We start from the raw sequence: 121,896 nt of genomic DNA on the forward strand, positions 1-121,896 counted from the left end.
ATTATATAAGGCCTTTCTACTGAGCCCAGAAGATAGAGTAGCCAAATAAATAAATAAATATTTATCTACCAAATAAATAGAAACAAACACAGGGAGGCAGCCAAAATGGAGAGACAAAGAAACATGTCACAAACGAAAGAACAGAACAAAGTTCCAGAAAGAGAACTAAGCGAAATGGAGATAAGCAATCTATCAGACGCAGAGTTCCAAACACTGGTTATAAGAATGTTCAATGATCTCAGGGAGAACTTCAACGGAGAGATAGGAAGCATAAAAATGGAGATGAAAACCATAAAAAAGAATGAGTCAAAAATAAAGGATACAATAACAGAAATGAAGACTATACCACAGGGAATCAACAGTAGATTAGATGAAGCAGAGGATCCAACCAGTGATGTAGAAGATAAGGTAGTAGAAAACATCCAACCAGAACAGCAAAAAGAAAAAAAGAATCCAAAAAATTGAGGAGCGTTTCAAGGGCCTCTGGGACAATATCAAGCATACCAACATTCACATTATAGGGGTACCAGAAGGAGAAGAGAAAGAGCAAGGAATTGAAAACCTATTTGAAGAAAGAATGACAGAAAATTTCCCTAACCTGGTGAAGGAAATAGACATTCAAGCCCAGGAAGCACATAAAGTTCCAAAGAGGCCAACACCAAGACACATCATAATTAAAATGCCACAAGTTAAATACAAAGAGAGAATCTTAAACGCAACAAGAGAAAAGCAGTTAGTTACCTACAGGGGAGCCCCCATAAGACTGTCGGCTGATTTCTCAACAGAAACTTTGCAGGCAAGAAGGCAGTGGCAGGAAATATTCCAAGTGATGAAAAGCAACAACATACAACCAAGATTACTCTACCTAGCAAGGCTGTTATTCAGAATAGAAGGACAGATAAGGAGCTTCCCAAACAAGAAAAAGCTGAAGGAGTTCATCACCACCAAACCAGTATTACAAGGAATTTTATAGGGACTTCTTTAAGATTGGAGGGGGGTTAAGGATGGGTGAAAGGGAAAGGGATTAAGAAGTACAAATTGGTTGTTATACACTAGTCATGGGGATGTAGGGTATAGCATAAGGAATATAGTCCATAATATTCTAATAACTAGGTATAGTGCCAGATAGGTACTAGATCTATCAGGATGATAGTTGGGAATGGGATTTGGGGCAGGGTGAAAAAGGTGAAGGCATTAAGAAATACAAATTTGTAGTTAATACAGTATGGGGTATATAATCAACAGTGTTGTAAAGATCATGTAAGGTGCCAGATAGGCATTGGACTTATCAGAGGGATTACGTCATAGACTGTGTAGATGCCTCACCAATGCACTATACACGTGAAGCTGAAGTAGAATAATATTGAATGTCAACTACAACTAAATATATAGGTGTAGATAGTCACAAGATGTGGAACACAACATAGGGAAGATAGTCAATGGTATTGTAACAGCTATATAAGATGTCAGGAGGTCGTAGCTCAAGGGATGGGTTTCACTTTATGAGGAGTTTAAATGTCTAACTATTGTGTTGCTTTGTACACCTGAAACGAATTTTAAAAAGTGTATAAAAAAGTTTATAACTAGAAAAACTTGTTTGATCAGAGAAAAAAATGAAAAGGATATTCAGTGATATAATTTCCAAAAATATGCCAAGCCTTGGTGGTATTATGAACAAGTTTTACCACATTCAGTGAAAGAATAATTCCTATATAATTTTAACTGTTCCAAAGCATAGAAAACAGTGGGAAATTTCAAAATTCATTGAGCACTGACTCCAAACTAAATGACAATGATTCCCCAAAAAGAAAAATATAGACCAGGGATCAGCAAACTATAGCCTGTGGACAAATCCCACCTACCAAGTGTTTCTATATAGCCTACAGGCTAAGAATAGTTATTACAACTTTAAAAGGTTGAAAAACACTCTAAAGAAGAATAATATTTGGTGATATGTGAAAATTATATGAAATTCAAATTTCACTGTTTATAAATAAAATTTTATTGAAACACACTCAACACCTATTCACTCATGTATTGACTATGGCTGCTTTCATGCTACAACAGCAAAGTTGAATGATTACAATGGAAACTGTATGGCCCACAAAGTCTAAAATATTCACTACTTTGACCTTTACAGAAAAAATTTGTCAACTCCTGGTAGACCAACCTCACTTATAAAAGTTAAAACTTCTAATTTAAATTTTAGCAAATTGAACCAAGCAATGCATTAAACATAAAAAAAAAGAAAGAAAGAAAGAAAGAAAGAAAGAAAGAAAGAAAGAAAGAAAGAAAGAAAGAAAGAAAGAAAGAAAGAAAGAAAGAAGGAAAAGAAGGAAAGAAGGAAGGAAGGAAGGAAGGAAGGAAGGAAGGAAGGAAGGAAGGAAGGAAGGAAGGAAGGAAGGAAGGAAGGAAGAAATCAAGTATGGTTTATCTCCAGAATATAAGGGTTATTTATCTTTAAGAAGTCTTCAATTGTAATTTATTGTTTAAACACATTAAAGGGGAGAATAACACAATCATCTTGACAGATTCCAAAAAAATGTATTTGGTAAAATTCAACACTCATGACTGGTTAGAAAAAAAAAGTAGCAAGCTTAAATTAGAAGGTCAGTTGATGTTTCAGCTCATGTCTGATTAGAAAAACTGAAACCCTGTTAAGTATTGCAAATTCAGCAAATTGAATGTAGGAAATTGAATACAAATGTAATGGAAGAATTTGAGGAGTAAAACAGAGGAGATGAGCCTACTACACAATTAGTAATACCAGGAAGTTGTTACCACTCCTTGGGGAATTTTGCCTTTGGAACCAATGCTGCCACATTGCAGGATCCCACCAAAACCATAAGAATCTCGGAGCCTAAAGTCACTCACCACTGCTATTGCCACCACTGGAGCCACACTGCCAAGACTTCTGGAATGACTACTGGAAATGCATTGCCAGATCAGGAACCCTGGAGCTGCACTCATTTTCCATTATTGCTAACACTGCTAAGACATCAGAAATCAAGGTGAAGAAAAAACATAATTTCTCCCTTCCTCCTACCTTCCAGTCTTTCACGAGTACCACCTGTTGATAAAACTACAAAACAATATCCCTAATAAATATTGATGCAAAATTCCTCAACAAAAATTAGCAAACCAAATTCAGCAGCATAGGAAAATTATACAACATGACCAATTGGATTTATTCCTGGAATGCAAGGATGGTTCAACATACAAAAACCAATCTGTGTAATAGAACACATTAACAAAATAAAGGAGGCGGGGATGCATGATCATCTCAATTAATGCAGAAAAAGCACTTGATAACAGTTTTCATGATTAAAAATATTCAAAATTAGGAATACAACATTTTGAAGCCACTTATTCATTTGCTAGGGCTCCAATAACAAACTACCACAGACTGGGTGGCTTAAACAACAGAAATTTATTTTTTCAAGATTCTGGAGGCTATAAGTCTGGAATCAAGGTGTCCACAAAGTTGGTTTTATTCTAAGGCCTCTCTCTTTGGCTTGTAGAAAGCCGCCTTCTCCCTGGGTCTTCACATTGTCTTCTCGCTGTGTGTGTCTGTGTTCTAATCTCCTCTTCTTATAAGGAAACCAGTCACATTGGATTAGGGCCTGTCTATATGACCTTATTTTAAATTAATTACCTCTTTAAAGATCTTATCTTTAAATACAGTCACATTCTTGAATAATGGGGATTAGCACTTCAATATATGAATTTGGGGGGACACATTTCAGCCTATATTTCTGCCCTCTGCACCATCAAAACCCATGTCCTTCTCACAAGCAAAATACATTCACCCCTACTTTAACAGCCCCCCTCCAAATGTTAACCCATTCTGACATCAACTCTAATCCAAAATCTCATCTAAATATTATCTAAGTTAGGTATGAGGGAAACTCAAGTAAGGATTCATCCTGAGGGAAGACTCTTCTCCAGCTGTGAAACCAGAAAAGTTATATGCTTCCAAAATACAATGGTGGGATAAACAAAGGATAGACATTTCCACTCCAAAAAGGAGAAATAGAAAAGAGCAAAAGGTCACAGGTCACAAGCAAGTCCAAAACCCAGCAAGGCAGATTCTATTAGATTTTAAGACTGGAGAACAATCCTCTTTGGCTCAGTGCTCTGTCCTCTGGGTCCACCTGGAACTGGAGAAAAAATAGTCCTGACCTCTGAACCTGTGCCCTAGGACCCATAGTGGAAGTACCAGCCCTGCCAACTTCTGAAAAGTTGAGAGGTCATTTTTCTCTTTTCTTAAAGGATAACACATGTTTGCAGCTGGATACTCTTTTGGCCTGTCCTGTATTAAGACATCCAATGGCCTTCCTTCATCTAGTCCTGTCTCTGTCCTCTTTAGCACAAGCTAATAGCATTTCTGCTAGTATAAAAAAATGTATAGGCATGAACTACCAATGCAACCCACACTCAACTTGCCAAGAGATAGCATAAGGTTCTACAATTTAAGGGTTCAGTCCTACAAGACTGCCCCCACCCTCCCCATACTTCAGATGTCAATTGTAAGTGCAGGTTGTCACCTGGGCTTCTTACCAACAGGCTATAGATTAGAGGTTCCTACAACTTCTTGCTTGGGTTTGATTAATTTGCTAGGGCAGTTCAAAGAACTCAGAAAAATATTTCAGTTACTGGATCACTGGTTTATTATGAAAGGATATAACTTAGAAACCATCAGATGGAAGAGATGCATAGGGCAAGGCATGGGGAAAGGGTGAGGAGCTTCCATGTGCTCTCCAAGGACAGCACTCTCCCCAGATCACCATGTGTTAACAAATCCAGAAGCTCCCTGAACCCTGTCCTTTTGGTTTTTTATGGAGGCTTCATTTCATATACACAACCAATTAAATCACTGGCCACTCGGTACTGATTCAACCTCCAGCCCCTCTCCCCACCTTGGAGGTGAGGAGGTGGGGCTGAAAGTTCCAATCCTCTAATCACTTGATTGGTTCCACTGCCAACCTTAGGTGCAGTCTAAAAGTTACCTCATTAACATATACAAAGTTGGGGTAAAAAGGGGCTTGTTATAAATAATAAGACATCCATTTCATCTTTATGGCTCTGAAGATATTTCAGGAACTGAAAACAAGAGACCAAATAGTAAAACAAAAGATTCCCCCCATTGCTCAGGAAAAAAAGTAAATAGAATAATTTAAAAAAATAAAATTAGGACTGTTATGATGCATGCCTGCGTAGAGCACCCCTGGAAGCTGTTAGAATGAGTTTTGTGTGAGCATATTGAATGAGCAAGAGTAACTCTATTTTGGACATGCACAGAGAACTTAGCAGACAATGCCCAGGGAGCTGCCTGGTTGCCCTAGTAATTGGGTGCAACAAGCTGCATTCCTAAAGGTCTGCTACTGAAGATAAGAGGACGTCAGGGTCGCAGGCTGGCTGCTCTGATAAGGTGACGTCATTAAGGCACTCATTGCTGCATAAGAACTGAAGACTTTTGCAGCTCAGAGAGCGGGTCTCGACTAAGAGGTGACCACGCTGCTCCTCTGCTCCAAAAGCCTGCTTACTCCATCAGACTCAGATTGAACCTCTGCCAGAACGACCTCCAGGACCAGCCACCCTTCCTGGCTCCACCAGGATTTTTACTGACTTTGGGACTGGTCCATTACTCTGTTTTACCCAATTATTGTATTACTCTGTGTGCTCTACTGTTTGGTGTATTGATGATTGATGTTTGAGTAAAGAGCATATTGAAAGGCATTTAAGATCTTGCGTGCTCTGTTCTTCACTCTTGCCGCAGCTACCGTAGAAGGCTCAATCAGTGCCAGGTAGATCCTGGGGGTCTGAGAGTCTCTTGGGGGTTAGTCCTGACTTGCAGGAAGAGACTGCAGCACGGACTGTGAGCCTAGCAGTCACTTATGACAACACTTCTGACAGGAAGGGGAAGTTTGAGTAAGAAGCACTTTCAACAGAGAACGAACTTGACTGCCTTAAAGTCTTCAGCACCAGTCTCCAGTGCTAACAACATGATTTGGCTGTTCCAGTTTCTCACGCTTGTCTTCTGCGTTGGCCCAGGTAAATGCTGAAATGGACCCATACAGTCACTGAGTGACTCCCAGATTTTGTTTAGCTTACTCAGTCTAAATCACCTATATATGTCTGTCTGTCTCTCTGCCGGGTGCAGCTCACAGTCATGCTTGATAAGCTGCTATGTTCTCTCCAACTTTAATTGTGTCTGTATTTAAGGGAATTTTCTGCTGGAACATGGGAAATGAGCTTTTCTAAGACAAGACTCTTTGGGGTTTATTAACAGCATGTTTTAATAAGGAGTACTAAGATTAGGAAAATAAATCCTTTTACCAAATTAGCTACTATCTTGCTGTATAACCTCAAGTACATTACTTATTCCTCCTGGGCTTCACTACCCTCATTTAAAGTATTGAAAATCTGTGGGATCAGTTTAGCCAAAATTTTGGGGTCCAACAGAAAACACCAGAAATAGTTCTCTTAGTTTCAGCTTGCTGTGAAAAAATAAGTTCTCTAGCTCTCCCGTCCTTTAATACAAATTGGGGTTAGTTGGTCTGGCAGTACTTTATCTGAGAGAAAGGAATTAGCTGATCCTGCCTGCTTCTCATTCCCTGCTGTTTATTACAAGGAAAACATGAAGGTGAATGTCATGTTTGGGGCACAAAAGTGGTCCATCGAGGCCAAAGTATAGGATTCAGGGACAGATGGGGTAGGAAGCAAGACAGAAAAGCTAGGCCAGAACTAGCCCAGGGAAGCAGATACAAACAGTTAATATTCACTGAGTGTTTATTCTGTTTCAGGCACTGGGCCAAGTATTATACACACGTTATACATATAAGCCTCATGTCTTATGAGTCTGTACTATTATTATCCCCATTTTTACATGAGAAATTCAGATAATTTAAATAACTTGCCCAAATTTCATCAGCCAGCAGATGGCAAGCACTTGTGATAGTTCTGAGAAACACTGACAGTTGAACAAACATGGCAGCAGCACAAGAGAAAGGACAGAAGCAAGAGTCACCATAGACATAGAATTAACTAGATTAATTGGCATTGGCAATGAGGGGGGAGGTGAATTCATTAAGTTATCCAATAAATATTCATTGAGCACTTACTAATTCCTGCCATTGTTCCAGTTTCTGGGGATACATTATAAACAAAGCAGGCAAAAATTCCTGCCCTCATAGAGTTAACATTTTAGCAGGGGAGACAAATTATAAACAAGATAAATAAGTGAAATAGTATATTGTAGAGTGATAAATGATAAGGAGGAAAGAAATCAAGAACAGAAAGGGGTTGGTGCAGGATGGAGGGCAGTGAAATTTCAGACTGGGTAACCAAAGAAGGTGACAGAGTTGAAGGGATGAAGTAGCAGACAAGGAGAGGAAGGTGAGTTCAATTTTGGACCTACGAATTTTAAGGCATCAGTATGAAATCCATGAAGAGATTTCCTGAAAGCAGCTTGAAATAGGACTAGAGGTAGGACTGAAGCTGGAGGCTTGGAAGTCACAACAAAGAAATAATAAGTGAAGCTCAAGAGAAAAGTGAAAAGAGGACAGAACCTTTGGAAATATGTATAAGATGCAGAAAGTGGAATAATTCATTTATTCGATAATTCATTTATTCAAGAGCCATTTCCTGGCCTGGGAACAAAGATCCACATCTTTGTCTCATTTTTACCTCCTTACAAAATTGAACCCACCTGTAGAATCAAATATTCTGAAGGTCCTCTGATTAAAATTCCTCTGCTTCTCCCCATTTCCCTTGATACTCTTCATAGGACTCTATGAAACATATTGTTCCTATCCCCACTTTAAGGAAGAGGAAAGAAGGCACAGACTCTTAAGTAACTTGCTTAATGTCACATACGGAGGTGACACTGTGGGTGGTGTAGGAAAACAAACATATTTGAATGTGTTTGCAGTTGTTTTGAGGCCCACGAGAAAAGCAGTGATTGCCAGATTTGGAAATCAAGGAGCCTGGCTCCAGAGTCTGTGCTTATAACCGCTTCACTATTCCACTTAGTTTACACACAGCTACATATTTACATAAATGTATATATAATTATTAAAATGTGATTGCTAGGAAGAAAATAAGTTACCATGGGAGAGAAAAACAAGGGGATCTGCTTTGGATGGGGGTAATGTGGATTTTCTGGAAAGGTAGCATATCATCTGATATTTAAAGGATGATGTGCGAACTCAAGTGGGGGGAGCCTCATGAGGAAGCATCCAAGGCAGAGGGAATCACGTGTGCAAAGACCCTGATGCAGGGAAGAGTTTGCAGCTATTAAGGAAGGGAAAGAAAACCACTGTGGCAAGAGTGTGGCACACAAAAAAATCAATATTGAAAACAAGCATGAAGGAAGACAACTCACACCAGCCCACATTCTCTCAAGTGGGTTGAGCACTATAACTTGCTCCTTTTAGAAAATTTAGCTGGAAAGATAAACCATATTGAGAAATAATCCTAATAAATATAACTAGAATCAGGTATCATCATGCCCTGGGACAAATGAATCTCATTTGTCTCTCCATTATTCTTTCTAGATGAGAGCTTGTCAAATGTTAATATGCATATGAATTACTAGGGAATTTCATTATAATGCTGATTCCGGGATGGAGACTAGGATTCTGCATTTATTACAAGCTCCCAAGTAAAGCCAGTGCTGCTCCATGGACTACACTTTGAGTAGCAAGGTTGTAGATTTCATGGGATTAAGTCATATTGGGTCTGGAGGAAAGAGGAAATGGGAAGTAATTCTCTGATTGGTTTTGCAAGAAGCAGATACACATATTCTGCTGTCCACGAGAAAACAGTGGTTGGAAATGGAGGCAGAGCCAATACACATGGGCTAGCCAAATGATTCTGAGGTTGTGAGTTAAAAATTTGCAGGCTCTTCTGCTAAGAGATTGTATCCAATGACTCGCCTTCTGCTGAGAAGTGTTATCTACTTCTTACCAAACTTCCACACCTTCACGTGTTTATTGTTACTCACCACAGACAGCAAGTTTTTTATATTTTGTCATTATCTTCAAAAACAACTATTTTTCTACCTCTCAGAATCTGCGATCTGCCCTCACTGTGACCTCCATCCTTCCATGCCTCTCAGTTTTTGATTCAGATCTACCCTCAGTTGTGTCTCCATCCACAGTCAGACTTTTTCCTTTCGTTTTTATCATCAAGGTGAAATTCACAAAACATAAAATAATAATTTTAAAGTGTAAAATTTAGTGGCATTTAGTAAATTCACCACTTATATCATTCCAAAACATTTCATTGCCCCAAAAGGAAACCCTGTAGCCATTAAGCAATCACTCCACATTTCTCCATCCCCCAACACCCTACAAATACCAGTCTGCTTTCTCTGTATGGGTTTACCTATTCTGGATAGTTCGTATAAATGAAATTATACAACATGTGACCTTTTGTATCCAACTCCTTTCACTTAGTACAGTGTTTTCAAGGTATATTCATGTTGTGTCATCTGTCAGTACTTCATTCCTTTTTGTTGCTGAATAATATTCCATTGTACGTATATACCACATTTTTTTATCCATTCATCTATTAATGGACATTTGCATTTTTTCCACCTTTTTGCTTATGTGAATTGTGCTGCTATGAAGATTTGTCTACAAGTATTTGAGTATCTGTTTTCAATTCCTCTGGGTATATACGTAGGAATGAAATTACTGGATCTTATGATAATTCTATGCTTAATATTTTGAGGAATCACTTAATAGTTTTCCACAGTGACTGTACCAGTTTACATTTCTACCAGCAATGTATAATTTCTCCGCATCTTTACCAACACTTACTTACTGATTATCATTATTACCATTTTAGTAGATATAAAGATATTTCATTATAATTTTAATTGGCATCTTCTTTGGGACTAATAATGTTGAGCATCTTTTCATGTGTTTATTGGCCTTCTTTGGAGAAATGTCCATTCAAGCCCTTTGCTCATTTTAATTGGATTATTTATCATTTTGTTGTAGAGTTGTAAAAGTTCTTGAAATATTCTTAATACTAGACCTTTATCAGATATATGATTTACATATATTTTCACCCATTCTGTAGGTTGTCTTTTCATTTTTTTGATAATGTCCTTTAATAAACAAAAGTTTTTTATTTTGATGAAGTCCAATTTGTCTTTCTTTTGTTACTCACGCTTTTAGTGTCATATCTAAAAATCCTTTGCCAAATCCAAGGACATGAAGACTTACTCCTATATTCTCTTCTAAGAATTTTATAATTTTAGCTCTCATATTTAGATCATTGAAACATTTTGAGTTAATTTTTGTATAAGTATGAACTAGGGGTCCAACTTTCTTCTTTTGCACATGAATATCTAGTTGTCCCAGCACCATTTATTGAAGCAACTTCTTTTCCCATTGAATGACCTTGCCACTCTTGTTAAAAGTTAATTGTCCTTAAATGCATGGATTTATTTATGGACTCTCAGTTCAATTCTATATAGATATCTATATGTCTATCCTTATGTTAGCACCATACTATTTTGACTACTGTAACTGTAAATTTTGAATTTTGGGGGAATATGAATTCTCTAATTTTGATTTTCTTTTTCAGTATTGTTTTAGTTATTTGGGGCCCCTTGCAGTTCCGTACGAATTTGAGGATTGGCTTTTCCATTTCTGAAAAAAGTCATAAAGGTCATTGGAATTTTGATAGATATTGCATTGACTCTGTAGATTGCTTTGGGTAGTATTGCTATCTTAATATTAAGCTTCTGATCCATGAACATAAAATGTCTTTCCATTTATTTAGTTGTTCTTTTAGAAATGTTTTCTAGTTTTTCAGTCCTAAGTCTTGAATCTCCTTGGATGAACTATTACTGGATTTTTTTTTCCTTTGGATCCCTTTGTAAATGGAATTATTTTCTTAATTTCCTTTTCAGATTGTTCATATTGCTAGTGTGTAGGAATACAACTGATTTTTGTGTATTGATCATCTATCCTGCAACTTTGCTAAATTTATTAGATCTGATGATTTTTGTGTGGATTCTTTAGGATTTTCTATCTATAAGATAGAATGTTATATTCTGTGAATAGAAAGTTTCACTTCTTCCTTTCCAATTAAGATACCTTTTATTTCTTTTTTCTTGCCTAATTGCTCCAGCTGGAACTTCCAGTACAATAGAAGTGGTGAAAGCAGGCACTGTTGTCCTGTTCCTGGTTTTGGTGGAAGGCTTTCAGTCTCCTTGAGTAGAATGTTAGCCTTTTGAGGTGAAGAAGTTCTCTTTTAATCCTAGATGCTTAAATGTGAAATGGTGTTGGATTTTGTTAAATACTTTTTCTGCATCAACTGAAATGATCATGTGTCTCTTTTCTTTCATTCTATTAATGTAGTGTATTGCATTGATTGATTTTTATTTTTAATTTTATTTTTTAAATTTATTGGGGTGACAATTGTTAGTAAAATTACATAGATTTCAGGTGTGCAATTCTGTATCATATCATCCATAAATCACACTGTGTGTTCACCACCCAGAGTCAGTTCCCCTTCCATCACCATACATTTTGATTGATTTTCATATGTTGAACCACTCTTGCATTTCTGGAGTAAATTCCACTTGGTCATTTGTAATCCTTTTATTTTTTTTTTAATTTTTAAAAAGATTTTTATCAAAATAAAACTAACATACAATATTATATTAATTTCAGGGATACATCATTGTTATTCAACAGTACCTGAAGAAGTACTAGCACTATACAAAATTATTACCACATCATTGATTATATTCCCTATGCTAAAGAAGTAATCACCGTAAGTCCAACAATCATCTGACACTATACCACAATACCACAATATCACAATATTATTCTTTTCCCCCTTTTAAAATTTTTTATTAGAGTTGACATTCATTATTATTTTATGTTATTTTCAATTGTATAGTGTAGTGGCGAGACATTTACATGATTTAGGAAGTGATCCTCCTGACTAGTACCACCTACCACTATACATAATGATTAGCATATTATTTACTATACTCCCTATAGTTTACATCCCCATGACTAATTTGTAACTACAAATTTGTATTTCTTAATCCCATCAACTTTTTCACCCTGTCCTCAAACCTCCTCCGATCTATTGGGGTGATAGATAGGTAAAGTTATTACCCATCAGGTAATAACCATACATAGTTACTACAATATTATTGACTATATTCCTTATGCTATACCCTACATCCCCATGACTACTGTGTAACAACCAATTTGTACTTCTTAGTCCCTTCCCCTTTTCACCCAACCCCAACCCCACTCCTGTCTGGCAACCGTCTAATTGTTCTATGGATCTAAAAGTTTGTTTCTGTTTTGTTTGCTTATTTTGTTATTTAGATTCCATTTGTAAGTGAAATCATATGACTTTTGTCTTTCAATGTCTGACTTACTACTCCCAGCACAGTATCCTCTATGCCCATCCATGTTGTCGCAGATGGCAAGATTTTGTTCTCTTTTATGGCTGAGTAATATTCCATTGTACATATGTACCACCTCTTCTTAATCCATTCATCCATTCAGGGACACCAAGGTTGCTTTCATATCTTGGATGTAAATAATGCTACAATGGGCTGGCCCAGTGGCTCAAGTGGTTGGAGCTCCATGCTCCTAATGCCGAAGGCTGCCGGTTCGATTCCAACATGGGCCAGTGTGCTCTCAACCACAAGTTTGCCGGTTCGACTCCTCAACTCCCGCAAGGGATGGTGGGCTCCGCCCCTGCAACTAAGATTGAACACGGCACCTTGAGCTGAGCTGCTGTTGAGCTCCTGGATGGCCCAGTTGGTTGGAGAGCCTCCTTTCAACCACAGGTTGCCGGTTCAACTCCCGCAAGGGATGGTGGGCTATGCCCCCTGCAACTAACAACAGCAACTGGACCTGGAACTGAGCTGCGCCCTCCACAACTAAGATTGAAAGGACAAAATCTTGACTTGGAAAAAGACCTGGAAGTACACACTGTTCCCCAATAAAGTCCTGTTCTCCTTTCCCAATAAAAAATTAAAATGATAATAATAATAATACTACAATGGACATATGGATGAGCACATCCCCTGGAAGTTTTGGGTTTGTTCAGATAAATACTCAGAAGTGGGATTATTAAGTCCTTCTTTGTTTCTTGGTATAGTCTTTGTTTTAAAGTCTATTTTGTCTGGTATAAGTATTGAGACTCCAGTTTTTTTTTGTTTGTTTGTTTGTTTCCATTTTCTTGAAATATCTTTTTCCATCCCTTTACTTTCAGTGTGTGTGTCTTTCAATCTGAAGTGCATCTCTTGTAGGCAGCATACGTAAGAGTCTTGTTTTTTATATCCACTCATCCACTCTGTGCCTTTTGATTGGAACATTTAATCCATTTACTTTGAAAGTAATTGTTGATAGATATGTAGTTATTATCATTTTATTATTCATATTGTATTATTATTTGTGTGTGTGTGTATGTGTCTTAAAGAAGGCCCTCTAAGATTCCTTGTAAAACTTGTTTGTTGGTGATGAACTCCTTCAGATTTTTCTTGTCTGAGAAGTTCTTTATCTGTCCTTCAATTCTAAATGATAGCTTTGCTGGGTAGAGTGACCTTGGTTGTAGATTCTTGCTTTTCATCACTTTGAATATTTCCTACCAATCTCTTCTGGCCTGCAAAATTTCTGTTGAGAAATCAGCTGGCAGTCTTATGGAGGTTCCCTTGTAGGTAACTAACTGCTTTTCTCTTGCTGTTTTTAGGATTCTGTCTTTGTCTTTAACCTTTGGCATTTTAATTATGATGTGTCTCAGTGTTTGCCTCTTTGGGTCATCTTGTTTGGGACTGTCTGTGCTTCCTGAGCCTGTATATCTATTTCTTTCTTTAGGTTAATGAAATTTTTCATCATTATTTCTTCAAATAGGTTTTTAATTCCTTGCCCTCTCAACTCTCCTTCTGGTATCTCTATGACCCTAATGTTGGTACACTTGATGTTTTCTCTGAGGCCCCTTAAACTCTCCTAAATTTTTTTTTTGATTCTTTTTTCTTTTCGCTTATTCTAGTTGGGTGTTTTTTGCTACCTTATCTTCTGTATCACTGGTTCTATCCTCTGTTTCATCTAATTTACTCTTGATTCCCTGTAATGTATTCTTCATTTCCATTATTGTAGTCTTTATTTCTGACTGGTTATTTTTCATGTTTTTTATCTCTATTTTTATGTTTCCTATCTCTTTGTTGAAGTCCTCCCTGAGATCAATGAGCATCCTTATAGCCAGTGTTTGGAACTCTGCATCTGGTAGGTTGCTTGTCTCCATTTTGTTTAGTTCTTTTTCTGGAGCTTTGTTCTGTTCTTTTAATTGGGACATGTTTCTTTGTCTCCCCTTTTTAGCTTCCTCTCTGTGTTTGTTTCTATATATTAGGTAGGGCTGCTATGTCTTCTGGTCTTAGTAGAGTGGCTTTATGTAGTGGGTGTGCTGTGTGGTTCAGTGGCATAGTCTTCCTGGTCACTTGAGCCATGCACTCCAGGTATGTCCTTATGTGGTTTGTGTGTTCCCTCCTCTTATAGTTGAGCCTTGGTTGATACATGCACATCAATGAGAGGAATTGACCCTCAGGCTCATTGGTTGCAAGGACTGCCTATGACTACAGTGGAGTAGTTGTGGTGCAGGGGCTGACCCTACAGAGCACGATCTGCCTCATCAGGACTCTGGTGCCTGCCCAATCCACGCCTTGTGTGTTATTCTTGGAGGTGGTTGGGTGATGCTCCAGCTCATTTCGAAGCTGGCCACTGGGGGTGCCATCACTAGGACCACCTTGGAGGGGATCTGCTGCAAGTCAAGTTCAGCTGCCGCCTGTACCCCACCCAGGGTCACCCAGCAGGAGCCACAAATAAATCTGCAGATAGATGTCACCTGTGCTGTGCTTGGAAGTGCTTCAAGAGGCCAAGTTGTTAACCAAGGCCTGCTGTCACTAGTACCAAGCTTAGGGCTGCTCACCCAGAGGCAGAGGACATGCTTAAGCCAGATGCTGCTTGTCTGCATTCTGAGAACCTTTAAGAGACTCTAGGAAACTCTGCAGCATGGGCTAAGTCAGGCAGTTTTTACGCAAAAGCAACTGGAAGCAGGTTGGGTATGCTGAAATTTGGGGAGAGGAGGTCTTGAATCACTAGTGTGTGGCCAACAAGTGGTTTTAGTCAGTTTGATGGAGACTCAGATATAGCGGTTGCCTGCTATGCACTATGGAAAGAGGGAGGACTCAACAAAGAAACCATGGCCTCTGGCAGCTACTTTATCCAGGAGAAAGTTGCCCCTCCAGACCCCGTTCCAAACCAGAGAACTTAGTTCCCCAACATATGTCTCTGCCACCTTTCCAACTTCTGCCCAGCACTAGAGCTCAGAGCCAGTGATTCTCTCAGTAAGTAAGTCCTTTTGTGGTCCCTTTAAGAGGAGTGACTGGAACTCTAGACTCTTTCTGTCTCACTCAGCCACAATCTCTGCTGGTTTTCACAACCAGAAATTATGGGGACTTTCTCCCCAACATTGGAGCCCTGGGCTGGCATGGGCCTGGGACCTCTCACTTCCCTGGGGCGGGGAACCTCCATAGCTGAGATATCCCTTCCAATTTTTAATGGTCACCAGTCTGTTCTGCATCTCTGCCCCTCTTACCAGTCTCCAGGTGGCTTCTTCTGCATGTTTTTTGTTGTAGGGCTTTGGTTCAGCAAGATTTTATGCCATTCTCAATGATAGTTGTTTTGTAGTTTAGTTGTAAATTTGATGTGATCATAAGGGAAGATAAGCACAGCATTTACCTACTGTGTCATCTTGACCAGAACTCTCATTTGTAATCTTTTCATAATGCTGCTGGATTAAGTTTGTTAGTATTTTGTTAAGGATTTTTACATCAGTATTCATATTCTGTAGTTTTCTTTTTGTGTGTATGATGTCTTTGGCTCAGGATAATGCTGGCCTCATAGGATGAATTAGAAAGTGTTTTCTCCTCTTCTATTTTTGGGAAGGGTTTGAGAAGGGTTGGTGTTAATTATTCCTTAAATAATTGGTAGAATTCACCAGTGAAGCCATCTGGTCCTGAGCTTTTCTTTGCCAGTAGGTTTTTGATTGCTGATTTAATCTTTTTACTTGTTACAGCTCCTCTTAGATTTTCTATTTATTCTTAAATCAGTCTTGGTAATTTGTTCGTTTCTAGGAATTTGTCTATTCCATCTAAATTATCTAATCTGTTGTCATACAGTTATTCATGTATTCTCTTATAATCCCTTTCTATCTCTATAAAATCTTCAGTAATCTCCACTCTTTCATTTTTAATTTTAGTAATTTGAGTCTTCTCTAATTTTTCTTAATTAATCTAGTTAAATGTATGTCAATTTTCTTAATCTTTTCGAAGAACCAAGTTTTGATTCTGTTGATTTTCTTGATTGGTTTTTGTATTCTCTATTTTGATTATTTTTGCTCTAATCTTTGGTATTTCCTTCCTTCTGGGATTTGGAATTATTTTGTTCTTCTTTTTCTAGGTCCTTGGGGTGTAAAGTTAGGTTATTGGTTTGATAATTTCTCTTTTTTTTTAATGTAGTCTCTTACAGCTATAAATTTGCCTCTGAGCAACCATTTTTGTTGCATTCTTTAAGTTTTAGTATGTTGTACTTTCATTTGTCCTTTTCAAGATCTTGCCTTATGTTTCTCTTCCCTCTCTATTAAATCTCTTGAGAAATCAGCCCCAACCCCCAACTTGTTTCATGCTGAGCTGAAATAGCCCACTATATGCCTCTTTCTTACAGACAGGCCTAAGCCAGTCCCCTAGGTTAGAAATCCCAAAGTTTCTCTGACTTTTCTTTTTCAGAATCAACTCAATCCTACAGTTCTCCTCTCCTTCCTAAAACACTGCTGTTTTTTAATTCCTCCCCATTTCTTAAAACTACTCCGTGTTTCTTAATACCTTTCAAAAAAAATTATTCAGTAACCATTTAAGACACTTTACATCCTCATCTCAATCTTCTTAGTATTCACTGAGTTCCCTGGACCAGGTTCTGGGGGCATAAAGAGACATTATTCATTTTCCCAGAAGCACATCATCCAATAAATGAACCATGTCAGCAAACATACCCCAAATATCTGCTGACTTGACATGCTCACCAGAAAATGCGCAGGACCTCAGTACCACCCCCATGCTCCAAGTGCTCCCCCAGTGACCTATAAGGGTCCCCAAAGGTATGCTTCCCATGGGCCACCTAAGTAGTCTCTAGTTGCAGTCATGAGATATCCTTTCAACCAATCTCCTCTTCTGGTTCTAGTCCTCCATACCAGCACAGCCAACCACCTTGAGAAGACCCCCAAAACCTTACTCTGGAAACATGAACATCCATGACAAGGATGCTGGCCTAGGACATTCCCAAAGCATCAATGTAAATTACAGGGAGCCTAAAGGACCTCCTTGTGCTCTCTGGGCCACACCACGTCACCTGTGTCCCAGAGCAGTTATCCTTGTTTCTGAAGTCTCACAGAGGAGCTTTTGAACATTTTCAGTAACTTCTGACCTTCTCCTTCCCTAAGCATCATGGCTCAAATCTTATTTTTCTACTTATACCTGCAGAGAACTATTCTACTTCTCCTCCTTCTACCACCTTCTCCTCTTCTCCCACCACAAACTCCTTTCTCTTCCCCCAGTACCAATGCGCGCGCGCACACACACACACACACACACACACACACACATATAAGCAGAGGCAAACAGATATTTGAGCTCATCTTTGAAGGATCAATAGGAGCTTACCTCTTGGAAAAGGTGGGGAAGAGTGTTTCAGGTCAAGAAAACAACAGTTCTTTTAAAGAAAGAACAGGGCATTCTTGGAAGAATCACAAATAATTGAGCAATGGAGAACCTCTTGTTTATATTCAAAATTCTGCTACAATGTTATCTCCTTCGTGAAGTGTTCCCTGACAACCCTCAAATCTCTTCAACCACCATGTTCACTATTTGTGCTCCCATGGAGCACATACCTCTATTAATTCAACATTTATTGAGCTAGAAATTGTGCTAAGTGCTAGGAATACAGATAATAAACATAATCCCTACCCTCAAAATTATGGGAAAGAGAGGAAAACAATCTCATAATTATAACAAAGGGAAAGAAGTACTTGATATTGAGTGCACAGTGTGCAATTAGTGGTATAAAGGCAATGTGGAGGCAAGCCCTATCCTAGGTCGATGCCTAACTTATGCACCATAACTACTATCAGTCAGGCTCCTGTACCACATGCTGAGCCCAGAGGACCAATATGTCTCATTCATATTTGTATTGCCAATTTTCAGTCAAGAAACTGGTACATAAAAGGAACCTAATAAATACGGTCTGAATTCCATGATTTCTAAGGCTTTACTAACTAAATTGGCATAAAATTGAGCAAATACTAGAATGACTTGTTAAATAAACAAACAATTGCAGTCTATAAAAACAAAGGAACCTTAAAGGAATGTGTTCAGTGAGAGAAGAACAGTTCCTGGGGAGCACTTGGGCCATGGACTATGCCCAGACTCCTTGCAAAGGGGAATTTGTCTTTAATATCCTGGACAGAGAACCTCCAAGAGAAGGGATGGAGATGTGTCCAGTCACTCAACAAATATGCACTGGATGCCTACTATGTGCCAAGCACTGTTCACAGGTATTTACAACAATGAACAAGGCAGTCAAAAATTCTTGCTTTCATGGAGCGTACATTCTAGTGGAAGGGAAAAAGAATTTTTAAAAACCAAATATGCAAATTATAAAGTATGCTAGATAGTAAGTATTCTGAAGAAAAATAAATTTGAAGGCAGTTGTACAGGGGTCAGTGTTGGTGATGAGGAAAGAGTGGTCACAGAAGACCACTCTGAAAAGGAATGTTTGCATTATAGACCTTATGAAGATGAAAGAATGAGCCACATGGACACCTGAAGAACCACATTCCAGGAAGAGGGAATTGCAAGTGTACAAACCCTGACCATCTCAAGGAATAGCTAGGCCAGCGTAGTTTGAGCAAAGTGAACACGGGAGTGTTATAGGAAATTAGGTCGAAGAGAGAAAAATGACTAAACATTTTGGTCTTTATAGGCCACTGTAATTATTTTGTTTTGGTTTAGTTTTTGTTGTTTTAACCTCTGTTCCTGAAATTTAACATGCAGAGGGAAAACTGTATAAATCCTACATGTCAGCTCAATGAATTACCTGTGTATAAAATGAATAAACCCGTGTATCCAGACAAAGGTCAAGAAATAGAACATTACTAGCACCCCAGAATTCCTCTTTATGTTCCCTCCTACTTGCCATTCTTCCCACCTCCTCAGAAGTAACCACTATCCTTATTTCTGGCAGCATAGATTTGTATCACCTGTTTTTTAACTTAAAATGAATGGAATCATACCATTATATTTTATTTGTATCTGGATTTTTTTTCTCTCAAGATTTTGCTTGTGATGTTCATCCATATGGTTCCAAGAGAGAAGAAGAGTCTAGATGACAAATAACAGCATGTTAAAGTGCTGATGGGAAAGACGTGGTACAGAGGGGGGATTGATGATGGCAGTGTTCATGTGCCTGGCATCCACATGACATTTCAGGGAAGAAAGAGGAAGTGTGAGCTCACCCAGGAGCTGAGTGTCAACCTTCCTCTCTTACTCAGATCCTCTCCTAAGAATTAAGAGATCTCAAGAAGGTTGAGGTCATGGTTATAGTTATTTATTCACTCAAACATTTCCAGGTACTATTTTGTGTCAGGCAGTGCTGAGATACAAAGATAAATAAAACATGGTCGGTTTAACAAGCAAGTAAACAGAGGGCTGCAAAACGCTGTGACAAGTGCTAAGTATTTGGCAACGGATGTTAAGGAAGCATCTCTTTTAAGAATAATTGTGACTATTTCATCTTTTTGCTCAAACATTAGTGGCTCTGAGATAGGCTCACAAGAATATGGCCCTTATATGTTCCTTTGAAATATTTATTACTTTTATGTTTATCTCCTCAATTACTAGACTATTATCTTTTTGAGGAGAAAAAAGATATCTTCTGGTATCATGAAAAAAGCACAGTGTTATAGTTGGTGTCAAAGTAGTTGAATTTGAACCTTGACTCATTCTTTAGCTGCATAACCCTGAGAAAATTAGTTAACCCCTCTGTGCCTCAGTTCCTTTATCTATAAATGGAGATAATAACATCCATCCTACCTACCTTACAGAATTGTCAGTATCAAATGAAGTAATGCATAAGAACTGTAAATTCAGATTATTAGTCCTCTAAATCTCATAAGACCATGATGTTGAACACATACTAGTAGGTAATCAGTAAATGTTGAGCTTTAATTATACCTTATCAGGAAACACTTGTGGTTTTGGAGTCTATGACAAGGAGTTGATGTAGTTCCCTGCCTCTCACCCACATCTTATGCCCAGAGAACTCAGAGGCTGGGCTCAGAGAGTGTGGCCTCGACCCAGGGCAACCAGCTAGTGGGGGAGGGTGGACTGGGCCAGATCATCTGGGCCAGCTGCCTATTATCCAAGAGTGCCAGACATTTTGTTGGGGATGGAGCCTTCCTGATTGTCCATTTCAACACTTTTTCTAACCTTTTCCTTCTTCATCATATCTCTGGGTTTCAGCATCAGAGACCTCTAACAGATCGGCCGAGTTATGGGTGAAGGTGGGGGGAAGGAGAATTTACAGCAGTTTCCCTTCTGTGTTTACAGGGAACACAATTTCTCAAACCCCATTCATAGGGGTGCTAGAAGAGTCAGTAACTCTTCCCCTGAAGTTTCCTGCAGAAGAGGAGACCCAGTCCATCACCTGGCTTCATAATGGAACATCTATCATCTTCATACAGCCAAAAGAAGCACTAATTCAGGTGACTGATCCAAAATGGAAAGATCGACTGAAAGTCACCCAGTCCTACTCCTTGCAGATCAAAAACCTGACGATGGCAGACACAGGACTTTACCGCGCCCAGATAACCACAATGACCTCTTCGGTGATTTCCGATTACAGTCTGAGGATTTTCAGTGAGTCAGAGCTTGGGGTTAAGCTCTGTTAATTAAATATGTAAAAAATATTACATATTTGAATTCTATGTGACTGCAAATGTAGCCTAGTGGTAAAGAATATGGCATTTGGAGCCAGACTAAGTGTCAGTGGTAAACCAACTCAACGGCATCGCACAGCCAGTTAGAGACAGAGCTGAGAATATGACCTAAGGCTTGTGACTCCCAGCCCAAAATCACTTCACTCCCCTTCACACCATAAAATAGTTCCTTACAACTAGAAATGTAGTGGAAGTAACAGAAGTGAAATATCTATAATTTTGTTCCCATGTGCATTACATGTTATCTGTCATGTAATCCTCACAAAAGCTTCATGAGGTTAAATACTATCCTTATCCCTGAAGCACAATGTCAGTCACAGCAACCTCCCTATAGTCACAGAGATAGGAACTAATTGACATAGTATCTCCCTACACATAAAGGCTCATCTGACCCAATAGTCAGTGTACAGAACTACCTAGAAAATGTACTACTGATCTACCTAAAAATGTTCTATAAGGATGAGCTGGAAAAGAGAAACATCTTTTCTATTAATAAAATAATATTTTCCACAGACAGCTCATGTCCTCAACATCAAATTATGGAAACTATAATGACACTGCTTATGAGTCAATATCAGGAAAAAAAAATCCTTCTAGCAATCAGTGATGTTCAGAGATGCCATGAATGGCAGGAATGTTGTACAGGAGATTTAAGCATTAAATTGATAACTTTGAAAGCCACTGGGATTCCATAATTTTTATCTACTAAAGAACCCATAGTGTCTAAAATTCACTCAGAGTCTTTTGGGTTAAGACATGGTATCCAAAAACAAAACAAAACAACAAAAAATGTTAAAATAAAATGTAGCCACAAGTAAGTTACATGTTAACCGTTAATATCCCGTGAATATTTGGCATGTTTACCATGCTAGTCAGTCATGTTCCTGAAAGAATAGGACACATAACAGGTAAATGTCATGGGAAAGAAAGAATGTCTGGAAAAGTTCTGAACAGGAATTCGAACTAAAGGGGCAAAATCACCCTGGGGCAGTATATTAGCTTCCTGGGGCTGCCAAAACAAAATACCACAAATTTGGTGACTTAAAACAACAGAAATTTTATTTTCTCACAGTTCTGGAAGCCAAAAGTACAAAATCAAGGTGTGGGCAAGGCCACATTCCCTCTTGAGGACATAACGGACCATCTCTTCTTTGCCTCTTACATCTGTTGGCTTTTCTTGGTGTTCCTTAGCCTGTGGCTATATCATTCGAATCTCTGCCTCCGTGGTCACATTGCCTCTTCCTCCTCCCTGTGTTTTCTCCTCTTCTGTCTATCTTGAATATCTCACTTTTCATTGGATTTAGGGATCTCCCAGATAATCCAGGATCATCTCTTCATCTAATTTAACTATACCTGCAAAGACCCTTTTACCAAATAAGATTCTGGGAATTAGAATATCTTTGGGGGGGGCGGGGAGGTGGTCATCATTCAACTCACTACAGGCAGAACCATTCTGGGTAATCAGAAATCATTAAGGTAGTACTAGGACCCTGGGAAGAAAAGAGACACATCCAGTGGAAAGTGAAAACAGACCCCATATCAGACTCCATCACACTTTAGACAATGTTCTCCTGCCACCATTCAGAAGACCAAGCATGACTTCTGCAACAGCCACACTCCTGAGGCTCAATGTAAGTCCCTTCTCAGCACCTTCTAAAGTACTTCTCCTTCAAAGGTGTGTACACAAAAATGTGTGAGCTCCACCAACATATTTTAAATAGTGCAAGGAATTTCAAGGCATGAACTATACAGGTTTCTTAAAACATTGACCAATTACTCTGTATGTATCAGGCTAAGGATAGGAAAGATTTTATCTTATGGGCCAAGATCAATTAATTGGGAGTAACTGCCTAAATTTCAGTGTAAAATAAGATGTTAAAGCCCTGTTAAGTTTATTCATTGAGTCAACAATATTTGTTGAAAAAGTATTTTAGGCACTTGAAATATATAAGTGAGTAAAACAGACAAAGATCCCTGCCCCATAGGACAGACATTCTGGGTGGGGAATAGGGGTAGATAATAAACAATACACATAATGTATAAACAAATAACACAGGAGGTAAGAAAGCCATGAGTGATATAGAGAAAAGAGAGATTAGAATGACATAAGGAGTATCAGGAGTGCCATCAGGGAGCAGGGATCAATTTTAATTAGAGTGGTCATAATAAGAAGATGATATTGGTCATTGAGAAGATGACACTTGAGCAAAGACGTGTTGGAAGTTAGGGAGAGAGCTGGGCATATATCTGGATGAAGAGCCATCCAGTGCATGCACTTTCTATGCCTGGTGTGCTCAAGGAACATCAAGGAGGTCAAACATCAAGGAGCAGAAAGGGGGGAGGGTAATAGGAAATGAGGTCAGTAAGGAAATAGGGGCCACATTATGTAAGGCTCTGTGAGCCAGCATAAGGACTTTGGCTTCTAACTCTCAGATTGAGAACCATCAGAGGGTTTTACAGAGAAGTAATACAATTTGACTTACTTGTTTAAGATCCCTTTGATGGCTCTGTTGAGAATAGATTGTAAGGGACAAATGTGGAAGCCACTGAACAAATTAGGAGGCCATTGCAACAATCCAAGCAAAAAATGATGCTGGCTTGGACAAGCATGGTAGTGAGAAGTGGTTGGATTCTGAATACATTTTGGATTTCCTGGTGTTTGGGTTATGAAATAAAGAGATGAGTTCAGCGATAACTCCAGGGCTATTGACATGAACAACTAGAAAGACGCAGTTGTTGAGTTAAAACGGGGGAAGGCTGATGATGGAGCAAGTTTTGAAGAGAAAAACAGGATTTCTTTTGAACACGTTGAGTTTGAGATACACATTCTATCCAAGTGAAAATGTCAAATAAGTAGTTATATATTCATCAAGTGTAAAAGGGCAATAAGATAGATTTTTGAGCTCAGCCATGGACCTTTAAGGGAGCCATCTCCTTTAAGGGAGATGTGACATTCATGCCAAATATTTGCCATTGCTGTGTTAGGCACTGTCTCATGTAATCACCATAATTACCTAAGAAGTAGGTATTACAGAGGCTTTTACAGAGACTTGAAGAGATTAACAATGTATCAATCCATGGTCGTAGAGCCAGTAAATGACAAATGATCCTAACCTAGGTTTTCCTAACTCCAAATCCAACACTCTTGCTGTTACATAAAAGCTCCATTCTGGCAAGATAGGTTCCACCACTCCTACTCAGTTAGCTAAACTTAAAGCATTACTCTGTCTCTTCTAATCAGACAGCTAGTGTCATTTTGTTCTTTACTGGGTCACCTTTATGTCAACCCTCAGGCCAAGTCTGTCAGTGAACTTTTCCGTACTGTTTCCATGTCCCCTTGATTCATAGCTACCAACATCTTGCTAACCAATATTTTCTGGTCTCTGCTATCAAAAATTTTTGCAGTAAAAAAAATAAAAAATCAAAATAAATGAAAGAAAGAAATTTTTGCAGTAGATGTTTTCTCAAATGCCTGAGTATATTACATTTCTGTGCTGCCCAGAATTGCTTGCTCTCTCAATTTCTTCACTTCTTTCTTCCCCAACTTTTTGGTTCTCAACTTGTCTCTTCCTGTCTTGCTGACATTCTGCATCAGTATCTTTATCACCATCAGAGCCAGCATCAGATACAATGAGGATCAGGATTCCCACAGATTTGAGGGAAATATGGTTCTCCAAGAAAGTTAAGCTTCCATCTTCCACCCCAGCTAGGGAATTCTGATGATCAAGGAAACAGGGCTCTTGTGCCTGGTTTTGGTTTCTGACCTGGCTAAGATAGGGCTAGCCCTCAACTTAGTCTCCAAATTGTCTTTACAGAATGGGCAGTGAACAAGGGCTAGAAAGGACCCCAGGAATAAACTGAAGCCTAGAAAAGTAAGGTAACCAGCCCCAAATCACCCAACTAGTGGGTAGCAACCCATCTTTTCCTTCTCATTTCTCATACTGATGTCCCTCATCTAGTCATCCCAGACCTTGATCCCATCAATTAAGCAACACAAGCAGTTATTGAGTGTCAGGTGGAATACATTGAGGGGAAGGATGTTTTTCTCAGAGGGCTGGTCCATTTGTCCTTAATCTAGTCCTTTTCTCTGCACACAGGAAGACTGAGGAACTTACAAGTTGCCAATTACATGCAACTGTATGAGAATGGGACCTGCGAGATCCACCTGACCTGCTCTGTGGAGAATCCAAATGACCATGTCTCATTTAGGTGGCAGGTCTCAGGAAATATACTCCTAGAGGAAGCAAACTTCACAATCTTCTCGGACCCTAAGACTTCCAGTGAACAGACCTATTACTGCATAGCTGAGAATCCTGTCAGCAATTTATCCTTCTCTTTCTCTGTCCAAAGTCCCTGCAAAGGTAACAGTCTGTCTCAGGTCTTTCCAAGAGCCTTGAGCAGCTATGGGGTATGGCATGTCCTCATGACCTACATGATTGCCAAAACAATGATCCAGTGGGAGGCAGCCAAAGATGGTGGGAGAGGGCAAACACCCTCTGGTGCTCTGTGCCTCTCACTATCCTCAGAGGTCTCACCTTCCGCCCTCCCCGCCCCTCCCACAATCCCTCTGCCAACACACTCAGAGCCCAAAAACAAATTCCTTGGTAAAGCAGAATTGTTTCCTCTGCTTGGCTCTACCAGGCCCTACCCTGTCCCATCTGACAAATGGGACTCCTACTCCCAGAAATCCTGCCCAGAGCCCCAGAGCTTCTGAGTATAGATGAACCCACTCACCCCACAAAGATGACCTAAAAGAGGTTAAATGGAGGCTCTGAGAAAAACACTGTGGGCTTTACTCAGTGTATCTTAAGTGCAACTTCTTTTTTTTTTCTTTTCAGGTGTTTTTAATGAGAAAAATCAACACCTGAAAATCATATGGATTACAGTAACAATAGTATTTTCTTTGATTGCTATCGCTGTGTGCTTATTTGTTTCAAGGAAAAAGCTAGCAGGTTTCCTTTCTTTCTACTTGTCTCTTCTCCAAGGTTTCAGAGACTTAGAGTCTGGGGCGTCAGATTAAGGGAGGGAAGATGCAAACCCTGGCTCAGCTAGTCTAGTGGGACAATACCTGTAGTATGACCACATACCTGCTAATCTCCTGAGGAAGGTATCCTACTGGGAAATGTAGGACCCGACCTCAGGACCTACCTGCCCTTCCCTTTCTGGTCCCCTCCCACCACATTCTCTAGAGAGATACTAGGGGTTGGGGGATGGAAGGCGTCTCTCACTACAGTCACAAGTTTCAATTGCCCTGATTTTATTTTTCAGGTTCCTCAAGTTTCTCTATTCAGCAAACCCAGAGTCCTGGTGAGCTTCCAGACTCTTAACTCCCAATCATAAAACAGATGGAAAGAGCCAAATGGAAGAAGAAGGGCCAGTCAGAGGGCTGTATAATGAGAAATGATGGAGTCAGAATATCATTATTCAGATGGACCAGATAACGCAAGGAGAGAAGCTGTAACTGTCCAAGTCTGTCTCCTGTGGGACCTACAGGGTCCCTTACAAACATGTGAACCAGTCACTGACACAATTTCTTGGAGTGGAATTAGGGTCATTGCCCACCCTGCTGATGGAGAAACTAAGTGTCAGTGAAAGGGCTCATAGCCTGTCCATTATCACCTAGCAAGTACAGGGCAGGGATAGGATTAGAGAATCAAAGGCCCAAAGACAAACTGCCTGACCCCATCACTCTATTCATCCAGGATTTGGACATTGAATAGACATGAGAAAGTGTGATGTAGAGATTGGAAGGCAGACTCTGGACTCAGCTGGCACTGAGTCTCGTTTCATAGGTGAGAGATATATGACATCATGTGTAGAGGACAGTGCATGAGGTTTAGAGTCAGAAGGCACACATTCGAGTTCCTATTCAATCTCTTCCTATATGATTTTGTGCCAAGTGAATTGAATTTTCTGAGCCTACAGTTCCTCATTTCCTATGTAATCAAAGGACTGGACTTAAGGACTTCTGAAAAGTTTAATAATGTATACATGAAATAATCTGGGTCCATTATGCCTGCTATTGAGGTTCTCTAGTCTAGCTCTTGTGTATGCAGTACTATTTGGTCCTAGGATCTTCATGGCTTACATGCGAATTCAGAGGAAGACTCTGAAACTTTAGGGTATCTCAAGACCTTGTCCCCCCAAGAGATGAGGTCAGAAATAGATAACATAACTGAGAAGGTTCAGGTTCAAGCCAGAATTCCAAAGATTGTCAAAAATGAATGAACACTAAGGAAGGGCAATGCCTCAAACAACTGCATCTTTGGGGCCAGAAATTCCCCTGGGGTAGTCAGGGTCCCGGGAAAGCAGACCCAGAGTCCTTCTACCACTAACTGAATCTTCCTGGGTTTATAGCAGAGACCCTGAGAAACTCAGAGTATGATCCATTCTCTCCAGGGAACACTGTGTATGCTCAGGTCACTCATCCAAACATGGTGAGTTCTTTCAGCTTTATACTCTAGCATTGTCATTATTTTCAGTCATTATTCACAAACTTGTCAGCACAATTATCTGACTAATCCAAAAACTGACATACATATTGAGGAGAGGAGAAGGCAGCTACAGGAGCTGTAAAGTTCTATACAGGACTTTTCCAGCCCCCGCTGCTTTCAACCCAATGGAATGTTTACTCATACCCTGCTTTACAGTGCTCTCTAACTGCTTAATGCATTAGTTAAGTCTTGTCCCTTCAGCTTAATTACAAGTGGCCTGAAAGTGAAAATTATGTCTTCCTCTCTCTTCCTTTATGCCTTAGCATGTATTTATTCGGTAGATACTTGCTGAGTGGATCAGAGTTCAATTATGTTTGAGAGTTTCCAAAGGAGACAATTCTGTAGCAGGGGGCTTCTCACCCTGGATGTAGGGAAAATAGGGGTGCTCAGAAGTAGTCTCTCAAGAGAGGAAGAAGGGCAAGAATTTGCAACCCCTCCACAGTAGAGTATATTAAAGGCATGAGCAGCCCTCAATCCTCTCTTTACTCTGGCAACATAACAGGATAGATTTGGTCAGGTAACAATTCCCTACCACCTGCAAGAGGAACATTTCTAAGAACACTACACTTCTTGGGGGCCAGTTGCCATGTCTTCTGAAAAATAAGCCCAGAGAACTCATCATTCTCCAACTGATGGAAACAATGGTCTAGCTAGAAATCTTGGATTCCCCCAAGCATGTCTCCCCTCTTACAGCCCTTAACAAGTATTTGCAAAGCAGGCTCCTTAAAGAGAGGGAGCACGAAAGGGTACTCTTACTTACTCAGATATTTCTATTGCCTTTCCAATTTTCTCTTGAACACAAGATGAATCACCCTCAACAAACCAAGAAACTAATGTCCTGCAAAACTGCTAACTTTTTCATTAGTATAAAATTGTACTTTGGAGAGTTTTAGAGGCCTTGATAATGCCGTAAATGTTCCTTAATTAATTTTAACTGTTAAAACCTCTGAACATGGGGGATTTCTGCTGTTACTGCTATACTTTGTATTCCAAGCAGAGCTACTATTAATACCAGGTGTTTCTCCTAGTCTACCAGTTCCCCATCTTGTGGAGAACCCAAAGATTTGATGACCAGGCAGTTAGAATCAGAGACAAAATGGCACAGGCAATTTCTCCAGTTACATCTCCTACAGATCTGATCAAAAGATGTAATACAATAAACACCTGGTATATACGTTAGTTTTTTAAAATGGAAGACGGAGAATAGAATTGGATGCAGAACAAGAATGTTTCCTTTCCTTCACACCACCTGCCAAGGTCACCCTTCTGTCTCTCGTTCTTGAGCCCACTGGTTTGCGTGTTTGGGGCACAGAAAATGCCACTAAACTTTTACAGTTTTGAGAACTGGTGGTGTTTGGTCTCCAGTTCCTCTTGCTAAACATTCCCTAGACTTTCTCCTGAAGAACTTTGACATCATCCCTATGTTTTTCATACTACTTTTCCCTGAGACTATATCTATGCATGAGTATCTCTTTGTGTGAGCCAAATGGGTATGATTCCTTTTTATAGAGAATGGAAAACCCAACACCTATGAAAAACAATGATTCCTCCACAATTTACTCCACAATTTATCAATCCAAACAGGTAAGCCCATGATTGTTCATTGTTCTTACATTCTTACCTCTCTCCTCAAACCTTTGACTTTGCAAATGAAGTAAAAGTAAAGGGGCCATTTAACAGATGCACAAATACCAGCAGGTTATGAAAAATCTCAGGACACCACCAAAACATATCGAAGATGTTACCTTGTATTAAGATCACCATGCATAACTGAGTTTTCAACCTGATTGTTTTTTAATGTAATCCTGCCTTATGCTATTAATACCTCTATCTGCCTGCTTGTGCTCTCCAGATTTCCTCTATAGCCATGAGGGGTGACCTGAGGCTCTTGTCCCTATTAAACTATTTTATTTTCCTCTTTTTCTTATTAAAATAAGCCCATTTCTTCCAGAGCAACTGCCCTTGACAATGTCATCTAAGTTGCTGAAAGGTCTCAAAGGAATTCAAGAATGATGCATCTTCTCTCCCGATACCATGGAAGAGAACAGAGCTTCATTTCTGCCTGGCAACAGAATTTGAACATCTAGGATTATCATTTCCAGTCCTTCAGACTTGAACCTACTTTCCTAGGTGAAACATTTAAGGAATAACATCATTTGCAGCCTGTGATCCAAATAGCATTTTCTAATCTGCTCCAGGCCAAAACATGCTTCAGATAACATACCTTGATATTGACTTTCTCTTCGGTAACTAAGCAAATGGAGTTATGGTTGACAGAGAGACTATAATTCAGAAGACAACCATGTCTCTCCTTTTAGAAAGCGGAATTATGACTCACTGGGAGAGAGTACAATGTGTTGGTTACATGTGTTTTCTCTGGAGTTCGATGGAACCATGCTCAAATCCTCATACTTCATTTCCTAGACGTTATCTCCTGAGATGTTACCTAAGCTTTTGGAGCTTTGGTCTCCTAAACTGAAAAAGGAGAATGGTAATACATCATCCCCATTACTCAAAACAGGAACCTGAGTTATCCTTGACTTCAGCTTCTCTAGCTTCCAAATATATGCACTTCTCTCCAAACCTTCAACCACCATCCTATATCCAACCACTATCATCTCTAACTTGGAATACTACAATAAACTTTGAACAACTCTCCCCAACTTTTGCTCCCTCCACTCCATTATCCACAAGACAGCCAAAGTAATATTTTTAATGTAAATCAGTTCTTTCACTTGCCTGTTTAAAACCCTGAAAGATTACCCCATGCACTCAGAATGAAACTGAGTCGCCATGGCCCTGGATGGATTAGCTCATCTCCAGCCTCAGCCATTATCATATGCCCACCACTATCTCCATTTAGCCTCCCTGATCTTCTCTCAGCTCCTTTATTAGAGGAAGGAGTTACCTATGTTAGAGTTATTCACATCTGCCTCAAGGCCTGGTTCCATCTTATTCTTTAAGTCTCAGCTTACATATGCCATCTTCTAAAAGAGACCTTTTCAGATCACTCTATCTGAAATGGACCTCCCCCCAGCCCCAATTATGCTGTCACACCTGCCATGTCATTTATCACATGTCACTAAATATTTATTTTTATTTGTTTAATGTGCGTTTCTCCAACTCTACCATAAGCTCTCTAGGAGCAGTGACCATAATAATTTTATCACTCTATCCCTAGCACCTAGCATGGTATCTAGCACATGGCAAATGTTCAATAAATATTTTTAATAAATAAATGAATGTATAATAAAGTTTTATGAGAATTAACTAAGACAATGTAGGGTGTCCCCCATGGCCCCAGGCCAATGGGGCCGCCTTCTCAGTGGATGGGGGTGACCCAGGGATGGCTGGGTGGGAGGACACCTGTGTCTGCAGCTATACCTGGAGGACTCCGGCTGTCGGATCCAGAAGCGGCCTGGCTGGCTCTTGCCTCCCAGACACCGTTGCTTCACGGGACACCCTGAGAGTGGGAACAGGTGCCCCCACCTGTCAGGAGTTTGGCGACATGGGCATGATCTGGCAGCAGCACTATTACTGCTGCTCGGTGGCCAGGGCAGCCAAATCCACCCTTGCTGCCCTCCCCGTAGCAGGTAGGGCACCCCATGGACTATAGCCAGAACCTGCATGAAAATGAGCAAGAAAATCATACAGCTCACCAAGGTAATATATACTTTGAACACTAAGAATGATGAGCATTAATCTGCCACTCAAGCCCTCAAAGATGTTCAGGAAGAAGATAGCCAACAAATTCTTGCCAAAACAAAAGAGAAAACATTGCAATATAAAAACAAAGTAACAGAGAAGTTAGACCTTAATAGAAAGACTCCAGTTTTAGAAGCATCACGAGATTACATAAAAATGAAGCAGCAGGCTTTGACAGGACTGGAAGCTTATAAGCACAGAGTTGAGGACACGCAACTTTGTGCAGAAGCCCACAGCATGTCCAACACATAGTAATCATGTCTAGAGAGGCTGAAGAGATTAGAAGGAAATTTGAGGAAAGATTACAGAGTTTTGGACAACTCCAAGTACAGCTTGAGAAAAGAGAAATGGTTAAGCATTGGAAGATTTGCAAACTGTTCACAGACGGGAGATCCAAGAGCTGTGGAAGTCACAGCAGCATCATAGTGTCTTGGTGAAAAGGGGTCAGGTGAAGGCAGAGCAACTGCACAGAATAAAGGTGGAGACCTTAAACAAAACCCTCAAAGAGCTAAAACTTGAACGGAGAAAGCTACTTAAGGGTTATGAAGACAAGTTGAATAAAGCTCTTTAATGAACTTGATGCTTTGGAAAAAATCACAGCTTTTCACAGTAGAAGGCCTACAGGCTAGCAAAGAAAAGGATCTTAGAAAACAATTTCAGAGACAGGAAGTAATTTCCAGAAAAACCGTAGAGAAATTAAAGACAGAATTGCAGCTAGTACAGGATAAAGCTGGAAGTCTGTGACAAACGCCAAAATCTTCAGATAGTACTTGTTATAGCAAAAAATAATGTTCAGTGTATTGTTTTTGAATACCCCTGGTCGTTCGCAGAATGCGAAAATATTCATAAGACTCAGAAAAGTAGTAAAGCAAGAAAAGGTTTATTGAAAGTCGGGAAGCGAGGATGCCCATGGCAGTGTCTAGAGAAGATGGCTGCACTGATGAGGAAAAGCACCAGCAGAGGAGTTGCCGGGGGCAGAGTCTAGAGTAGACAGCTGCTGAGGTGTGGGGACAGAGTCCTGGAGAGCAGTTTCCAGGCTCTCGGCCTCATGTGGAGAGGTGCTGGCTCGGGTGGTGGATGTCGTCAGCTGTTATTGGTTAGCCATATAACTGCCCTCGCTAAGCTAGCAAGCATGAATTGCAGTTAGCAAGTGGGGTCGGTCGGAAGAGAAGCGAACAGCAAATTGCGGATTGTGTGGCTCCTACTCCCTGTGTCTCCAACCCAGCAGCCAGTGAGAATATAGCAGTATGACTCCCCTATCTATGGCTCCGTTGTTTTTCCTTTTTGGCCTCACCATATCCTGCGTTCTTATGCAGGGAGTGGGACCAGAGACCCCGCATGACACCCTGCGTGACACATGGTGCAGCGAGCAGGGTATGGCGCTGGCCAGAATGCCCAGAGGGGTAATGCAGCAGTTTATACATGTGAAAGCTCAGCTTCAGGAGGCCTGGGAGGAGCAGTGCCGGGAACTGGAGGTGCAGTCTGCCTGGGAGACTCGAGCCTCCAGATGGCACACTACCATCTTGGCAATAAAAGGGGTCGCCTTCCTTTTGGTAATCTGCTGCTGCTGTAGGCTCCGAGGGTTGTGGACATCTTGCACCGAGGCCACCACCCACTCAGACATCTGGCATGGCGAGCAGGATTCCGGTCAGGTAGGAATGGAGTCTGACTCTGGGCAGGAGGGCATGTGGCCCCCATACAGTGTGTGGTACCCGGTAGCCACTGTTCTCAGAAGTTGGACCCGCGAGAAGGGGTGGGAGGACGTGGATGGCTCTCCAGCCAGCGTGGAGAGGGCCTTGCATGTTCTGGCTGAGCCATTGCCAGAGAAGGTGAAGGGTACAGCCAGCCATGTGGGCTGGATGTTCCTCACCGCCTTGTGTCATAACATGGAGGCCACATTTAATGAAACAACTCAGGGGCAAGACAGCAGCCCCAGCGGGGAAGTGCTGGAAGCTCAGGACCGTTGGGTGGAGGAGGTTCTCACCAAGGTGCATCATAACTCGGAGGAAGTGCTTGCTGGATGGGACCAGATGTCCCGATGGGAGGCGCTGGAAGCTCGGGTCCACCTGTTAGAGGATGAGCCCCACAGTGGAGACACTGAGGCAGAGGCAGAGGCAGACCTTGCAAGTAGAAACAATGTAGCTCCCAACCCCCACACCCAGCCCATCTCGAAACAAAAGGTAAAACATGAGCAACCTGTGGGCCCCGGGGGGCATTGCTGCCAGCAACCAAGCTGTGACTGAGTTCACAACCTACACCCCTTACACTCCCACTGAGTTGCAGGAGCAGGGGAGGCAGTGCCGACAGCCCCCTGGAGAGCCAATCTCGGCTTGGCTACTACAATTATGGGATGAGGGGGCAGACAGCATTCTCTGTTTCACAGGCGAAATGGAAAAGCTAGCCTTTGTGACAGGGCATCCATCCCTGCGACAAAGGTTACAGAACTGCCATAGGTTGGCCCAAGACCAGGGCAACCACACTCTAATGGAGTGTCTCACTGCTGCGGTATGAACAGTAAAGGGAGAGGCTGGTGACCTGCCAGACATTATGAGTAAATGGCAATCATATACTGAAATTAAATCATCTGTGAAATGGTAATGAAATATGCTCTGTTCAACCCTAATATGCAGGAGCTGGATGATGAACATTTTACAACTAGCATGAGAGATCTGGTTTTGGATACTGCCCCTGCAAGTGCTTTTGGATCCTTAGTTGCCATTCTTATGCCTTATATGAGGCGGCGGATCCATGAAGTTACCATTGCCATGGCCACCCTTGGGGATGCTAAAAGCTGGCAATGAGGGAAGTTAAGACAGAAGGTCCAAGAAGTCGAGACCTGGCAGCCCAAGTCAAAAGTAAAGGGGCGAGGTCGCGGGCCTCAGAGAGTAACACAGACACAGATGTGGCGTGATCTCGTGGCAACAAGTGTTGATTGGGGGAAAAAAGAGACCGACAACCCAATGTACTCTTGTTGGAACTCTGGAAACAACTGCGTCCGGAACAGCAATTCCGGCGAAGCCTAAAGAAGAAGTCTGGGAAAGCACGACCCGTGTCCCTCCAGGACTTCATTGGGCCACTTGAGGTCGACTCCTTTCAGCTTGATTAGGGGTGGGGCCAAGGTACCCCATCAGAGGGGACAAGCAGGGACCCGAGGCCCCACGTGGAACTGTCCATACATTGGTCCCCTTCTAATGTGCAGAGGGTTTTGGCCCTGGTTGACACTGGCACAGACTGCAATCTTATTTATGGGAACCCAGAACTGTTCCCCGGACCAGCAATCTGCATTGATGGCTACGGGGGAAAGACTGTGACTGTAAAAGCTGTTTCCTTACCACTGGGTATAGGAAGGCTTCCTCCCCTCCCCCCATACCTACAACGTGTATCTCTTCCCTGTTCCAGAATATATTCTAGGGGTGGACGTACTACATGGCCTCAGTTTACAGATGTCAGTTGGAGAGTTCCGTCTCCGGATCTGGTTGGTGAAAGCGGTGACACGTAGGCATGCTCACCACCCTCCTCAAGTGTTGCCGTAGCCTCAGCGTGTGGTTACGGTGTGACAGTACCACCTGCCAGGAGGACAGGAGGAGATTGGTCATACAATTTTGGAATTGGAGAAGGCACATACTGTGAGGCCAAAGCATAGTCCCTGTAACTCCCCAGTATGGCCTGTCAAGAAGCCAGATGAGCCCTGGCAAATGACTGTGGACTATAGGAAGTTAAATAAGGTGACACTACCATTGCACGCTGCAGTACCTTCAATTCACGATTTGATGGATCGTCTGACTTTCTGCCTGGGAACGTATCACTATGTAGTGGACTTGGCAAATGCCTTTTTCTCCATTGATATTGCACCTGAATATCAAGAACAGTTTGCCTTTACTTAGGACAAGCGGCAATGGACTTTTCAAGTCCTTCTGTAAGGATACTTGCACAGCCCCACTATCTGCCATGGGCTCGTAGCCCAGGATTTGGCACAGTGGGATCACCCGTCCTCTGTGGCCTTGTTTCACTATGTTGATATTTTACTAACATCTGATTCTCTTTCAGATTTAGAGCAAGCAACTCCCTCTCTTCTCGCCACCTAAAGTCAGGTGGCTGAGCATTGACTGAGAAAAAGGTCGAAGTCCCTGGCTTATCTGTCAAGTTTTTAGGTGTTGTGTGGTCGGGTAAGACAAAGGTCATACCCAAGGCAATTACTGACAAAATACAAGCCTTTCCCCAGCTGACCAAGGTCTCCCAACTGCAGACGTATTTGAGTCTGCTAGGATATCGGCGGGCGTTTGTACCCCATTTAGCACAAATGGCAAGGCCCTTGTATAACATGATAAAAAAGGGGACCTCATGGGATTGGACAGAGGCTATAGAGCAAGGCTTGTTGCCACGAAACGGGCAGTGCACCAGGCACAGGCTCTGCAAGTAGTAGACCCTGGTCGCCCTTTTGAACTTGATGTTCATATAACCCAACAGGGGTAGGGTTGGGGCCTCTGGCAACGGCAGGAGCGTCTCTGGTCGCTAGTGGGATTTTGGTCCCAATTGTGGAAAGGAACGGAAGTCCGCTACTCTCTTTAGAGAAACAGCTGGCTGCTGTGTATGCAGCCCTAGTGACCAAAGAAGCCATCATAGGAATGGCACAGGTGTTGGTTCGAACAACCTATCCCATCCAGGGGTGGGTCCAAATGTGGACCCAGGGACCCAAAACGGGGGTGGCACAGACCACCACCCTCACTAAGTGGGGTGCCTACTTGGAGCAACATAACACCCTTAGTTCAAGACCTTTAAGCACAGACTACAGCAAGTCTTGGGGCCAGTGGAACTTGTAGCCCAGGCTGAGCCAAGTGCTCTGCCTAGAGGGGAAGACTTGGAGCTCTCGCCTTACAGAGACAGACAGCCCCCAGTACCTGAGGATGCCTGGTTTACTGATGGTTCTAGCCAAGGAGCTGCAGCCATTTGGATGGCTATTGGTGTGCAGCCCAAAACAGACACCATTTGGTTTGATACTGGGACGGGCCAGAGTAGCCAGTGGGCTGAGCAACAGGCTCTATGGATGACAACCAGCTGGAGCCCGGGCCCCTAGTTATTTGTCCTGACAGCTGGGTGGTGTTCCAGGGCCTAATGTTGTGGCTCTCCACGTGGAAACACCAAAACTTGTTGGTAGGACACCGTCTACTGTGAGGTCAAGCCATGTGGCAGGACCTCTGGGACCTAGGGCAGAAAAAGGTGGTGACCCTAATGCATGTCACAGGTCACTCCCCCTCAGAGTCCCCAGGTAATGATGAAGCAGATGCCCTAGCACGAATCCGATGGTTAGAACGGGCTCCTGCCACTGATGTGGCCCATTGGCTACATAGGAAATTCCAGCACACTGGAAGCCGAACCATGTGGCAGGTGAGCAGACCCTGGGGTCTGCCTTTGAAACGGCAGAAGATAGCAGATGCCTGCTGTGATTGTGCCGTGTGTGCCCAGGACAGCCCCCAACGGCAGAGGCTCCCCTGGGAGACACAGCAGATTACACGAGAGAGGGTGTCCCTCACTTGCTGGCAAGTGGATTACATTGGACCTCTGCTTAAGGCCCGCAATGCTATGTATGCGTTCACAGCAGTGGACACTGCTGTGGGTTGATGTTTGCTTGGCCGTGTCCAGCTGTGGATCAGCGGCATACAGTGGTCGCTCTTAGATGGCTGTGCGCCCTCTATGGGCACCCCCAAGTTGGGGGTACCCATTTTACAGGGCAAGAAGTGCAGCGCTGGGCTGCCAGGATGGACGTACAATGGTTGTTTCATACCCCGTATAACCCACAAGCAGCTGGCATGATCGAATGCTACAACGGCCTTTTGAAGCAAGGCCTCCGGGTGTCAAAACACCCTCCCATGATGCGTGACTGGGTGTCGCGTCTATGGGACGTCCTGAGAATCCTGAACAAGAGACCACGGAAGGGAGGGCCAGCACCAGTAGTAGCTCTGCTACGTCGAACAGCCGCTCCCATCCAATTACAAGTTACCACAAGTGAGACTCTGTTAAAGCCAGGCTACGGCAGAAATGGAAACATTTTGCTGCCAGCACCCACATGCTTGAAAGCAGGGGAACCGCAGCAATGGACTTGGCCCTGGCAGGTCAAAAGCCCCCACAGTCGGTGGTTGGGCCTGATAGCCCCGTGGGGGGGCTGGTTTGACTCGTGATTTGCAAGTGATGCCAGGGGTGGTGGCTGAGTAGCCACCGCAAATGACTGTAGTATACGGAGGTCCTGATACCGGGATGATTTTGCGGGGAAGCTATGTGTTCTCACTATGGCCTATAATGGGGTCCCCTGTTCTGTTACATGTTGAAACTATGCAAGGGACCCCAAGCACTGCCATAAAGGTCTGGTACCACCAACTGGGAAAGGTGCCAGTGGCAGCAACCCTCCTTTCCCAGGACAAAAAGCTAGCATGTATCCTCCCAGATGGAAGGGATTTGCTATTGTTGGTTCCTAAGGCTACTGTTTCTTTCTGTCCGTAGGTGCCTGTAGGCTAATATGGCACAGGGACCCTCGCGGAAGACGCTTGTCACGTAGATTGTGAGGCAAGACCCTGTAGGGGTGGAGTGTGGGGACAGAGGCCCAGAGAGCAGTTTCCAGGCTCTTGGCCTCACGTGGAAAGGTGCTGACTCGGATAGTAGATGGCCATCAGCTGTGGCTAATTGACCATCAGCTGTAACCAGTTAGCCAATTTGCCACTGATATAACTGCCGCAGCTGTGTTGGTTGGTCAGTTGGTTGGTTGGCAGGCAGAGAAGCGGACAGCAGGTTGCAGGTCGTGTGGATCCAGGCTCCAGTGAGACTATAGTGGTATGACTCCCCTATCTATGGCTCTGTGGGTGTTCCTTTTTGGCCTACCCATATCCTGTGTTCTTATGTGGGGAGCAGGAGCAGAGACCCCGCAGGCTGCCTCGCACGACAAATGGCGCAGCGAGCAGGGTCCCCCGCACAACACCCAGACTGCACCAGGTTCGACCCCCGGTGTGGAAACCAAGCCTGGGAATCACACCGAGAAGTGCCCCCACTCCGGTAACAAAACTGTTCTTACCCTTTTCAACGTGGCTATTCCCAAATTTTGTGCTCCTTTAGGGTGCTGAACCTCTCAACTGGACTCGAGGTCTCATAAAGGAATTTTTGTATGTGAATGGTTGTAGGGACAGAGTCCCAGAGAGCAGTTTCCAGGCTTTCGACTTCACGTGGAAAGGTGCTGGCTCGGATAGTAGATGGCCATCAACTGTGATCAGATGGCCATCAGCTGTAACCAGTTATCCATTAGCCACTAATACAACTGCCGTGGCTATGCTAGCAAGCGCAGATTGCGGCTAGCAAGTGCAGTTAGCAAACAGATTATGGATTTTGGATTGTGTTGATCCTACTTCCTGTGTCTTGCCCAGCCACCAGTGAGACTGGGGTGCAGGAAGACCCCTTGTTGGGGTACTGGCGGATGCTTGCTTTTGTGTCTCGACCAGCCGCCATCGAGAATGTAGTGGTATGACTCCCCTATGTATGGCTCTGTTGTTCATTTTTGGCCTCACCATATCCTGCATTCTTGTGCGGGGAGTAGGAGCTCTTAAGTTATTGTTTCTGTGAGACAGCAAGGGCTAGGGTCTCTTATTCCACTGTCTAGTTGATGTCACTCTAATATGTCTTTTTTTTTTTTTAAGATTTTATTGGGGAAGGGGAACAGGACTTTATTGGGGAACAGTGTGTACTTCCAGGACTTTTTCCAAGTCAAGTTGTTGTCCTTTCAATCTTAGTTGTGGAGGGCACAGCTCAGCTCCAGGTCCAGTTGCCGTTGTTAGTTGCAGGGGGCGCAGCCCACCATCCTTTGCGGGAGTCGAACCGGCAACCTTGTGGTTGAGGACGCGCTCCAACCAACTGAGCCATCTGGGAGCTCAGCGGCAGCTCATTGACTTTATTCTAGTTGCGGAGGGCACAGCTTGCCAGCCCATGTGGGAATCGAACCAGCAGCCCTGTTGCCCAGAGCTCACAGTCTAACCAACTGAGCCACCCGTCTGCCCTAGACTTCTTGATTCTTATATTTCCCTGAACCTTTTAAACATTCTCCATATTTATTATCAAAGCTACATTCTCTTCTCTTGGCATCTGTAACACCCCATTCCCCTAGTTTTCTTCTTTCCTTACTAGCTGCTTCTCAGTCTCCTTCTGAACCTCTTTCTCTTCTGTAGGAGCAGTAAAGACTGGAACTAAGGCTCAGATGTAGGCCTTTTCACTTCCCCATGTACATGTTCATCTACTGTGATGTCAACCATTCCCATTGCTTTAACACCATTTACAAGCTAATGTTCCCAAATTCATATCTTTAGCCCTGGCATCCTGACTTACGGTACCAATTGCCTACTTGGCATTTCCACTTATATGTCTAAATACGTATCAAATTTAAGATGTCAAAAAAAGAAAGCAAAAAGAAAATTTCTGGATTTCCTTCTCAAAGCCTTTTCTTCTACTACTCTCCCTTATATCAGTAAATAGCACCATTGTTATGGGAAACTCTTGATCAGATCTTTTTTTTTATTAGTTTCAGGTGCACAAAACAATGTAATAGTTAGACATTTATCATTTATATCCCTCACACTGTGTCAACCCCCTTCCCCCCATCCACTATCCTTCTGACATCGCACACAGCCATTACATTTCCACTGTCTCTATTCCTAATGCTGTACTCCACTTCTTGTAACTATATCCATATATATATATAAACTTGTAGTTGACATTCATCATTGTTCAGATTCAGCCTCAGGTGTACAGTGCAGTGATCGAGCATCTACATCTTCCCTGAGGTGGTCTCCCTAATGAGACAAGTGTCCATCGGATACCCTACAAAATCTTTACATTATTGATTACATTCCCCAAATTAACTTTCATAACCCTGTGGCAATCTTGTGGTTACTGACTGTGCTTTCTAATCCTCTCACCTTCCCCTTTATCTCCACTCCCACCCCCCATCTAGCAATACTCAGTTTTTCCTCTTTGTCTCCAAAACTGTTTCTGATTAGTTCATTCACTTATTCTTTTCTTTAGATTCCACATATAAGTGAGATCATATGGTATTTGTTTTTCTCTGTCTGACTTATTTCACTTAACATAATGTTCTCTAGGTCCATCCATGTTGTTGCAAATGGTAAGATTTCTTTCTTCTTTATGGCTGCGTAATACTTCATTATATAAATGTACCACAGTTTCTTAATCCAGTCGTCTACCTATGGGCATTTCGGTTGTTTCCATGTCTTGGCTATTGAGTATAGTGCTGCAATAAACATAGGCGTGCATAAATTTTTTTGAATTAAAGTTTTGGATTTCTCCAGATAGATACTTAGGAGTGGAATTGCTGGATCATAAGATAGTTCCATTTTCAGATTTTTGAGATACCTCCATACTGCTTTCCATAGTGGCTGCACCAATCTGCAATCCCACCAAGAGTGCACAAGGGTTCCCTTTTGTCCACATCCTCGCCAGCACTTGTTGTTTGTTGATTGCTTGATGATAGCCATTTTGACTGGGGTGAGGTGGTATCTCATTGTGGTTTTTATTTGCATTTCTCTAATGGTTAGTGAGGTTGAGCATTTTTTCATATGTCTGTTTGCCATCTGTATGTCCTTTTTAGAAAACTGTCTCTTCATGTCCTCTGCCCATTTTTTAATTGGGTTGTTTGTTTTTTTGGAGTTGAATTGAGTGAGTTTTTATAAATTTGTGATATTAACCCCTTATCAGATATATCATTGGCAAATATCTTTTCCCATTCAGTAGGATCCCTTTTTGTTTTATTGATGGTTTCCTTTGCTGTGAAAAAACTTTTTAGTTTGATGTAATCCCACATTTATTTTTTCTCTTATTTCCCTTGCCCAAGGGGATATATCAGTAAAAATCTTACTCCAGGTAACATCTGTAAAGTTTCTTCCTATATTTTCTTCTAGGAATTTTATGGTTTCAGATCTTACATTTAAGTCTTTAAGCCATTTTGAATTTATTTTTGTGTATGGTGTAAGGAGGTGGTCCAGCTTCATTTTTTTTGCATGTGTCTGTCCAGATTTCCCAGCACCATTTATTGAATAGACTGTCTTCACCCCACCGTAAATTCTTGCTTCCATTGTTATAGATTAAATGACCATTTGGGCATAGATTTATTTCTGGGCTCTCTATTCTGTTTCATTGATCTATGTGTCTGTTTTTATGCCAGTACCATGCTGTTTTGATTGTTGTAGCCGTGTAGTATAAATTGATGTCAGGTATCATTATACCTCCCACTTTGTTCTTATTTCTCAAGATTGCCGAGGCTATCTGGGGTCTTTTATGGTTCCATATAAAGTTTAGGATTATATGTTCTATTTCTGTGAAAAACGTCGTTGGTAGTTTGATAGGAATTGCGTTGAATATGTATATTGCCTTAGGCAGTATGGACATTTCAACTACATTAATTCTTCCTATCCATGAACATGGTATGTATTCCCATCTATTTGTATCTTCTTTCATTTCTTTCTTCAGTGTCTTATAATTTTCTGAGTACAGATCTTTTACTTCTTTGGTTAAATTTATTCCCAGGTATTTTATAGTCTTTGAAGCAATTGTAAATGGGATTGTTTTCTTAATTTCTCCTTCTGGTGTTTTATTATTGGTATATACAAATGCAACTGATTTCTGAATATTAAATTTGTATCCTGCTACTTTACCAAATTCATTTATCAGTGCTAATAGTTTCTTGGTGGAGTCTTTAGGGTTCTCTATATATAGTATCATATCATCTGCATATAATGACAATGTTACTTCCTCCTTACTAATTGGATGCCTTTTATTTCTTTTTCTTGTCTGATTGTTGTGGCTAGAACTTCCAGCACTATGTTGAGTAGAAGTGGAGAAAGTGGGCAAACTTGCCTTGTTCCTGATCTTAAGAATGGTTTTAGCTTTCCCCATTGAGTATGATGTTAGCTGTGGGTTTGTCATATATGGCCTTTATTATGCTGAGATATGATCCCTCTATTCCCGCTTTCTTAAGGGTTTTTATCATAAATCGCTGCTGGATTTTGTCAAATGCTTTTTCTGCATATATTGATATTATCATATGATTTTTATTTTTCATTTTGTTAATGTGGTGTATCACATTAATTGATTTGCGGATGTTGAACCACCCTTGCATACCAGGGATGAATCCCACTTGATCATGGTGTATGATCTTTTCAATGTATTGCTGAATTCTGTTCACTAATATTTTGTTGAGGATTTTTGCATCTATGTTCATTAGAGATATCGGCCTGTAGTTTTCTTTTTCTGTAGTGTCTTTGTCTGATTTTGGGATCAGGGTGACGGTGGCCTCATAAAAAGTGTTTGGGAGCCTTCCCTCCTTCTGGATTTTTTTGGAAGAGCTTGGGGAGAATAGGTGATAATTTTTTTTTGAATGTTTTGTAAAATTCACCTGTAAAGCCATCTGGTCCAGGGCTTTGTTTGTTGGGAGATTGTTGATTACTGATTCAATTTCCCTGGTGGTAATCAGTCTATTCAGGTTTTCTGTTTCTTCTTGAGTTAGCCTTGGAAGGTTGTATGCTTCTAGAAAATTGTCCATTTCCTCCAGATTGTCAAATTTGTTGGCATATAGTTGCTCATAGTAATTTCTTAAATTTTTTTGTAGTTCTGTGGTATCTGTTGTCACTTCTCATCTTTCAATTCTGATTTTATTAATTTGGGTCGTCTCTCTCTTTTTTTGGATGAGTCTGGCTAAAGGTTTGTCAATTTTGTTTATCTTGTCTAAAAACCAACTCTTGGATTCGTTAATCTTTTGTATTGTTTTTCTGGTTTCTATTTCATTTATTTCCACTCTGATCTTTATTATCTCCTTCCTTTTACTCCCTTTGGGCTTATTTTGCTGTTCTTTTTCCAGATCCCTTCTGGTATTCCTATGATGCATATGTTGTTGCACTTGATGTTATTCCAGAGGTCTCTTAAACCATTTTCATTGTTTTTTATTCTTTTTTGTTGTTCCATTTGGGTGATCGCTGCTAACTTGTCTTCTAAGTCGCTGATTCGATCTTCGGCCTCATTTAACCTACTGGTGATTCCTTCAAGTATGTTCTTTATTTCAGTTATTGTATTCTTTAGTTTTAACTGGCTGTTCATTATGATTTCTCTATCCTTCTTTATGTCGCCACTAAGCTCCTTAAACATTCTTATCATCAGTGTTCTGAACTCTGTCTCTGATAGGTTGGTTACCTCTATTTCATTTGGTTCCAATTCTGGAGGTTTCTTCTGTTCTTTTATTTGGGACATGATTCTTGTTTCCCCATTCTGGCTGACTCTGTGTTTGCTTCGATGGATTAGGTAGCTCCTCTAGGGTTCTGGGTTTTTGCTGGGTGATCTTATGTAGTATCTGTCCTTTATATTTGACTTTCACCACTTCCCTATTCTCCTGTGCATGGGCTCCAAAGGTGACCCTTGTGTTGTGTATATTGTCCTGTTAAAGTTGAGCTTTAATTGTTTTTGGCTTGTCAGTAGGTGGGATTGACCCCTATGCTGACTAGTTGTGAGACTTGGCTCTGCCCACAGTGGATGATCAGCTGCATGGGAATTGACCATTCAAATGAGGCTTGGCCCCTATGGGCTCTTGTGCCTGTAGAGAATTCCCTATGGGTGTGTCACTTGTAGGTCAAATCCAGTAATACTCTGGTTTGGTCTGGAGCTGATCTCTGGGTGTGTTGAATCTTGTGCCTCTTGGGCTGGGCCCTGGTGTAGGGCAATTTCAGAACAAAGCAAATCACCAAGCACAACAACAACAACAACAAAGAAAAAAATCAAATGCACTCACATGTAAAAACAACCAATAACCCACAGTCAACACAGGCAAAAATATCAAAAATACAAAAAAAAAAAAAGAAAGAAAGAAAAAAAGAAAAAAGTAGTGCCAGTCTTGGCGTAAGCCCACCAAGTAATGTCCAGATTGTCCTCTGCTGTAACAAAGAGTCCTCTGCATCTTGTGCAGGCAGAGCTGGCCACCTGGTGCCCAGAGTGGTCCTGGCACTGCAGTTCTAGATGAGTAGGGCTAGGGGTTTGGATTGTAGTTTTCACAAAGTCAGTGCAGTTTCTGTTCTTGCCTGCACATACACACACTGAGAATACCACAACCAGCCCTGTGCCCAGGTCTCCTGAGTCTTAGGGCATTTCTTCTGTTGAGGCAGTGTGGAGGGTGCAAGATTTCTGAGCTGCTGAAAGCCCAGAGCTGCCTCAGTCACCTGCTGCTGACCCCTGGGTGTGTCTCTGCAGTTGTAATTGCCCTGCCCTAGGCAGGCCAGAAAAGGTGGGGGCTGGGGATGGAGGAGTCTTCTCCCAGCCCAGCAGTGTCGCACTCTTCCCAGCCTCTTCCTGGGTCATAGCTGCAAACCGGGTCTTCCCAGATCCTGCTATGGCTCCTCTGTAATCTGACACTACTTCTCAGTTCAGGGGCCAGCTTGAGTCTCTGAAAGGGCAGGGGTAGGATTGGGAGAGTGGGGGGATGTCGCATCCAGCGCAACACGGGCAGTGAGGGTGCGAGGAGCGGCATTGGGTTAGGTTTTAAGAAAGAAAGAAACAGAAACTTAATGCAGTTAAATCTCAGAAGACCAGGGGGTCTCGCAGTCACCAGTGACTGGAACCCTGAATCAGGCCAACTGGTGGCTTTTATTGATAATCACACAAGGAAGTAGCATTATCTTTTCCACAGTCTGTGAATCTCACACATCATGTCACAAAAGTGAATCAAACCAATTATCTTTGTCCCCAAGCAGCTGGAGCAGAAAGTCTTGTGATGACTTAGGTGATGTATGCACCTCCCTGGGGGGCAAGTCTCTCATGCTGTAACAGTTCCATTGAGATAAGTGGAGAGAGCTGATCTTTATTGTCCTCATGACTTCTCTCACAATCAGATGAGAAAGGAAAGCCAGAGTCAGCAATGGCTTTTCCCAGGCAAAGGGGAAGGGGAAGCAAGGCTCCTTCCCGGATTTTCTAAGGCAGTTCATTGGGGGTCCCCACTCGGTTCCGCCTGTCTTAGGTTGTATCTCACGTGAGATATCTTACCCGTCTTTGGCTGCAAACCATCTTTTGGCGACCAAACAGAGAGACATAAGGTGTAAAACATTGAGATAAGCAAAGTTCCAAAAAGGCACAGTCTCACAGATTTTTCTTTCCTCAAGGAAAGACGGGGAGACAGTCAGTTAGGCTGCTGTGTGACAACAGGGGGATGGGCCCATGTATGGTATTTACTTCCTTTGTCTGACCTAGGGTCCAGCTGGAGGTCTCAGCTGAGGTTACTGCCTCAAATGCTGCATATGCTGCTCTCTTGGCAGGAGAGATCAGTTGTGGGATGCAGGGAGAGAGCTCACCTTCTGGCTCTTGTGATCTCTATTCTGTCCTGGGGAACCCTGTGTCTCCACAACTGCAAATGCGGGCCACGTCTCCTCTCTGTTCCCTTCCCTCTTTCCCTGCTCGCCCAGTTTCCCCACCTTCAAGTAATCCTCCTATGAATTTCTTAGCTGTTCCGTGTGATGTGTTATAGATGTTGAATTTGTAGTAAGTTCCAGAGGAGAACTCAAGAAGACCACCTCGCTGCCACCATTCCTATGATGTCACCCCCACATTACATTTTTTAAGTTTACATAATTTTAATATATTCTAAATAATTTTCCAGGCACTAAATTTACTATTTGAGTATCTAGTCTCTTAAAAAAATCCCAATTCTTAACATACACTTTAAATATATAGAATGTAAAATAAGTACATTGTTTTAAAATTATGACATTGTATGACCTTAAGAGACTTTTTTTTTTAAATAAATTTTATTGGGGAATATTTCGGAACAGTGTGTTTCTCATCAGATCCAAGTTGTTGTCCTTCAATCTAGTTTTAGAGGGAGCAGCTCACTGGCCCACATGGAAATCACACCGGCAACCCTGTTGTTCAGAGCTCACACTCTAACCAACTGAGCCATCCGGCCACCCCCTTAAGAGACTTTTAAAAAACAGATTTATTGAGATGTAATTTACATACCATAAGTTCATCCGTTTTAAGTGTACAGTTCAATGATTTTTAGTAAATTTAGAGTTGTACAACCATCACCACAGTCCAATTTTATAACATTTCATCATACCAAAAAGATCCCTCATGCAGTTTAAGAGACTTTCAAAAATGCAAAAAAGGAGTCAACCTGATAATAAATTTGCTAATATAGAATCATCAGACTTTCAGAGTTTTAAAGCTCTTAAGACCATCTAGCTCAAACTTTCACCCCATGTGAAAAAGCCTCTATAACAAACCTGATGATGAGTAGTTGCCCAGCCTAGTAACTATCTTATTTAACAACCTGGTTCATCCTTGACCTATTTATTGCAGTTATTCCTTACTTTGAAGTACTGAATCCTTACAAGGGCCATCCCCCCCATATGCCCTAATGCTCAGCTCAGTAACTTCAGTAAGTCCCAACTCCAGCAGTCTTAAGACTATAAAAATCCATAGTAGCTCTGCTGTAGGAAAGATTTGGGGATCTATGGGACTGAGAATCCTATAAATTAGTATCCAAGGAAGATACCTGAAAAAGTTTAAAAGGAATTCTTCTTAAGCACTTGAGATTCAAACAGAAAGCTGAAGTAAGTAATGGAAGCCTGCAAGCTTTAAAGTAGAAGATAAGGCCAAGGGAATTGAGTGCAACATTTGAAGATGGGCTGGAGATGCAGGATGGCTACAGAACATGTCTGGGGTCAAGGATGAGGAGCAACAGAATAAGAACTTAGGTGACACCGATGGAAAGTCCAAGGCTTCTGTTTAAAACCATTCAAGGCAAAATTCTGAGGTCCACCAAATCAAGAAAACCTGTCAGTAAAGTAGACCAAAAACATGACTATGTAATTAACAATGAAACTAAAACTAAGATTAGTTACATTTTGGTATATGACCCCATCCCATGAATTCCCTCACTTTCTACTTTCTATTTTCCCAGTGAAAATAGCCTTCAGAAACAAAGCTGAAATAAAAATTTTTCCAGACATACAAAAGCTGAAAGAATTCATTACCAGCAGACTGACACTACAAGAAATGTTATCCACATAATGAAACATTATACAACAACAATTTTTAAAAAAAACCAAAACTATAATTGCATGCATCAATCTAGCTCAATATCACAAACATAGTAATGAATAGAAAAAGTAAGTCACAAATGAACATGTGCTGTACGATCCATTTATATGAAGACATAGAGCAAAAATAAGCTATATTCTTCAAAAATAAGCTATATGCCAACATCTCTAAAGTTTAACACTTGCTAAACTATAAGGAAAAGAAATGATTATCACAAAAGTCAAGACAGTGTTACATAGAGGAAGGAAGAAGGGACATGGGAGGGACATATAGAGAGCAATGTTCTGTTCTTTAACTGGGTGGTGGTTATACTACCCTGTTTCCCTGAAAATAATGCCTAGCCAGACAATCAGCTCTTTTGGAGCAAAAATTAATATAAGACCTGGTATTATATTATATTATATTATATTATATTATATTATATTATATTATGTTATGTTATATTATATTATATTATATTATACCAGGTCTTATATTATAGTAAAATAAGACGGGTCCTATATTAATTATTGCTCCAAAAGACGCATTAGAGCTGATGGTCCAGCTGGGTCTTATTTTCGGGGAAACACAGTAGGGTTTGCTTTAACTTTAAACTGCTTCATTAAATGGTATATAAAGTCATGAAATTGCCATTTTCATGTGTCAAATATGAGCAAATATTGACAATTTCAAATGGTTCAATATAATGTGTGTGTGTGTTTATTCAATTGATCTGTGTATGATCAATTGATCATACACACACACATTAATTTCATTTTTTTAATTTCATTTTTTAATTGTGAAATAAAAATGAAATTTCACAATTAAAAAATGAAAGGAAGAAAGAAGCATTGGATAGGAGTCAGGGAACCTAGGTTCTAAGATAAGTAGTTGGGTTCCAATCTGGGTTCTAAGACCACACAGGAGTCATTTAATCTGTTCTTATAGAGAAATAGCGTAGACTGGTGGGCAAGTGCTGGGTTCTGGAGACAGGAAGACCTAGGTTTGAAACCTGCCCCTGCCACTTCGGAGCTGCATCCATGTGATCTGATTAATTAACTTACTGAGGCATTGATTTCTTCCTCTGTAAAATAGCTGTAGTAGTACCCATCTCATAGAGTTGTTATGAAGTGTATTTACATATTTATATATAAAAACTGTTTATATACTTTTTATATCTATAAATACAAATTATATACATGAATATACTTTATATATATAAATATATATATATATTTAGTGTATATATATTTATATATATACTTTATTTATATATATAATATACATACAGAGAGTGCCAAAAAAAATGTACACATTTTAAGAAAGGAAAAAGCCATATTAAAATTATAGTACTCAATATATACCAATAACAAAAGATGAATACAAGTCGCATTTGACTTCTGCAATTACAAGACGTGCTCAGAATGGTTACCATCAGCATAATTTTAATACAGTTTTTTCCTTTCTTAAAATGTTTATACATTTTTTGGCACCCTCTGTATATTTAAATGAAGAAGTAATAATGGTGTGTAATAATAGCTTAGTACAATATCTACACTTTGTAAATAACTGATTTACATCAGTCATGTTAGTCAATTGAAAAAGCACAAGATTCTATGCAAGCACTATGACTATTTTTATCCTCTTATGTGTCCACCTTAGTTCATTATCATTTATCACAAAGGCAACGCTACCCACCTTGACAATACTGGAGGCAAAGTACCAGCAGGAGTTAGGATAGAACCACCACTGCCTTCCACATTGTGTCAGAGGTGAACACAACATCTGAATTTCTTAACGGAGAATTAAACCATACTCTTCCTAACCCCAGCCTTCTAGTGCAAAATTGAGATTCTTGTTTCAAGAGAACAAGACCTTTCAAAAAACCACCTAGAGGTCAATCAATCAACCCCCCTCGATTCACAGACAAAGAACCAAAACCCAGAAAGGAGTCTAAAACAAAACAAGCCACATTTCCAGGGGACCCAGCTGTGCCAGTAAGGCTTGGTCAGCCAAGACTTCCAAGGTACCAGGGGCAGGAGCCCTGGGTGCACAAGGTCCCTTTTCAGACAGCCGCAGGCTGCTCAGATGAGGGTGGATTTCTTCTCACCAGGGCCAGCAGATGCCTTAGCTTTTCTACTCTGAAACTTTTTTTTTAATTTGAAGTTGTGCTATTTCTATACATAACCTTAAAAAAAAAGAAAAAAGGAAGTGGGATGTACCTGTTGCGGAAACAGATGTGCCAACAGTCCCCACTCCACCCTCATAAGTCACACCACCCCACTCCCATTAGCAAGAGACAGCAAAGGCTGTAAACTCAGAACCAGAAGAAAGCTTAAAATCTCTGCCTGATTTTATTTTCAGTTTCAAGCAGTTGAGTTTAAAAAAACAAAGCGAAAAACAGGCATATGGAAAGAAGGCAAGTTACGTAAAAATATAATCATAGTATAGCTCTCTCTTTCAAATTTCAAGTGAGAACATCAAGTTTTATGTTTTAGCTTGGCTGGTACTGTTGGGTGAATTAGGAAAAAGCAACAGTCTTCCCAAAATTCAAAGCCAAGTGCATGGGCTTGGATGCAGGTGGTTGCATCCTGTAAAAAAATTCCTAAGATACCCTCAGCCCATGATGTTATAGATATCTGGGTCTAATCTCTGGACCACTGTTTTGTTGAGTTAATCAGTCATTAATACAAAAACTCCCCTTGTACCCCCACCATAAATTATGGCTCAGTTCTATTCCAGAAACTCAAAAGAAACCAAACACTTATTTAAAAATTCAAATAAAAAATAAATGTTAAGACTGAGCATACACATTACTCTTCCCCCATTTAGTTTACATTATCTTATACTCAAAGGATGCCCTTTTCAAGATGATGCTCTCATGGATTGGTGAGACTCGAGCTGCAGTGGCTGGACTCGAGGATTACTTACTTCATGTAGTGACGCTAGTAAAACCCACAAACTGTGGCCTATAGTGAAAAGTTGTCAATGGTTTTGCTACTGTTGAGTGATCTTGTGAGAACCATCCACAAATGTTAACAGTATGAAAATACTGTATGGATTCTTCTTAATGAGAGAAGTTGTATGAAAAATGCCCTTACTCCTCAGTTGTACTGGCCAAAACTCACCTTGGTCCAGCTTCATTGTTATTTACAAAGACCAACTCCATAATGAAGATTATGGTCCAGCTACAGACATAGCAGCCTATAAGGAAGATTCTTGTTTGTCTATTAAATATTTATTCCAGCCTGGGATAGTGATAATGAAGCGGAAATTAAGATATCACCCATTAATCATTTGACACATGTTAAATTGCTGAGCTTGAATAACATGTTGCAAGTAATGGGAAATCTGGCAAATCTTAGTGACCACTATCCTCTATCATTCTACTTCAGGGACCCCATACAGTCTGCACTATTATTTTGGCTTAGTCATTAGCTTACAGTGAATAAGGAATCCCCATGATAGGTAAGATTCTTATCCATTAATTTGTTAAATAAACACCAACCTCTCCAGCCCTCCTCTCTGTGACACTTTGCTCCTACGTGGAGCTTATGAAATTCAAATTTTCTGTGGTGGAACTGTTAAGGTCCCAAAGAACACCTCATCCCTTTGGGTAAGAATAAAGTTGTTCCTGAAGGGAAGGTCATGCTGTAGGGAAGGAAATGGAAACTTGTGAGTCCACCCTTGGGCCATAATGAATAGACAACATAAAGGAAAGATACCAATGGATAAGGTAAATGGAAAACAGGAATACAAGTGGGAGAGCTGGTACCTGGGGTCAGGCTTCACAGCTCATGGAGAGATTCTCCCTATATTGGCAAACTTGGTTTTTTTATTGAGTGAGACAGCAGATTTTTTTTTTTTTTACAACCAATAATTGAAAAAACTGTGTTGTGGATTAAATAAAATGACAAGAAAATGCTTTGGAAATTTAGCTTGACTACTTGAATAATGTAATGGATCTTTTAGCAAAGTTAGCAGCACCACACAGAATCACACAATTTATTTTTAAACATGCCACATGAACAAAAAGTATAAAGGGTAATAACAAACATCTATGGAGTCAGCACCTAATTTAATAAATAAAAATTACCATATAAATTACCTTTCCTTAAAATTTTTGGGCAGAAAAACAGACACGTAGACCAATGGAATAGAATTGAGAACTCAGAAATAAAACCACATAAATGTGGACAGATAATTTTTGACAAAGAGGCAAAAAAAATACAATGGAGAAAAGACAGCCTCTTCAATAAATGGTGCTGGCAGAATTGAAAAGCCACGTGCAAAAGAATGAAACTGGACTGCTATCTGTCACCATTTACCAAAATTAATTCAAAATGGATCAAAGACTTAAGCATAAGACCTGAAACAATAAACTGCAAAGAAGAAAACATAGGTACTAAACTTATGGACCTTGGGTTCAAAGAGCATTTTATGAATTTGACTCCAAAAGCAAGTGAAGTAAAAACTAAAATAAATGAATTGGACTATATCAATCTTAAAAGTTTCTGCAAACCATTGACAAAATAAAGAGGCAACCAACTGAATGGGAGATTTTTGCAAACAGTGCCTCCGATAAGGGGCTAATATCCAAAATATATAAGGAACTCATGCAACTCAACAACAAAAAACAAACAACCCAATTGAAAAATGGACAGAGATCTTGAAGAGACATTTCTCCAAAGAGGACATACAAATGGCAAATAGACATATGAAAAAATGCTCAACATCACTAATCATCAGAGAAATGCAAATAAAAACCACAATGAGATATCACCTCACCCCAGTCAGAATGGCTATCATCAACAAGACAAATAGTAACAAGTGTTGGAGAGGCTGTGGAGAAAAAGGAAAAGTGTATTCCCTCATACACTGTTGGTGGGAATGCAGACTGGTGCAGCTGCTATGGAAGGCAGTGTGGAGGTTCCTCAAAAAATCACAGGTAGAATTACCGTATGACCCAGCAATCCCTCTCCTGGGTATCTACCCAAAAAATCTGAAAACATTTATACATAAAGACACGTGTGCTCCAATGTTCATTGCAGCTTTATTTACGGTGGCCAAGACATGGAAACAACCAAAATGTCCTTCGATAGATGAATGGATAAAGAAGTTGTGGTATAGATATACAATGGAATACTATTCAGCAGTAAGAAAAGATGAAATAGGACCATTTGTGACAACATGGATGGATCTTGAGAATATAATGCTAAGTGAAATAAGTCAGACAGAAAAAGCAGAGAACCATATGATTTCATTGATATGTGGTATATAAACCAAAAACAGCAAAAGATCAAAACAGACAAATAAGAAACAAAAACTCATAGACACAGATAATAGTTTAGTGGTTACCAGAGGGAAAGGGGGGATGGGGTGGTAGATGAGGGTAAAGGGGATCAAATACATGGTAATGGACGGAGAACTGACTCTGGGTAGTGAACACAATGGGATTTATAGATGATGTAATACAGAATTGTACACCTAAAATCTATGTAACTTTACTAACAATTGTCACCCTAATAAACTTTAATTAAAAAAAAATTATGAGATTACCTGAGGGTTTGTCATTTGTGGCCTTTATTATGTTAAGGTATTTTCCTTCTATAACTATTTTTATTAAGTGTTTTATTATAAATGGATGTTGTATCTTGTCAAATGCTTTTTCTGCATCAATTGATATAATCATATGATTTCTGTCCTTTATTTTGTTTATGTGATGTATCATATTGATGGATTTGTGTACGTTGAACCATCCTTGGGCTCCTAGGATGAACCCCACTTGGTCGCGATGAATAATCTTTTTAATGCATTGTTGCATTCGATTTGCTAGAATTTTGTTTAGGATTTTTGCATCTGTATCCATCAGAGATATTGGTCTTTAGTTCTCTTTTTTGTGTTGTTCTTACCAGGTTTTGGTATCAGGGTAATGTTGGCCTCATAAAATGATTTAGGGAGTATTGTCTCTTCTTCAACTTTTTGGAAGAGTTTGAGCAGGACTGGTATTAGATCCTCTGTGAAGGTTTGGTAGAATTCACTAGTGAAGCCATCTGGTCCCAGACTTTTGCTTTTGGGAAGGTTTTGCATGACTGATTCAATTTCGTTACTAGTTATCGGTCTATTTAGATTTTCCAATTCTTCATGGTTCAACCTAGGAAGGCTACATGTTTCTAAAAACTTGTCCATTACTTCTAGGTTATTGAATTTGGTGGCATATAGTCCTTCATAGTATTCTTGGATGATCCTTTGTATTTTTGTGGCATCCGTGATAACTTCCCCCTTTCATTTCTGATTTTGTTTATTAGTGTCTTTTCTCTTTTTATCTTAGTGAGTCTAGCCAAGGGTTTGTCAATTTTGTTAATCTTTTCAAAGAACCAGCTCTTTGTCACATTAATTTTTTCTGTTGTCTTTTTGTTCTCTATTTCATTTAGTTCTGCTCTGATTTTTATTATTTCCTTTCTTCTGCTGACCTTTGATTTCATTTGTTTTCTTTTTCTAGTTCTTTAAGGTGTAATGTGAGGTTATTTATCTGAGATTTTTCTTGTTTCTTGAGATAGGCCTGTAATGATATAAATTTCCCTCTTAAAACTGCTTTCACCGCATCCCCAAAATTTTGGTAGGATGTATTTTCATTCTCAAGTGTTTCTACGCATCTTTTGATCTCTCTTATTTCTTCTTTGACCCGGTCGTTCTTTAAAAGTATGTTGTTTAATCTCCACATATTTGTGGTTTTTCCTGCTTTTTTTTAGCAGATGACATCAATATCAAAGCCTTGTGATCAGAGAATATGCTTGGTGTGATTTCAATCTTCTTAAATTTGCTGAGGCTAGTTTTATGTCCCAATGTATGGTCTATCCTTGAGAATGTTCTATGTACACTAGAAAAAAAAATGTATAGTCTGTTGTTTTAGGGTGCTATGCTCTATAAATGTCAATTATGTCCATTCATCTAATGTGTCATTAGGGCTGCTATTTCTTTATTTATTTTCTGTTTGGATGATCTGTCCATAGCTGTCAATGATGTATTTAGGTCCCCTAGTATAATTGTGTTTTGATCAATTTCTCCTTTTAGTTCTGTTAGTAGTTGCTTGGTATGTTTCGGTGCTCCCAGATTGGGGCATAAATATTGATGACTGTTATGTCTTCTTGTTGTATAGTCCCTTTTACCATTATGAAATGTCCATCTTTGTCTCTTGTTACCTTTTTCACCCTGAAGTCTGTTTCATCTGATATCAGTATAGCTACACCTGATTTTCTCTGGATACCATTTGCTTGGAGTGTCAATTTCCACCCTTTCACTTTGAGTCTATGTTTGTCCTTGTAGCTGAGATGCGTCTCTTGGAGACAGCATATGGTTGGGTTCGGTTTTTTATCCAGTCTGCTACTCTGTGCCTTTTTATTGGTGAGTTCAGTCCATTTACATTTAGGGTGATTATTGATATGTGAGAATTTCCTATCATTGTATCTTTAGTTTTCTGGTAAGACTGTGTCTCCATTGTTTCTTTGCCTTTTTGTTGTTGTCTATTATTTCTGTGTGGTGGTATTCTATGATTTTTCCCTCTGTTTCTTCTTTTATTACAGTATGTATTTCAGTTCTGGATTTTTTTTTTTGAGTGGTTACAATTAAGTTTATGTAAAAGAAAGTTTTATATTTAGACTATTCCATTTTCTTCAGCATGCTTACTTTGTCCATTCCTATATTCCAGTTCAGGCCTTTACTCTTCCTCTTTTTATGTTTTGGTTGCCACAAATTGTCCCTGTTGATGGTGGTCGAATAGTCTCCTTTAGTATTTCTTGTAGTGCAGGTCGTGTATTAGAAAATTCCCTCAGCTTCTGTATGTCTGGAAAGGTCTTTATTCCTCCTTCATATCTAAAGTATATCTTTGCTGGGTATATTATTCTTGGCTCATAATTTCTCTCTTTCAATAGTTTGAATATTTGGTTACATTCCCTCCTGACTTGTAGAGTTTCTGTTGAAAAATCTGATGATATTCTAATGGGATTTCCTTTGTAGGTTACTGTCTTCTTTTCCCTGGCTGCCTTGAGGATTCTTTCTTTGTCGTTGATTTTTGACAGCTTCAATTACAATGTGCCTTGGAGAAGGCCAGTTGGGGTTGAGGTAATTAGGTGTTCTATTTGCTTCTTGGATTCGAGGATCCAGTTCTTTCCACAAGTTTGGGAAGTTCTCATCGATTATTTGTTTGAATATACTCTCTGTTCCCTTCTCTCTTTCTTCTCCTTCTGGTATGACCATTATTCTTATATTGTTCTTTCTGATGGAGTCAGAAAGTTCTTGTAGAGTTCTTTCATTTCTTTTAAGTCTCAAGTCTCTTTCTTCTTCCATCCATGTCTTTTCCAGGTTTCTATCTTCGATGTCACTGATTCTTTCCTCCATCTGGTGAACTCTACTACCTAAGCTCGCTATTTCAGTCTTCATTTCTTTTATTGAGTTCTTAATCTCCAGAAATTCTATTTGGTTCTTTTTTAAACTTTCAATCTCTGTGGTAAAATGTTCATGTTGTTCTTTGATTGTGTTTCTGAGTTCATTAAACTGCCTGTCTGTGTTTTCCTGAATCTCGTTGAGTATTTTTAAGAACTGCAATCTTGAATTCTCTGTCATTTAAGTCACATATTTCCATATCTTTAAGTTCATTTTCTGGAGACTTTTCACTTTTTTTCTGAGCTGTCTTGTTGCCTTGGTTATTTGTGGCCATTAATGATTTATTATTTCTGTTCCTAGATATCTACAGGAGTGGGTTCTGCAACAGGTTGATAGAAAGAGGTCTTTCTTTTGTTTTCCAGTAAGTGTTGGTAGAATGTTTTTCTCTCTGAATGCAGCCTTTTATTCTCTCTCACACTGTAGTGTTATGTTTTCTCTGCATTATTCCAGCTTCTCACACAATGGGGGGATTCCCTGGAAGGCGGGCTTCTCCTCTGTGAACAGTTGGCCTTGGTCATATGGCACCACCTCCGTGGGGGGATGAGGAGAGCTTCTGAGGTTTCAAAGCTCTTCCTGCCCCAGATTCAGAGCCTTGTGCTTCAGCAGCTCTGTTTACTCCTGCAGGGATCCACCCAGACAGGTGGGGACAGGGGCAGGGTGAGTTGTGAGAGGTGGCCCAGAGCAATGATTGCGACCACCACCACAGCCAGTCCTGCTTCCACAGCTCCCTCCCCTTTGCTGGAACTAGTTGGGCTGCAAGTCCAAGTCTGTGAACCACAATTCTCAGAACTGCAAATATTCTGTTCTTTTGATCTGACACTGCTACTGTTCTGCTTCTAGCACCGGGCAGGTGGGGAGTGGGGCGAGCTCTGGAAGGGTAGAGAGAGGGTGGCTAGGCTCAGTGCCTAAGGCTTCCATTCTCTGTTCAGCAGTGAGGGCTTAAACCACCGTTTTCAGCCTTCTTCCCTCAGTCTTTGTTCCGAGGTCTCTGCCGTGAGCATTGGGTTCAGCCCTGTTATATGCTGTCCCCTCAGCCCTGTGGGCCATAAACAGAGCCTCAGCAGTACGAATTCTTCCCTCTTCCGAAGTTGCAGTAGTTCCGGGATGCAGTGTGCTCGGAACACTGAGCTAGTTCTGCGTCCTGCACTCATGCGGCCCTGTCTCTGCACTTTTCACTTCCCTCCTCTCCCTGCTCACGCAATTTGCCCACCTTTAGGTTATTTCAGTAGTGTGCCTCTTATTCTTGCCTGTCTGCTGCACAGGGAGTCCTCTGTGGAGTTATAGTTGTTCAATTTGTTGTAAATTCCAGGGGAGATTTCAAGAAGCTCACCTCACACCACCATTTTTATGACATCAGTCTTCAGCCCAATTTTTAACTGAATCATTTGTCTTTTCTCTTTCAATTTATAGATGATCTATATATATTTATTCTTTACTATAAGTACAAAACAATTATGTTTTTGAACTCAGCCTAGAAAAAGTGCTACATACCTCGTTGCTGAATATCACTATGGTCACCTTCGAAGTATTCCCTTTGGGAAGATATACACTGATGCCAGCACCTAGTCCACCCTTCAAAGCAATTTTGGAACTCTTTTTCTGGAATGGCCATCAGAGCTGTCATCGTACTACTCTTGATGTCCTGAATGTCATCGAAATGTCTTCCTTTCAATATTTCCTTTATCTTCAGGTAAATAAAGAAGTCATGGGGGCCTTGATCAGAAGAGTAGGGAGGGTGTTCCCATTCAGTTATTTGTCTACTGGCTAAAAACTCCCTCTCAGACAGTGCCATGTGAGCATTTCATGATACAAGAGCCATGAATTGTTGGTGAAAAGTTTAGGTCATCTAACTTTTTCACACAGCCTTTTCAGCACTTCCAAATAGTAAAGTTGGTTAACTGTTTGTCATGTTGGTACAAATTCATAACGAATAATTCCTCTGGTATCAAAAAAAGGTTAGTAACATCGTTGCAACAAGTTCTCAGACTTAATTGTCAGACCTCACATACACATGGCAAATATCTTCTTCCAATCTATGAAGTTTTTTTTTACTTTTTTCATGGAATTTTTTAGATAAACAACAGGTGTTTTATTTTAATGTAGTTAAATTTACCAATATTATCTTTTACAGATTTTTTTTGTATCTTCAAACAAGGTGCAAAGCAGTACATCTACAATATACTATCGTTTGTATGAAAGGTGGGTGGGGAAGAAGACAAATTGCATTTTGTATATGTATAAAGAAAATTTGGAGAAACTATTAATTGTAGTTATTTGGGGTGGAGAATAGAGGTGCACAGTGTGTGCAGGAGCAGAAATAGGTGGGCAATCCAGTTAGGAACAAATACATCTGACTACAATCTAGTAACTAGATTGCAATTTAGGAACAATAAGTGAAGTCAGAAGGAAGAGATTTTTTTCAACAAATGGGCAGGGTGAGTGCTGTCCTGCTGGAAATTTCTTTCACCAGTTGTTGCAGAACATTACTTACTTGAGCAACTCTGGAAAGTTTTTGGATTTTATTATCAGGATTAGAGTAGAAGGCCTGCCAGCTGTCCTTGTAGTCTCAGGATACCATTAGGGGATTCCAGTAAATTTCCAATGGGTCTGAAACTCAAGGAAAAGGTAGATTGGTTGTTGATCCCAACGTCTAAGGAAACACAGAGATTAATAGCAAGTATCTGTTTAGATGCGTAGGCATATTTCCTTATTGTGAGAGGCATAGATCTAAAACAGGGGGCTTATTAACAGCTTGACTTGATTAGACCTGTTGACTCCAAGGAATTTACATATCATAAAGATTCCTAGTGGTTAACTTAGTCCAAATTCATAATTAGAGTCTAGCAGCTGTTGTTTATAGGGGGTCTCTCACATTGCATTTTAGGGAAAAGCCACAAACTGGGGTGCCAAGCACTGTGTTCCTGTGTTCTTATAAAGGAGATCTTGGATTCGTATTTCTATCAATGGGCTGAGACCAACCCTGTCCAATGAGAACTGAGCAGCTATATTCTCATTTGTATACCATGTTTCCCCCAAAATAAGACCTAGCCGGACAATCAGCTCTAATGCATCCTTTGGAGCAAAAATTAATATAAAACCTGGTCTTATAGTAAAATAAGACTCTTATTTTACTAAATATAAATATAAGACCCTTATTTTACCTAAAATAAGGGTCTTATATTAATTTTTGCTCCAAAAGAGGCATTAGAGCTGATTGTCCTGCTAGGTCTTATTTTCAGGGAAACACAGTAGTACCAATCAAGACATGCAATTCCAACCAAACAGAAGAATGCAATTTGGACCAATCAAACTGTGTAAATTTGGATCCTTCATTTGAATAAAAATATACCAATCAGGGACCAGGGCAGGCACTTTATATAAGTGAGACTTCCCTTTGTCCTGGGGGAGCACACTTTCAGTTTCCACGAGAAGTTGTGTCTCCTTGGTTTGCCAAATGTTCACCTAAATAAAGTCTCTCCACCACAGATTGGGGACTCCTGTTGGCATTGGATTGGTGGCAGTGACCATTTGTTGACAGATCTTTTTCCTCTTTCTACAAAGTTAAAGCAGTGTCTTCTGGGAATGCAACTTGATTGAACCCATTGAGTCAGCCCTTAACATCTTATAATATTTTTTTTAAAGGACTTTTATTGGAGAACAGTGTGTACTTCCAGGACTTTTTTCCAAGTCAAGTTGTTGTCCTTTCAATCTTAGTTGCAGGGGGCGCAGCCCACCATCCCTTGCGGAAGTCAAACCGGCAACATGGTGGTTGAGAGCCCATGCTCCAACCAACTGAGCCATCTCAGAGCTCAGAGGCAGCCCAGCTCAAGGTGCCGTGTTCAATCTTAGTTGCAGGGGGCAGAGCCCACCATCCCTTGCGGAAGTTGAACCAGCAACCTTGTGGTTGAGAGCCTGCACTGGCCCATGTGGGAATTGAGCCGCCAGCCTTCGGTGTTAGGAGCATGAAGCTCCAACCGCCTGAGCCACCAGGCCAGCCCACCTTACAATAATTTAACACATTATCCATCACATGATGTTTCACCAGTGTATGATCATTAGTGACCAGACATCTCTTGGGCCCTATCCATTAATATTTCATGCAAGAAGTGTCTACTTTCTGTGTGCTGTAACACTCATGTTCATTAAAATTATGGACAGAATGTCTGGCCACTGTAGTAAAAACCACCATATTAGTCTCCAAGAATTATGAATGTGGAATCTGATTTTGGAGAAGAGCAATATTTGATAGAATTGCCAGGGGAATATAGTCAGTTGATAAAGATAAGAACAAATACCTGTGAATAGATAATGGCCACAGCCCTGGCTGTGTTATTAACCAAACTAACCATTTTATAACAACTGAAACAGAAAGTAAGAAAGACCTTGAGAAATGTTTATTCGTCCAAAAGTGAGGAACTTCTGTTTTTACAGTTAATGAAGTACCCAAAAGCAGAGTCAGTCTAAATGTTAATTTTGAGAATAGTATCCACTCTGGTGAATCAATATTTGCAATCTAGGCAGAATACACAGAAACAAAGAGCCCAAAACACTTTTAATTACCTCACCATGAATATAGACCACAAAACCAGAGGTGAATTTTTATTTCTCGCAGCTACTAGTCCTCCCACCTCATTTTTACACATTTTTAAAAAATAATTCAAGGTACCTTTGTAAAGGAGAAATACACTCCTCCTGTGTTTTTCTCCTTTACTTTCACACTACTACCACACTAACAATACTTCACTTCTGACACCAGATGTATGGGTTTTCCACAAGTCAAGCAATTCTCCATGACACCAGCTGGATGTCCTACAATTCAATTCAATTCTGACACTATCTACCTGGAGATAGTGTCAGATATCACAGGTTAAGGGTTCAGTCCCACCACAAGACTGCCCCCACTGTAGATAGCAATCACAAGACTCAAGTTGTCACCTGTACTTATGATCAACTGGCTATAAATTGGTCAATTGGCTAGGACCCTTTTCTTGGGTTCAGTAATTTACTACAACAGCTAATAGAACTCAGAGAAACACTTACTTATGTGTACCAGTTTATTATACAAAGGTCTGACAATTAAGTTCACGAGTCACCCTAGAAAACATGCTTCATAACTCATTGCTGAATATCACTACAGTCACCTTCGAAGTACTCCCCTTGGGAAGCTATGCACCAATGTCAGCACCTAGCAGTTTTGGAACTCTTTTTCTGGAATGGCCATCAGAACGGTCATCGTATTACACTTGATGTCCTGAATGTTATCAAAATGTCTTCCTTTCAATATTTCCTTTATCTTTGGGTAAAGAAGTAAGTCATTGAGGGCCAGATCAGGTGAGTAGGGAGAATGTTCCCATACAGTATTTGTTTACTGGCTAAAACCTCTCTCACAGACAGTGATGTGTGAGCTGGCACATTGTCGTGATGCAAGAGACATGAATTGTTAGCAAAAAGTTCATTTTCATCTAACTTTTTCACGCAGCCTTTTAAGCACTTCCAAATAGTAAACTTGGTTAACTGTTTGTCCAGTTGGTACAAATTCATAATGAATAATCCCTCTGATATCAAAAAAGGTTAGCGGATAAACCAGTTCACACCGGAGCCCAGCGAAGGCAGCACCTGTGGAGTGCTGCCGTTCTGCGGAACACCGAGGAAAACCACCAGGTAGACGCTGTCTGTCACCATTGGTAAAAGAGACCCCAACAAGCCGAGGGGCAAGATGTCCTCGTATGCCTTCTTCGTGCAAACCTGCCGGGAAGAGCACAAGAAGAAACACCCAGATTCTTCCGTCAATTTTGCCGAATTCTCCAAGAAATGTTCGGAGAAATGGAAGACCATGTCTGCAAAGGAAAAGTCAAAGTTCGAAGATATGGCAAAAAGTGACAAAGCTCGCTATGACAGGGAGATGAAAAATTATGTTCCTCCCAAAGGTGATAAGAAAGGAAAGAAAAAAGATCCCAATGCTCCTAAAAGGCCTCCATCTGCCTTCTTCCTGTTTTGCTCTGAACATCACCCAAAGATCAAAAGTGAACACCCTGGCTTATCCATTGGAGATACTGCAAAAAAATTGGGTGAAATGTGGTCTGAACAGTCAGCCAAAGATAAGCAACCATATGAACCGAAAGCAGCTAAGCTAAAGGAGAAATATGAAAAGGATATTGCTGCATACCGCGCCAAGGGCAAAAGTGAAGCGGAAAAGAAGGGCCCTGGCAGGCCAACAGGCTCAAAGAAGAAGAATGAACCAGATGAGGAGGAGGAAGAGGACGAAGATGATGATGATGAGGAAGAGGAGGAAGATGAAGAATAAATGGCTGTCCTGTAATGATGTGTGGAGTGTGTGTGTGTGCGCTCAGGCAATTGTTTTGCTAAGAATGTGAATTCAAGTGCAGCTCAATATTAGCTTCAGTATAAAAACTGTACAGATTTTTGTATAGCTGATAAGATTCTTTGTAGAGAAAATACTTTTTTAAAAATGCAGGTTGTAGCTTTTTGAGGGGCTACTACATACAGTTAGATTTTAAGGCTTCTGATGTTAAATGTTTCTAAATATTTAATGGTTTCTTAATTTCTTGTGTATGTTAGCACAGCAAACTTATAGAAATTAGTATCAATAGTAAATTTTGGGTTTTTAGAATGTTGCATTTTTGTTTTTTAAAAAGATTTTGTAATAAAATTATGTATATTAAAAAAAAAGGTTAGCAACATTCATTTTGACTCTTGATTTAGATGGAAATTTTTTGGTCATGGAGAATTGGCTGACTTGCACTGTGCACTTTGACGCTTTGTTTCAGGTCATATTGGTACACTCGTGTTTCATCACCAGAGATAACATGGTCCAAAACATCGTCTTGCCTCTCCAAAAGGTCTTGGCAAACTTCAATTCCTCTCCACTGCTTTGGTTCATTGGTGAGCTCCTTCGAGACCATTTTTGTACGTACCTTTCTCACGCCAAGATGTTCAGTTAAGATTTTCCCGTTTCCCTATCAATGTTTACTTGGTCTGCTTTGCTTCTCACAGTCAGCCAATGATTTTGATGCTCAATTCGATGACTTTTTGCAATGTTTTCATCAGTTCTGCTCATTACTGGCCACCCTGACCTCTCTTTATCAGTTATGTGTTCTCTCCACTCAGAAAAACGTTTAATCCATTTGTGCACTGCCATTTTCTTTATGGCATTATCCCTATAAACTTGGACTAGCATGTCCCTGATTTCACTTCCACTCTTGCCAAGTTTAACAAAAAATTTAATGTTTGTAAGTGCACAAATTCAAGCTCAGACATTCTTGCAATGGCACACAAAAACATGCAACAACAATAATGAATGCCACTCAGCAAGACACTGCCACACATCGACACAAACACAGCTGTGAGACACTGATATACCAAGGTTATGAAACCTTACTGAGCTGTTTGTACAATGCAGCCAATGTAAGCACACGGTGGCAAGTTCGCGAACTTAATTGTCAGAACTTGTATAATAAAGGATACAGATGAACAACCATATGAAGAGATACATAAAATCTGGGAGGGTCCCGAGTGCAGGAGTGTCTGTCCTCATGAAGTTGGGATGCTCTACCCTCCCCTATATATGAAGGTGTTTACCAACCCAGAAGCTCTCTGAATCCCATGCTATTAAAATTTTTAGGAGACTTCATCACGTAGACATAATCAATCATTAACTCCATTTCCAGCCCTTTCTGGAGAATGGAGCATGGGACTGAAAATTCCAAGCTTCTAGTCATGGTTTGTGTTTTTTTGTAACCAGCTCCCATCCAGGAACCCACCAAGAGTTGCCTTCATTAGTAGAACAAAAGACACTCCTATCACACAGGAAGTTCTGAGGGATTAGGAACTTTGTGTCAAGAACCAGGGTCAAAGACTAAATATTAGAGCAAAAGATGCTCCTAATGCTCTTATCACTTAGGAAATTACAAGGATTTCAGGAACTCAGTGCCAGTAACTGGGGATATATATATCCCCAGTGTGTATATATATATACATACATACATACAGGGGTGCCAAAAAAAATGTATACACATGATTTGTATTCACCTTTGTATACTTTTTGGCTTTCTCTCTCTCTCTCTCTCTCTCTCTCTCTCTCTCTCTCTCTCTCTATATATATATATATATATATATATATATATATATATATATATATATATATAAATGTATACAAGTGGACACTTTGGTCAACATTGCTCAGGCAGTAGTCCGCGGTAATCTGAAACATCTGGACGCTGATGATAAACACTTTGAGCACCTCTTGTAATTGCAGAAGTCAAACTTGACTTGTATTCATCTTTTGTTATCGGTATATGTTGAATATTTCAATTTTAATACAGTTTTCCTTTCTTAAAATGTGTATATTTTTGGCACCCTCTGTATACATGACATATATACAGAAAAACAATAACACTTTGAAATTTACACAGAGTATAAATGGGTTAACTCTGCAGTAGTAAATGCCATATAATGTGCAATATTGCCTAAGATTTATATACTCTAAAAGAACCAATTTATAGATACCACTTATTTAAATTATGATTCATATATCTGTGCATATATCTGTGTTTAGATTTACATACTTTTAAATAATAGAGTAGGTAGTTGACTTATAGGACAAGTATAAAGAATTTAAATAGTTCCATATAATCTAGTTTTTTGTTAAAATATAAATACAAAGTTTAGAATTAAGTAATATGGCATGTTTGCATTTTTGCTTCATGCTGTGGCAAACATAGGAAAAAGAGGTAACCATAATTTAACCCCAAATTCACAAAATAATTTCATTGCAATGTTAATTTTGATTAGAAGTATTGGTAAAATTTAACTTAAATTTAGTTCCCTTGTTTTTATTTTACTGATTAATGTAAAATTTCCTAAGGCGTGGTACAAAAGAATTTCTTCCAGCTTTTTAAAATTATAACTATCTTTTTGTCATTTTTATCTTTTTACAAACAAAGAGAGTTAGGCTGGAAGTGTCCTGCACTTATTTGTAATCAAATTTAGATTGATTTCCCCATCCCATATTGGGAGTCTTTGAGATCTCTAGAGATTTGCTATAATCTGGTGGCTGCTTGGGCTGACATCCTTTCTCCACTTGAAAAGCAATTCCTGGCTTGCTTCTGTGAGCTGGTACAAACTGGATGTCTGCCCATGGGACACCAAAGTATCACACAAATCAAACTGCCCATTATGGGTATTTATCTGAACCACAAAATATAAAATTAAATGTTCTTCACGTCAATCTAGTATAAAACAGAAGCAGAATATACCAGACTGGGCCCGAACAGGTGTGGAATGCACAAGTAAGCTGTATAAGCAGGTGCAAATGCTTTCCTATCTCTTTCCTCACCCCACACTTACAGATTCATGGTTAGTTCCCTAAGAACAATCAACAGAGGAAGAGAAGGAACTGGGCTGGATATCCACACTATAGTAGCTCCAAACAGAAGAGAATGGCTTCTCCACTACAACCCTACTCAGTAGTGCCTTCAAAGTCACAAAATCTCTCCAGTGGGCAAAACTTCAAGCAGCATATCTAGTTCTCCACTTTGTTTGCAAGGAAGTGGCCTAAAGTATGCATCTATGTGAATCAAAAGCAGCATCTAACAGGTTGGCCACCTGGTCAAACCCTTCAAAGAAAAACATAATTTAAAGATGCGTGAAAAGGCTGAGAAAGAACTATTGTGAAATGGTTAGAGTATGAAGATATTTACGTCCCATGTAAAAGTCTTATAAAATACTGAGGTTCCCTAAGCTTGGGGCTCTTCAGCTGTGACATAAACCTACTGTATGCAGAGCATCCACCTGGGTTTCTCTGCATCATACAATCAGACTTGGTGGCAAGGGGAACCAAAGCAAATGTGAAGGTTTCACTACCTGCTGGGCCATCAGTAAGAAAGTTCTTTGTCTCTGATCCAGGAGTCTTGTGTCTTCTGTCAGCATCCATGAAGAGGTGACAGGCAAACTTGTTAGCTTGTAAGTGGGATAAAAAAATGCAGCTCCTTCAAAGGTGTTGACAGTTTTGGCAGTCAGGATGAAACGCTGACAGATACATGGTTTCCGGAAGAGGAAACGACAAGAGCCCTTTGTGGGCTAGATTGGGAGACATGAGAGACTCTTTGCGATGCAGTGGTAAATGCTCTCATCCAAGTGTTAGGCAAGAGCTGGGGAGTGAGTGTCCCCATTATTTTAACTATTAACGAGGCTAAGAAGTGAGAATTAAGATTGAGGCAAGCTGTCCAAATGGCGTTTGGTTGTTTATTTTCTTGAGTGGGAGGAGAAAATGATGTTATTGTGACAATGCAAACCAGCCCTACAGTACCAGCCACAAGGCAACAAAGTAGTGGTCACTTAGTTAACATACGGCCAAAGCTAAAGCTAATGGCATCAGTAGTGAGGAAATAAAGCCTTGGGTAGACCAAAACCATAAATTTATTTACTTGAGTCTGGGCCACTGCCAGTCACATGAAACTTGAAAGCAAGTACAAAGCCTTGCTTACTGACACAGAGCCACACTCAAGAGACTGGTTAAGTCATTGCCCTCTGTTCCAGAGAGAAACACTATCTTTATCATCCATGGCTATTATAAGTTGAACTACTTTATATTAGTTGTTTATAAAAGAAACCTCTGTGAGGTGACATTAAGCTGACATTTGAATGACAAAAGCCTGACAAGTGAATAACAAATGGTAAGCACTCCAGGTAGAGTGCTTTACACCTAATGCAAAGACCCTTCATTGAAAATAAGCATGGTTGTTCCAGAAACAGATAGGAGGACTGAATGTAGAGAATGAGAAAAAGAGCAATCAAGGAAAATGCCTGTATTTTTGCAAATAGATAGACGATGATTCTGTTTAATGAAACATGATCACTGGGAAAGAAGCAGATTTGGGCAGGGAATCAGTCATTGTTTGGCCACATTACCTCCGAAATGTCTCTTAGATGTCTTTGTGAAGATATCAAATCGGCACTTAGATTTATGAATCTCGAGTTCTGGGGGAAAGTCAGAGCAAGAAATAGAGATTTGACAGTACTCAGCATATAACTAACATTTATTGGGTGCTTACTACGTGCCAGGCACTATCTATCTAAGCACCTTATGAATATTTTCTTAGTTATTCTCTCAACATCCACATGGGGCTGACACTGTGTTACTATCTTCAATTTAAAGATGAAGAAACAGAAATTTCTCCAAGGTCACTCAGCTAGTGGAGGTAAAGCAAGAAGAAAAACCCAGTCAGTCTAACTGCAGAGCCCAAGCTCATTACCACCATGCTATGCTACCTGGTATACGACGGTATTTAAAGAAAGCCATAGGAATAGATGAGGTCACTCAGGGACTGTGTGTAGATAAAGAGAAAAGGGCACTGCAACATTTAATTACGTCCTTTCAGAATTTACAATTCTGTCTGGTTCTGTACTTAACAAACAAGATGCTAATTTATTAATTTGATCTATCTCATCAGGAATGTTACTGTACAGATGCCCAACCCCAGCTCCCAAACTAGATCTACAAAATGTTATAAATTAGAAAAGTAGCATTCTTATTTATAATTGCTCTTGTCTGTATGGCTGGTTTGATTCCATCCCCAGAATGTTATTTCCCTTTGATTAATTGATAAAAATAGAATATCTGGACCAGTAGTGACCTTCCAAGATGCTAACACTCTGTGGGGTCCTACATAAAGCACCCAGCAGGCTTTCCTGGGCATTTCTTTAGACACAGCATGTCTCACACCAGTAATTCTGGAATGAAGGGTTTTCATGTGGCTTATTGAAAATTCAAGGGGAAATAAAATTCTAAACTGAAAATGCTTAACTCAGAATTTTTCTCAAACTGTACATACTGTTTCAGCAACTATTTATAAGCTTTGGCAAGGCCCTGCCCTCAGGACAAACCATGGCAGCTGAGGAAAAGCACGGACCAGGTATGGGCTCTGTGATCTGCACATAAAGGAGTTCTACAAAGTCCCTCCTTTTTTATTTTTGAACAGTTGGTGTATATCATTTGGGCACATTAGATGCTCCGATTCTTCTCCTTTTTATCCTTAGAACAAAACATTCATTTATAACTTTTATTTCAGTTGCCATCACTGGATCTTAATCAAATAACGCTCCCTCCATTCTCCAAGAAATCTATTGACAATTTCCTAAGGTCCAAGGATTTTGACACTCATTTTTTAACAAGTATTTGGACACAGTTTCCTATTTGAATAGAAAGAGGAGGCTCCTCCTGATCAAAAATGTTTTTGTGCGTTACCCTTTCAAGCATAAGTTTTCCCATGGAGCTAAAATGACATTTTTTCAAGGAAACCTTCCATGACAGTCCCTCTCTGTTAGGTTCCTATTATAAGGTACCATAGCCTCCATACTCCTTCATTACATCCATCACATTTGAAATTATGTGATCAACATCTATTTGTGAACAAAGACCACATCTGTATTATTCATTGCCATATGACCTAGCATAGTTTCTGGTACATAGAAAGTGTTCAACAAATATTTGTTGAATGACTAAATGAGTGAAAAACGCTGGACACAGATAAAGCAGCTTCCAGCAACATCAACTATGTACATGATCATTGTGATCTTGAAGTTTGTATAGTGATCACAAAGACTTTGACAAAGGAACTTGAAATGGTATTTCTAAATTATTGATATATGATGATAATTTACCTTCATTCTATATCCATAGCAATTAATGTAAGTATTGAAGTACCGTAAGCCATCTTATCTGAAACTCTCTAAACTTGGTAAAACTCCTGAATTTCCTCTGTTCCATTGATAATGTTGGCAAGAATTTATGGCCAAACATAATTTATATTTTGACTCCTTTAATTTTTGTGGCCGTTAGTGATAAAGTCTCACCAGCTTGGCTCTTTTTTTGTATCATTATGTCTCATTGGATCAGTTAAGAGAGATCCACTGAACTGTTTTTACAAAAACTCTACACCTAAGGCCATCTCACAACATATCATTTAAGAGTTTCATAAATGACATTTGATAAAGATGGTGCAGTCCTATAGCATAATAATGACTTTACCAAGCTATTTACCACATTCATAAAACTTAGATCTCTTAACAATTTTGATCTCTTATATCCAGTATCTTAGCATTAAGTAAGGCATGTTTAGACCCCTCAAACTGTCATAAGAACGCAAAGCTTCTTCTAGGGCCTTGCTATTTGGAGAACAGAAGTAGCAGTAACACCTGGTGCTATGGACTTAATGTGTGCCCCCAAAATTGGTATGTTGACGCCCTAACTCCCAATGTGATGTTCTGCGTAGTTAGGGCCTTTGGGAGGTGATTAGGTTTAGATGAGGTCATGAGAATGGAGCCCTCTTATACTCCCTCTGCCATGTGATGATTGAGACAGTAAGAAGGCTGCCATCTGCAAGCCAGGAAGACGGTTCTCACCAGCACCCAACCATGCAGGCACCCTGATCTTAAGCTTTCAGCCTTAAGAACTGTGAGAAAAATTTCTGTTGTTTAAGCCATCCAGTCTGTGGTATTTTTTATGGCAACCTGAGCTAAGACACCTGGGAGCTTGTTAGAAACGCTGAAACAAAGAACCTAACCCAGACCTATTGAATCAGAATTGCATTTTTATAAGATCTTAAAGTAATTTTCATACTTGCTGTACGACACAATTAAAGTTTGAGAAGCTCTGTTTTGGGGACCTACTTCAAGACAGAATAAAAATCAATCCCAGGACACAGGTTCCCTGATGTCATATTCCTCAATACACTCCCAACCAGAAGTACCAAATTGCTGACCAGTCCTCGAAAATGAAACCTTCAGGGCCAGCTTTCCCTGATTCCTTTTTAACTGGATTTCATCTCTGAGGCCAGAGGTAGGATATCATGAACTGCTAGGATATCAACTTACGACATAAATAAACAGGCTGAAGACAAGCAGTCCAACAACAGGTGGTTTTTTGTGGGTTGTTTTTTTTTTCAGCTTTGAGGTATAATTGACCAGTAAAATGTTATATATTTAAAGTATACAACATAAAGACTTGACATATGTATACTTTGTGACATGATTACCACAATCATGTTAACACACCCATCACCTCACATAGTTACATTTGTGTGTGTGTGCTGAGAACACATAAGGTCTACTTTCTTAGCAAATTTCAAGGATATAACACAGTATTATTAATTAGTCACCACCCTTTATATCACCACTCTGTATATCAGACCCCCAGAGCTTATTCATCTCATAATGGAAAGCTTGTGTCCGTCAGCCATTCTTTATTGTAGTAAAAACCATCCGTCATCCTCACCCTAAAATCACACATTCATATATCAAACAGAACAAACATTAACAGGAACTTGAAAGGAGCAAAAACCACAACTAAGTTAAACCATGTACTCTTGACACAGTGAAGTCCACTCATGCAAATTTTTGGCTGTCAGTGTTGATGGATCACCAGACCCTCCTCTTCCTCTTCAGTTGGCGTTATCAGATTTCCAAGCTCCACAGTGACACACTTTAAGGGACCCAGAGGAAATAGCATACACTTTCACTTTTTTTCTGAATCACAAGTGCCTATTCTATTACTTTTATTACTAGATCTGTGTCTACAACTAAATAAGGCTTTGCTTGGTTTAGTTTTTTAACTGACTTTTTTTTCTTTCGGTTTTATTGAGATAAAACTGACATGCTATATAAGCTTAAGGTGTACAACATAATGAATTGATCCACATATATTGTGAAAGGATTGCCACAATAAGTTTAGTTAACATCCATCATCTCATATAGGTACAAGAAAAAAAGAAAAAATGTTTTTCCCTTGTGATAACTTTTCAGATCTACTCTTAGCAACTTTCAAATATTCCATACATCGGTGTTAACTATAGTCATTACATCCCCAGTACTTATAACTGGAAGTTTGTACTTTTTGACCAGACTTTATTTTTTAAGAGCAGTTTTAGGTTCACAGCAAGGCTGAGCAGAAGATACAGAGTTCCATATGCACGCTGCACCTCACACATACACGTATACAGCCTTCCTTATTATCACCACCCCAGACCAGAGTGGTACTTTGGTTACAACTGATAAACCTACATTGACAGGACATTATCACCCAGAGTCCACACTTAACATTAGGTTTTACTCTTGGTATCATACATTCTATGGGTCTGGACAAATTTATAATAACATATATCCACGATTATTTTATCATAGAGAGAGCGATGCACTACCTTAAAAATCATAAAAATCCACTTTCACGTTTTACCACATATTTGCCCTGGCTAAAGCCGTAATATGGGATAACTGTCCCCAAAAGCAAACAGAAGGGACAGGACAAAGATGAAGATCTCATTCGTCTAACTTTTCTCAACCAAAGTGGTCCCATTCCCCTTACAGGATATCAGAGAATACAGGTGGCCCTTTGAGTGGTGACATCAAATACTTTGCCTGTCAAGCTCAACGTACGGCCAAGTGTTGGCATCAGTCTGTCTCTTCCCAATGGTTACTTACCACCTCTAGAAAATAGTTTACTTATTTGGGTTGCTTATAACAGGTGACAAGATTAAAAATTCTTCCAGTTTTACTAGTCAAAATCCCATGAACTCCTAGAGAATGGGGACAATGTTTTATTTATCTTTGTATCCCACTGCATAGCACATAGTGTGCCTAACCCCCAAATTATCTGAGATGAAATGAGAGAAGCCAATACCTTGCCCACATTTTGCAACTCTAAACCAATACCTTGCCCCACTTTTCCATATATACTTAAGTTTATCCTTTGTTGTTATGAAATGCTAGAATAGCATGTCTGCCCTGTCCTTCCTAACAAGGAAAATTGACTCCATCCCCCGCCTATAGAGAAACTGGAGAGCTGGACAGGGATGGTAATTCCCCAAGATCTTTCCACTCTGTGAATAGTCCTCTACTATCTCTCTAGCATCTTCCATGACCATTTGTGCACTAATGCTGCCAGCTTTTCCAAATGCTGACTTCCTCTCATGCAGCCTTGCTTAAACTAACAAATAAAAAGCCAGAGGCTATTTTAAGCAGCTGGTTTTTAGTTCTTTAGAAGCCATTAAATTGACCCAAACAAACAAAAATAATAATTAATAAGAATTGGCTAAGAACTGGATCTAAAGATTCTATGTCTCCTCACCCAGGGCCTCTCCACTGGTTCCCCCTTGGCTGCATTTCAAAGACAAAGACTGGAAAATCACATCTGGGTAGCAATGTCAAAGAGAAGTCCCAAGCATGATCCTGACTGAACCAAGGTATCTTCAGTGCTACGTATAGTATTTCCATGGAAAACTCTTTCTTCAGCTAAAAGTTAAAAATAGCCTTTGTTACGAGTACATGGCAAATAACTGGGATTATCACTTTTGCTCTCAGCAAACCCTGAGAGAAAATACGATCCCATAAATCAAGTATTGAGATCTGGCCTTAAATCAGTTAATTCCTGGGCCCAGCATGAGAAGAGGAGGTCTGTGAAGTTAAATACAGATCCCTTAGGGTCCACAAAGGTTGTCTCAGTGAGGGCAGGTACATATCCACTATCTACCAACCAAAGCACTTTAGTGCCAGGCTGGGAAAGTCCAAGCACTGAATAAAGACTCACTAAACTCAAAGGAGTTATTCTATTTGTCCCAGTAAGAGTAATTTGAGAGGCATGATAAAGTAGAAATTTGATCACAATAACTCAGAAGTTGGCTTTAAGGTACATTGAAAACAGCAAGTAAAAACTATAAGCCTACGTACAAAAAGAAAAGAGCCATGAGAATGGGGGATGCAGTTTCATGGGAAGTTTTCTTATTTGTTTTCAAATGAGAAAGACTTAAGTGTAATTTTAAAGGAAGAAGTAAGTATAAGATCACTTTTTTATTGTTAGCTTTTTAATTCATTATTCATTCAACAATTTTTTTTATTGTATACCAACTATATGTGAAGAACTGGTATAGATGCTAGGGATATTTAAGTAAACGAAACAGATAAATCCCCCTCCCCGCCAAGGACATATGTTACCACTTCTTAATTCTTAAAAAAATTCCTTAAATTTTTTGAAGAAGGGTTCCATGGAATCCAGACAGGGCTCGTCTAAGCTCTGCCTGAGAACATGCCACGCAGCCTTACATTAGACCATTTAGCCTGTCACCTCCTGTAAACTGGATCTTCTTCCTCTAAGACAAGGACTTGTGTCTCTTGTCCTTGCATCCTCAGAGCTTGGCAAAGCACGAGGTGGGGAGAGGAACACTGAGTCTAGTAAATGCATCAACTCCACACAAGAAAGTTTACAATTGCTTGTTTGTTTTAACCTTAGAAGGCTGTTTATGTGCTAAGTATTTTGCCCAAAGTCACAGAGAAGCTTGGGTCTGGGTAGAGCTGAGAGAAGGTCCCTGACCTCTTACTGATTCTTATTGATTACAAGCACAATGCCAACTGAATATTTTCATTTTAAATAAATGACTATTGCTTAGAATATTCTTTTGTACAGATTAAAGATAATGGTAGAAATAAGATATTTAGAAATAAGAAATATACTTCAGGAGTTTTTCTTAATGAAATGTGATGAGCTGTCACTACTGACTGAAATCATCAACTATTATCTTAAATTCCTTTGGATCTTTCTTTCTTTCTTATGCTGACAACCACCCTGGGAGGGCTAAGTGAGTCCTCAAGTTCCTGCATTTGTCTCTTCTCAGAATAGGCAATTTCCTGTTCATTCATCTAAGGAACAATAGAGTAATGATGAGCTCACACTGCCCCCTCCTGGCCCACCCACTCTCGAACAAGGAGCAGACTCTCTTTGCTCCTACTTTTGTAAAAAAAAAAAAAAAAAAGAAAAACAACATAATACCCCCACAAAAGTCAAATGTCTTTATTTTATATATATATATATAAAAAAAAATGTACAGTTTTAGATCCTATGCTTACGAAAAAAACCCTAAAATTGCCATAATGTTTAGATCCACTGCAAACTGTAAAAACAAGCTTCTTATATATTAAAAAAAAATTTACATTTTACAATTTTCTACATGCATGCACAAGGTCTCAGCTCTGTAACCCAAAAAAAGAAAAAAATCTATATCCAACAGTAGAAAATTCTACATTTACAATCTCACTTGGAAGGGACTCAAAAAGCCCCCTTTCTTTCACACACAAAAGAACGAATCACAACAATCACACACCAGAACCAAGTCCATCAGCAGATGCTGCCCGTGGGGAGGGCAGACCAACAAGAAGACAGACTGACAGGCACCACAGAGAGTCAGGGAGCTCATCCGGGCCCAACAGAAGAGAAGCACAAACTCTGAAAAATGGATGTGTGAGATGAGGTTCAGGGATCCCAATGTCAGGGTCTGCAACAGGAATACTGAGGTGGGGGTGGGGAAGCGAGAAATTAAGGGCTAAAATGGTGGGAGGATGAGAAGAAACATGAGACACTAAAGGGAAATAAACTAGAATAAACAGAGCAGAAGAGTAGTTTAGAGAAAGGGACCAGTAGCAAAGTGGCGAGGTAGGTGAAGAACTGAGGCACAGTTTCCTGATATGGAGGGAAGGAGGACAAGTGTTCCAAGGAGATGAAAAGGAAAGCCTAATAAGTATAATAGGAATATACTAAGATGCCAAGTAGTCACAGAAAAAAAGAGCACTGGGGAGACCCAGCCATAGCATCCCCTATGGTGATTCAGGGTGAGAAAGGTTGGCAACAGGTGGTCACATCCCCACATGGGAAGAATGAGAAAATCCAGTGAGTGATAGGACAGGCAAAGTAGGGGACACTGCTCAGAGGGACTGACTCAGCTGCACGCTCCACAGTAGTTCACAGCATGAAGGCAACCTCCCATATAAGAGAAACAAAAGACAAACACAGCCACACTTGACAATTCATCCTGACATTTTTTAAAAAAATAATAATAATCAAAGAACACAAAGATACCACAGTTCTGATATAAAGGACCAAAACACTAACATTCTGTCACAGCCCTTAGTGCTTAGAGAGAGAGTTAAGGGAAATATTTTTTGTTTCGTTTCCAGAAAAAGGAATGAAAAATCACAGTGATTAAAAACATGGCAGGTTCTTAAAATAAACACTTCCCAGCCCCTAACCTAGGGCATTAACTAAGATCCCAAATACTTTCCCTCTCCCTGCCCCAACTCGTTCCTCAAACCACACCACATCGTACTTCTGCCCACAAAGGCAATGACCCCAATTGACCACCCAAACCCCATTTTCCAGGATAGTGAGGTATTTAGAAATGTGACTCTGAGGGAGCTCCTCTGAAACCAGGTCTTTCAAGAGAAGAAAAGATAACTTCCTAAGACCCCCAAGAGACGATGTACTTCACTCAGGGCTATCCAAAAACCCACAGCCCCAGCCCAAGGCAGACCTCCAGGCCCTGCCTAAGGCAGCCCTGCAACCCAACCCTGTGGGGATAAGATAAGCACTGGCTGATGAGCCCTTCTCTAGTAAGTGGTAGGTGGACAGATACACTTTTTCAGAAAGGAGAGCGGGAGAAACGTCAATCACTAGGCTCCACCAAGCCCAGGACTGCCATTATACAAACAGGAAGCCTCCCTCCTGCCACATTGTGGGGATCTTACCCCAGGGTGCACCCTGCAAGGCAACAACCAGGGGAAAGACAAGCCTATAAAGGGCATTGTGAGTTACTTAGAGGACTGATTCAGGGGCACACTTCAGCTCAGCCACCAGAACCTTCTGCCACATGGATCCTGGCTGGAGGTATCTGTATGTTTCCTAGTTCTATTCCCCTTGGCTAAAACTACATGATTTAAAGGCTCAGATTTACACTGAATATACGTATTAGAGGGCGAGAGAATTTTGCTCAAAATAAGATGGAAATTCTCAAGAATTCAGATTGGGTGCAGACTGTGGAAGCTAGATGGAGTAAGGGGCTAAATACCCACAAAAGGCAGCAATACTGGTCCCTCACCCCAATATAGAGGAAGGCCAGAGCCCAGAGAACCAGGCAGAGGGAGAAGAGGAGGGGACCCTGGCCAGCCAAGGAAAAGAGACCCCTGAGGCAAAAAAGTGGACTTAAGGCAGGGGGTAAAGAGGAGCTGCTGGGTCCTCTCAAAAAAAGAGATGCGGCTACAGGTCTCTGGAACTGACAGATGGGACAGCAGAACTGGGGGTAGCTGGTGAAGGAAAGAAAAACATTTGCCTAAGACCACCGGGGTTGGGTTGGGGTCTGCAAACCACTAATTTTGTACAGGAGTCTACATGCCATCTTTCACTGAGAAGGGGAACCAGCCCCACCAAGGTGGCAATGAAAGTGAGGGCAGGTTCAAAGGCCAGGGGTCGGTGATGTTCACGGGGGTCTCTCCTGCCTTTCCCTCAGGGGCTGCCTAGGAAAGAGCCACTGGAAGAAAGGTCATAGGAAAGGGCATCACAGAGGGTTTCTGCCTTAGTTTGCCCATAGTCACACATGACCATACAAGTCAGAAACAGAAGGCAGAGATTTCAGGGTAAAGGAGAGATCTTTCTTTGCTCTGAATATGTGTGGATGGGGAAGGGAGGCTCTAACAGCTGGAAGAAAATAACCCTGGTAGGGAATCCCTAACTCTGGGACAGTGTAGAGGGACACAAGCATGTCCCTACCCCAAAAACTCAGGGTTCACTACAGGTGGTGTGAGTGGCAGGAGGAATGGATCACCTGCTGTCTGAAGGTCATGAGGAGCTGCTGCCACGGAGGAGTTTGGCACTGTGGTTATCTGGAGTCATGTCTGTGCCCCCCAGAGACACCTTGTTGGGGGCCACTGGAAAGAACAGCCACAAACACCTGGGTTCGAGAGTGGGGGCTCAGGAGTGTCCTGTGCACTTTCAGAAAAGACTGTCATCCAGCAAAAGGAGATCAAGAGAGGCACTGATTCCTACAGGGCCTGGAATGATACAAAAGTGTGGGAAAGAGAGAAGTTCCCAGATACTGTTGACAGCAGGATGGTCTTTCCAGGTGCACATGGGGTGAATAAGGAAGAGGGGAGGAGACAGGATGTGGAGTAAGTTAATTCAAGTAAGGAAAAAAAACAAAACAAGAACAAGAGGGAGAAGATCAGCTGGGAATATGGCTAGGCTAAGCGCCTAGTCCTGAACCCCTACCACTGCTCCAGGAGCCCACGTGTCTCACACAGAGGTCTCAGACTGCAGTCGCATAACAAACTTGTGTGACTTGGGGTCCACAAATTCCTCGGAGAGTTTGAAGAACGGAACCTTCTTGGTGCTGACCACTAGGCTGAAGTCCTGGCGTTTTAAAAGAAAAACAATGCCATCCTTAAGCCCATTGGTCACTGGCTCCTCGCTCACCAGTGTCCACTGCTTGGCCAGCCAGCGTTCCTTGTGATACTGGATGGTGGGTCCGGCCGCCAGGTACCGCTCCAGAAAGGCCTGCGGAGAGGAGAAAAGGCTGTGTAGGAAGCTCTCCCACTCACACTCCATCCTGCATCCCCTGGGGGCACAGCTTCCAAAGACAACCAACATGTCCCTAGATCACCTGCATATGATCTTAGAATGTTAGAGCAGGTAAAGGCATGAGATCATCTGCTTCAGAACCTTGCTTTATAAATGAGGAAGCAAGAGCCCAAAGAGGTTATGTGGGTGAGCAGGGTCAGGATGGAACTCAGCTCTCCTGACACCTTCATCCTCCTCTTTATCCCAGCACCATTCAATGACCCAGGCAAGTCCTCCTGCATTCCTCCTTCCTCTCCATCCAGCTGACATGGTTAGCAACAAGCAGGTCTACACCAGCACAAAGCTAAAGGTGTCATGGTTAAAGTACAACATTTCTAGTTACCCATTCACCAAGGATGGTGCAAGAGAAGCAATTCTAGGAAGTGGGCAGTAGATCTCAGGGGTGTGTAATGACTCAAAAAGAACAAAGAAGACCTGATGGAGATGAAAGGGTGGAAGGAGGACTTTGGATCTGGAAATTTCAGAGCCCTTCTAGAGATAAGAAATAGGTGTCAGCCTATCCCAAAATGGTCCCAAGGCTCCCTCTTCTTCTCACCACTAAGAACTTTACCCCACACAGAGATGGGATGAATGGTAGGGATGAGAGAAGAAACTATAAGGAGATAGAGAGGAGAGGGAGAGAAGAAGATGGAGAATAAGGAAAGAAGTAAGAGAATATGGGAAAAGGAAGGTGGAAAAGAAGGGGGCCAGATCTGGAGAAAGAAGAAGGATGCTGGGAGCTGAGCAGGCCTACCTTAGGCGTCATGTCATGCGTGATGCAGAACTCCAAGTGCTGTAGGATGCTCTCCATGGTGTGGTAAGGCTGCTGCTTGGTGGTCCGGAGGTACTTCTGCATGGCACGGGCCATGGATGCAAAGATGGCCTGGGCTGCCTCCCGAGGGTCCATCACCTCCCTGGGGTTCTTCTGCTCCTCTTCCTGCAGCCGCTTAATGTGAGTGAAGGCCTCCTCCACTGCCACCACAAGCCTGGGGGACAGGAGGGGTCTGGACCAGATGCCCACTTCTCATCTTTCCCCTGTTCCAGCCTTCCAGCAGCCTGAGCAAGGTCAGGCCTTTGTGCTCTCAAGGAAGCAATATGAACCCATCTGTAGCCAAAGGCAGGGCTTTGGGGGCTTAGTGTGTGTGTGTGTGTGTGCGTGTGTGTGTGAATGTGTGCATGCGCATATGCTGTTGGGGGAGGAGAAGGGCTTTTTCCCCACTCGGGACAGGAAAGAACTATAGAGTTCAGTGAGCCCAATCCAGAAACTCAAAGAGGACATTCTAGTGTCAAACTCAGAGAGACAACTAGGAACTGTTACGGGAAATACCAGCGTTGCATCAAACCCTAGAAAAAGCCTTCTTAAATAAGACCCTCAAATCACACTTCATAGGGTGAAAAACTAATAGATACAACGACGTCAAAATGACAGATTTATCTTCAACCATGACAGCATGGGCAACATTAACGAACATATATTGGTGGGTTGGGGCAGGCGGGGAGGGAGGGGAGATATGCAAAGAATATGTTACCAATCAAGAAGAAAAATGGGCAAAGGAGGTGAACAAATAATTCGTGAGAGTTCTAAAAGGCTAAACAACATATGAATTAGTCACTTTCTAGTAATTAGGGAGATATCTAAAATGTTAATAAGATATTATTTATCCATCCAAATGGAAAAAATTAAGAAAATGACTATAATCCAAATATTGGTTAGGATGTCGTCAGTATTCCATGAACTACTCTGCAGAGATAGGATGCAACAAACCAAATGTGTAGGTAACATGGATGAATCTCAGAAACACAGTATTAAGGGGGAAACAGGAAAAATAAGTCAATTTACATTAAAAGCAGAGATACACAATATCAGTATTCAGAAGCCTTTCGAGTAGTTTAGAATGGGCTTCTAGGCTAAATAAACATGTGCTTCTGTGTACATTTACAGTTTCTCTATTTACTTTTTTGCTTCCCCTATATGTCTCTGTGAAGTTCCTTTTGAAATGATCTTTTTGTCTCAGGGAAAATGTTTTCTCCGTTTACAACCCAGGTAATAGGGAAGGAAAGGTTCCCCTATAGGCCAAGAATGGTGGTTGCCACACAGAAGATCCAAAGACGGTAGGCAGAGCAGAAGGTAAAGGAAGCAGGGGATATCTTTGGTTTCCTTCCCACCAGGGCCCCTTCTAAGACAATTGGGAACACGCTGAACTATTGCAGAAATGAGATTCATGATCTTTGATCTACTTTAGGGGACATCAGGCTCAAGTCAGAACAGGCTAAGGGCTACCTTCCTCCCTTGAGGCCTGGAGATTATGTGTGAGGAGAGGGCTGGGGCCCTCTGCTCCTCCCCAGTGGAAATCCCAAAACCCAGGTGGCACCTGGCAACAGCAGGCACCAAGATTCCTAAGGCATGACGTAAATTCACATAATAATGTGAATGGGGAAAGGGAGGAGTGAGAACAGCATTGAAGAATTTTCCAAGATATGGGCACCAGACCCTTATTTTTTGCAGGTAAAAATATACCATCTGCTGAGTAAGCCTGTGATATGTACCGGTAGGAGGTATTATCCGCCTCAGTCCCTGCTGTCGTAGAAGAGGCTCATACCCTTTCACTGGGTCTCCAGCCCACTGTGGTAGATGGAATTCAAATATATTCCTGTCCACCTCCACCACATTGCCACCTCCTGGCAATTCAATAATCTCCGTACTTTTGAGGATATAATTAAAGTGCCAAATCAGTTGACTTTAAAATACAGATTATCACTGTGGGCCTGATTTCATCCATGAGCCCTTTTAAAGCAGTTTCCTCTGGCTGGTGGCAGAAGTCAGAGAGAGAGAGAAACCTGTTTCTGCTGGCCTCGAGGAAAAAGGAAATTGCATGTTGTGAACTGTGTACAGGGCCAGGTGACAAAGTGCTGCCAACAACCAGTGAGCTGAGAAGACAACCCAGGCTCAAATGTCAGCTGGTAAGACCTTAGTGGAGGCCCAGTGAGCCCTGCATGACCTATAGAACTGTGAGGTAATACACGTGTGTTGTTTTACAGAGCCGCGTTCATGATGATTTGTTTTGACACGAATACACACACTCAACGCTGATCATCACTGTTCACTCGTCTATTTCCAGCAGTTAAGAAGTCCGTTGGTCTTTCTCTCCTGAGCCTATCCATACCAAAAAGCTCCGCACACACACCCCCACACCTGAGACCCACCTGGCCCTCCGCTTGCGCACCCTCCGCTCATGCTCGGCCTCCTCATAGTAGTACTCATTGTGGCTGTTGTCCCGCCTCCGGGCCGCTGCTGCAATCACAGCTCGGGACTGGCCCGTGGAGTTGTTGGTGCTGTTTTCTGCACAGAAGCAGGACAGAGAGGAGATGGTCACTTTGGAGCATGGCCTTGCTTCTCACTCCAGGAAGTCTGGAGACAGCAACCTGACACGTCCAGAGGAAGCTGTGCCCACCCCCAACAATACCTCCTGTTCCCAACCCTCATGGCCACGCCCAGGAGAGGCCCACAGGAAACAACAACGTGGCACTGGAGAGCAGAAGCTCTGCACATGATCCTCGCCAGTACAGGAGGTTCTGGAGCTCAGAGAGCTGAGGGCTTAGGACCAGGTCTGATGAGCAGATACAGAAGAGCCAGACTGGGGGGACACACCATGGCATAAAGGGACAGCAAGTAGGATCAGCAGCTAAGACCAGCCACCTGGAGTCAAGGGAAAGGACAGAACAGAAGGGGCTGGGACATGGGCCAGGGAAAGGAGAAAGCAAGGGAAAAAGGATGTGAGAGAAACAGGTAATTTGGAGTCCTGCTTGGGAAAAGACCAAGAGGGTGGAGGAGCAGGGCCGCTCACCCTCTCCGAGGGAATACACCTTGAAGCCAGACACTTTCTTGGCCAGGACGGACTTGGGCAGGTTGAGAAGGGCAGGGTTGTAGACAGGGAAGTCATGGTAATACTTCTCCAGGATCCACACTGCCACGCGCTGAATGCTGTGGGGGAGACACAGGAGGGGGAAGGAGAAGGGACAGACAAGGCGCACAGGGGAAGGGATACATCAGGGCAGGTTGGCAGGGCAGGAGAGGACACAGGACACGGACAAGCTACTTCCAAGAAGCCTGGCTCAGGGCCTGAGGTCTACTTACCAGGCTCCCAAGCCTTCCCCAGGGCTGAGCCTGCTAGTCCTTCCCTGTTGTGCTGAAGCCCAGAAGAGAAAGGGCACTGGGCCTGGGTCCCCAGCCAAGGTCACTCATGCCCTTCAGGATTGCCCCCAAGGTTCCCTACAGGACCAGGAAGTGCTACTGATACTCTGTATGGTCTGGGAGCAGACTGTCCACAAGTTTAGAGGGGGGCTAAAGGGCTCTCCTCATTATCTTTTGCTCTGGAGGTCCATCCTCTGACCAGCTCATCTCAGTGACCATTCACCCTGTGCTCATAAGTGGCTGTGCCTCCAAGAAAGAGCTAGAAAAGTAATATCCAATAGCCCTTATTTGTGTCCCACACCTTTCTCCTCTTTGGCCCATCTCTCTAAGATCCCCAATCTCTAACTGTTCATTGGTTCACTCCCACCCCATCTTGCCCCAGGACCCTGTCCATCACCCTCTCATCAAGAAGCAAACACTGAAAACCTACTATACGAGGCACTCAATTCCTTCCCATATGGCCCTCCTAGAACATCATCTCCAGCCCCCCCACCATAACAGCCTGCCTTGCCTCCCCACGCCCATCCACCTGCTCCCAGGTGCTCATACCTGAGATGGCCCACGTTGTAGAAGCGGCTGGCCCCATCGGTGGAACGCACGACCTTGAGTGTGAACTGAGGCTGCAGCTGGCGCAGCTCCAACAGGACTACTGCCAGGTAATGCACAAAGAGCAGGGCGTCCACCAGCGACACGGCAAACTGTACCACACCCTGGTAGCTGCGCTCCCGCGCGTCCAAGATACGCACGCCATAGAAGAGCCAGTAGGACACAACAAGCAGGAAAACGAGCACCATGAGCAGGGAACGCAGCACGAAGACACGGGGCAACGAGGCCTTGGGCCGGCGGAAGAACAGGGCCCAGCTGCCCAGCAACAGGATGAGGAGCTTGAAGGCCACAGAGATGAAGAGGCCCTCGCAGGCTGTCCCACAGGGCTCCAGTTCCTCCCGCCACAGCAAAGGGGGCAGGAGCAGGAAAGCCAGCGGTGTGAGGAAGGAGAGCAGCGCCAGTGTGGCCCCCGCTGCGACCCCCAGGTGACGGGAGCAGTCCAGCGGGACACTGTCCTCCATGTCCTTGGTGATGCGTGTGAGATCATCGTGAGAGATGCTGTGCTCTGAGGTGCCTGTTACTACAGTGGTCGTCTCCCCCCAGTTGTCATCCTACAGCAGGTGGGGCCATAGCAATAGGGGGGTGGACAGGAGAAAGGACGAGGAGAGGAAAATAGAGAGGGAAGCGTGGGAGAGAAGGAGAAAGAAGAGAGGGTAATCAGCCAGTATGAAGCCAACAAAGTACAGACTGAGCTCCACTGTGTCCAAGCCTGGCCAGGTCTCTGCAGGGATGGAACATCTGAGACCTGGGCCTTGGGGACCTCCATACCAGTCAGCTTGACAGGAAAAACTGCACATGCACAGATGACCCTCAGAGAAGAGGGCACAAGAGACATGGGAGCTGCTCAGGCAGTGACTAGGATCTGAGGTCATACTCACCAGGAAGGGCAGGCAGGCCACCTGCCATGCTAAGCTAAACAAGAAACACCTGTTCTCCAGACATTAGGAGCGTCGAGGTTTCTGACTGAGGGAGTGACCTGACAAAAGCAGCATGGTGAAGAGAAGGGGACACCACGGGGAACGTGAATGATTAGTGCAGGGCATGTGGGACACAATGCAGACTAGGGCCACTCTGGGTCTGTGGTCTGCCCCCCAGGCTCTGTTAGGCCATCTGAATGTCCACAGCACAGGGGCTGCTTGTTCCTGGAGGCAAGTGGATGGACAGATTGAGGTCCCCAGATGCCCTTCTGAGTGTGGTTCACTTAAGCTGTTTCTCTTTAGAGGCTAGATGTCATCCAACAAGTGAGCCCCAAGACCACCAGTGACCGTCAGTATCCCTGCTCTTCACTCTTGGACAGCCTGGGGACATGGAGTCACATCCTACACAGAGGATTTAGGTTACAGGACTGAGACAGGGGATGGGGCACGTAGGAGACTGCCTGGCAGTGTCTATGATTAGGGGATTAAAGAAGCTCCTCTCCCAAGGATAAGAGTGCAATCTGAAGATAGAAAGTGGATGCACTAACCATTTTCAGCACAAGGAACAGAGTCCAGTCCTCACTCTAGTGTAACCCTGGACACAATGCCTATCCTTTCCAAGGATCAAGGCTTGGGAATTCTTCCCAATAGCAGGTGAGCCTATCATGTCTTATTGTCACTTAAAGAACTTGGGAGGACAGGTCTCAGGAAGATGAGATTGGGAAAGAGGGAGAAAAAACATTTCCCTTTGATACTGATCTGTCCCCAAGACCCAGGAATTCCCAAATCACAGAGCTCACATGAGGAAAAAAGAGTTGGGAGGCTCTAGCCTCCTAAGATGTTCCCAAAAAGAAAGAGGAGTAACGAGACACAGGACCTATTCCAGCAGTATGTTCTGCCTACTGATCTCTCTACCAGGTGAGAGCAGTGGGCCACAGACGTTAGAGCAGGAGCAACCTATTCATCCGTATGCTGGAGAACCCTCTTCCCGCCTCCCTCCATCCCCCACCCTCATTTGTCCTCCCTCCCCTTTGTCTATCAACTCCTCCCACATCTCCTTTTCCCAAGACCCAGGCGGTGCTATTCTACAGGCCGACACCAGAGGGCGCCTGAGTGCCAGAACCTTAAGGCTCAAGGAAAACTCAGGGCTGCCCTCACCCCTAGGCCCCACCCAGCACCGCCCTCTTCCAGATTCCCAGAAGCCTGACTGACCAGCATTGGCTAGAGGAACCAGGGAATTCCCACTACAAAGCCCAGGTGTGATGAAGAAGGAAGCGGCTACTGCTTCTGTAGGAATTGCTACTGAAATTCCAAGTTCTACTGAAGCAGGGTCTGACCTTGGGACTCGACATGCTTTCCCAGACCTGGCCTCTGCCCAAAGAGACCAGGCTTCCAGGCCCTTCCCCTCACTGGGAGACCTCCAGCTTCCACAAGGGTCAGTCTGGAAACACCTGACCTGTACCTCATTCCACTGACACTCACCCGCTCATCCCCTCGCGTGGACTCATTGTCCAGCAGGGGTTCCCCTGGAGCCTGGATTGTCACCGATTTGTCCCCACGGCTCCCATCTCGGCTCTTAGAGCGGTGTCGATCCCGACGGTCCCTGCAGCAAGAGGCCAGGGGAACAGACACAGGTCAAGGGGAGAACCTGGGTCTTCTCAGCAGCCACCTCCACCCCTCCCCCCCACATATATGCACCTCTGAAGCACCCCCAACTTCCCTCTGCCACCTGTGTCACCTGTGCTTGCGGGAGCTGCGAGAGTGGCCTGACTTGTAGGAATAGCCCGAGTACTGGGACTCGGTGTCCATGGCGTCTGAACGCCGTGCCTTGTAGCGCTCCAGAGCCACAGGCTGGGGCCTTGGGGGGCGGCCCACAAGCACCTCCTTCAGCACCGGCTTCTTCAGGCCTAGGGGCACCTTCAGGAAATCAACCGTCACCCTGAGGGACTCTATTTTGCTGGACGGGTGGGCCTGTCTCAGAGAAAATCAAGCGACGCTCCTGGGGAGAGGAAGCAGCTGGTTAGGGGTAGCTGAGATCCTGTGGGGGCCAGGACAGAGAAAGACTATCCCTGCCTTAATGGCAGCTGCCAGAAGCTCAGGGGAGCCTGGTCACTGCCTGAGACTCTTCTACCCAGGTTCCTGCTCTACCTAAGGGGCCCAGTTCCTCCTGCTTTGCATCCTGGCAGGAGCACCCACAGACTGTGCCAAGGGCTCAGGTTGGAGGGAAGATGCCAACAAAGGCCACCCAAAGTGACCCAACCCCGGGCCCCTGGAGGGGAGAACCAGGGGAATGCTTTTCCTATTCTCAGCAGGAAGACTGAGGCTCAGAGAGGACAGGTGCTGGCTAGGCCAACAGACTGGACCAATGGAAACCCCAGAGAGCAGGAAACATCTGGCTTCTGTCCAGAAGCTACCCCAGGTCTGTCTTTCACCCTGCAGTCATCTCCTTGACCCCACAGCTTCTGAGTGTACCCACAGGGGGCTGCCTATGAATGTTCTCTTGGCACCATCTCCCCAGCATCTATGTCAAACACTCACATTTACTGGCCAGGTCAGGTTGGCTGCTGCCCTAGAGGCTGAGTGAGTGTGTGTGCATGTGTGTACTACGGGGTGGGGTGAGGGATGACAACTACAGATAATGTGGTGGTGGGAGCGGGGAGAAGGCACGTTGAAACCATTCTCCAAAAGCCTAACATCCTGAAATAGGCAAGATGGTCCATTTATCTGGCTGTAAGTGGGCTAAGGGGCAGCATCTTTCATCTATACTTTCACATTCTAACTCTGCAAAGGACAATGACCTCTTCCTCTCCCCTTTTCCCCAAATCCTGTTCATTCTTCAGAGTCAGCCACCAGCCCTTCTTAGAAGCCCACCCCCGCCTACTCTAGCACCTAATGTTCTAGCTTCCCCTGTGAGGCCTACCCCACCAATCACCATGCACTGAGCGTTCATGCCTCATCTTCACTCATTGAGTCATGAACTCTTTCCTGAGCACCTACTCTGACCCATGTACCCTAGGTATCCAGTGGTGAAACACACCTGAGTTTACAGTCTAGTGGGGCAGGTGCACACTGCGCAAGTAAACAGGTGACAATTTTAAGTTGACAATTAAGTTTGCAAACTGTTTAAGTTGACAATTAAGTTTGCAAACTTGTTGCAATGATGTTGCTAACCTTTTTTGATGTCAGAGGGATTATTCATTATGAATGTGTACCAACTGGACATTTAATCACTGTTTACTATTTGGAAATGCTGAAAAGGCTACGTGAAAAAGATAGATGATCTGAACTTTCTTCCAACAATTCATGTTTCTTGCATCACAACAATGCACCAGCTCACACAGCACTGCCTGTGAGGGAGTTTTTAGCCAGTAAACAAATAACTGTATTGGAACACCACCACCCCCTCCCTCCAGTCACCTGATCTGGCCCCCAGTGACTTCTTTTTTTGTGTGTGATTTTTCTAATTCTACTTTTTTTTTTTTTTTTAAGATTTTTATTAGGGAAGGGGAACAGGACTTCATTGGGGAACATTATGTACTTCCAGGACTTTTTTCCAAGTCAAGTTGTCTTTTCAATCTTAGTTGTGGAGGGTGCTGTTCAGCTTCACGTTGTTGTCCTTTCAGTCTTAGTTGTGGAGGGCGCAGCTCAGCACCAGGTCCAGTTGCCGTTACTAATTGCCATTACTAGTTGCAGGGGGTGCAACCTACTATCCCTTGCGGGAGTCGAACCGGCAACCTTGTGGGAATCCAACCGGCAGCCTTCGGAGTTAGGAGCACAGAGCTCCAACTGCCTGAGCCACCGGGCTGGCCCCCCAGTGACTTCTATCTTTACCCGAAGATAAAGGAAATACTGAAAGGAAGACATTTTGATGACATTCAGGATATGATGACAGTTCTGATGGCCGTTCCAGAAAAAGAGTTCCAAAATTGCTTTGAAGGGTGGACTAGGCACTGGGATCGGTGCATATCTTCCCAAGGGGACTACTTCGAATGTGCCTATAGTGATATTCATTAATGAGGTATGTAGCACTTTTTCTAGGATAAGTTCATGAACTTAATTGTCAGACCTTAATAGTATGACCAACTGTAGGAGTGGTGAAAGAAGACCTGGAAACTGAGAGACAACTCCGAGGAGTGGGAGCTACCTTAAACTGGGTGGCTCTGGGAAGTGTCTCTGAGAAAATGACATCTAAGCCTGAAGGAGAGCTGGAGTTAACCAGGCACAGTGGAGGGGAAGCCATGGAACAGAGAATCACATGTGGGAAGGCCAAAGGCAGCAAACAGCTCAGCTTATTTAAAGAACCTTAAAAGGCCAGTGGAACCGAGGAAGGGAGAGGGCAGCGGCAGGGGGAGCTGAAGAGGCAGCCAGGGATCAGGTTATCAAAAGATCTGTGGACCAGGTAAAGAGCTCGGGTTGTATTCTAAGCAATGGGAAGCATGCGAAGGACTTTAGCTGTTCAGACATGGACTGGAAAGAGGGGAAAGTAGAAACAGGAATATGAGTAAGGAGGCCACTGCAGGTCATGTAGGCTTGGATGGACAGAGCAGCAGAGGAGGGAGGTAAGAAATAGTCATGTCAGAGACATACTCGTATGTCAGTTGTAGGATCCAAAGGACCTGATGAGGACTGGCTGAGGGGGAACAGAGGGTCTAGATCTCTGGACTGAGCGAGAGTTGATGATGGTAGTGCCCTTATAATAAGGTGAAGAAGACTGGAGGAAGTAAGTTTAGCAGGGAAGATGATGAGTTCCATTTCCAGCGTCCTGAGTTCATAGCTGTGAGAGGCAGTCAAGTAGGCAGCTGGTGTCAGAGGAGCTAGACTCAGAAGCAAGTCCGAGCTGGAGGTGCAAGGTTATTGGAATGAATGGGATCACCTAGGGAATTAAATAATGGGTCCCTGAGAGCCTCGATATGTAAATATGTCCAGAAGAAAAAAGGAGGAGGCAAAGGCCTGAGAAGGTGAAGCCAGAGGAGTGGGCTCTCGTGCAGCCATGGAGTCAGAGCTTTCCGAGGTGGGAATAAAATAAACCAGGTCAAGTGCTGCTGAGAGGTCGATTAAAATGGGATTGCTTTATATAGTTGTTAACTTTTCCCCCAATGAAACTAAACCATCGGCAACTTGCAAATAACGACTATGACGGTATCCACCACCCTTCTGTGGGCACAGAGCAAGTAACTGACACCCACCTAGTAAATAAATATGCCTCTGACTCTCAGGGAAATAGCAATGAATACAAGGAGATCAAATCAATGCTAAGTCCATTCATTTATCCTCCTAACCAAGTAATCTGGAGGCACTCCTTGGTCTAGTTGTTATGGGATTTGTTGTATTCCCATAACAATGCAAGTGTGTGATAGAGACACACCTAGAGGACAGAGAAATAAGACGTTAACCCAACCCCAGACCTTTCAAAAACTTTGCCATAAGCAGGGCCCTTGTTCCATGGCCCTGTGTGCAGTTTCCATCTTGGACTCTTCCACCCACTTCCTAAGAACTCAATTTACTGGTTTAGTCCTCGATACAGTTTAGACATCTCCCCTGCATCTCTCCTGCTGTCCTCCTCACAAAAACTGAATTTCACCGGGAGGTTCAAAGAGAGCAAGTGGGTTACAGATCTAGGGACATGAAGACATTAAAGGGAAAAGGACTGCTATTGATTGGGGTCCAGACAAAACAACAGAACCCAGACTCACCATGTCCTGTCCTCAGCCTCATCCCGAATACTCAGGTCTGCCAGAACCAACAGCAAAAAGAGCCTGGGATTTGCATCCAAGGACCTGCATTGAAAACCTCGCTCTCCCACTGATTAGCTGTGTGACCATGGACAAGTTACTTCTCTGTGCTTTGCAGTCTGGTAGGCTCATCAGGAAAATAATGATACATACTTGATGGGGTTGCTGTGAGAATCCTGGGGGTGAACGAAGTGCTTTTATAAACTGTTCAGCTAGTAATTAGGTAAGCAATTAATATGTTCTGGTTCCAGGATCACTCATACGTGTAGTCCAATCCCCAGACATTTCTTCTGAGACTTGGTTGGGAAGGAGGTGGTATGAAAAAATTGTTGTGTTTTTATGACTACATAAAGAAGTCACACACACAAATACACACACACACACACACACACACCTGACCAGAACCACCACTTCAAACACACGCAGGAGGGAAACCATTGTGTTTCCCCTACAGATAAATTTCAAACCAGACAAGAGTGCCAGTCCTCTCCCAGTCCTTTGTTCTGAGCTGCTCAGCCTAGATCCCTACCTTCTTCCCAGCTCTTACTAAAGACCTGACATAAACCCTGCTCCCCTGGCCTGCTTCTCCCACCCCTACAAACCCAACTCAGGGTGCCCAAAAAGCACCAAAGCATGTTCCTCCCTCCTCTGCCAAACAGAGGGGCCAAAAATAAACCCAATTTCAGAGACCCCTACTTTCTGTCCACTCAAGTACCCCACGGAACTAATCCAAGCACTGGAGAGGCTGGGCGGAGGGATGGTGAGTGAACAAAGGGCAAAAGTTCCCTGGTTTAATCAGTCTCAGAATCGGGGGTTTGGAGGGTCTCCAGGGTGGGCAGGGTTCCCAGGGAAGAGAGTGGGGGCAGGGATCACTGGATGAGATCAACAAGTGGAAACGGAGGGAAACCAGACTTGGTGTAGGGCACGGGGAGCCTCGGTTTGGAGGGTGACAGGCTGTAAGAGGGAATGTGTCTTGTTACTTTTCACCTACCCCACCCCCCAAGACACACAAACACACTCACTCAGTCCCCTGCTCAAACCAACCATGGATTATCTGGGGTTAAAAGGAGGCCAGAGAAGAGAGGAGGGAAGAGAGAGCCTGCCACAAAAAGGAGACCCTTCTACCCTCCAAAGGCCTTTCAGAAATAAAATTAATGGAATGTGTTTCAGTATCATCCCAAGGGGATGGGGGGGGGAGGACTGGGGGGAAATGTGGGGGCTTTTGTCCCAGCTGCCCAGCTTCTCCCACATTGATCACTATGGTAACCAAAGCCCCCTGTTGCCTAGGTGATGGCAGCCAGGTCTTGGAACCCATACCCAGCATCCAAAGCAAGGGAAGCTATGGAGGTGGGAGGGGGGAGTGTTAAGGGCAGAGGGGGAGAGAATGGGGTTTCTCCTCTGGCGGCCCCAGCTTTTGTTTGAGCTCTGGGGATCAGGTTTCTTCAGGAAACAATCGGAGGCCTCTGGAAAAAAATACACTCAGAACCTGGCAACAGGCAAAAGGAGCAGGGCCCTGGGGGGAGGTTGGTGCTGGCCAAAATGCAGACCAAGGCTAGACCCCTCCCCATTGCCCCACTCAGAGGAGCAGCTCAGGTAGACAAGGACTTGGACACAGACACAGGCACCCCCATTTGTGGCACATGCTGAGGACCAATAACCAGGGAGCAGGTGACTGTGGTCACCATCTCCTTCTTCCACTGTTCTAGGCCGGGGCCACCCTATCACCCACCACACAGTCCCATCTCCTTCAGACCTGTGGTGGGGAAAAGAGGCAGGGCAAAGATGAGGATAGGACTGGGGGAGGAGCTGTGGGAGCCAGAGAAGAAGAGGTGGGGAGGGGAGCGGAGGGGACAGGACACAAACATGTACCTATAAAGGGTGCTGATTACTTCTTATCTAAACCGAGGACAGGGCTGCATTGCAGTGGAGGCCTGTGGGTTGGTTTTAGAATAGACTTCCATCCTGAGGGGAGAAAACGGCAAAGAGGACAAAAGCCAAAAGTGTTCCTCTAATAGGGCAGAAATCTGACAGGACCACTTTAAACAAGTGGCCTTCCTCTCCTCAGTCCAGGATGAGGGAAACGTTGTCCTGTCTTGACGCAGGGGGATGGCCACCTCTTCAGACTCCTCCTGCAGAGGAGTCTAGGGATACTTGTTCATTAAAGGTCTGTGGTTCCTACACAAGAGCCCAGGTCTTTGCATGTGCACTGTACCCCTCCCCCACTGCAAACCGTGGGTGGTGTGGACATGTAAGCACTCCCAGGCCCAGGGTTCTCTCAGTTTCTCCCACCACAACCCCAATGTCCAAGGAGATCAGTGTGTTCTATCCGAAGTGCTGAATGCCTGCTCTCCTGGGTGGCACCAAGAGCCCCAACTCCCAACCCAGTGTCCCAGAAGCCAGATGTCTATCTATCCAGAGAGACAGTACCTTGTCAAGGCATCAGATCAGTGTAAGGCCTGGCAGAGACTCAAAGTCACACCTGTCCCTCTTCAGACTCTTGGTTTTCCCTCTGTGTCACACTTCTTCCCAAATCTCATCTATGTGCTCAATCCAAGCCACTCTGTCAAACACTGGTGGGGGAGGGAGGTGTCCAATACGGGAGGGGAAATGCAGTCCCTAACATGGTTTCTATGGAGGGCAGGACGGTGCCAGAACCTCTGACTGTGCCCACATCCTTCCTGGCTCCCCCTTTGATTCCCTCCCTCAGGAGACAGTGGACTCACCCACCCAGTTTTCAGCAGCTTCCAGCACCAAGCTGGAGGAGGCCTTCAAGTTGAAAACCCGAGTTTTACTGAGAAAAGGGTGGGCCCAGAGAAAGACGGTGGCTAGTCCATAGTCATGACATCTGAAGCAGCCCTCTTTTGGCCTCCGTCGTTAGAAAGACCTCATGAGTGTACTGTGATTTTGAGGTGTGCTCCTCTCAGAGTGAGACATGGTTCCTCAATGAAACTCCTTCTGGTTCTGGAAGAGCAAAGACTGTGAGGCCAGACAGAGGAGAATTCACTGACTCCTGTCCTACCCCCTGTTTTTACAAGTGACAAAGCGACAGAGACTAAAAAGTCCAAAGCCAAGAGAACTGAGACCAAAGAGCCCCTTACCCTCAAAAGGGTGGTTTCTGGCCCCACCATCCACCACTCCCAACTGAGGATCCTGATATTCCTTCATTCATTCCCATCCAACCTCAAGCCATGGACAAACCACCCATCCCAGGTTGGGTTTTCCCTACCACAAAAAGAACTAAATTCAGAGGGCGCCAGGACCAGCCCCAAGCCCCAGATCCTCATTCTTATACCCTAAAACGGCCCCAGTGCCCTTGAGTGACAGTATTGTCCAGAAGGCCAGAGATAACAGCTGAATCTCAGTGGGCTGAAGAGGAGGAAAGAGCCAGACCAGGGAGACCAGGATCTGGCACCAAGTGCCCTGCCTCCACCCTGCTCACCAGGCACTCTCCCCGGACAGCCCCAGACATGAGTTCACCACCCTTAGGGGCCAGGGACAGGGGGCAGGAACCTTCTCCTTACAGGGCTGAGTAGCAAGGCAGGGTCTGTGCTCGGGTCACCCAGGCATCTCTGCTTCCAGAGCAGCTGCGCACTACCAGACCCCAGTGCAAGGAGCAGGTGAGGGCCCGCAGATTGGGCTCCTGGCCAGGACACCTGAGCTTGCATTAGAACTGAAAAGGAGCCACTGAAGCCAAAGCCAGCCCCTCTCCACCTACTTCCTTAATTTCCCTGCGTCTTAGGCAGGGGTAAGGCTGGGTACCCTCTAAATCCACAGACACACTTAGACACAGACACATACGTATACCCACTCGCGTATTCCCCCTCTGAAACCTGGAATGGCTCCTGCCTGCCCCACCCAGCTGCACCCACCTTGGCTGGGCAGGTTCTGTAGAGACCTGCTTTGCTTTGTCTGGCACTCCCAACCCCACTGCAGCTCTCTGGAAGTCCTTGCCCCCAGCACACTAGACACAAGCACACACATGCACACGTGTACACACACACACACACACACACACACACACCTTAGCACTCCATTCCCGGAAGGGAACATGGGCAGGGAAGGAGTACATAGTAGGAGGGGTAAGTAATCCCTTTGGCATATATCTCAAGTATAGGCTAAGCTGGAGAAGGTAACCACGGCTTCTAGATCCCTGGATGCTCTGTTTAATTTTCACCAATGGGTAGGCCCCACAATTCCCACCCACCAAGCTCCGAGCTGCTTCTTCCCTCAGTTAGGGCAAAGGACTGGCCTTTACCTGCCTACCAGGTAAGCCGTGGAAGAGCCAAGAAGGCACCTCCAAGTTGTCAGCAGGGACAAGAGAAAGTAGACAATGGAAGGTGAGCAAGCTGTGATGGCCAACTGACCAACCTCCTGTGCACAGCATTTCTACACTCAGGGAAAACAAAAATGCCTCCCTCTTTTCATAGCCTACTGTCCGAGGTAGACCCCAACTGTCCCTTACCCCAAGAGACCTTCAAATCCTGCTCACTCATCCCCTACCTTACAGTAGAAGGAGGTGGAAAGCAGCTACTTGGGAGGGGGATTCAGCCACCATTACGCTTGCATGTGGATGGGGCAGCTGTGATGTGGAAGCCACTGGCAACAAAGGCTGGTTTGTACAGGAAAAGCAGGAGGGTGGGCCTAAGCGTGTGAGACACCTTGTGACTAGGGATGCGGGTGGCAGGTCTGTGTCTCCCTATTCTGGAAACCTCCTCACACCTCAGTTCTTATTTAGGAAAACCAAGCCAGCTGAAAGGCCCAAGTACCAACCAACCTCCACCATCTTGACAAACCCACCACCTGAGTGAGGTTTTCACTCTTTCTGAGGAATGAAACATCCCCCACCCCTTATATCTGTCACATTTCCCTGGGTAAAGCAGGTAACAACAACAAAAAAAAAAACAAGTGTCTCTGTTCACACGCTGTTGTTAAGTTACTGCATTCACACCTCAGGCTCAGCACCTGTTCTTGTCCAACCCCCACTTACCCTAAAAAGCCAGAGACCCCCCTCCCCAGACTCATGCACAAATACCTCATCTCTCTTCTGGCGAAGGTGGGGGAACCAGGAGTTCTCTGGTGACAGCAAAGGTTTGAATGATATTGTTAGGGGGTTGCTGGTAAACTCTAGAGACAATGAAGACCAGGCCCCTCCCAATCACAAATAAGACCCCATGGACTATGGTGGCAGGAACCCCCATGTGTGAAGTGGTCCAAAAGAGAGGAAGAGGCCAGCCCCAAGAGAGGTTCTGCCCAGGTGGCAGCCCTACCCCAGGCTTATGACAATGTGGTGCTCCCCTTAGGAGACCCTGTTTCTCCAGGACTCTGTGTCACCTCTTCCCTTAGGGGCAGACTTCTCTACCACTCAAGCTGATATCTGGGCTCAAGTTTGCTTTTCAGGAGACAGGGAAATTATTCAAGTTCAAGATTAAAGGCAATAATGAGTAAAATCAGACCTAACCGGAATGAGAATAGGGAAAGGTGGAAAGAGCACTATGGAAAACAGAAGAGCAATGAAGTTAGATAGATCTGACACAGCCTCTTAGGAGCAATGTAATCTTAGATGAGTAGCTTACCTACTCTAAACTTCAGTTTTCATATCTATAAAATGGGGATAATAGTGCCTACTTCAGAAGGTTAAGTTTTCAACAAAATAACATATACAGAATATCACATTCAGGCACATAATAGATGCTCAATAAAATGTTAGTTTCCTTCCTCTTTGTCCTTTAGAGGGGGCAGAGCCAATCCCCTACACTTCCTGTTCCCATAACCTCATTGTGAGAAATAAGACCCCACCCAGAATAAGAGGAATCTCCTCTGCCTACAGTTTTGGCCCCAACCACCAAATGAGGGCTCCTCTCTAACTGAGACCACACCCAGGTACACATACACTGCTGGAGAGAGCAACCAAAACCCTCTTCCTCTCTCTGCCTTTTTTCTTGTGGACTCTTGGATCCCCAGCCTCTCTCTTCCCCTTCCTCCTTGCACTTACAGTGAGGCAGAGCCTGTGCTCCAGTCACCTCCCACTCTCCTATAGGCACTAAGTCCACCTGTGTGTGGAGTTGCAGGGGAAGAGGGCCCCAAGCTTCCCATCCCCAGCTGCTTCCCACTCTCCCCTCTTACTGCCCCTCCCTGATTGCCAGGATATCCTCAGCTCTGCAGATTCCAAGCCTGCTTCTCCCAAACCTGCTCCCAGCTGTCACATCTGTAATTACCAACCTTGCCAGGGGCATTGGACAAGCACAGCAGCACCTCTTTCCAAAGGCCAACCCCCGCTCCCCCCCCCCCCCCCCCCCCCCCCCCCGTCCCCTGCAGGCCTCCGCCTCCTACTCTGTACTACTCAGGGTGTAGGGAAGGGATGGAAAGATTCTCTGACCCACCTCATTTCTCTCCAGATCACAAAAAAAGATGACAGAGGACTGCCCAAGTCAGGTCACCAAAACATAAGGTAAAGAAAGGGAGGGCTGCTGGGGGGGCAGGTATGAGTAGAATTTACTTCCATCACCTCTGCTACCAAAATCTCACCATGACTAAAGTTATCCACCTGGAAAGGGTAAGAGGAGAAATCTCAGGTCAATTCAGAAAGGGGAAGTTGACACCCAGTAAAACAGGAAGATAGGAACCCACAAGGATGAGGGTAGATGCATACAGAAGGGAGCTGCCCAGGAAAGAGCAAGTTTAAAAGTCTGATCCGACCAAGACCCTGAAAAAGAGGCAGCAATATATCAGCCTCTTCTCTCCCTATTACCACCAACCGCATAGGATTTGGTTTTATAGGCAGGGAAACTGAGGCCAAGTCCCTACCACATACTTCAGAATCCAATAATACCAAGCTGAGTGTGGTTTACCCACACCCCTGACCATTCTCGCCTCTTCAGCTTCTCCCCGCAATGCCCTCCTCGGTCCCCTCACTGTCTGCCTAACTTGTCCATTAAATCCTGCTAAGGGCAATCCACACCATGGAATATGATTCAGTCATGGAAAAGAATGAAGTCTGATACCTGCTACAGATACCTGGTTCATCAATGTGGATGAACCTTGAAAAGATTAAGCTAAATAAGGGAAGCCAGACACAAAAGGTCACACATTGTATAATTCCATTTATATGAAATATCCAAAACAGGTAAATCCATAGAAACAGAAGGAATGAGGAGGAACTGCTTAAGGGGCACTGGTTTCCTTTTGGGGTGGTGAAAATGTTTTTAGATAGAGGCTATAGTTGAACAACGAGAATGTACTAACTGCCATTGTTCATCTTAAATTGTTTATTTTATGTTATACGAATTTCATCACAATAAAAAATAAAAAAATAAGCCAACTAAGGACACATCTCCTCCAGGTACCTTTCCTGACACCCATCCCAGGGCCAGCACTCTTGCTCTATGCTCTGGTGGCCTCCAGAACACACCTCCACATAGCACTCACTGGGCTAAGTGAATAGACATGTTTATGCACATCTCTGTGAAAGCCTGCCTCATTCACCCCTCCATCCATGCCCTGTGCTTCTCACAACACCTGGCAGAAGATAGGCAGCACCCAACATGGTCTGCCAGAGCCAAAGCCTAGCTCTCCTCCCCAGCCCAGAACTCTCCCAGAACTCTCCATAGCAACTTTTCTTTTTTGCAGGGGTGGGGGAGAATATTGGGGAACAGTGTGTTTTTTCCAGGACCCATCAGCTCCATCTAGTTCTGGAGGGCACAGCTCAGCTCCAAGTCCAGTCACCATTTTCAGTCTAGTTGCCAGGGGCACAGCCCACCATACCATGCGTGAATTGAAGCGGCAACCATGTTGTTAAGAGCTCACACTCTAACCAACTGAGCCATCTGGCCACCCCACCGCAGCTCAGCGGCAGCTCGTTGTCTTCAATCTACTAGTTGTGGAGGGCGCAGCTGACTGGCCCATGTGGCAATCGAACCAGCAACCCTGTTGTTCAGAGCTCATTCTCTAACCAACTGAGCCATCCGGACGCCCCCCTCTCCATAGCAATTTTCAATCAGAATCCAAACCACACTAACTACCATTTTATTACTGAGTGCTTCCCATGTGCTAGTCAGGCACTGTGTGAAGTACTCTCTACATATTACTTCATTTAGTACTCATAAACGTAAGAGGCAGGGCCTATTTTTAACTCTATTATATCAGTGAAGCTTCGAAAATTTATCTATTTTTCTCTGAGATCACAAAACTAGGAAACATCAAAACCAGAATTTAAGAGCAAGCTGAAACCCAGGGAAGGAGACCACCAGTGGGGGGACCTGGGATTCCTTGACGAAGGCCCCATTTAGGGTTGGAGGATGGCATCTTAAGACACCTAAGAGGCTGAAGAATGGGGTTCTTAAACCCCAAAGTCACACCACTATTAAGTACTAATCCCAACCGAGTCAGACTCTTCCCTTTGGCCTCACAGTGTGGGAAGCTATTAAAGAATGAATAAGCCAAGGAGATGACTGGAGTCCCTAAAACTCAAAAGGGGGTAAGGGGAGTCCCAGAGCTCTTCCCCCAAAGCTCTATTAGCCAAGTTCATGCCTCTCTAACTGGAAGGACGTCTTGAAAACTAGATGAGTAGATAAAAGTCTGCCTTCCTCTAGGCCCAGGGAAGAGAGCCCTTCCCCAGAACTCGAAGGGTCAAAAGGAGCAGAGGGCACACCAGAAAGGCCTGCATGTTAAGAATGAGAGGAAATAGAAAATGGGGGAGGGGCCGATGTGACCACTGGGTCCAGTCTGAAGTACTTGCAAAGATGGCACTTCCTACTGTCTGGCCACAATTCCTCCTCCTTGGAAGAGCGCTCCACCAGTACAGTATAGCATGCATGCAGTGAGACTGCACAGAGTGAGCAATGTGACAGAAGGCCAGAGCACTCTGTCCTAGATGCAAGTACATGCTCACCACAGGAGCCCTACCCGCCAGACAGGTGTCAGATTTGAGGGAATCATGCATTTTTTAAATCTAGTCTTCCTACTTTGCTTGTCCCTAGTCCCAACATTTTCTAACTCCGAACATATTTCTAACTTTAATATCCAAAGGTGTTAGGGAAGGTGGGGAGTCTGATGACGAAACAGGAAACATTCCAATTACCTGTGCCCATTAGGGACTCTAGCATTCCAATCCAATCCCCCAGAGACCCTTATGGGCAATCATAGCCTCAGGCCCTAAAACTGGGTGCCATGACCTGACTGGCAGCAAGAGGAAAATGGCTGAGAGAGCAAACAAGGTGTGCATCCAAAAGAAGGCCACCCGCTTCCCTTCACTCTAAAAGAGAACAGACAAGAGAGAGGAAGGAAAGAAGGTGGTTGCTGCTCCTCTGGGGAGAGATATACCCACTTCCTAGACAATGTGACTTCCCACCGTGCTATCATGATGATGGGACATGGGTGCCTGCCCCTTCCCTAAGTGGGGCATCTGCCCTCTTGTAAGCTCAGCCCCTATACCTCACCCTCAGACCTGGCCCCAGACCACAACCCCATCCAATCATGCTTCTTACCAGTGAAAAGGGAAACTATGTGACAAACCACACAGACACACTTCCAGAACTCCTGAAGAACATCCCCACTGACCTCCCCCAAGCTCCCACATCACCTTCTCAACCCCATGAAGGGGAACCCAAGTTATTCCGCACTGGGACTCATTCCTTCAGCAGGCATGCTCCTTCCTCTTGCCTCCATCCATTCCGAAACCCCAAGACTCCTCAGAAACTGTCGGATCCTGGTGGCAGGGCAGTTAGTGGACTCCAAAACTGCTTTCTAAGAGAACTGTGGCTTGAGGTGGCTGAATTTGGGCTAGAAAGCCAAGAATGTAGCCTCTCCAAGCAATAGAACCCAACCTATGATGGTGGATTGGGGGACGGGGGAAGGTCCCTCTTATTCTCCCTAACTCCTCCAATCCCCAATTATTCTAGGACTACAAGCAGAACTCTTTTCCCCATCCTCACAAGACACACCCTTTTCTAGAAAAACCCGCTTCCCAAAACAGGCCCACTCACTCTCACCCATAGGTCTCAGATACTTAAGACAGTACCCTCAAACCCAGGCAGGGACATCCAAGATGCCTCAGAATCCTCCAGACAGCTCTCCCTTTGGGCTTTCTGCCAGGAAAATCTGCCTGCAGAGGCAAGAAGCAGTACCCCCAATACACACTCAGAAACACACACCACCTAGGGCGGGCACACACACAGTGGTACTTATCTATTCACAAAGGTTACACACAAGAGAACAGATTCACTCACACCGCTTCTCAGTACACGGGTGAACACACACCTATCAGGGTATGCCCCATTCTGCTCTTACACACCCACCTTCCTCTGTACCTATATACCTCTTTCCCATTAACCCCTCCCCAGTTCACACCCATAGACAGACACACACCCCTGCCCCAAAGTGTACAGTAAGTCCATATCCAAACACACAGCAGATCCACGGTCAGCCACTCCCTTAGTGCACACACTCAGGCACAGAAAAACACCTACACCTCCAAACTCAGGGGCCCACCTGCAGGACACACAAAAACAAAAGAATCGTGCACACTGGTCTTCCACCAATCCTTTAAAACTCACTAGTGCAGAGCCCACAGCCCCCCAAATGGATAAATAGAGTGGGGAGAGAGATGCTGGCACCTGTCCCCTGGGTCTCCAGCCCAACATCCTGGAGCTGCACACACACACCCTCTACTCTCCTGGGCCCGCTCCCCAGTCTCCACATTTCACCCTGAACCATACCTGCCCTGTCCCTCCCCACACTCCGGAGGTATGGATGCACCCTAAGCACCTTCGCTTCCAATACCTCCAGACCCTCATCCTTCCACTGCCTCTCTCCCCACCTTCAACACAGACTCCCCGTCTCCGGCTTTAACCGGCTGCCCCAGGATCATTAAAGCCCCCAGCCCAGGCCCCGGGCCCAGGAAAGTCCCCGACTCTCCAGGCCCGGCTCTGTCCGCTCACCATGAGCCCCTTCCCCTCCCCAAAGTTGGGGGGGGGCATACCGCTGTGCAGTGGGGGACGGATCGTAAGGGGGTTGCCCTGCAAGGGGGTTGCCCCGCACCCCCCTTCCCCAATAAGCCACCCCACTCGATAAGGGGCTGGCTCCCTTGCATGATTGTTCTCCTTTTCTGTTTCTTTTTTTTTTTTTTTTTTGCAAACTTTGCCCGTGGCCCCCGCGGCCCGGTACTCACCCGCCGCTGTGACCTGCCGGGTGGGTTCCGTGGGCGTCCCGCTCGGCCCGGCACCTTTGTATCCGCAGCGCTCGGGGTCGCTTGGAACTCCGCGTTCCCGGCCCGGCAGCGCGGACTGCGAGGGTGTGGAGGGGGCTCCGGAGTCTGATCAACCCTCTCCGTCCCAGACGGCTGCCTCTGCCCCCTCAAGGCCCCAGGGCAGGGGGCCGGGGGCAATGTGGGACGCTCAGGCTCCCATGGCGGGACCAGGGATCTAGGAATTAGGGATCAGGGATCAGATCCGGAGCCGGCGGTAGAGGGGGAGGGGTGGAGGGGGAGGGGACGAAACGGGGGGGTGCAGGGGGCGGGGAGCACGCTCCTGGTGCAGCCTCCTGGCTGTTCCCGCCGCCGCCGCCCTCCCGCCGCTGGGTCCATTGTTTGCGGCCGGCTCTTCCCCGAGTCGCTCCTCCCCCAACCTCCGCCTACAGATACCCTGCGGCCCTCGGCGATCTTGGGATTTCGCGGTAGGGCAGCGACCCCGGCCCCAAACGAAGACCTGAGAGTCCCTCGACTCCTGGCCTTGGCCCAGCCTGCAGCTCCTCCTACAGCCCCAACTGCAGCCCTTCCTCGACCCCCGCCCCCGTCGGAGATCAAGCTCCCAAAACCCCAAGGATGGCCGTGTTCAATTCTTTAGGGCCCCAGACCCAGCTACTCGAAATCCAGTGGTTGTGGAAAAATTGATTTCTCCCCCACCCCCAAGGTTGCGAGAAGGGAGAGTCATCCCTGATTTTAATTAGTGGCGAGAGACGCGACCCTCTTCCTATGCATGCGGGGATTTCCCTGACTCCAACACCACCATATCTGCCCACTTCCAAAAATAATTTAATTACTCGGTATTCTAGCTGCGAGCGGCGGCCCCCCAGTCAGTCTGGGACGCTCCCTCATTAACTCTTTTTCCTTCTCTCAGGTTTGAACGTTGGGATTAATTACAAAGGGAACCCTGCGGGGGGGGGGGGGGGGAGGAGACGACGAGGGCGCCGGGAGTGTGGATGGCGGAGGAGAGGGGCCCTTTTCCCAGGAAACATCCAGAAGTAAAAAACTAAAAAATGCTTTGGCCTATCGGGTCTCTAACCCCAAGCAGGCTGGGCTCTCGGCAAGGGTTTCAGATACCTTGGAGTTGAAGATATTAAACAGGGATAACAGGATATCTAAAAATAACCGCCATAATTGGGGGCATTTCTGCCTTAGAGCACTCCAAGAAAACTGTTGGGATTCGTCAAGTGGGCGACAGACTGAACCCACCAAGAGTGACCTCCACCATAAAAGTCTAGGCTATGGGAAGTCCATGTTTCCCTTGGAGGGAGTGAAAGCAAAAGTATGATTATATTATCATTAGTGTTATTGCTGTGCAACCCCTCACTTACCTAGAACAGTAATACTTCAAAACCACCTCCACATAAGGAACGTCTCCCTGGGTAGGACACAGCCCTCGCAACACTTCAGCATCCTCCAACTCCCAATCCTGGTATCTTCTCTTGCAACCCTGTGATTAAGAAGTTCCAAGGAAGGAGACGCCCAGCCTCTCTGTTCCTCACTCCTTTGGGGATTTTTACTCCTCCCTGATGAATTTTTTTTTTCTGAGACCCAATCTCATCCCTTTCCGTCGTCAATTCTAACCTGACCAAAGATAAGGACAGAGCCATCTTCATCTGCATTGTGACCATTCAAAGATGGAGAACCTTTAGAAACACTTCTCATCTCCTTTGTCTGAACCCTGGCCTCTCCTCATCCCCCCTTCCCACACCTTGGATCAGCAAGTGGCTCGGTACCACAACTGCATGGAATATGCAGAATCATCTTTTCAGGCACCCAGGTTCTTGCATGCATTCAGACTTGTTCCATTGGTGATCATCATGTGCCAGGAACTGGGCTGCACTGTGGGTCCTGGCAGTGACCACACCCAGGTATATAAAGGGAAATAGGGAGGCCTTAGGGTGCTCCCAGTCCAGCCCAGAGCACACCCCCAGTGCTGGGCAGCAAGTGTGTAATTTGACAGTGTCGGGCTGCCCTAGCTGCCCCAACTGACTATCCAGCAGGTTTAAAGTGGACTATGGTTATATGATGCTAGCCTGTGTCACAGACTTCAAAGGAGCCCAAAGAACTGGAAACAGAGCTTCTGACACCAGAACTACAGGTAATTCTGTAGACTGGCCCCACGTGAAGCTCAAAACCTAAATCAAGATGTCAATAGATGAGGCTTCAGGATTAACAGATATCAGGCATCAAGCTGGAATAAGCTTGGTTTCTCATTTTTCTTCTCTGAGGGTGAGATTGGGGCTTTCAATTGCATCTCGGTAATTAAAACACTAGATTACAGAGAAGTCCAATATGAAATCTGATTGATGTGGTGTGTCCTGTGCAGCAATTCTCTGGACTGCCTTCCACCCTCACCACTAGGATGAAAACCCACCTGGATCTCATAAATCCTTAATTCATGGAGTGGGGAACTAGAGACCCAAAGAAGAGCCTCATGTGCCCCAGGACCCAAGGGACCTAGCCTAATTCTTCAGGAGGGAGGAAGGCACTAAAATGACATCCAACCAGGATTTTCCCAAGGGAGCCCACCTACAGTGACAAAGGGAGGTCAGGAGCCTGAAGGACAAGAGTGGAACAGATTGAACTTTGAATACATAGGTCCTAGCTTTGAGGACATGGGCAAGTTTCTTAATTTCTTCAAGCCTCAATGCCTGTATTTAAAATGGAACTAATAAGGTAACAGAAGGAACTCCCTCCACATACTCATAGCACCTCACTCAATTCCCAAACTTCCCCTCTGTTCCGTGCCTAGGGGATTCATAGTGCTTTCAGGAATCTTGCTTAAGGAAGGGAGCTCCTAGCCAAAAACCAAAGTTCTATATAGAAGCTCTTTCAACTCTTCACCAGCTCATGGGCCTGAGGGAGCCAGGATGGAACAGCAGACCAGAGACTGCCCTGGAAGGTTGAGAATCCTGGGAAAGATGCAAAGAGCTCAAGAAGTGGCAGTAGACACTCTCTGTGGGGACAGAGCCAGGAGTGCAGTTTCTAGGCTCTCGGCCTCACATGGAAAGGTGCTCACTCAGGTAGTAAATGGCCATCAACTGTGATTGGATGGCCATCAGCTGTGGCTAGTTGGCCATCAGCTGTAACCAGTGAGCCATTGGCCACTGATAAAACTGCCGCGGCTGCACTGGGGAGACGGAGTCGGACGGTTGGCAGAAAAGCGGACAGCAGGTCGCACGTTGAGTGACTCCAGCCTCCAATAAGACTATAATGGTATGACTCCCTATTGTGCAGGGCGGCCTGCGGGGTCTCTGCTCCCGCTCCCCACATAAGAACGCAGGACATGGTGAGGCCAAAAAGGAACACCCACGGAGCGATACGTAGGGGAGTCATACCACTATACTCTCGCTGGCAGCTGGGTTGGAGAAACAGGAAACAGGAGCCACACAATTCTCAACCCTCACTGTGCCGCTTGCAGGCTCAGCCACCATCTTCTTGCTAGCCCCCATTTTTTGCTAGCTTAGCCACGGCAGTTATATTAGTGCCCAGTGGCTCACTGGTTACAGCTGATGGCCAGCTAGCCACAGCTGATGGCCATTTGATCACAGTTGATGGCCATTTACTACCTGAGCCAGCACCTTTCTATGTGAGGCCGAGAGCCTGGAAACTGCTTTTTGGGGCTCTGTCCCCACTCTCCCCTACCTATGGCTCCGTGGGTGTTCCTTTTTGGCCTAGCCACATCCTGCATTCTTAGGTGGGGAGCGGGAGCTGAGACCCGCAGGCCGCCCCGCATGACAAATGGCGCAGCGAGCAGGGTCACCCACATGAGTCCCCGCATGACACTCTCCAAGGGAAGGTCCCAGCTACAGAGAAGTGCCTGCTTCCCGTGCAGATGAAGCTGTTCCCAGAAGTCAATCCCAGACCATGGTGGCAAAGGTTAGGTCTTCTACTCTGGTGAAAAGTAGGGCCCTTTCCCAGCACCACTGCTGAGAAAGGGGAATCCGTAGTACCTTGCTCAAACATAGAAGCTTCACACCTTAGCAGGATGGCCATCAAAGTTTTTCAATATGAGTGATTAGCAATTTCAAGCCACTCGCAGGTACAGGTGATCCCAGTTATGTACCCACATCCCAGGCAAGAACCACCATCTTCTTGCAGCCTGCAAATGAAACCAGGGGCAGTTCCATCTCCCATAATAATTAGAGCTCTTTCCCCAGCATCCATTTCCCTAGAAAAACAACTTTCAATACTTACAAATGTTAGACCCGGTTTACACTGTGGAACAACTGGATTTTGTTTCACTTTTAATGAAGAGGAAACAAAATAGGGGAGGAAAAAAAAACAAAAAACCTTAACTGGTTAAGAACTCTGTAATGTCCGGTTATTGTGAGGTATCTCTCTCTCACATAAGCTCCTGATCTCTTTGAGAACAGGGCCAAGCCTCATTCATTTCTACATTAATGGCTCATGAAAGTCACTAAGTTACTATCATTTCCTTTCCTTTCTAACTTCCTTGTCTTTCTCCATTCCTCACCTATCCGGAAAACTTTACCACTCCCTATTCATCCAAACTTTATCAAGTGTGAGCTTCCTCAAATCCCATCCCATTATCACCAATATAAAAAGTTACCTACAATTAAACCAGTGGTTCTCAGCCTTGACTGCAGATTTTAATCACCTTGAAAGCTCTGAAAACATAGCCATGCCCAGGACCTATCCCAGACTATTTAAACCAGACACTTCTGAGGTCCATCCCAGCTATTGGCTTTTTTTTTTAAGTTACCTCAGAGATACTAATGTGAGAACCATTGTGGGGACAGAGCCCCAGAAAACAATTTCCAGGCCCTCGGCCTCACGTAGAAAGGTGCTGGCTCAGGTAGTAGATGGTCATCAGCTGTGACTAGTGGCCATCGGCTATTACCGATTAGCCATTAGCCACTGATATAACTGCCGTGGCTAAGCTGGCAAGGTGTGGCGTGGTAGTGTGGCATCGTGGCGTGGCGTGGCAGAGTGTGAATTATGGATTGCAGAGAGGCGGATTGCAGCTAGCAAGTGAGGTTGGTTGGCAGAGACAAGTGGACGGCGTGTTGCTAATTGTGTGGCTCCTGCCTCCTGTGTCTCCAACCCAGCCACCAGTGAGACGATAGTGGTATGACTCCCCTACCTATGGCTCCGTGGGTATTCTTTTTTTGGCCTCGCCACATCCTGCGTTCTTATGTGGGGAGCGGGACTAGAGACCCCAGAAGAGACACCGCCTGTCATCCTGCATGACACCCCGCGTGACAACCATTAAATCAAACTCTTTCTGATTCCCTTCCTCCTTTCTTGGCAAAATAAGTCCCCTGCCCCCCCAACCCACCTCCCTTGCCTAGTACTAATTCCTCCAGGTTTGCTTTAGCTCCTATTCTTTCCCACCTCAATCCGTTGTCTCCAATCTCTCCTTTATCTAACTTCAACCTCTTCACTCGTCTTCACCAAGCAGATGTAACAAAATACCTCCCTCTGCTATTCAGCTTCTTGCTTCAGCCCTCTCTTGCCTTTCTTTTTCATTCAACTTTCTTAAAAGAGTAGATTCCTCACCATCATCCTTCACTCCTCAACTTCTTGCAACCCAGCTATCCACTCAATATTTTTCCTCCTCCTGACTTTAAATTTTGATATTTTCCAGAATTTTACCTTTGGCCCCTTTGCTCCTCATCCTAGATGGTCTCCCAAGGTGATGTCATTCTCTCCCATTGCTTTAGTCAGTGCTTACTTAGTAATGCTCCTAAAGCCAGATCTCTCTTCTGAGCATCTGACACATATTTCCAACTTCCTAGTGACATTTTAACATGGCTTTTCTCTCCGTACTCCAAATGTAATAGATTTAAAGCAAACACATTATCTTCCCTGCACCCTTCATCCCCTTGGCTTATTCATACCTTTTTCACTTCCAAACTTGCATCATTCCCTTCCAATCTATTTACTTTTCTGAAGAAGAAATCAGACTGTCGCTCCCTTCCCTGAAACAATTCTATGGCTCCCTTCTGTCTGCAAGATGAGGTTAAAATTTCTTGTCACTTGATGTAAGGACTTCCAGTATCTGACTCATTTCCCCCTCCAGCCGCATCTCCTGTACTCCCTGTGCATTCAAAGTTCAAATAGTCAGCACACATACATTCAAACTATGCTCATCTACTGGTTGTTCTGGTAACTTGGAGCTCTATTACTGCCTCTGCCTTCATATCGTGTTTCCTTTGCCTGAAATATCGTCTCCTTCTTTCTCTGACTAGAAAGTTCTCTTCATCCTTCAAAACTCAGCTGTGGTTTCTTCTTTGACTCCTCCTTAACTTTCTCAAGCAAAGTTAGATGTCCCTTCCCCCAAGACAGCCTCTTTTGTACTCCCAGAGCTCTGCATTTTTAATCACATTGTATGGTAATTTGTTATTTACATATCTGTCTGCCCAGGTGGTCTGTGAGTTTCTGAAGTCCAAGGAACAGTGCTTTATTTATATTTCTATACTCAGAACTTAGCTCACTGAATGGCATACAACAGTAAATGTTTGTCCAGTGAAACAGAACAGAGAAGATGCATTGTGGAATATCTGATGTTAAAGGAATCTGCTTGTAAATAAGAAAATAATATTTTTGAGACTGGAAGAGATCTTTCCATTTTACAGATGAGGAAATGGGTGCAGAACAGGTAGCTCAATTGCCCCCAGATCGTATAGCTAATTGGTGGCAGCACCCAAACTAGAACCTAGGTCTCCTGATGTCATGAACAGTAGTCTGACAACTGTACCATATTAACTGAGTACTCATTGTTTCACTTGAAATAAAGGTACAGGGCAGTGGCTCTTGGCTTTTTGTGGACTGTCGGGTTCTTTGAGACTTTCATGAAAGCTATAGGCTCTCTCCAGAAAAATGCATATAGAATTTCACATCCATTTGCAGGGAGCACAGGGAACTGGTGGCTGAGTGACAGATGATTTGAAGGAAGAAGGGCCTAGAAATGGAGAGACTACTGAGAATGCTAATGTAGTTGGTAGTTGAGAATGAGTGAGTGAGCAGGCTCCAAAGACAAGGGGGATAAAAAAGAAAGTTCAAATTTGAAAGGTGACCTGCAGGTGGGATAGAGTTCAGGAACAAGGAAGAATGTAAAATGACTCTAAATCTTGTGGCATAGATCTTAAGGAAGACAGTGATGGTATATATAAAATTAGGGGCTACTGAGAGAGAATAGGTATCAAGGGTAAATATTGTATTTGGCTTGGCAGGTGTCTTAGATATCTGCTGGCCATCAGGGTGGGATGTCCACAGGAAGCTGGCAATAGCCCAAGTACCTTCACATATTATCCTGCTGCTCTTCCTCAGACAATCCGGATGACCTATTATCCCCTACCTCCAACCCCTTTGTTCATCCTACTCCCTCTATATGGTGTGCCTTCTATTCACCATCATCCTTATATAAAATATCTCAAGGTCCAATTCAAATCATATTTTTGTTAAGTCTCTGAATGTCAGAGACCTTGACTTAATGTTAGGTTTCTGAATGTTAGGTCTCAGAGATCTTGACTTAGAGACAGTGCCATGTCTGCAAGAAAACAACAAAATGTCTGTTGGCCTACACCTGCAGACAGAGCCAAACTTGCAAAAACAGAAAAAGCCACAAAACAGCTACTGGTTTGCAGGCAGTCAGCATTTTCTGTTCAAACAATGCTACCCTGTCCCATCGCCCCTATATAACTCTCCTCACCACGTAACTCGGGGCTGCAAGTCTCCTTTAGACATGCAGCCCCTGCTGTAGTCATCTTTTGCTCATCCCGATAAACCTTTGCCTCTTACAATAAAAACTCTAACTTGCCTGACCATACACTTTTCTTTACTGGCCAACCTATCAATTTCTCTATTAAACCGTTCCTGACACCACCAATTTGACCTAATCTCTCCCTTCTCTGAAATCCCAAATCTTTCTTTGAACCTCTCTTACCATATTGTTTTGTTTTTTTTAATTAAAGTTTATTGGGGTGACAACTGTTAGTAAAGTTACATAGATTTCAGGTGTACAATTCTGTAATACGTCAGCTATAAATCCCATTCTGTGTTCACCACCCAGAGTCAGTTCTCCTTCCATCACCATATATTTGATCCCCTTTACCCTCATCTACCACCCCCTTTCTCCCTTACCCTCCGATAACCACTAAACTATTGTCTGTGTCTACGAATTTCTGTTTCTCATTTGCTTGTCTTGTTCTTCTGTTGTCTTTGGTTTATATACCACATATCAGTGAAATCATATGGTTCTCTGCTTTTTCTGTCTGACTTATTTCGTTTAGCATTATAATCCCAAGATCCATCCGTGTTGTCACAAATGGTCCTATTCCATCTTTTCTTCCACCGAATAGTATTCCATTGTGTATATATACCACAACTTCTTTATGCATTCATCTGTCGAAGAACATTTTTTGTTGTTTCCATGTCTTGGCCGCCGTAAATAAAGCTGCAATGAAAATTGGAGCACACTTGTCTTTATGGATAAATGTTTTCAGATTTTTTGGGTAGATACCCAGGAGAGGGATTGCTGGGTCATACGGTAATTCTATTCGTGATTTTTTGAGGAACCTCCACACTGCCTTCTATAGGGGCTGCACCAGTCTGCATTCCCACCAACAGTGTATGAGGGTTCCTTTTTCTCCACAGCCTCTCCAACACTTGTTACTATTTGTCTTGTTGATGATAGCCATTCTGACTGGAGTGAGGTGATATCTCACTGTGGTTTTCATTTGCATTTCTCTGATGATTAGTGATGTTGAGCATTTTTTCATATGTCTATTTGCCATTTATATGTCCTCTTTGAAGAAATGTCTCTTCAGGTCCTCTGCCCATTTTTCAATTGGGTTGTTTGTTTTTTTGTTGTTGAGTTGCATGAGTTCCTCGTATATTTTGGATGTTAGCCCCTTATCGGAGGCACTGTTTGCAAAAATCTTCTCCCGTTCAGTTGGTTGCCTCTTTATGTTGTCGATGGTTTCTTTTGCTGTGCAGAAGCTTTTAAGTTTCATATAGTCCCATTCGTTTATTTTAGCTTTTACTTCCCTTGCCTTAGGAGTCAAATTCATAAAATGCTCTTTGAACCCAAGGTCCATAAGTTTAGTACCTATGTTTTCTTCTATGCAGTTTATTGTGTCAGGTCTTATGCTTAAGTCTTTGATCCATTTTGAATTAATTTTGGTACATGGTGACAGATAGCAGTCCAGTTTCATTCTTTTGCACGTGGCTATCCAATTCTGCCAGCACCATTTATTGAAGAGGCTGTCTTTCCTCCATTGTATGTTTTTAGCTTCTTTGTCAAAAATTATCTGTCCATATTTATGTGGTTTTATTTCTGGGTTCTCAATTCTATTCCATTGGTCTATGTGTCTGTTTTTCTGCCAATACCATGCTGTTTTGATTATTGTAGCCCTGTAGTACAAGCTAAAGTCAGGGAGTGTGATAACTCCAGTATTGTTCTTTTTTCTTAAGATTGCTTTGGCTATTCGGGGTCTTTTGTGGTTCCAAACAAATCTGATGAATTTTTTTGGTTCTATTTCTTTAAAAAATGCCATTGAGATTTTGATGGGGATTGCATTAAATCTGTATATTGCTTTGGGTAATATGGCTATTTTAACTATGTTGATTCTTCCAATCCATGAGCACGGAATGTCTTTCCATTTCTTTGTGTCTTCTTCAATTTCTTTGAAAAATGTTTCATAGTTTTCAGCATATAGGTCTTTCACATCCTTGGTTAAGTTTATTCCTAGGTATTTTATTCTCTTTGCTGCAATTGCAAAAGGAATTGCTTTTTTTTTTTTATCTCTTTTTCTGAGATTTCATTGTTAGTATATAGGAATGCAATGGACTTTTGTACGTTGATTTTGTAGCCGGCAACTTTACTGTATTCGTTGATTGTATCTAATAGCTTTTTGGTGGAGTCTTTAGGGTTTTCTATATATAGCATCATGTCATCTGCAAAGAGTGACAATTTAACTTCTTCATTCCCAATTTAGATGCCTTTTATTTCTTTTGCCTGATTGCTCTGGCGAGGACTTCCAACACTATGTTGAAAAGCAGAGGTGATAAGGGACAGCCCTGTCGTATTCCTGAACGTAGAGCAAAGGGCTTCAGTTTTTCACCATTAATTATGAGATTAGCTGAGGGTTTGTCATATATGGCCTCTATTGTGTTAAGGTATTTTCCTTCTATACCTATTTTATTACGTGTTTTATCATAAATGGATGTTTATCTGGTCAAATGCTTTTTCTGCATCAATTGATATAATCATATGATTTTTGTCTTTTTTTTTTTTTTTTAACGATTTTATTGGGGAAGGGGAACAGGACTTTATTGGGGAACAGTGTGTACTTCCAGGCCTGTTTTCCAAGTCAAGTTGTTGTCCTTTCAATCTTAGTTGTGGAGGGTGCCATTCAGCTTCAAGTTGTTGTCCTTTCAGTCTTAGTTGTGTTGGGCGCAGCTCAGCTCCAAGTCCAGTTGCTGTTTCTAGTTGCAGGGGGCGCAGCCCACCATCCCTTGCGGGAGTCGAACCAGCAACCTTGTGGTTGAGAGGATGCACTCCAACCAACTGAGCCATCCGGGAGCTCAGCGGCAGCTCAGCTCAAGGTGCCCTGTTCAATCTTAGTTGCAGGGGGCAGAGCCCACCATCCCTTGAGGGAGTCGAGGAATCGAACTGGCAACCTTGTGGTTGAGAGCCCACTGGCCCATGTGGGAATCGAACTGGCAGCCTTCGGAGTTAGGAGCGTGGAGCTCTAACCGCCTGAGCCACCGGGCCGGCCCCTGTCCTTTATTTTGTTTATGTGATGTATCACATTGATGGATTTGCATGTGTTGAACCATCCTTTTGCCCCGGGGATGAACCCCACTTAGTCGTGATGAATAATCTTTTTTAATGCATTGTTGCATTCGATTTGCTAGAATTTTGTTTAGGATTTTTGCATCTGTATTCATCAGAGATATTGGTATGTAGTTCTCTTTTTTGTGTTGTCCTTACCAGGTTTTGGTATCAGGGTAATGTTGGCCTCATAAAATGAGTTAGGGAGTACTGTCTCTTCTTCAATTTTTTGGAAGCGTTTGAGCAGGATTGGTATTAGATCCTCTGAAGGTTTCGCAGAATTCACTAGTGAAGCCATCTGGTCCCGGACTTTTGCTTTTGGGAAGGTTTTGGATGACTGACTCTATTTCATTACTGGTGATTGGTCTGTTTAGATTTTCCAGTTCTTCATGGTTCAGCCTAGGAAGCCTATATGTTTCTAAGAACTCGTCCATTTCTTCTAGGTTATTGAATTTGGTGGCATATAGTCCTTCATAGTATTCTTGGATGATCCTTTGTATTTCTGTGGCATCTGTGATAACTCCCCTTTTTCATTTCTGATTTTGTTTATTAGTGTCTTCTCTCTTTTTATCTTAGTGAGCCTAGCCAAGGGTTAGTCAATTTTGTTAATCTTTTCAAAGAACCAGCTCTTTGTCACATTAATTTTTCCTATTGTATTTTTGTTCTCTATTTCATTTAGTTCTGCTCTGATTTTCATTATTTCCTTTCTTCTGCTGACCTTGGGTTTCATATGGTCTTCTTTTTCTAGTTCTTAAGGTGTAACGTGAGGTTACTTATTTGGGATTTTTCTTGTTTCTTGAGATAGGCCTGTAAGGATATAAATTTCCCTCTTAAAACTGCTTTCGCCGCATCCCAAAAATTTTGGTAGGATGTATTTTCAATGTCACTTGTTTCTATGTATCTTTTGATCTCTCCTCTAATTTCTTCTTTGACCCGGTCGTTCTTTAAAAGTATGTTGTTTAATCTCCATGTATTTGTGTTTTTTCCTGCTTGCTTTTTGCAGTTGATATCCAATTTCAAAGCCTTGTGATCAGAGAATATGCTTGGTATGATTTCAATCTTCCTAAATTTGCTTAGGTTAGTTTTATGTCCCAGTATATGGTCTATCCTTGAGAATGTTCCATGTATACTAGAAAAGAATGTATAGTCTGATGTTTTAGGATGAAGTGCTCTATAAATGTCAATTATGTCCATTTCATCTAATGTGTCTTTTAGGGCTGCTATTTCATTATTTATTTTCTGTTTGGATGATCTATCCATACCTGTCAATGACGTATTTAGGTCCCCTAGTATAAATGTGTTTTGGTCCATTTCTCCCTTTAGTTCTGTTAGTAGTTGCTGGGTATATTTCGGTGCTCCCTGATTGGGGACATAAATATTGATGACTGTTATGTCTTCTTGTTGTGTAGTCCCCTTTACCATTATGAAATGTCCATCTTTGTCTCTTGTTACCTTTTTCACCCTGAAGTCTGTTTCATCTGATATCAGTATGGCTACACCTGATTTTCTCTAGGTACCATTTGCTTGGAGTGTCCATTTCCACCCTTTCACTTTGAGTCTATGCTTGTCCTTGTAGCTGAGATGTGTCTCTTGGAGACAGCATATGGTTGGGTTTAGTTTTTTGATCCAATCTGCTACTCTGTGCCTTTTTATCGGTGAGTTCAGTCGATTTACATTTAGGGTGATTACTGATATGTGAGGATTTCCTATCATTCTATCTTCAGTTTTCTGGTAAGACTGTGTCTCCATTGTTTCTTTGCCTTTTTGTTGTTGTCTATTATTTCTGTGTGGTGGTATTCTATGATGTTTCCCTCTGTTTCTTCTTTTATTGCAGTATGTATTTCAGTTCTGGATTTTTTTTTTGAGTGGTTACTCTTAAGTTTATGTAAAACGAAGTTTGATATTTAGAGTATTCCATTTTCTTCAGCATCCCTATTTTCTCCATTCCCATATTCCGGTTCAGGCCTTTATTCTCCCCCTTTCTAGGTTTTGGTTTCCACAAATTGTCCCTGTTGATGGTGGTCGAATAGCCTCCATTAGTATTTCTTGTAGTGCAGGTCGTGTATTAGAAAATTCCCTCAGCTTCTGTATGTCTGAAAAGGTCTTTATTCCTCCTTCATATTTAAAGGATATCTTTGCTGGGTATGTTATTCTTGGCTCATAATTTCTCTCTTTCAATAGTTTGAATATTTGGTTCCACTCCCTCCTAGCTTGTAGAGTTTCTGCTGAAAAATCTGATGATATTTTAATGGGCTTTCCTTTGTAGGAAGGAAAGTCTTCTTTTCCCTGGCTGCCTTGAGGATTCTTTCTTTGTCGTTGATTTTTGACAGCTTCAATTACAATGTGCCTTGGAGAAGGCCTGTTGGGGTTGAGGTAATTAGGTGTTCTATTTGCTTCTTGGGTTCGAGGATCCAGTTCTTTCCACAAGTTTGGGAAATTCTCATCGACTATTTGTTTGAATATACTCTCTTCTTTGAATACACTCTCCCTTCTTTCTTTCTTCTCCTTCTGGTATGCCCATTATTCTTATATTGCTCTTTCTGATGGAGTCAGAAAGTTCTTTCATTTCTTTTAAGTCTCAAGTCTCTTTCTTCTTCCATCCATGTCTTTTCCAGGTTTCTATCTTCGATGTCACTGATTCTTTCCTCCATCTGGTCAACTCTACTACCTAAGCTGGTTATTTCATTCTTAATTTCTCCTATTGAGTTCTTAATCTCCAGAAATTCTATTTGGTTCTTTTTTAAACTTTCAATCTCTGTGGTAAAATGTTCATGTTGTTCTTTGACTGTGTTTCTGAGTTCATTAAACTGCCTTTCTGTATTTTCTTTCATTGAGTTTTTTCAGAACTGCAATCTTGAATTCTCTGTCATTTAAGTCACGTATTTCCATATCTTTAAGTTCATTTTCTGGAGACTTTTCACTTTCTTTCTGAGCTCTCTTGTTGTCTTGGTTATTCATGGCAATTAGTGATTTATTCTCTTCCTAGACATCTACAGGAGTGGGTTCTGCAACAGTTTGATAGAAAGAGTTCTTTCTTTTGTTTTCCAGTAGGTGTTGGTAGCATGTTTTATTTTCTCTCTGAGTGCAGCATTTTTTTCTCTTTCACACTGTAGTGTTATGTTTTCTCTGCACTATTCCAGCTTCTCACACAATGGGGGGAATTCCCTGGGAGACGGGCTTCTCCCCTGTTAATAGTTCGCTTGGGTCACAGGGCGCAGTGTCCGTGTGGGTATGCGGAGAGCTTTTGAAGTTCCAAAGCTCTTCCTGCACCAGATTCAAAGCCCGTGTGTTTCAGCAGTTCTGTTTACTCCTGCAGGGATCCGCCCAAATAGGTCCGGACAGGGGCGGGGTGAGTTGTGAGAAGTGGCCCAGAGCAATGTTGGCTACCACCACCACAGCCAGTCCTGCTTCCAGAGCTCCCTCCCCTTTGCCGGAACTAGTTGGGCTGCGAATCTGTGACTGCAGACCACAGTTCCCAGAACTGCAAATATTCTGTTCTTTTGATCTGACTGCTACTGTTCCACTTTTAGCACTGTGCGGGGGGGGTGGGGGGAGGCGCGATCTCTGGGAGGGTAGGGAGGGGGGCGGCTAGGCTCGGTGCCTAAGGCTTCCGTTTTCTGCAGCAGCGAGGGCTTAAACCACCCCCGTTTTCAGCCTTCTTCCCTCAGTCTTTTTCCGAGGTCTCTGCCGTGAGCATTGGGTTCAGCCATGTTATATGCTGTCCCCTCAGCCCTGTGGACCATAAGCGGAGCCCTAGTAGTCCGAGTTCTTCCCTCTCCCACTGCTGCGGTAGTTCCAGGATGCAGGGAGCTTGGTGCACTGATCTAGGTCTACATCCTGCAGTCGTGTGGCCCTGTCGCTGCACCTCTCCCTTCCCTCCTCCCCTCCTCATGCAATTTGCCCACCTTTCAGTGAATTCAGTCATGGGCCTCTTCGTCTTGCCTGTCTGCTGTGCAGGGAGTCCTTTGTGGAGTTATTGTTGTTCGATTAGTTGTAAATTCCAGGGGAGCTTTACAGAGGCTCACCTCACACCGCCTTTTGATGACGTCACTCCCAACAATTTTTTGAAAGAACAATTTTATTCCTGCGTCTGCAATGTTTATGTGTCATTTCTTTTCCTTTCTTTTCTTTTCCTTCTTTTTTTGTTTGTTTTGAGAGTGCTTTATATAATCTGGGTACAAGTTCTTTATCAAATGTTCTATTTGTAAATATTTTTCCCCAGTCTATGACCTGTCTTTTCACCTCTTTAAAGTATCTTTTGAAATGAAATTTCTTAATTTTGGTAAAGTCCAGTTAATCATTTTATATCTTTTATGGATCTTGCTTTTAGTGTCATAGCTAAGAAATCTTTTTCTAACACAAAGGTCACAAAGATTTTCTCCTATGTTTTCTTCTGGAAGTTTTATGTTTTACATGTAGTTTTATGATCAATTTTGAGTTAATTTTTTTGTTTGATGCAAGGGATAGACTGATAATCTTCTTGTTTTTTGGCATGTGAGTTTTCTAACTGTTCTATATTAAAAAGTCTATCTTTTCTCTATTGCATTGCCTTTGCACATTGTCAAAAATCATTTGGCCATATGTAAATGGATATGTTTATGAACTCCCTATTCTATTACATTGATCTATTTATCTTTTTAAATTCCTGTACTATACTGTCTTGATTAACATAGCTTTATAACAAATCTTGAATATATAATATGTCTTTCAAATTTATTCTTCTTTTTCAAAGTTGTTTTGGCTGTTCTGGGTCCCTTGCATTTTCATATGACATTTAGAATCAGACTGTCAATTTCTATAAAAAGATTGCTGTGATTTAATTTTGGACTGCATTGAATCTTTGGATCAATTTTGGGGAATTGAAATCTTAACAATCTTGAGTCTTTCAGTCCATGAACAATGCATATCTTGCCATTCATTTAAGTTTTTTTTAATTTATCTAAACTATGTTTTGTAGTTGTCAGTGCACATATTTTGTCAGATTTATCCTTAAATATTTTATATTTTTGATGCTATTATAAATGGTATTTTTAATATAATTTTTTGAGTATTCATTGCTAGTGTTATGTGTTAAATTGTGTTCCCCAAAAGATATGTTGAAGTCTTAACCCTCAGTATCCGTGAATGTGGCCTATTTAGAAATAGGGTTTTTGTAGATATAATTAGTTAAGATGAGGTCATACTGTAGTAGGATGGACACTTAATCTATGGTATAAGAAGAGGGAAATTTGGACACAGTCAACCAGAGAGGGAAAATGATGTAAAAACTCACAGGGAAAAGATGGCCATGTGATGATGGAGGTAGAGGTTGAAGTGATGCATTTACAAGTCAAGGAACTCATGGATTATGAGAAACACCATAAGCTGAAAGAAGCAAGGAAGGCTTCTCCCCCAGATCCTTTAGAGAGAGTATAGACCTGCCAACATCTTTTTTTTGTTTTTGATTTGGATTATTTTTTTCATGTTTTCTGGGAGGGAGTGGCAAAACCAGACTCCTCAGTTGTTTTCCTGTGTTTTGTCTTCTTGAAGATCACCTTTTTAAATTTTCTTCACCTCCTATCTGGCTAAGTATCCATGGAACACTGCTTGGATTTTGATAGCAGCATTCTCCTATTTTTCCTTATCTTCTTCAGAAGATCCCTTGAATTCATGGTTGTTATAGAAGCAGTCATCTACCTTAGTCCCCCATTCTGCTGGATCAAAGTTGGTTTCCTTAGTTCTTCCAGAGCTGGTGCCAATGTTGCTCCTACCAACATCTTGATATCAGACTTCTAGCCTCCAGAACCACGAGGGAATCCATTTCTGCTGTTTTAAGGCATTCCAGCTTGTAATATTTGTTATGGTAGTCCTAGGAAACAAATACAGCTAGTATATAAAAATATAATTAAGTTTTATATATTGATCAGTATAAAAGGTTTTGTATACTGAAACCTTGACAAACTTAGTTATTAGTTCTAGTAACTGTTTTGTAGATTCCATTGAATTTTCTGTGTAGATGAATATGTCATCTTCGAATTAAGACAATTTTACTTCTTCTTTTCCAATCTGGATGCCATTATTTCTTTTTCTTGCTTTATTGCACTGGCTAAAACCTCTAGTATAATGCTGAATAAAGTGGTGAGAGCAGATAGCCTTGCCTTAGTCTTGATCTTATGAGGAAATTGTTTAATCATTCACCATTAAATATCATGTTTTCCATAGTTTTTTGTAGATGCTTTTTTTCAGCTTGAGGAAGTTCCCTTCTATTCTAATTTTGCTGAGAGGTTTTTTTGGTTTTGTTTAGTTTTTTTTTTGTTGTTGTTTTAAACCAGAAATCAATAGGATTTTTGTCAATTTTTTTTTATAGGTATTGAGATGGTCATATGTTTTCTTTTTTCTTTTTTTGGGGGCGGGGATGAGTTCTTTTTATAAATCTTTTTTTTCCAGATCACAGGTTGTCCTTTATTTTCTCATTATTATTATTATTATTTTATTAGTTTCAGGTGTACAAAGCAATATAATAACATTTACACCCTCACAAAGTGATAATGCCCTTCTCCCAAGCTACTACCCTTCTGACATCTTATATATCTGTTACAATAACATTGACTATCTTCCTTATGTTATACTTTTTAAAATCTTTTAAAATATTTTCAATGTTAAATGTTTTCAATGTTTTAAATGTTAAATCCATCTTGTATTTTTGCTCATGATGTATTATCCTTTTAATATAATGTTTGTATTTGATTTACCAAGATTTTGTTAAAGATTTTTGCATTTATGTTCCTGTGGGATATTCATCTGTAGTTTTCTTGTAATGTCTTTGTCTCATTCTGGTGTTAGAGTAATACTGGCTTCATAGAATGAGTTGGGAAGTATTCCTCATGCTTTAATTTTCTGTAAGAGTTTGTATGAAATTGGTATTGTTTTTTCCTTAAATGTTTGGTAATATTCACCAGTAATGCCATTTTGTCCTGGTGTTTTCTTTGTGGGAAGGTTTTTAACTACAATTCAATTTGTTTAATAACTACAGGGGGATTTAGATGATGTATTTCTGCCTGAGTATGACATTTTGTTACTTTTAAGTGATTTTTACATTCATCTAAGTTGTCAAATTTATTGACATAAAGCTATTCACGATATTTTATTATTCTTTTAATATCTTTAGAATCTGTAGTAAGGTCACCTCTCTCATTCCTGATATTAGTCATTTGTGTGTGTGTGTTTTCTGATTGGTTTGGCTAGATTTGTCCATTTTATTTACCTATCTTCTCAGAGAACCAGCTTTTGGTTTAATTGATTTTTCTCTATTAATTTTCTGTTTTCTATTTCATTGATTTCTGCTTTATCTTTATTATTTTCTTTCTTTTGCTCACTTTGGTTTAATTTGCATTTCTTTCTCTAGTTTTTTAAGGTGGCAGCTGAAATCATTGACTTGAGACCTTTTTCCTTTTCTAATACAAGCTGTTAGAGCTATAAATTTCCCTTTGTATACTGCTTTAGATACATCCTAAAATTTTTATTATGTAGTGTTTCTATTTTCGTTTAGTTCAAAAATTTTACTTTCTCATTTAATTTCTTCTTTTACTCATGAATTAATTAGAATGTTTTTCAGTTTCCAAACATTTTGGGGTTTTCTAGATGTATTTCTATTCTTGACATACAATTTAATATCATTGTGATCAGAGACTATATTTTGTGTGACCTGATTCCTTTTAAATCAATTGAGACTTCTTTTATATCCCAAGATGTGGTCTATCTTGGTAAATGTTCCATGTGAACTTGAAAAGAATGTATATTGTTGTTGAATGGAATGTTCTATAAATGGCAATTAAGTCATTTTAGTTCATAGTGTTAGTCAAGTCCTTCATATCTTTACTGATTTTCTATTTGTTCTATCACTTATTGAGAAGCCGGTATTGACATATTTGATTATAATTGTGGTTTGAAAATTTTTCCTTGTTCTATCAGTTTTTGATTCATGTACTTTGAATCTCTGTTATTAGGTACATAAACATTTACAATTACGTGTTTGTAGAATTGATCTCTTTATTAAGTGAAATGACCTTCTTTATCCCTGGTAATACTCTTTGCCCTGAAATCTACTTTATCTAGTATTAATATAGCCATTTCAACTTTATTTTTATTAGTATTAGCATGATATATATTTTCCATTTTATGTTTAATTTAGTCATGTCTTTATAGTTAAAGGTGTTTTTTGTAGGTAGTATATAGTTAGAGATTGCTTTTATAATCCAATCTGACAAACTCTGACTTTTAATTGGGGTGTTTAGAGCACATACACTTAATGTAATTTTTTGATATAGTTGGGTTTAAAATTTCCACCTTGCTATTTGTTATCTGTTTGGACCATCTGTCTTTTGTGTCTTTCTCCCTCGTTTTCAATAACGATAACTGAAATTCAAAATATAAAATATAGGAAAGACGTCATCAAAATGGCAGCATGAGGTGAGCCTCCAGAAATCTCCCCTGGAATTTACAACAAATTGAAAAACTATAAAACCACAAAGGACTCCCTTCACAGTAGACAGGCAAGACGAAGAGTCTCACTACTGAAATCACCTAAAAGTGGGCAAATTGCATGAGGAGGGGAGGAGGGAAGGGAGAGGTGCAGCGACAGGGCCACACGACTGCAGGATGTAGACCTAGATCAGTGCACCAAGCTCCCTGCATCCTGGAACTACCGCAGCAGTGGGAGAGGGAAGAACTCGGACTACTAGGGCTCCGCTTATGGTCCACAGGGCTGAGGGGACAGCATATAACATGGCTGAACCCAATGCTCACGGCAGAGACCTCGGAAAAAAGACTGAGGGAAGAAGGCTGAAAACGGGGGTGGTTTAAGCCCTCGCTGCTGCAGAAAACGGAAGCCTTAGGCACCGAGCCTAGCCGCCCCCTCCCTACCCTCCCAGAGATCGCGCCTCCCCCCACCCCCCCCCGCACAGTGCTAAAAGTGGAACAGTAGCAGTCAGATCAAAAGAACAGAATATTTGCAGTTCTGGGAACTGTGGTCTGCAGTCACAGATTCGCAGCCCAACTAGTTCCGGCAAAGGGGAGGGAGCTCTGGAAGCAGGACTGGCTGTGGTGGTGGTAGCCAACATTGCTCTGGGCCACTTCTCACAACTCACCCCGCCCCTGTCCGGACCTATTTGGGCGGATCCCTGCAGGAGTAAACAGAACTGCTGAAACACACGGGCTTTGAATCTGGTGCAGGAAGAGCTTTGGAACTTCAAAAGCTCTCCGCATACCCACACGGACACTGCGCCCTGTGACCCAAGCGAACTATTAACAGGGGAGAAGCCCGTCTCCCAGGGAATTCCCCCCATTGTGTGAGAAGCTGGAATAGTGCAGAGAAAACATAACACTACAGTGTGAAAGAGAAAAAAATGCTGCACTCAGAGAGAAAATAAAACATGCTACCAACACCTACTGGAAAACAAAAGAAAGAACTCTTTCTATCAAACTGTTGCAGAACCCACTCCTGTAGATGTCTAGGAAGAGAATAAATCACTAATTGCCATGAATAACCAAGACAACAAGAGAGCTCAGAAAGAAAGTGAAAAGTCTCCAGAAAATGAACTTAAAGATATGGAAATACGTGACTTAAATGACAGAGAATTCAAGATTGCAGTTCTGAAAAAACTCAATGAAAGAAAATACAGAAAGGCAGTTTAATGAACTCAGAAACACAGTCAAAGAACAACATGAACATTTTACCACAGAGATTGAAAGTTTAAAAAAGAACCAAATAGAATTTCTGGAGATTAAGAACTCAATAGGAGAAATTAAGAATGAAATAACCAGCTTAGGTAGTAGAGTTGACCAGATGGAGGAAAGAATCAGTGACATCGAAGATAGAAACCTGGAAAAGACATGGATGGAAGAAGAAAGAGACTTGAGACTTAAAAGAAATGAAAGAACTTTCTGACTCCATCAGAAAGAGCAATATAAGAATAATGGGCATACCAGAAGGAGAAGAAAGAAAGAAGGGAGAGTGTATTCAAAGAAGAGAGTATATTCAAACAAATAGTCGATGAGAATTTCCCAAACTTGTGGAAAGAACTGGATCCTCGAACCCAAGAAGCAAATAGAACACCTAATTACCTCAACCCCAACAGGCCTTCTCCAAGGCACATTGTAATTGAAGCTGTCAAAAATCAACGACAAAGAAAGAATCCTCAAGGCAGCCAGGGAAAAGAAGACTTTCCTTCCTACAAAGGAAAGCCCATTAAAATATCATCAGATTTTTCAGCAGAAACTCTACAAGCTAGGAGGGAGTGGAACCAAATATTCAAACTATTGAAAGAGAGAAATTATGAGCCAAGAATAACATACCCAGCAAAGATATCCTTTAAATATGAAGGAGGAATAAAGACCTTTTCAGACATACAGAAGCTGAGGGAATTTTCTAATACACGACCTGCACTACAAGAAATACTAATGGAGGCTATTCGACCACCATCAACAGGGACAATTTGTGGAAACCAAAACCTAGAAAGGGGGAGAATAAAGGCCTGAACCGGAATATGGGAATGGAGAAAATAGGGATGCTGAAGAAAATGGAATACTCTAAATATCAAACTTCGTTTTACATAAACTTAAGAGTAACCACTCAAAAAAAAAATCCAGAACTGAAATACATACTGCAATAAAAGAAGAAACAGAGGGAAACATCATAGAATACCACCACACAGAAATAATAGACAACAACAAAAAGGCAAAGAAACAATGGAGACACAGTCTTACCAGAAAACTGAAGATAGAATGATAGGAAATCCTCACATATCAGTAATCACCCTAAATGTAAATCGACTGAACTCACCGATAAAAAGGCACAGAGTAGCAGATTGGATCAAAAAACTAAACCCAACCATATGCTGTCTCCAAGAGACACATCTCAGCTACAAGGACAAGCATAGACTCAAAGTGAAAGGGTGGAAATGGACACTCCAAGCAAATGGTACCTAGAGAAAATCAGGTGTAGCCATACTGATATCAGATGAAACAGACTTCAGGGTGAAAAAGGTAACAAGAGACAAAGATGGACATTTCATAATGGTAAAGGGGACTACACAACAAGAAGACATAACAGTCATCAATATTTATGTCCCCAATCAGGG

The 121,896-nt window shown here is 42.6% G+C and overlaps 3 protein-coding genes across 6 annotated transcripts; 2 read left to right on the top strand and 1 right to left on the bottom strand.

Annotated features, from left to right (window-relative positions):
- The first annotated feature begins 5,925 nt into the window (after window positions 1-5,925).
- On the top strand, window positions 5,926-31,198 carry SLAMF6 (SLAM family member 6). Of its 3 annotated transcripts, XM_033093649.1 has the most exons (8): window positions 5,926-6,054; window positions 20,711-21,019; window positions 25,197-25,460; window positions 25,938-26,051; window positions 26,368-26,406; window positions 27,457-27,536; window positions 29,103-29,177; window positions 29,545-31,198. In XM_033093649.1, the coding sequence occupies exons 1-8, from the start codon at window positions 6,006-6,008 to the stop codon at window positions 29,557-29,559; spliced, it is 945 nt and encodes a 314-aa protein (XP_032949540.1). In that variant the 5' UTR covers window positions 5,926-6,005; the 3' UTR covers window positions 29,560-31,198. The 3 variants fall into 3 exon arrangements, with proteins under 3 accessions (XP_032949540.1, XP_032949541.1, XP_032949542.1); XM_033093650.1 differs by lacking the exon at window positions 29,103-29,177; XM_033093651.1 differs by lacking the exon at window positions 25,938-26,051.
- A 26,834-nt stretch (window positions 31,199-58,032) lies between these two features.
- VANGL2 (VANGL planar cell polarity protein 2) lies at window positions 58,033-100,203 on the bottom strand. 2 transcript variants are annotated; one of them, XM_033093257.1, is made up of 9 exons: window positions 99,901-100,203; window positions 84,743-85,003; window positions 84,487-84,607; window positions 82,031-82,638; window positions 81,135-81,271; window positions 80,494-80,629; window positions 78,044-78,275; window positions 77,146-77,226; window positions 58,033-58,448 (listed from the first exon to the last, which is right to left on the bottom strand). In XM_033093257.1, exons 2-9 carry the CDS (start codon window positions 84,811-84,813, stop codon window positions 58,419-58,421), a joined length of 1,416 nt encoding a protein of 471 aa, XP_032949148.1. In that variant the 5' UTR covers window positions 84,814-85,003; window positions 99,901-100,203; the 3' UTR covers window positions 58,033-58,418. The 2 variants fall into 2 exon arrangements, with proteins under 2 accessions (XP_032949148.1, XP_032949147.1); XM_033093256.1 differs by lacking the exon at window positions 58,033-58,448 and having other exon boundaries at window positions 73,721-77,226.
- LOC117014949 (high mobility group protein B2-like) lies at window positions 61,428-62,517 on the top strand. The gene has a single exon (XM_033093258.1). It carries the CDS (start codon window positions 61,558-61,560, stop codon window positions 62,143-62,145), a length of 588 nt encoding a protein of 195 aa, XP_032949149.1. The 5' UTR covers window positions 61,428-61,557; the 3' UTR covers window positions 62,146-62,517.
- Window positions 100,204-121,896: the final 21,693 nt, after the last annotated feature.

Source organism: Rhinolophus ferrumequinum, chromosome 22 (genome assembly GCF_004115265.2).
Source record: "Rhinolophus ferrumequinum isolate MPI-CBG mRhiFer1 chromosome 22, mRhiFer1_v1.p, whole genome shotgun sequence".
NCBI lineage: Eukaryota > Metazoa > Chordata > Mammalia > Chiroptera > Rhinolophidae > Rhinolophus > Rhinolophus ferrumequinum.

Excerpts from the sequence above, each read along its gene's own strand:
- SLAMF6 (XM_033093649.1), top strand. The coding sequence starts at position 6,006 with ATGATTTGGCTGTTCCAGTTTCTCACGCTTGTCTTCTGCGTTGGCCCA. Across the intron at positions 21,020-25,196 it reads TTACAGTCTGAGGATTTTCA|GAAGACTGAGGAACTTACAA; the intron begins GTGAGTCAGAGC and ends CTCTGCACACAG. Across the intron at positions 27,537-29,102 it reads AGGTCACTCATCCAAACATG|AGAATGGAAAACCCAACACC; the intron begins GTGAGTTCTTTC and ends TCCTTTTTATAG.
- VANGL2 (XM_033093256.1), bottom strand. The coding sequence starts at position 84,813 with ATGGACACCGAGTCCCAGTACTCGGGCTATTCCTACAAGTCAGGCCAC. Across the intron at positions 78,276-80,493 it reads GTGCGCAAGCGGAGGGCCAG|GCTTGTGGTGGCAGTGGAGG; the intron begins GTGGGTCTCAGG and ends CCTGTCCCCCAG. Across the intron at positions 77,227-78,043 it reads CGCATGACATGACGCCTAAG|GCCTTTCTGGAGCGGTACCT; the intron begins GTAGGCCTGCTC and ends TCCTCTCCGCAG.
- LOC117014949 (XM_033093258.1), top strand. The coding sequence starts at position 61,558 with ATGTCCTCGTATGCCTTCTTCGTGCAAACCTGCCGGGAAGAGCACAAG.